We start from the raw sequence: 144,179 nt of genomic DNA on the forward strand, positions 1-144,179 counted from the left end.
AGAGTGGGCCCTCTGAGTCAGCCAGATCCAATATTTAAAAATCTCTTCCTCCCTGTCTGTTTAAATTATTTATTTATTTATTTATTTATTTATTTATTTATTTATTTATTTATTTTTTAATATATATGGGTGTTTTGCCTACATGTATGTCTCGGAGGCACGTTCACGCCTAGCAACTGCAGAGGCCAATAGAGGGCGTCGGATCCCCTGGAATTCAATTTACATATCGTTCCTTGTGAGCCACCATGTGGTCTCCACTAGAGCGCTCAGTTTTCTTAACCTCAGCCATTCCTCCAGCCCCTGAAATTTGATAATCTCTTGTCTCCCATTTTTACATCTTCATTGACACAGGTCATCTACACATTATAGAAAAACACATGCACTCTTAACTAACTACACAGCCATTGCCTCTTGTTATTATTATTATTATTATTTCTTTAAATCAACAAACAACAAGCAATATGGTTAGTCCCTAAAAAAATGCTAGCAGTAGGACCAGCAGCAACATGATTAGTGGGTCAAGGCTCCTGTCGCCAACCCTGAGGAGCTGAACTTGATCCTCAGGGTCTACAAGCTAGAATGAGAGAAAGGAATCAAAGTTGGCTTCTGACCTCCACACACTTCCTGTTATGTGAGCTCGTGAGTACACATGTACACACACGCGCGCGCGCGCACACACACACACACACACACACACACACACACGCGCACACGTGTTAAAAGAAAATGCTAGTAGTTTCTTTTTCAGTCATGTGTTTACTACTATCCTGGACTCGGTCATTTGTTTGCGATCACATTTGACCCCCTTGTCAGGGCTAGAATGCTATAAAAACAGGACGATTAGGCTAGAAAAACAAAGAAAAGAAAATGGACCGATATTATAAAGCAGTCATTGATTTCTTACGTTCTAACTCAAACATTCGTGCACACTAGTTCTCCAAGTAAAATGCCTTGTCAAACCTCCTCTCTGCCAAGAATGCACTGCCATCTGGGTTCTACACGGCAACGTTTTCTTATTTAATACACATGTCCCACTTTGGGGAAAAGCATGGTAAAAAGCTTTAATATGACAAGAAACAGAAATAAAATAGTGAAAACACATTGTGTTTCAAAATGAATGCAAGGTTCAGATTTGTGGCACTATGAGAATTGGAAGTTTCACGTGCTCTCTATTATTTTTATGGCCACACTATGAGTCTTCAATGTCACAAAAATTTTTTTTAAAAATTCTAACCTGCATGCAGTTTGGAGATCAGCATTTGTTTATTTAAAAAAAAATAGTATAAGGGCCTACTATTTAAAAGAGGTTAAATGTCATCAGATGGTCTTAGACCCCCAGGTAATATCACCAGTAGTGGAACAGAAAGCAGAGTGTTCGCCTGGACAAGAGGAAATCTGAATTTCACACCCAGCCCTGCTCACTGCACAGAACTTAGGCAGACCATTTAACTTCTCAGTGTTGCTGTTCCCTGATTTGAAAGGTGAAGGCTCCGTGTTAAACTGAGCATGACATCTTCAGGTGACAGGAGGACTTCCCGGACTGGTAAAGGTTATGTCACCGGCGTTGTGGGATAGCATCTCAAATGTTTTTATTTTATGGCAACGCTAGGGATTAAGGCCAGTGTCTCATACGTGAGTCACTGAATATACATACTACTGAGCTATACTCACAGCCCGGTAACTGTATTTTAGTCACTTCTTATTTCCACTTTTTCTTTTTCTCCTTCCAATACAAGGGATTAAACCTAGGGCCTCAGATGGTGATCTCCACCACTAGGCTGCATCCCCAGCCCCTTGTGATTTTGAGACAGCGTCTTTTGAAGTCTTATTGTAATCAGACTTTAACTTGTTCTGTAGCCCAGGAGACCTCAAACTTGAGAAGAATCTCCTGTTTCAGCTTTATCAATTTCTGGATTTGGGGCCCTTAGCTCCCAGCTAAAACATTGACTTTATTTATTTGTTTGCTAGTTTTTGAGACAAGCCCTCACTGTACAGCCCGAGCTGGCCAGGAATGAATGCACTATGCAGAACAGACTGGCCTAGAACTCTGAGAGATCTGACTGCCTCTGCCTCCCTGAGGGCTGACCTTAAAGGCGTGCGCCACTGTGCCCAGCAAGTTGACATTTTTCACAAAACACCTTTTATTGTAGTATGTAACCTCCCCCCTGCTTTCTTAATCCTCTCTCTCTCTCTGTGGGAGGGGGCATGATCTCATGTAGCCCAGGCTAGCTTGGAACTCACCTCGAACTTCCAACCTTCCTGCTTCCACATCTGAAGTGCTGTGGTTACTGGTGTGTGCTACCTCCTGGAGTTGATGTTGGAACCCAGGGCACCGTGTGTCCTCAGCAGGCACTCCCTGATCTGGCTCTGTCACAAGCCCAGTGTTCTTAATCACTCCTCTTGGTGGAATTCATTTGGCTAAAGTTACGATGATGCCCGGCTGGCAGGAAGAACACACACACAAGCCGCAGTGTTTATGCACAGACTGGCATTACAGGGCCCTGGCGCTTCTTTGCAGGGGCGCTGAGGATATTGATGGGAAAGCCAGAGACTGAAGCCCTCGCCCTGCCCTGGCACTTACTACCTTCTAAGTGTCTTGTCTTATTATTTATTAATTAAAGGAGATCAGAGATAATCTCCAAGCTAACTTTCAAATGTAACGTTCTGTAGGGCTATCAGAACAGGAAGTTTAACTAGAGATACCTTTTATCAAGGAGACCTTGCCTGTTTCTTTCAGGATTCCCAAAGCACACATCTGCTCTTGCAGGGACGCCTATTCTTGCACACTTCACACTTGTGAGGATGTGACATGCCAGTGACACAGGTTTTTCTTTACAGAATAGTTTGTGCCAGGTAAACACAGGAAACAGTGAGATGTTAGCAATGCCCCGTGCTTCAGTAAACGGATGTTTTGATACAACCATAGGATAATCATCTATATCTATATCAACCTTTTAAGACACATTTTTATTTTCTTGACCTTTGTATTAGCGACATTGACAGTCCAGGTTCTCTGACTCTTTTCCTTTTGGGCCTTGGGTATTAAACTCAGGGCTTCACACATCCTAAGCCTGTGCTTTACCACTAGCCCAGACTGTGACATTTAAAGGAACAATTGGGGACAGTGGCCTTAGAGAATTTGAAAATTTGGGGAAAGCTTTAGGAAAACTCCTTTAACCAAATGCTCTTATCCCTGAGAAACAAGTCCCCGAGAAACTGGAATAGAGATAAGGTTAAGGCCAAATGCACAGCTGGATTTCATGGCCAGGCATGATCCACTAGTACTCATTCTATTTGCAGGGTGCGGCTGTCTGAATGTGGGCCCATCTCGGCAGACTGTGATTATAAAGGGAAGGAGTAGCAAAGACTTGTTCTTTGTGGTCCTTTGAAGCTCACTGGTTTACTCAAGTCTCCCAGGGGCTGCCAAAGAAGACCCTACCTGCCAAAATTTATAATCCAGGAGAAGAGGTGACAACCAACCCCCGTCCTGGTTCAGGAATCTCCACCCACATCTCCTTTCGAATCAATAGGAAGCCATTGCGATAAAGGGATTATGAAGAAATATGGGCCTGGACTAGAGAGGTGCTTGAGACAAAGGAAGGAACAAATCTCTACATAGTTCTAGCCTTTGTAAGAACCTGGTTTTCTTTAGATGCTTCCTTTCAAATAGAAAAACTCCATGTAAGAAAGAAGAGTGAAATAGAACAGCAACAGGAAATTAGGAGCTGTCCTTTTGGAAACATTTAAAACTCTAATATTCATCTTCAGTTCTAAGGATTCCCATTCATGAAAAGAAAAGACATCCACATTTCTTTTTAAAAGAGAAAGCAAATCAGAAACCCAAGCGAGGAAACATTTTCTTCCACTCTGTAAGATGAAAAGATCATTATCTTTCTACCTTTGGCCCTGCTGAGCCTGTACTAGATATCCGGATCTGGGAGCTCACATAGGGAAAAGTGAGGTGTAGGTGGGAGCAGGCTGATGGCGCAGAAGCAGGAAGCTTAAAAGACCCTGGGGGGGAGGGGCTGTGCCCCAACACTTGGGTCTGGTCTTTTTCGATTTCACTCAACACCTCATCGCTTCCACTCTAAATAAAAAAGAAATAAGCAGCCAGTTAAACTTAATGAGGGGTAATAAAGTGACAAGGTTGTCTCTAAAACGCTCCCCTGACCCTTTGGCCACCACTCGGGTTCCCGGGGCACAGTGAGATTCCCGTGGCAGGAAAGCGGTTCCCACAGCCGACTTCAGATCCGAGGCGCTACTGGATCTGTGCGCTTGTGCAACAGTCGTGTCTTCTCCCGGAGCCGCACCTCTCTTGGGTTCAGGATGACTGGCGGCTGGGGGCTGGACCGAACCGCAGAGTGTCTCAGCTTGCAGGTGTGCAAGGGTACTGTGGGAAGGGGGACCCGGAGCCGCAGAGCCAGGGCTCTCCACTCTAAGATCTCCGAACCCGCGGCGGCCCGGACAGATGCCAGCTTAGGAAAACATTCCTCCAAAACAAACCCCACCGACTTCCCCAGAGCTCCGCGAAGACGCGTGGGCGGAGCGGGCTTAGTGGAATCCACGAGGCGCCCCGCCGCCCACGTCGCGTCCGGGAGCGCGCAGTGGCCCCGCGCCACCCCTGGAGCCCGGGTTTGGGCTCCGAGGAGGAGTACTCGTTTGCACTCCGCGTAGTAAACAAAAGTATGGTCGCCGCCTCCACGCTGCTTTGCCTCCTGGCAATCCGAACTCTGAGAGGCGAGAGACTCAGAAACACTTGAGAATTACAGAAAATAATAACGGAGATCGAAAAAAGGGAAAAAAAAAAAGTGTGAGAAAGAAAAACACCCCACTACCCCCCACCAACCTCACTGCCGCCTCCCGAGGGAGAGCAGCTCCCGCCCAGGCCCGCGCTCATTGGCTAGCTCGGCGGGGATGCGGCGCGCCCATTGGCCGCGCCGCTTGCCAGTCAGGGGCGGGTCGGGGCGCGCGCGCGCCGCCGCGGGCGGGGAGCCTGTGCGGAGCTCGTAAGTCAGGCGGCTGCGGAGTCGCTGCAGTCCTCGCCGCCGCCACATTCAACAGGCAGCAGCGCTGCTGTCGCGCGGCCGCGGGGAAGAGGAGAGAGGAGGGCGAGAGCGGCCCGCGGCGTCCGCCCGTCTGCTCTGGAGTCCGCGGCCCTGTCAGCGGGAGCCTGGCGCCCGAGCTGCCGGGCCCCGCGGCCTGCTCCGTGCCCCGGTGCGAGCCGCCGAAGTCGGAGGCTCCTGGACGCCTGTGGTGACCCAGCGAAGTGGAAGTTCTGGGCGCGTCCGTCCGTCCTCGCCGCGCCGCGCCTCGCCCCGGCGTGCGTCCGCTGACCGCGGGGGGCTCCCCCAATCTCGGAGCGCCTCTCCCTCCGGTCGCCCGCCCCGCGCCCCCGGGGGGCGGCCGCGTCTCCCGGTACTCTCGGCTGCTGGTGGGGGGAGGGGCGGGGGGTCACCATGGCCGAAGCGCCCCAGGTGGTGGAGACCGACCCGGACTTCGAGCCGCTGCCTCGGCAGCGCTCCTGCACCTGGCCGCTGCCCAGGCCGGAGTTTACCCAGTCCAACTCGACCACCTCCAGCCCGGCGCCGTCGGGCGGCGGCGCGGCCACCAACCCCGACGCCGCGGCCAACCTGGCCTCGGCGGCCGCTGTCAGCGGCGACTTTATGAGCAACCTGAGCCTGCTGGGGGAGAGCGAGGACTTCGCGCGGGCGCCCGGCTGCGTGGCCGCGGCGGCGGCGGCGGCGGCCAGCAGGGGCCTGCGCGGGGACTTCCAGGGCCCCGAGGCGGGCTGCGTGCACCCGGCGCCACCGCAGCAACCCCCGCCCGGCGGGCCGCTGTCGCAACCCCCGCCCGTGCCCCCCGCCGCCGCGGGGCCCCTGGCGGGACAGCCGCGCAAGAGCAGTTCGTCGCGCCGCAACGCGTGGGGCAACCTGTCGTACGCCGACCTCATCACCAAGGCCATCGAGAGCTCGGCCGAGAAGAGGCTCACCCTGTCGCAGATCTACGAGTGGATGGTGAAGAGCGTGCCCTACTTCAAGGATAAGGGCGACAGCAACAGCTCGGCCGGCTGGAAGGTGAACGGCCCCGGGGGTGGCCCTGGGGGACGTGGTGGGGGCGGGCGGAGGGGGTCGGCAGGTGTGCGGTTTGCGGGGACCCCCCCCCCCGGAAATGGCAGGGCGTGCGGGGAGAGCGGGTGAGAAACGGCAGGTGTGGCTGGCCGGGGGCTTCTCGGAGACCTGGAGCGCTGGACCAAGTGCACGCCAGGGAGTTCTCAGTGGGACCCGGAAAGGGCTTGTTTGGGAACTAAAGGGGAACGCCATCCGCATCTGGCAGGCGTGAAAGTTAGCTCGTTGTTGGAGCGGAGGGGGTTCACTTCGCTGCGCTCTCCTCCTTGACACCCCGAACCCGCGAGGCTTCGGGCGGCTGCTCTCCGCCCACACGCGCACCCACTCTCCCAGCCTTTGGCCGCCAAGGTTTCCCCGGAGGAGCCCTGGAGACGTCCCCTTTTCACGCACACGCACCCTTGGGGACTCCGGCTGCCGCTGGGATGGCCAAAGACGCGCAGCTGGCCGAGCTAGGTGCGGGCCGGCAGCTGCCCAAGGTTCCCGAGGCCGGAGCGAATTGGGTTTTAGCCAAAGTGACCTGAGCAGGTGGTCGAGCGTTCCTACTCCCTGGGTAGGGTGTCCGACGCGTGCAAGGGGGCGGCCACGGCTTTTAGGCTCTGGGCAGCCTAAAGTTCAAGTGTGACCCTTGGCCGGGGCGGGAGCGGGCGGGGTGGGAGGGACCGCGTGTACAGGAAGCTAGAGCCTTTAAAGGGCCAGTGCCTCCAGCCTGGGAGGCTACAGTTTAGTAGTCAGGGAAGTGCTGCCACAGTTGGTCTTGCTTGGGGAGGGGTGCTTTTTTAATTGGAAGCCGAGAAGCTGCTACGGGTGACCAGATTATGCATGGGTGTTTGCGAGTACTTTCTCTAACCATAAAGCCTGGAGCTACCCACGAGGGGCAAGGCTGGGAACTTTGAGTATTTGGTGGAAGTCTTAAGTGGGATGCCCGCTTAGGGAATTGCCGAGGACCTTCTGCCTCGGTGGAGGATTGCAGATTTGCAAATTTAGGTGCTTATGGTCCTTGTTTACCTTTCTAGAGGTGGCAGGGAGAGACCGAGGTGACTCAAGAGTTGGACTACCTGCCCCGTGGTGGGAGGTAGTATAGGGGCCGGGGCCTTTTGGAGGCGAGAATTGGAATATTACACAGGGGTCACTCTCGCGGCGGTCACCCTTGGCTGACAGTTTCTCAGCGTCACTGGTGGAACATAATAGATCTTAAGAGTCTCCTCTCCAGTTTAACACAACATTTTTTAGTTTAGTTTTTTTTTTTTCTCCCGGTCTTGACTGCACAGCATAGCAGAGTCTTTGCTTCGTGATTGTTACAGCAAGGTGCTTTTACATACTCTGTCATCCCCGTGGTTAAAGTATCTAAAAGGTCAAGTTACTCACATCATATGAAAGTTCTTGGAGAAAGAGCCAGGGGTGGTTTTAGTTTTGCCACAGTGTGTTTTGAAGATATCTACTGTGCCTGACATGCATATTACCAAGTGTTCCAAAAAGTAAAATACCTATTTCTGATACTCTAATTCACAAACATAGAGGTTGTCTTTAAAATCCAATTTTAATTAACATTTGAATGTAAGTACTTGACTGCTTTACTTACCTATGAAACTTTAGCTGTTACACAAAGCATTTGTCATTAAAAACAAAACAACAAAAATCTAAAACCCTTTGGGCACCTAAAGTACAGTGTGTACTTACACCATTCTTTAATGTTCTTACACCATTCTTTAATGTTCTTGGAAAGGGATACAACCTACTTCAGTTTGAGTGCCTTACTTTAAAGGTACAGGCAGTGTTTGGGGATATTTTTAGTTTTGCCTTTTAGATGGCTTGTGAAGATACTCTTCAACTAGAACGGTAACAATTTTAAAATTAGTTTTTAGAAAAATAGTCGGGTCACATTTTAAGCTATTTTATTTCATTCTTCTGATTTCTTAATAATTCAAGTGTAATTATTTACGTATTTAAAAAAAATTCTCATTGGCGCTAAGAAATGTGTTAAGCATGAATTAAGGGCCCTCCCGAAGTGAAGGTCTAGCCACTGTTACTTGAGTAACTAGCAAGTGTTAGGGTGGGGAGCAAGGCACTGTGTTTTCAAAGGAGTAGATGTTTGACTGTAAGAAGTCTGTCCGGGTAAGCTAAACTGTAGCAAATGCGTTTTCAGTCTGAGTAACGGGGTATTTTAAGAAGAAACCTGAACCTTTGTAACTCATAACTAGTCTTCTGTTTAAGGCTTTCATAAGAATGAGTTACGATACTTGTTAAAACCAAGTTTCACTCTCAGATCTGAAAGATACCCTGAAAACTCATAAACGGAAGAAGTTATATTATGGTTTAAAATCGGATTCTAAAATGCAAATCAACCCAAACTTAACTGGCCTAGTGCTATGGACAAGTAGCTTTGAAACAGAGTATTTCCTCTGATTAGTTTTTGGGAATTAGGCTGAATCATTAATTAAACTGTGCTTTGTGGTGCACTTCCTGGGACTTGACTGAGAATTTGAAAGTCTTTTTACAAAGGACAAAATAACTGGAGAGCTGTTAGTGTCCAAAAACTTTATTTTTAGAAACGGAGATGTAGTTCAGTTGGTAGAATGGTTTCCTACCATGCAGGAGGTTCTGGGTTCACTCCCTAGCGCTGTATAAACAGGGTGTGGTGGTACATGCCATCATTTCTAGTGCTTGTCTGTAGTCCTCAGCTACACAGGGAAATGATGCATATTTGTATACACAATTGGAGAGTAAGTTATACATTTAAAACTTGGCATAGTATTACATGCTTGATGTTACAGCATTCAGCAGTTGGCGGCAAGAGGATCATAAGTTAAAAGTCATGCCTATCTCCATAGTGCAGCCTGGGCCACCTAAGTCAAAAAAAATGAAAGAAAAAACAAAATACTTAATGTTTGGTAAAGCATTGAGCATACACTTTTCCTGTTTGTGGACATGGTGTGTAAGTGACATCTGTCTTGATATTGTGTGTGCGAACACACATTTGTTAGCTGGTATGCATGGTTTGGATGCCTTCCTCAGCCTCTCTCCACCTTATTTTTCAAGATAGGGTCTCAGTAGGGTCTCTTACTGTGGCCTTTAGAGATTTGGCCAGACTGGCCTGAAATGAGCTCCAGGGGGTCTGCCTCCCGCAAGTAAACTGCAAAGACACAGGCTTTTAAAGTTGGTGCCGGTAACCAGGACTCAGGCTCTCAGGCTTTCAAAAGCAAGCACTTACCAACGTCTTCCTGGTCTCTTTATTTTGATATCAGCTAGAACTGTCCTAAGTAACACACGAGTGGAACCTAAAACTTGGAAAACCTGGAATGTTTTAAACAGCACAGTATTTGTAAACAATGAAACTTCATGTCCATGACCTGTTTCCTCATATAGAAGACTTTGTAAGCTTGGGAAGTAGCATTGTGAGTAGTAGTTTTTTTTTTTTTTTTAAGTGGTGGTTTTGAGTTGACTCTTGTTGATTGTTTTGGTGGAACACTTCAAAAAATGCTTTAGGGCTGAGGGTGTAGCTAAGATGGCAGTGTGCTTGCCCTGAGTGCAAGAGAGCCTTGATTTTACTCCTATGTGCAGTGCCTGCTGGTGATCATAGCATGCGGGAAGTGGAGGCAGGAGGATTCTAAGTTCAAGGACATTCCTGGCACATATCTCCCCTGGGGTATTTGAGACACTGCTTCAGCAACAACAAATTTGACTGTAAGATTTAAGATTTATTAAAGAAGGTTTGGGGTTTCTTTTTTTTTTTTTTAATGAAATAGCTCACTTGTTAATTTTGAGTGAAATTTCTTTAATTTTATCAATAAAATAATAGTGCATTTTTAAATGTCTTCAAATGTATGTTTAGTCTGCAAATTAGTGTTTTAGTTTATGGGTGAGTAGCTACAGACAGCTGACTGGGAGGGGAGGATGGCTGCTGTATTGTGCCCACTCAACCTTTGACTTCAGAGAAGCCCTTCTTCTGAGACTGAGGAGAGGACGTGATGGTACTTTTCCTGCTTCTAGTTTTTCCTTTATTTCATTTTGTGTGCGTGTGCACCACCTGTGTGTAGGCATCCATGGAGGTCAGAAGAGGTGTCGGATACCCTTGAACTGGAGTTACAGGTGGTTGTGAGCCATGATCTAGGTACTGGTAACCAAACCCTGGTTCTCTACAAAAGCAGTGATTGCTCTTAAGTAAGAACAGTGATTGCTCGGTGGTCGTGAGCCGTGATCTAGGTACTAGTAACCAAACCCTGGTTCTCTACAAAAGCAATGATTGCTCTTAAGTAAGAACAGTGATTGCTCTTAACCTCTGAGCCACCTCCCCAGCTCCTGTTTCTAGTATCTGTTGCTGCTGCTGCTGCTGCTGCTGCTGCTTTTTGTGGTCACTGAAGTTCCCTTAAAGCCATTTTGATATTCAGACAAATCCCTCAGAGGTGCAGTATGTTGACTACCTGGATAGATGAAGAGAATGAGGGGTGGAGTCAGGAGACCCAAGCTAAGTGTGTGTCTTATCTGTTAAATGCTAAAACAGTTTAGAGATTGGAGTCCTGTACCTATCCCCGCTTGGGACACCATAGCAAGAGGACTGTGAATTTGACACAAGCTTCATAGCAAGGCACCCCACCCCCCAAGTCTCCACAACAGAAAACAGATGTCAGATCTGAAAAACATAAGACTATTATTCTGTTACGCTTCACCTGTGAACTTTTTCTCAGCAGGAAGGACCGTCCATGTTTATTGCTTGAGGATTTTTCATACATGCATATGTTTTGATCAAATCCACCTTCCATCTCCTCTCCTCCAGTTCTTCCTCTATGGCCCCAACACTTTGACCCTCCCAGCTTCATGTGCTGTGGTGTTAGATGCACTGAGTCTACTTAATGCTGTTTGTATGTGCATGAGTGTAGGACTGTCTAGAGCATGGGTAGCTTCTTAGGGCCACATCCCTGAAGAAAACGGACTCTTCTTCCCCTAGTCGGGATCAGCTGTCGATAGCTTCTCAGTGGGTCTTTATGAGCCACTCCCACAGCCATGTTGGGGTTTTGTTGCCTTGACCTTGGGCAAGTCTTGTACATGCAGTCATAGCCACTGTGAGTTCATGGGTGCCCTGCCTCGGTCATGCCCAGCAAATACTCTTTTGCTGTAGATGGCTGCTACCTGTGGTTCTTTAAAGTCCTTCTGCCCTTTCTTCTAAGAGGATTCTTGGAGGTGTTGGTTGTGATTGGATTTAGATGTCCCATTTAGAGCTGAGCACTCCTGAGTCTTAGTTCTCTGTACGCTGACTAGTTGTGGGTCTTTGCAATCTACTACAAAAAGAGGCTACTGTGGTGAGTGTGGAGAGGTGAACTAATCTATGGTTATTAAGATAATTTAGGGGACAGTTTATTAGTATGTTAATTTAGTATAATAATTCTAGATTTCTCTACTAGAGTTAATGACCTAGCCAGCCATGGGATTTGGCCCAGTAAATAGTACTAGGCACCCGTTTGATTTTGAGAAGTGGGCTTTAAGTCCAGTTAGAAAGTGTGTGGTTGGTTACTCTCATACTGTTAGGCCATTACTGCACCAGTGGGCATGATCTTGCTAGGGTAATCATGGTTTTAGCTTTGAGGATTCACAGCTAAGTATGAATATAGATGATTTTTCTCCCCTAAAAGTGTCCATAGACTCTTCCAGCACTATGAAGGCTAACAGTAGGAATGAAGCATCTAACTTGATTTCTCCACATCCTACGACTTAGATATCTAGTATCCTTAGCAATAGGGTCTTACTGTCAAGTTCTTGATGGTAGTTAAGAGCAATGGCAATAGCTATAGTCTCTTGATTTAATTCGAGGAGCATTTATGGTACCCTGCTGACCAACGATTTGAAATGAGGCAATCCATACCTGGTAATGGGTTTCTTACTTGATAGCCTATGGTATCTAGGAAAGGCATTGTGCCACCCTCCCCTGTTACAGGAAGATAATATTTAAACGCCTTTTGTATGTGTATATGTATATATTTTAGGAAACGGCTATAATAGTTTCTGTGTGGCTTTTTCAAATGTCTTTAGTGTTAGCCCTCCCCATGCTCCCTCCTCTACCTTGCCCTACCATCCCACCTCATACAATCCTCCCGTTAATTCCCTTTTTGCCTTCATGCAGCTTACATTCTATTTCCTTCTCTTAAAATCCAGACCTTCATGGCCCCTTGCTGGTTTCCTGATTTCCTTAATTTCCCATTTAAACATATCTAAAGCTTCACAGCCAGCCATCACATATGAAAGAGAACATTCAGTTTTTCTGTATCTGGGTTACTTCACTCAGAATGGTTATTTCCAGGTCCATCCATTTACCTGTGAATTTCCTAATTTAATTTTTCTTTATAGCTGAATGATACTTCATTGTGTATTTGCATCATTTATTATGGATACTATGGCTGTTTTTTGTTTCCTAGGTGTTGTTGAATAGAGTAGCAGTGAACGTGGATGAGCAAATGTCTCTAGTAGGATATAGACGGCTTGAGAATAAGCCCAAAATTGGGATAGCAAGATTAGATATGGTGGATCTATTTCTAGCTTTCTGAGGAAGAACCACACTCATTGCCATAGCTGATGTCCCAGTTTTATATTCTGCCTTTTTGTTGTTGTTGTTGTTAAGACAGTGTCTCATTATATATCCCTGGCTGGCCTGGAACTATGTAGACCAGGCTGGTTTCCAATGCATAGAAATTCACCTGCTTCTGCCTCCCAAGTGCTGGGATTAAAGTTGTGCACCCTAACACCCAGCTGCAGTATACACTGTCAGTCTGCATGCTAATATTTATATTCAATACATATGCATACTGATATTTTTTCCATTTTAGTCGTTCTGATTGGAGTGAGATGAAAATCTCAAAGTAGTTTTATTTTACATTCCTTAATGACTAAGAGTATTGTACATCTGTTTTTTTTCCCCAGAACTCTGTTTAGTTCCATGCCCCAGTTTTTTATGTGTTTTGTTTTGTTTCTGTGTTTAGGATTTTTTTTTGTGTGGGGGTGTTGTTTGGTTGGGTCTTTGTATATTCTAAACACTAACCTTATGTCAGTTTTATAGCTGTTAATTAATTTATTTATTTTTTTTTACCATTTCCTGGGTTGCCTCCTGGAATTATGGTGTCCATTGCTGCGTAGAATCTTTATTTATTAATTGTTGATCTTAATACCTACATTACTGGGGGTCTTGTTCAGAAAGTCTTTTCCTGGGCCTTTAAGATGAAACATAGTCCCTACTTCCCTCTCTAAGAGGTTCAGGTATCCAGTCTTATTTTTGAGATCCTTGATCATTGGGAGTTGAGTTTTGAGTGGGCGGACTCAGAGGAGAGAATCTGGTTTCATTCTTCTACATTTAGTATCCAGTTTTCTGCAGTGTGTACTTTGGACCTTTTTGTCGAAAACTATTTGGCTGTAGGAACATTCTGTTGTACTGATCAATGTCTGTCTGTCTGTCTGCCAGTGCTGTGTTGTTTATTGCTGTAGCACTGTATTGTAACTGGAAATCAGAGCTTCAGTGTTTTTATTACTGAGGAATGTTTTTGCGATCTTGGGTCCTTTGTATTTCTGTATGAGTTTTGAGATTGTTTTTTTGAAGAGTTGCTTTGAAATTTTGAATCAGTAGATTGCTTTGGGCAGAGTAGCTTTCCTCTTAATCCCACTAGTCTGTTTCTGTGTGGGTCTGTTTAAATTATTCATCTTGAATTAACTTTGGTCATATGCATCTAGAAATTCATCCATTTCTTTCAGATTAGTGTAATGTTAAGTTTTAGGTTTGTCCTAAGGGTTCTCTGAACTTCCGCAGTATCTCTTATAATGTGTCCATTTTCACCTCTAATTGTATTAATTTTTGTCTTTTTGAATTTTGACTAGTTGAGCTAAAGATTTCTTAATCTTAATATTTTCAAACATCCAGTTTATTTCATTGATTCTTTGTACTGATTTCTTCCCTGCCCCCTAGATAGGGTTTCTCTTTGTAGCCTTGGCTGTCCTGGAACTCACTTTGTAGACCAGACTGGCCTCAAACTCAGAGAGATTTGCCTGTCTCTGCCTCCTGAGTTCTATGCTTTGTGTTGATTTTTAATTTTTATTTCTTTTATTATTACTATTTTTGAGGCAGGGTTTCTCTGTGTAGCCCTAGCTCTCCTGGAACTCACTATGTAGACCAGGCTAGCCTTGAAGTCACAGAGGTGTCTACCTGCTTCTGCCTCCCAAGTACTGGGATTAAAGATGTGAGCCACTACCACCTTTTCCTGTGTTTTTTAAGAGTTGCTTTGTGTCCTAATCTATGATTGATTTTGGAGGAAGCGCTGCAGAGAGAATGTGTATTCTCAGTGGTTACTTTTCTATTGCTGTGAAAATATGACAAAGGGGAATGAAGGAAGAAAGGGTTTTGTGATGGTTAGTTTTTTGTCACTATGATACAAGCTAGGGGCATCCTCAAAGAAGGAGCCTCAACTGAGAAAATGCCTCCATCAGATTGGCTTATAAGCAACTTGGTGGGGGCATTTTTCTTGTTAATATTTGCTGTGGGAGGCTCCAGCATCTCTTCATTGTCTCTGCTCCAGGTTCTTAGCTTGAGTTCCTTTCTTTGTCTTCTCTTGTGGGCTTCACTTGTTGGTTTATCACAGTGATAGAAACTAGGATAGGTTTGCTTTGGCCTACAGTGGCAGAAGGAAAGGAAGGTCAGCAGTTAGGTAAAGCTAGTGTTTCAGGAGCAAGCAGGAAGCTGACTGATGACTTTTTTTGTCTACAAACAGGAAGAGAGAACAGGAGGTGGGGTAAGGCATAAACCTTCAAAGCACACCCCTGGTAACATCCTTCCTCCAGAAAGGCTTCTACCTCCTAAAGGTTCCATAACCTCCCCAAACCACCAGCTGAGGAACTGTCTTAGTCACCATTCTATTGCTCTGAAGAGACACCATGACAAGGAGAGACAGATAGACAGACACTGGACCTGGCACGGGCCTCTGAAACCTCAGATCCCACCTGCAGTGACAATTTCTCCAACAAGGCCATACTTCCTGATCCTTCTAAACCTTCCAAATGGTTTTACTCCCTTGCGAAATGTATGAGCCTATGGAGGCCATTCTCATTCAAACCACCACAGGGACCAGGTATTTAAACACAGGGACATTTCTTATTCAGAAACCATATTTTTCATTAATTTTTGGGTGGATTGTTCTGTTGTGTGATGTCTTTCTGTACACTGTGAATATGTGTTCCTCTGATTGGTTGATAAATAAAACGCTGATTAGCCAGTAGCCAAGCAGGAAGTATAGTCAGGGCAAACAGACGAGAATTCTGGGAAGAGGAAGGCTGAGTCAGGAGTCACCAGCCAGACACAGAGGAAGCAAGATGTCAAGGCAGAACTGAGAAAAGGTACCAAGCCATGTGGCTAAACATAAATAAGAATTAATGGGTTAATTTAAGTGTAAGAGCTAGTCAGTAAGAAGCCTGAGCTAATGGCCGAGCAGTTATAAATAATATTAAGTCTCTTGAGTAATTTTATGTGTCTATGGGTCCGTGGGGGTCAGGCGGGACCCAAGAAACCTTAATGGCTACAAATGTTCTGTAGATGTCTATTAGATCCATTTATTTGATAGAGTGTTATTTAATGTTTCTCGGTTTAGTTTTTATCTTAGATGACCTTTTTATTGGTGTGAATGAGATTGAAGTCATTCACAGTTACTGTGTTGAAGTTAAGTGGTTTTAGGTAAGTCGTATGTCTTTAATGGAGTATGCAGGTGTTTGGTTTGTACATGTCTAGAATTGTAGTATCTTTTGGTAGATTGTTCCTTCAGTGAATATGAGGTGACCTTCCTTATCCCTTCTGATTAGTTTTCATAAAATAATTATGCTTGCTTTTTTTAGTTCTGTTTGCCTGGAATACCCTTTTTATCCTTTGAGTCTAAGCTGGTATTGAGGTATTTTTCTTGGAGGCAGCAATCTATCTGTCTGTCTCTCTATATATAGATGGCCCATTTTCTAATCTAGTCTGTATCTTTTATTGGGGAATTAGGACAATTAATGTGAAGAGTTATTATTGAGAGATGTGTATTAATTCCTGTCATTTTGATGGTTTGTGGTGTTTGCTCAGACCTCTTGGTAAGTGTCCTGACATTGTCTGGTCCTTGTGAATTCTTGGGTATATTTATTTATCTTCTTCAGACCTAAGTATCCCCTGTAGATCTGGCTTCCTGTTCACAAATCCCTTTAGTCTACTTTATCATGGAAAGTTTGAATTTTTCTTTGAATTTTAACAGATAGTTTTGCTGAGTATAATAATGTGGTTTGACAGTCATAGTCATTGAGAGCTTGGAATCTGTTTTTCCAGGCCATGCTGGCTTTCCAAGTTTCTGTTAGATAACAGGTGTTAGCCTGATGGGCCTGCCATCAGAAGAGGCTTGCCTTTCTCTCCTGCAACGGTCAGGACCTTTCTGAAATATTCTGTGCTTTTCCTGGTTTAATTATGTCTGGGAGTTTCTTCTCTGGTCCTGTCCATTTGGTGTTCTGTATGCCTCTCTGTATGCTCTGAATGAGCATCTTTTCCTCTAGAGTTGGGAAATTTTCTTCTATGACTTATTGGAACTGTTTTCTTGTAATTTGAAGGTTAAGTGTTTTCTTGATAACCTAAAGCTTTCCCATGATCTTTCCATATCTTTTTAAAACTTATTTGAACATTTCTCATTGACTTTTATTGAGTGATCCAATCGCTCTGCTTCGTTTTCTAGCTCCAACTCTGATTCCCACATGGTCCATTTTGTTGGCAAGTCTTTGCAGTGAAATGTTTTATGTAACTGTTTTCCTTTTCAGCATAAATTCAGGGTGGGTTTTCCTCGGCAGTTCTAGCTGTATTTCCATCTTCAGTTGCCTTCCTTATTTCACTCATCTCTCTCTTTTTTTTAATTCTCTTGGAGTATATTTGTGTCTTTGAGTTGTTTGAACATAATTATAATAGTTTTTAAAATTGTTTGGAAGTTCTTCCAGGTGGCTTTTTATTATGAGCCATTACTGTAGGATTCATAGTTTTTGGAGAAGACATGTTAAAGCTTTTTGCCCCCCCCCCCCCTTTGTAGCCCTGGCTGTCCTGGAACCAGGCTAGCCTCGAACTCAGGGATCCATCTGCCTCTGCTGGGGTTAAAGGTGTGTGCCACCACTGCCCCACTGTGCTGAAGCATTTTTATTACCATATGCATTTGTCTGCACAGTATGTATATGAATATGTATGGAAGCGTGGGTTGTGCTCTGGAGTCAGAATGTTCAAGAACCCGCAGTGGTCCTGGTGCTGGGACTGAGTGTCAGACTTTCACCCACTGGGCCATCTTCTTGCCCAGGGGTTTGATTTTGTTGTAGATACTGGGAATGGTGCAACTATTTAGGGGGCTTGAATTTTAGTCTTGTCGAGTAGCAAACATTTGAGTATTGAAAATAAGGCATTTTAATCTGAATATTTTAAATTTTGGAAAGTTGGAGTTGTTTGAGATTCCCAAATTGCTGAGAAGGGAGCAGCAAACAGGAAAACTGCTGGATTTCATGCTTTACACTCCATCTTGTCCAGATTAGATGAGGTGAGGCAAAGAGAACTTGGTGGTAATGTTTTTTCTATCTTTTGCTTCTAAACCCCTTTAATCAAACTCCTAACCCTCATGGTTTGTTTGGTGGTTGTTTTGTTTCTAGATTTATTTAGTTTATGTGTATGAGTATTTTGCCTGCATGTATCTTGTACATTGTGCGTATGCCTAGTACCTGAAGAGGTAGGAAGAAGGCTTCCGATCCCTTGGAACTGGAGTTACAGATGGTGGTGGTGAGTGTTACAGATGTGGTGGAGTTACAGATGTGGGTGCTGGGAACTGAACTGTGCTCCTACAAGAACAAGTGCTCTTAACCACTGAGCCGTCTCTCCAGCCCCTAAAAGTAAATCATAAGGTATTCCATGTAACCCCTTGCTGGTCTGGAATTCACTGTGTAGACCAGGTTGGCCCTGAAGGAAAGCTCCACCTTTCTCTTCCTCCTGATTCCTGAGATTAAAGATGTGATCCAAACGAGCCTGACTGGTGTTTGTTCCCTTAAAAAACGCGACAGTCATTCCTTCTTTTTCCATGTACTCCCCCTTTCTTTCCTCCTCCCATTTCCTCCTTTTTTTACTTTTTTAGATTAGGTCTTACATAGCCCAAGCTGTCCTCAAAGTCAGTATGGAGCTGAATATGGTAGCAAACTCCTGCTCTTCAGATGTCAGCTGCCCAAGGACTGAGATGAACAGGTGTGTGCCACCACACCTGGCTGAAAAATGAGAAATTCTAAGTTGAAGTTAGCAACCTCAAAATATATTTATGGCAATTGTGAAGAATTTATAATCCTAGATGAGTTAATAAAATGTTCAATAGTATAAATGTGAGCTGTAATACTGCATTGGCTCAATGTTGGACATTTTTGATAACTTTTTCATTATAGTATATTATCATCCACTAGCTCAAGTACAGCAATGAGATGTTTCAGTTGATAGATACTAAAGCTGTTAGATGTGTTTAGGCCAAACCTCAGAACAACACCAGTTGACCCAAAGTGATGCCAGTTGACTAGGTTAAGTATGTTCAGAACACCAGAGTAAGCCTGACTAGTGTGTGATGGACCAAATAGTTTGTGCAGTACTATTCTTCCTCAATTATGGATTGAATCTAGGACTTGGCTTATGCTGGGCAAGTGCTCTACCACTGAACTGTAGCCCATCCTCTTTGCATTTACTTTTTTTTTTTCTTTCTTCTCCCCTCTCTGTCTCTCTGTGTCTGTCTGTCTGTCTGTCTGTCTCTCTCTCTTTGAAACAGGGTTTCACTTAGTGGCCCAGGCTGGCATTGAACTTAGGACCCTCTTTTAGCCTCCTCAGTATCTGGTGTTATTTACAGCAGTGTACCCCTCAGGCCTGGTTGCCACAGTACAACCTTTTTTTTTTTTTTTTTTTTTTTTTTTTTTTTTTTTTTCTTTTTGGTTTTTCGAGACAGGGTTTCTCTGTGTAGCTTTGCGCCTTTCCTGGAACTCACTTGGTAGCCCAGGCTGGCCTCGAACTCACAGAGATCCGCCTGGCTCTGCCTCCCGAGTGCTGGGATTAAAGGCGTGCGCCACCACCGCCCGGCTAGTACAACCTTTTTATGGTATAACAAAGGCATGTATACAAATGTACTAAAACTAAGCAGCCGTTCATCGTAGACACAGTGACGCTGTTTCAGTAGTGTAGGAGTGTGTTGTAGCAGTGCTCGGAGATTTTATTTGAAAGGTACCTGCTGGGGGATAGGAAACAGTTAACACAAATAACACGGATAAAATAGCTTTTAGAAGACACTGGCTACCACACTTGTATGATCGTTTATTATAACAGGCTAAGGGGACCACCTGATTTAAAATGTTTGAAATGATAGTTATGTTTTTAAATTCAGTACAGTTCTGAATTTCAACCTATTTCCCCACCCCCTTCATTTTATAAGTAGAGAGATACTGTCAAACATCTTTGACCTTTAATTTCTGTCTCTTCTTGATTGTAACTTGCAATGGGAAAAGTATAGGGTATTACATGCCTTGGGGAGGAGAGGTAGAAATCAGCTTGTAGATCTAGGGGGAAGGGACCTTGTCTACCCAGATCCATGTCACTTCTGTCATTTTTAGGTGAGTTCTTTAATTGTTAGGATGAAAACACATCCCATTTGTAGAGAGTGAAACCTCTGGTGTCTTGTTGGTCTACAACACAACACCCCTGAAAATTGCTGCTGTGTGCAGGAAGTCCAACTTGGCCACCCGTGGAAACCCCGAGGTTGCCCCCTTCCTCACTGTGATTTAGTTTCAAGACTTTCTGTCTCTGGGAATTGAGACTCCACTTTGATGTGTGATATTTGTCTTAATTACAGTGTGCCTTTTGTGGCCTAAGTTAGGAACTGATCCTAATGACATATCTAGGACCTTAACAGCCGTGGAGAAACTGCCCAGCTTCATCTGATTACAGTGAAGCCATGGTTAGAGAGGAGTGAGGAGAGGGGAGTCTGTTCCTCGTGTCTCCTGGTGGAGTAGAGACAGTTCCCGACTGCACAGCTTTTCTCGACTGCTGCTCCTCACAAATCGGGAAACTAGGTCATGGTTTTGTGGATCTTTACTTGGATTAGACCAGAAACTTTATAAGGGTCCAATTTAAGAAAAAAAATATTATTTTTCTGTTTACAGTCATGTTTCTCCCCGTCTTTAAGTTGTTAAAAGTGAAGTACCAGCCGGGCGGTGGTGGCGCACGCCTTTAATCCCAGCACTCGGGAGGCAGAGCCAGACGGATCTCTGTGAGTTCGAGGCCAGCCTGGGCTGCCAAGTGAGTCCCAGGAAAGGCGCAAAGCTACACAGCGAAACCCTGTCTTGAAAAACCAAAAAAAAAAAAAGCGCGAAGTACCTTCATTTTTGAGTTTCCCAGTTAAAACTTTGAGAAGTAATTAAGAGAGCCTGACATCGATCTCTTAGTGGCTACCTGTTGTAACTGCTATAGAAAAGCTCGTGATTACCAGAGAAGTCAAATTCAGATCATAAACAAGGGAGGAGCCTAAGGGAGGGAGAGAGGGCTAGGGAAACTAGTTTGATTGTGTGGGAAGATAAGGGCCCCAAGTTCAGAAGAGTTAGCTGAGGCCTGGAGGCACTGGGTTTTTTCTCTTTCTTAGCCTCCCTTCATTTTCATATCTGCTTCTCTTTGAAAACTTTCAGACCTCCTCCTTTAATTTGATGTGTGTGTGCAGTGCCTACAGAGGCCAGAGGAGGGCATTGGGTCCCCTGGGACTGCAGTTACACATGGTTGTGAGCTGCCATGTGTGTGCTGGGAATTGAACTCAGGTCTTCTGCAAGAGCTCCTGGTGCTGACTCAGCCATCTGTCTTCCCTCTTTTTCCGTTTTGAAATCTGGAATTGTTACTGTTTCCACCGTCAGTGCTTTTCACTAGAAGCCTACCATGCAAGTGGCCAAGGGAAACCCTGTCTGAGAAATCGTCACACACAGAAAGGGTCTTCTGTCTTTGCAGGTGACAAGTAAGAATGAGATGACACCACAGCCATATCTAAGGAGCAGTGCACTGAGATTTCAAGTCTAATCTGGGGAGAGAAATTACAGAAACACTTAATTCCCAAACTTATAAATATTGTGTCCTTCAAAGCTTGAAAACGAAACCCTGCAAACGTTTGTTCAAGTGTCAAATACTGGAGACGGTTTGGTTGCTTGGAGTCAAGATCAAAGGAAATGGTTTGCACATGGTTTAACTAGAGACCTTATTTTGGCAGATTCTTGTGTTAGTAATGGTCAAAATGTGTGTTTTTGTCTTAATTTGAGAAAAGTTTTGGTTACTATCGTATAATCTTAAATGTAAGATTGTATTAAGAATGTCAAGGAGAGCCGGGCGGTGGTAGCATACACCTTTAATCCCAGCACTCAGGAGGCAGAGCCAGGCAGATCTCTGAGTTCAAGGCCAACCTGGCCAACAGAGCGAGATCCAGGACAGGCACCAAAACTACACAGAGAAATCCTGTCTCGAAAAACAAAAAGAAAAAAGAAAAAAAGAATGTCAAGCAGATGTATGTGTTCAGTCATTGTAGTTTGTTTTCTTTTTAATCAGAGGTGATGTGGCATTATGACTCCTGGTCTAAGGGTTAACTTGTAGAATCATGACTGTCAAAGAAGAAAGAGTTCAGTGTCAGGCTTCAGTCCTCCTTACATGTGCATTTAACACAAAGCCAACAACTTTAAGGCGAGAGTTACACTTGCCTCTGTGTACATCTGGGAGCTTTCTCTATGGGGCTAATTCCTGAGAGGGTGGATGGGGGAGGAAGGGGAAGGGATGCCAAGGAGAGGGAAGCTAACTATCTGTTGAGGTTGTTTGTGTACTGGGTTGCTAGCTGGTTGCACCTCTAAATTTAATGGAAAATTTTACTCTAAATAGGTAGATACAGAAGCCATCATGAAGTTGACGTGTAATGAATGTAAAAAAAAAAAAAAAAAAAAAGCCCCCCTCCCCTGTACCATTTTACAGCCCCATCCCATAATCTGTGTGAGATCAGATGGGTCTTTTTAAATTAGCATATTAGAACTTTCTTCTTGGTGGCCCATTATGGGCTTACATATATCAAATGTGAAAGATTCCTCTGTGTGTGTGTGTGTGTGTGTGTGTGTGTGTGTGTGTAGCAGTTTCTTGGGGTGAAATTGGTGAAATAGAATGAATTCTGTAGATCTCAGATTTGTAGTGCTCCAAAGGCTTTCAGCTTACTGTAAACTACTTTGAGTGTTCTGTTTGTTTGTTAAGAGGCAGGGTCTCAGGGCAGTGTCACCCTATTAGCCTTGAGCCTGCAGTGCAGACCAGGCTGGCTTTACTTTGCAGCAGTCCTCTGGTCTCCGCCTCCTAAGTGCTGAAGGCGTATGTTATCACACATGCTTAGAATTATTAATTTAAAAATACTTCATGTTGGTTGCTTTTGGGAGTTCTCTACTGAAATATTTGATCATATTAAATTTCTGTAATTGGGCACATATTGATGGGATGGGTAACTTCTTGCCTTTGGTTTTGTTTTTGACAACATTGCTCATAGTACCCTTTCGATAATGTTCTATTTCAGTAATCCAGTGCTGCTACCTTAAGGTGCTTTTACATTTCCATTTTGAGACAGGGTCTCACTGTGCAGTTTGGGTTGGCCTGGTACTTGTTATGTATAGCCCAGACTAGCTGGGGAACTCACAATTTTCCTGTTTGGGTCTCCCAAGTAGGGAGATTACAGGCTTGTACCAGCACTGCTGGCTGTGACTATTAACTGAGTACACCCCTGATATTTGAAATGAAGTTATTTCCCTTTGTTACCTGTCCTGTTGGGTTGCACTCACTTGTTTGTGGCTTGTTGAGATGATTTCAGGGCTCACTTAGAACGCTGACTTGGGTTGGAATGTAGCTCGTTAAGAGACAGACATGAGGCTCTGGTGGGATCTCCAGGGTTTTATCTCGGAGAAGGCTTGTAGAAAAGCTTACTTTGGTAGGGGACAGATACCTTGCTCCCTTAGATTGCTTTTGCTGTGGCCTCAAGCAAGCCACAGCCATCTTTCTGCAAAAGTGTTTGGAGCATATGGCATCAAAAACCACCAAAGCCAAGCAGTGATTTGTTAACTGGTACTTGAGTGAATGAGCGTGAGTATTCCTGGGACAGCATACTGAAACAGACTTTAAAAACCTAATCACGCTTCCAGTTTTTCATAAGCTTAAAGCTTTCGGATTTACAGTTTCATATTCTGTTCATAATACATTGGTAATGTTTTGGCCAAATATGGGGCATACCTTTTGGTGTCCTGCCTGGGAGTTTGACATCCTTCAGTTTAAGTGGAATTCCCGTGTTTTGTTTCCTGGGCTAGCATGGGGAAATACACTTTGACTTTTCAACCAGAGGTGGAACAGGATGGGGATTGGAATGGGTGGGGAAATAGATCTGGAATGCATGAAGAAGGTATTCATGACTTTGCTGGGTGTGGTGAATTAGCATACATTATCCAAGTTTGAGACAAGGAAAAGACTTGGTTAGGTGTAGAACAAGAAAATTCTGTAGTTATATTTGGCTTTATTTTCTTTGATTTGGAATGAGGATTTGTGATTTTTTTTGTTTTGTTTTTTAACTAGTTAGTTTTTGAAGTCCTTGGACTGTTTTGCATTCATGTATAAGTGTCAGGAAAAACTGAAGTTTGCCTTTTTGCTACGCCATAGACTCTAAGACCTGCTTCCTAAATTAATCAGAAGTACCATAAGTAATGACTTGAAGTTGTTACTTTTTTCAGTAAACAGGTCCCACTGGCTGTCCCGAAAATCAGTATTTACCCCAGACTAGTCTGGACTCCTGAGTGACCCTCCATGTTCAGCCTCCTCAGTGTTTTCTTAAGATGTGAGCTCACCAGACTCAGCTTGAACAGATTTACTTTATCATTTTTAAAAGTTTTAGTTTTGTTTTGTTATGTGCATGCATGCTTTGCCTGTGTGTGTGTGTGTATGTGTATGTATGTATGTATGTGCACCATGTGTCTGGTGCCCATAGGGCCCAGAAGAAGGCATTGGGTCCCCTGGAATTGGCGTTACAGATGATTGTTAGCCCTGGGCGCTAACCTGGGTCCTCTGTGTAAGCAGCAAGTGCTGCTCCACTGGGCCATCTCCCCAGCTCCTTGTTTATTTTTTTTTTTTTTTGTGTGTGTGTGTGTGTATTCATTTTTTAACAGATTTCAAATCATTTAATGCAGTATGTCCTTTGCTTGGTTGAACATTTAGAGGCTTTTGCGAATACCCTGTCTCCACACTATAATAATGAGGGAAATAAAACAAGCGCCGGGAGACATTTTCTTGAGTGGTGTAGTGACTGGTAAGTTGTCTTGTGTTCCAGGAAATGAGCCTGTCTGTGTTCATGAAGGGAAGAGGGGATTAGTTGGGAGGAAGGAGGGTTTTAGTAGGTAATGGGTATGTGTGGGTATGTGTGTGATCAAAATACGTAAATACATAGGAGAAATTGTCCAAAATAAATAACATGAAATAATATGTAAATAAAAGTAAAATAAATAAATACTAAATAGAGAAATATGTATTACTACACTGACTTACTTCTCTGTACATTAACCCTTCTACACATCTTGCTTTGGATTAGGAAGCTACATTGAATTAGCTTGGCGGGTTTCCCATTAGATGCATGAAGCCAGCCCCTGAGTTTTCTTCTCTCGGCTAACCAGGCTGAAGTCATAAATGTTCCTTTGAGAACTTAGTTTTCTGTACTTGAATATCATTACCAAATGTTAGGACCCCAAACAGAATAAAAAAAAAAAATACGAAGTGAATTGCAAAGAATAGAGATGGATAACATTGCCTTCACATTTGGAAATTTGTATTTTTAATATCTGGCCTATAAAATTGCGAGGCTGTGGACTAGGGAAGTTTCTTATGTTAGCAAGAGGAGGCCAAATGTGCAGGGAGTTTGTTTTCTGTGCTTGAGTGACATGGGGGTTAGTACTGCCTTTGTCTGGGGTGAGGAAGTCCGTAGATAGGTATATGTTGAGACGACAGGTTTGGCTGTGTGTAATTGGGCTCTGCAGTGTCTGGAGCTCTCTGCTCCTATGGACCACTCAGGAATCACCTGAGCCAGCCCTGTCTGTGTGACCTGGGAGATCATGCAGCCCTCCCAAGCACTTCCTTATCCTTACCCACCCTCTTTTCCAGTGGGTTAGTGTGCATGTCAGTGTGTGTGTGAGTGTGAGTGTGCGTGCGTGCGTGCATGTACTCGGAATCCTCCTGTCTCTGTCTTTTGAATGCCGGGATCACATGCGTGTGCCACTCTGCCTGACCCATTGGTGTCTTTCTTATGTCTTGAAGTTTCCTCCAGTTTCGTTTGGATTTTGTTCTCACACACTGGCTTCCTTCTGCTCTTCTCTCAACCCCAGCCATTTTCCTCTCCCGGCGACCTTTTATTCTTTCCGTTGGAGGCAGCCAGGGCCCTCCCTCCCTCACTGTCATTCCACCTGGGAGCTTTGATTGTTAGAGGGTGGGTTTCAGACTCCTGCCTTTTCTTACTTATAATTTTAAACAGAGGTAAGTGGTTAGAGCAGTGTCATTGTCTCCAAACCACACTTGGAGATCTTTAGACCAAAGATGCTGGGGTGTTGTTTCAAAACCTGTGTTAGGGTCACTTCAGAACTATTGGAATTCCCTCTAGCATTTGCTTTTTAGAATATCCTCAGGAGCCTACCTCAGGCTGTAGTTTTGTAGTAACTATCAACAGGCTTAGTCTCTGTTTCTGGATTGCTAACCACACAATTCTGATGTTGACAGTCACTTCACAACTGTGCCAGCATGCTCATCTGTAGAGTGGCCTCACTACTACTACTGCTACTACTACTACTACTACTGAGAAACACTGTAGGACAGGCTGAGATACTCCAAGAAAGAGTCTATGTCAATTCATGAAGTGTAGCAGTAGCCAAAATGCTTGGGGTTAGAATTCAAAGGCACTAAGACTCTGCTGGCTTTGTGATTCTGTGGAACACTTTAAAATACAAACAAACCAGAACCAAAAGAATAACCAAGACTACACAGACACATCTTGATAATTCTGTAAGAAATAGGTAAAGGCCGGCTGGTGGTGGCTCACGCCTTTAATCTCAGCACTTGGGAGGCAGAGGCAGGCGGATCTCTGAGTTCAAGGCCAGTCTGGTCTACAGAGAGAGTTCCAGGAAAGGCTCCAAAACCACACAGAAAAACCCTATCTGGGGGGAGAAAAAAAAAGTAGGTTAAAGGTAGGTACTATTGTGCCCTCGAGGGGTTTTCTTATGGGGGGGGGGTTGTTGTTGTTGGTTTGTTTTTTAGACAGGGTCTCACTATATACACCTGGCTGGTTTGGAACTCGGCTGTGTATTCCAGGCTGATGTACCTGTCCCTGCCTCCTGAATGATAAGATTAAATGCTTGTACCGCCACACCCGGCTTCTTGGGTTTTGTTGTAGAGGAACTTCAATTGGACTGGGGAATACCTAGAAGCATGAAGAAGGAAGATTATTTATGTGCTTGTAGTCCTGCCTTCTTGAGGCTGAGGCAGGAGGATCGCTTGAACGTGAGTTTGAGGCCAGCCTGGACAATATATTGAGACCTCTTCGCAACAAGTGGGTAGGGAGGATAGGGATATAGTTCAGTAGTGGAGAACTTGCCTAGCATGTGGAAAGCCTTAGGTTCAATCTCTAAGATAGTGAATAAGCAAAACAAAATGTATAAACTGAAGTCATGTGAAGTACTGTGACCATTTTGTTGCTGTAGCAGAAAAGAAAATTATCTGGAATCTTAGAGAAAAGGCTAGGACTTAATTAAAGAGAGAAATTCCAAGGTAAGATAAAATTAAGGGCTGGGCGGCAGTGGTACATGCCTTTAATCCCAGCACTTGGGAGGCAGAGCCAGGAGGATCTCTGTGAGTTCGAGGCCAGCCTGGTCTACAGAGTGAGATCCAGGACAGGAACCAAAACTACACAGAGAAACCCTGTCCTCGAACAAACAAACAAAGATAAAATTAAGGAATAAATAATCAGTTAACTAGGAGTTCTAACAATACATGTACTAAAAGTCCTGTGTAGCCCAGTATAGTGGTTTGGATCAAAATGACCCCCATAGGTTGATAGAGTGTGGGCCCTGTTGAAGGAAGTGGGTCACTGGGGGTGGGCTTTGAGGTCTCAGAAGCTCAAAGTAGGCCTAGTGGCTCACTGTCTCTTCCTGCTGCCTGTGAATCTAGATGTAAAGCTCTTAGCTCCTTCTCCAGCACCATGTCTGCCTGCACACTGCCATGCTTCCTGTCACAATGATAATGGACTAAACCTCTGAACTGTAAGCCAACCACAATTAAATGTTTTCCTTTATAAGAGTTGCTATGGTCTTGGTGTCTCTTCACAGCAGTAGAACCCTAACTGACTCCCAGGATGGCCTTGGATTTATGATTGTCATATCTTAACCTTCCAAGCACCTGGGATCTCTAACCTGGGCTCTAGGCTTGGACTGACAACCAGTCCTGTAATAGAAGCTTACTGGCTTTTCCAGCTGGTTAACTGGAGTTTGTCTCCCCCCCACCTCCAACCCCCACATCCCTTGTTTTTTTTTTTTTTTTTTTTTTTTTTGCTAAGGATCAAATACAGGGCCTGATGCTGGGTGAGTAGATACTGTGGCCTTGAGCTATACTCTTGAGCCATTAACTAGATGCTAAAAGATGAAAAAGTGCTTTGATACAGCAGGCTTTGAATTACTGAATTTTCTTTTCTTAGATTATTCATGGGCGTTTGTAGAGATGATAAAGTCATGGTTCACAGTGTGGTGAAGAGATCATTCATGGTTTTTATACCAGATGGATAAAGGAGCTCTATGAAGTGCTCAGAGGTAAAGCAGAAGTATTTACGGTCACTGACTGGGGCTTATTCCTCTTGGTGCTGTAGGATAGGCAGACAGAATTCACAGACATTGGCCTATCTGGAGGAAAGGACTTTGTTCCTGGAGTGAACTTGACTTCAGGAAGGCCGCCTCTTCTAAGGAACAAAAGCAGAATACCATGGTCGTCCACATCTTCTAGCATGTTGGTTTTTCTTACCATTTGAGTACTAGCACCTTCTGTATCATTCGGTACTGTCTCTGTTGCATGGGAGGAGACCAGGGTCAACAACTCCAAAATGACATGCTGTAACCACCCTTTTTATTAGAATAAGGTGCGGTCTGTATATTGGATAGGAGGCTCCCTAACTGAGAAAGTTTCTTGGTTTTGCTTTGAAAGATACAGGGGTGGAGGGGATTGTGTGGTTTGGGGACAATGATAGTTTGGATGTCATAGTCTCATCTGGGTTGGTATTGGACCAACCCACTTCCAAGCCCTGCCCAAACATCCTCTCTTTCCCGTATAGACTTTACATAATATTGAAGTGGTGGCATGTTACCTTTTTGTTTTGTTTTGTGATTTTTTTTTTTGAGACAGTCTCATTAAAATCTTGGCTAACCTGGAACTTGCCTTGTAGACCAGGCTGGCCTTGAACTCACAGAGATCCATCTGCTTCTGCTTCCTGAGTACTAGGATTAAAGACATGCATCACTATAGGCCTGTCTACCTTTTCTTGAGCAAGTGATTAATAGAAGCACACATTTTGTACCTTTGAACACATTTTAATTTTAAAATAGTAGAATTTCATTTACTTAAGTACAAGAGCTCTTTTTTACAGAAGTTCTGTGATGTTTAGAACCTTAAGCAGTGTGAAAATCTAGCCAAAGTTGCTGAGCTTAAGGTCGAACTAGTTAACCTTTAACTCTTGGTCTCCTTGTTGAAAGCAAGACCGCTTCTGGGATTGCAGAAGGATGAGACGTGGGGTTTCCATGTGGATCGGAGGTGCTGTTACCGCTTGTTCTTACGTTTTTAATTGTAGAGTTTTCAGAGAGAAGGGGATTCTAAGGATGTCTATATTCTACAAAAGAGTAAGGCGAATAGTTCTCAGTTTGGTTTGGTTTGGTTTTGTCCTCCACCTGGCACACTTCACAATCCAGGAAACTTAATGGTTGTTATAACTTCTTGGGAAGATGCTGTTTGATATTGGCGTCTAGTGATAGGGACCAGGGATGCTGCTGAATACCCCACAGTGCACAGAACCAATCTCCCACAACAAGGAATTATCTAGCCCACAAAGTAAGAAATGTTGAGGTTGAGAAACTGTTCCAGGCCAAATAAGTAATTTTTTCTGAAGTAAAAGTTTGTTCTTTGGGGCAGGGGAGAGGGCAGGTGATGTGGCTTACCAGGTAAAGGTGCTTGCCACCAAGCCTGATGACTGGAGGATTGATTCCAGAAAGGTACATGACAGAAGGAAAGAACCAACTTGTGCAGATTTATTTATCTTTGACCTTCATTACCTAAAATTAGAGGACTAAGTAGGACTTCTAGACAGAGCCACAAGGGTTGGACTTTCACAGAGGGTTGGACAGAGCCGTGATCTTGGCCAGTTGATCGCTGCTAATAGACAGTGAGGGGCCTTCCCTACTTTCTGAACCTTCCATGGTCAAGCTTTTTCTTTTCTTTGTCCAAGCTACTGATTTGAGTTTGTTGTGATAATGAGCTGCCCAGTTCCTTCCCCAGCCCTCAAGCCCCAAATAAGAAGCAGCAGAATGGAAAGGTTTAAACAATTTCTTACTTTTGAACTCTCTCTCTCTCTTTTTTTGAATGTCCTCTTGTTATATTTACCCCTCTCCCACTTTTTTTTTTCTTTTTTTTCAAGACAGGGTTTCTCTGTGGTGTTTTGGTGCCTGTCCTGGAACTCACTCGTAGACCAGGCTGGCCTCGAACTCACAGATCCACCTGGCTCTGCCTCCCGAGTGCTGGGATTAAAGGCGTGCGCCACCACCGCCCGCCCCCCTCTCCCACTTTTTCAAAGGTCTCTCCTTTTGTCTAAAATGTAAAGCAGCAGAGAAAGAGGAGGCCCTGTGTACCTGGGCACGTGGAACTGGGTAGTCAGTGTGTGCTGCAGACAGGTCTTAGCGTCTGCTTCCTTCACTTGCTCTGCCATCACAGACCACAGTGTTGGGTTGCTGTTGATCACATTCTTTTAGATGAGTGTGCACTAGTAAATCTCTTGATGAAAAGATTGTAAATGCACTTAGGAAGCATCCTGATCTTGCCCAAGCCCTCTGCCATATCCTCTTAGGTTTTCTTTTCTTCTGTCACTACCTCAGGTGACTCCCATCTACTCTCTGGGGTGAAGCTGTAGACTTTGAAGCTCCTCAGACCTCCTGCCTCTTGCTTATAGTTATCCACCCCTGCATATGCTTTCCACTCCCTTGGACGTTTCTTGTGCCCTCTGTATCCCCAGTTTATCATGAGATGCTTCACATCTCATCACTGTCTTAAGAGGGGGCACATATGTAAGACTGCTGCCCTTGGGAACTGTAGGTGCGGGGGTGCATATTGGCAGACCAAAAGTCATCCTCACCCTTGCCCTCCTGCCTTTTCTGCCCAGGCAAAAGCCAGCCCACTTCCCTCCCAACTTGTGTTGAGCTCCTCCCCCAGGGGCCTGGACTCTTCCTGAGTCTCTGCAGAAGTTGTGCTCTCAGGGAACTTCTTGTGGGTAAGTCTCGCCTTGTTTGACTCTCTCTGGTGAACCCCATCTTTTTCCTGGTCCTTGGAAGCACCTGAGTGTGTAATAGTTCTCTGCATATAATGGGCAGGAAAGAGACACCCCACCCCCCACCCCCCCCCCGAGACAGGGTTTCTCTGTGTAGCTTTGCGCCTTTTCCTGGAACTCACTTGCTAGCCCAGGCTGGCCTCGAACTCACAGAGATCCACCTGGCTCTGCCTCCCGAGTGCTGGGAAGGAAACAGACATTTACTAAATGGCAAAGCGCAGTTTTAATGGATAAGGGAACATAAAAATAGCTTATTATTTTGTACTATGTTTTTCTTACTTCTCTTTATACTAGTGTTTCACTGCAAGTTATCTCACTATGATGCCAAGGGCCCTTCGCTTGACATATTTTTCTAGTACAACTTTTAAAAATCCCTAGGTCCTTAAAATGTCTGGTTCTTTGCTGTTATCAGACGTAAGTAACCCTAAATCCGTCTTTCTTTTTAAGTTTAGGAAAAGGGCTGAAGAGATTGTCGGTGGTTAAGAGCACTTGTTCCTCTTCCAAAGGACCTGCCTTTGATTCCTGGCACCTACGTGGCAGCTAATAGCTGTCCATAACTCCAGTTCCTGGGGATCTGAACTCCTCAGGCATAAGACAGACACAGTACATATACATACATGTAGACAAAACGCTCATATACATAAAATAAAAATAAATTTAAAAAGACAACGGAAAGAACGTTTTACGATGTCCTAACTTTCTGCTCCTGAACTATGCTGACAGAAAAATACATTTTAAGATCTCCCCACATATTCCTCCCTCTCCTTGGGATATCCCACCCTCCTGCCTCAGTCTTCTTAGTAGTGAGATTACAGCATGGGCAATTGGGCCTGATCTTTTAAGGATTTTCTCAGAACCCAGATTAAAGTGGGCAGACATAATCATGGGTAGGTGACTAGTACACTCTTGGTGGTATGATACGTACTGTCACTTAGAAGTGGTCTTAAGTGTGGGGCTTCTAAAATTTAGTCTCGTTTGTAATGTCCAGTTTACACATAAACAGATGTTTGGGGTTTGATTATTTTAACCCTACATTTCCAAGTTCTCCCCATAGAGCTGAGGAAGTCAGCTTGGGTTTTTGGGTTTTTGCAAGTCAGCTGCATTATATGGGTTGTGTAGCACTTAGCAGTTTTGTTACTCAGGCAGTCGTCGGCTTGACTACATCGCTTTTTCTTGTTTAAAAGTGTAAACAACTGGTAGGTTTGTTAGAATTGAATAAAATATGAATTGTGTTCTGTAGTGTTGGGTGTGTAGGAAGTGTTTTATAACGGGAAGCTATTATTACCACTATTTTAGCATAGAACAGTGTGTGTGTGTGTGTGTGTGTGTGTGTGTGTGTGTGTGTGTGCGCGCGTGCGCGAGCACAGGCTAAATCTTTTGAATTCGTTAATGTTTGATAGGAAGGCTTAGGTTGAAGGTGAAATCCCAGTGAGGGACTGTTGTAGAATTGTACACTGGGACCAATAAGAGCTGTTATCTTTGTGTTTGAGTCTTGAATCCAGATGCACTCCACTTTGATTGAAATTCTCAGTCTTTTACTTGTGTCTGTCTGTCTGGATGTATGCCTGTCCATACTTGTGTGTGTGTGCATTCCACAGTGCTTGTGTTGAGTCAGACGACAGCTTGGAGGAGTTGGTTCTCTCCTTCACCATGTGTGTATGTACTGGAGGTTGGACTTGGGCTGGAGGGTGAAGCCATCCCGCTGGCCCAAGTTCTCTGTTCTTTATGCTTCGGTTTGCTCATAAAGTGGGTTAATGATGGAGACTTGTACGAACTCACACGTGTGAGCTGATGGTACAGCACTTAGGGACAGTGTCGGAAGCATGTTCAGTCCCAGAGGATCCTTGCTGGCTAGCCATTGCTGGGCTCTTTTGTTAGATGTTCTTTCACTCTCACAGCAAACTTTTACCACTCTGATTTGCCGGCTTAGGAAAGGGAGCTCTGAAATAACCAAGGTCTTGCCGGAGATTGGGCAGCTTTGTTTGGCAGAGGTTAGTTGGACCCTACTGCTTCTCCTGTGGGCCTGGGACACACATCCTTTGAAAACCCAGGACAGGGGCAGCAGTGACTGCAGAGCTGATAGGCCTCAGTGAGGGGTTTCCTGAAGCATCCCTCCTGTCCCAGGCTGTGTATATACCTTCCTACAGAGGTGACGAGCTGGCCCAGTTGTAGAAAGCAGTGATTAGAGGTGAGATGTTTAAAGGCTTGCTTAAGGCTAAATTATCCAGATTTTCCTTTGTAAAAATACTGTGTCAGAATTTCTGTGAAGATTTTTCATTATTTTAATAGCAGACAGAGTATTTGTCAAAAAAAAGTTTCAGCAGTGCTTGACAGCCAGATTTTGAGCTGAGTCTGGGAGTGCAAGCTTGAAAGATTGCCTAAACAGTGTATGTATAACACATCTTCTTCGTTTCCTCCCCATGGACTGTAGTATTCAATTACAAATTAAGTTTCTAACACTGCTCTCTGTTAAATGGCTGTTTATTAGAAACATTTCATTGGTTTCCTCCTATTAAAGGAAGCTGTCCTTGCCATGGTTCTGTAAAACTGCTGATCGTTAGTAGCCTACTGAAAACCTTATCTTCAGTTAACCTTGTCAGTTTTCACAGAAGAACTGGAGTCAGAGTGGGAAGTGTGTTTTCCAGATCTTGTTTGGTTAGTGTCATGGCTGCTTTTTGGTTGCTGTAATAAAATAGCAGGATGTTGCCCCTCTGATGCCACCAGATGCCAGGTGTGGTGGTACTTAGCTGTAATCCCAGCACTCAGGAGGCAGAGGCAGGTAGATCTCTGTGAGTTACAGGCCAGCCATGACGACATAGTGAGACCCTGCTTAACAGCAACCAAACCTTGACACAAGCAACTTGAGGGTTTTTTAGCTCACAGTTAGTTTCATGGTGGCAGGGAAATCACAGCAGGAGCCTAAGGGTTCTGGTGACACAGAGGCTAGTTAAGAGGGAGGGAAGGATGCTCTGCTGCTGGTCAGCTCCCTCTCTGCACTTACATCATGCAGGTCTCAGCCAGGGAATGGTACTTCTTGTGGCCAAAGTGGCAGTTAGCACTGATAAGCAGAGTGAATGTGGAATGAAGCCTATGGCATCCTCAGACGCCTGCTGAGGGCATTGGATCCCCCGGATCTGAAGTTAGAGGTTAGCTGCCTAGCATAGGTGCTGGAAACAAAACTGAACTCCAGTCCTCGAAAGAACAGCGAGAGCTCTTCACTGCTGAGCCACCTCCTCAGTCACTTCTGTATGCATTTGTCTGGGTTGGAATAATGCCAGATGCCCAGGAAGATGTTTTATGTGTTTAATTGGTTAAGAATCATAATGGTACAAGTTGGGTATAGAGGCTTAGATTTAGTTGTTGAATTGACATTGAATTTGTAGAGGGTGTGTGTGTGGGGGTAGGGGGGATTAAGACTACATTTCGAATGACATAGTTTTTCTTCTTCAGCTTCTTAGGTTTGTATTTAGTTTATTGAATATAGCACTGTTCATTTGTTAATGTCTGTGTGATATTTGTCATTAGTTAATGTAGCAAGCCATTATTATTTGTCTGTTACGTAATTCTATAGACAGAAACCAGTTAAATTACTGATACCCTGACCAAAATAAGTCTTTGTGGTGTTACAAGAAAAGTTGTGAAGTTAAAGGACTTCATCTTGGGCACCTTGACTAGAAAACAGAGTCTTCCTAAAATTTTGCTGTAAATTCACACGACTGTGGAGCCACAGTTTCCAGTACTGTCCTGTACCTGTAATGTAGACTGACAGCTTAACTACTGTTAGATCTTAGACTCTAACCCTGTAAATTCACACGACTGTGGAGCCACAGTTTCCAGTATTGTCCTGTACCTGTAATGTAGACTGACAGCTTAACTACTGTTAGATCTTAGATTCTAATTAGCTCATAAGAGTAAGGGCAGGCTAGGTGGTGGTAGCGCACACCTTTCATCCCAGCCCTTGGGAGGCAGAGGCAGGCAGATCTCTGACTTTGAGGGCAGCCTGGTCTACAGAGTGAGTTCCAGAACAGCCGGGCCTACACAGAGAGAACCTGTCTAGAAAAAAAGAGGGGAAAAGCAAGAGCAGAACTCCTTAGAACTAAGTCTCTAGCACTTCTCTTGTAAGTACTTGTAATAGTACTTCTTCTGTGTTTTGTTTGGATTATTTGAGACAAAGTCTGGCTCTTTAGCTCAGGCTAGCCTGGAACCTGAGGTGCCCTGCCTCAGCTCCCAAGTGTTGGGATTACAGGCCTGTGCTTTAGTCCCTGGCTCCGTTTGTTTTCTTTAAAAATGCGGTGAAGTACACAAAAATACGCTATCAGCCATTTTGAGTTGTGCTGTTCAATAGCGTTGAGTACTTTGCACATCATTCTGTAGCCTTCATTGCCGTCTGTTTTCAGAACTCTTTTTGTCCCAAGCTTTGAACCCATTAAACACTAACCCTGTTTCTTCTTCCTCCCAGCTGTGGCAGCTACCACTGTGCTTTCTTGTCTATGAACGTGACTGTTCCAGATACTTTGTCTGAGTGGGTATGCTAATGCGTGTTCAGTCCTTCGAGGAGACTACCCGTGCCCTGCCTGCCTAGGCAGGTCTTCAGTGGCAGTAGGAAGATTGCAGTCTACACTGTCAGAAGCCATACTTGGTGGGAATTTTCCCTTAAAAATACTGTAAATTCGTATTGCCTTATGTAAAACTACCACAAAATTATAACACCACTTCTCTTGTGTGGAAATTAGACTTTTTGGCGGTATTTCAACCAATGGAAATTTGAGTATTATAAAAAGCTCTGTTTGATGTCTGAAATTTCTCCTGAGTCACGTGCAGATGTCCCTCCTTTGCTGTCCCCCACTATGAGTGGTGTGAAATTGTGGTCATTCACTGAACAATACTTAGAGTTTGCAGGTAAAGTAATATTAGCACTAGAAATTACAAGCAGTGTGAATTGTTGATACCACTGTAATTTCTTTTGTTTGGATAAAGATACCTTGGATTAACAGTTTTTACATGATCTCCCAACACTAGAAGAATTGTTTTGATTGAGTAGTAATCTTTGGTGAAAGGTATTTCAGCTAATAATTAGGCTGCAATGATGTGATACCGTAGCTAATATAATATGATGATTGGTAGGGGCTTAAGTCTTTGAGGCACACCCTTGATTTGGAGAATCTGCCTGTGGTAGTTGCTTTTTATGAGCAGAGCATCCTTCAGGTAGATCGAGTAGTTAAATCAAAAAGTACAAGTTCAAATCAGTCAAGGTCCGGTCTCTCGAGTATCACAGTCCTGCTGTTGGGTAAAATGACAGTCTTCTCCTTAGGTTCACCATTAGTCAGCGTTGCCTGATTAGCCTCCAAATGAATCTGCTTTGCAGCATGGATCTCAGCTTTTGGAGCTGGGTGAGGGGAGCGTGAACGTAGGAATTTGAGTGGTGTGTGTTGTGTTGGGACTGCTGTGTGTCCTCTTTAACCCGGAACTGCTTTGGGAGGGTAGCCTGCAGCATCACTTGAGGCCATTTTGGCAGGCATGCTTATTGATTTCTGTTTTGTCACTCAAGAAGTGAGGCCTGAAGCTCCTTGTTTTGTTCTTTATAATCTTAGCTGTGTGCTCTAGAACCTTCCCTCCAAAGGATGTTACATGGGTTAAATCTCATTTGCTGTGCCTACAAATTGTATAGAAAATTCAGGCTTGACTTACAGAGGAAATCCTCAAGTTAAAAGAGAAATAACTGGGGGCTGGAGAGGTGGGTGGCTCAGCTGTTAAGAGCACTGGCTGCTCTTCCAGAGGACCTGGGTTCAGTTCCCAGCACCCACAAGGCAGCTCACAACTGCCTGTAACTCCAGTTTCAGGGGTCTGACACCTTCACACAGACACACATGCAGGCAAAACAAAATGCACACGAAGTAAATAAATAATTTTTTAAAAGAGAGAAATAACTGGGTTTCTACTTCATCCTCTCCCCCACCCCCAGATTAAATAATCTTCATTGCTGTTTCTATTACATCTTAATCGAATCCAGATCCTCATATACATACTGCTGGTAAACAAACCATGCCCTGCCCATGGAAGGTTCAAGCTGAGAAGAAACGTAAAACACCAGGAACTTCGCTGCCCACACCTCCTTTCCTCCCCAAAGCTCTCCATATGTTCCATCAGTACAAGGCACCTGTGCCCGCAGCCCTTTCTAGGAGCTTCCTATCGGGGTCTCCTGGGGCCTCAAACTCCGACTCAGATGGCCTCCTGGCTCACACCGAGCTGGCAGGACAGCTCTGCTTGTGCGTCCACACTGCTGCGTCACACGTCTGATGATAGAAAAGAGTGGTTCTAACAGGCACCAGTGGACGCTGCCTTTCTACTTCATTATTGTGTTCAGTGTTAGGGCTTTCAGATCCCGCCCTCCCAACAACTTATTACGCCCTTTCCAAACAAGGCAAGAGAAGAAGGGGTGTCAGCATCTTGGGGCTTGTGTGCCATGGATCTGTGATGTGGTTCTGGATGCATTTTTTAGCTACTACAAACATGTTACCTGTCCTTCATTAAAAAGTTTGAGCTTAATTAACTGTTAACCTTTCCTAGCATTAGGAATGGATTGTTTTCCTAAATGCCGTAAATGAGTATATTTAATTTGAAAAGCATCTAAAAATATCCACTCAGTTACTTGTAAAGCAAGGTGAGTATGGGGATAGACTGTATGTGTTTGCATGTTGAGAGGGATGGAGTGAAGCAGAAGGGAATTTCAGCCAAAATAAAAACACTTAACGGTTCGGTGTATCTGTTGGCTGTGAGAACTCATCACTACCAACTGAACACACTGGCCCAAGGTTACATGTGATATGGCCTGGCTATCTCTGCTCCTGTCTCCATCCATTCCTTCTGGCTCCCAGTGTAGACCACCTTGTAGTGTGTATTCTTTTTATTACTTGGATCTGCCTCCAGGTCTCCATTCTGCCTTCTTCCTGCCCCACCTCCTTTGTGGTAGGCTCAGAGTCACAACTTCATCCACACCTCCCTCTTCCTGGATTTCAGCCTTGTTTATTCCCACCCACCGTGAGTAGATTGTTGATGTGGCCCTTGAATGCCCCCCTTTCTGCCTGCCTTGAGTGCCCTGGCAGGCCCTCTGGTGCACACTGCCCTCTGTACCTCGAGTTTCTTTCCCATCCTTTCATTAGACTTGTGCTGTTTCATCTTCATGATCCATTTCCTCCATAGAACTTCGTGTAGAGATACCGTCTGTGGGTCTTACTTTTTCCTTAACCGCTTGGGGGTTTTTACTTCTTTTGGTGCTGGGAATTAAACCCCAGGTCTTGTATGTGGTTGGCAGCAGTCTGTCACTGAATTATACCTCCAGACCTGCTTTTCAGTACTTGTCTGCTTTTTTTCTTCTTCATAATTCCTGTAAGCAGTAGTGCTTCTATTCACCTGGTCACTTGGTTTTTGTTTCTTTGTTGGTTTTTTTTTTTTTTTTTTTTTGTGAGTGTGCAGTATTGGCTCGACTAAACATACTCATTTTGGGGAGTTATGAACAAATACCCCAAGTAACTAAAAGCTCTACTAATCTTTCCAATGGAAAACTAACCATATGCCACTAGCCAGGAAGTTCTATGACCTTACCTTAAAAATAGAGTTTTAAGTTGCCTAACAGTGGGATAGGTTATGAGAAATGTACGTTGGTGATTTCATCATTGGAGACCAGCTGAGACTTCTGTGCTGTCACAAGGTCACTGCAGCCTTATGGAACCACTTTTACGTGTGTACTCTGTCTTTCACTGAAACAGTGTTCTGCAGCACCTGACTGCATACACATCCCTTGAATTCTCATCTCATCTGTGGCTGCCCTGCTGCATACCACTGTAATTGCCACTAGTGATCCCCGTGCCTCCCAGTTGCCTCCTGCCTCTGCTTTCCTGCAGTCTGTTCTCAGCTGGACCAGAGGGTCCATCTGCTTCATCCCTTCTGCAGGGCCTGACCCCAGTGGTTTTCCTGACTTCCTTTTCTCCCCTGCATATCCTTCGAGTCACATGGCCTCTTTCGGACCATGCCTCAGGGTTTTCACACTGTCTTTGCCTCTTCTGTCTGGAACATGATGTTTGGCTCCCCTTCTGCCTCACTGGCACGTCCCCTTTCCAGTGTGGTCTCCCCACACGTTTACTCTCCATGTTGCTGTCCATTTGGAGGAGATGTTTGTTTTGTTGATTTTTAGTTTTTGCAGGGGTCAGGAGCTTGCCATAGCATAGATTCCACAAGGAAAAGCATTTTGTCTGCTTTGTTCATCCCTTTCTTAGGCCAGACACTGTCCCAGAAACTCCATTTCACACACTGTGCGAGTCTACTTCACGGGGTCATTGGAAATGCTCATGGGAGCATTGGCTGTTTTAGTTGTCCCTTATAGACAGTGCTCTCTGGAGTTGATGACACTCTTCACACTGCCCACACGGGCCTCCCGGCTACTTTACTTACCCGTGCTTCTCAGGCTGAGAGCGGGAAAGGAAGCTCAGCAGCGACGTGTAAGTGACTGGCTCTCATTGTCTCCACAGCTCAACGGCAGCTTTGTGGGAGGGTTGGAGGCCACTGCTGTAGATCACTGGTCTCTGGTTGTGTTTGGTGACAGGCTGAGTGCTTTCTGAGTGGCTCAGATTGTTATGCTGTGCTCTCACGGACTGCAGCACTGAGGGGTTTCTGACCACTGTCAGAACAACATGAAGATGTGATGCTCTGACCATGGGCACTGGTCCTTTTCACAGCTTTGACTACTTCAGTGACCTTGAGTTGTATAGGTTACTTCTCAGGGTAGGAGGGTTTAAAGGACCTGCCATCCTGTTGCAGGATCATGTTTTGAAATGATGGGTGAGGTCCTGTTCTCTGCATGGTTCTTGCCTTTTCAAAGTTGACTGAACTCATGGCCAGCACATACCCTGATGGGGAAATGGGTTTAGCCTTTAAATTCAGTCTACTTGAAGAGATGAGGAAAGTGGGGACCGATCATACAGAAAATAGTTTGGCATCTCAGGTATCTCGGCTGGGTAGGTTTGCATAGAACTGCTGGCCTCAAGTTACTCCCCTGGGACTTCCCCAGAAGTCCTTTTTGTATTGAATTTTATTCTTTCTTCTGAAACAGAAGCCACTGAAATCAGGAACTAAAATTGCTGGAAAATACCTTTGGAAACTTGGGTTGCAAGGTAGGGAAACAGTAACTGCCAATAGTTAAAAGGATGTAACGTGGTAGTTCCCTCCACCCCCCCCCCCCTTTTTTTTTTCTCTTTAGAGGGTTGATTTACTTTCTCTTCTCCCTCTTAAAGCATTTCATGGGCTCTTAAAGTGGTTCCCACCTCCAGGTTCCAGTGTTAAATCTCAGGAAAGCTACCCTGGGTCCTGATGGAAGATCATGCAACTGGAAAGGGCAGCTAGCCCATGAGATGTTCTGTGTGAACTTACCGTGTTCACTCAGTGACCCGGTTGTATTTCCTCCTGGAGTACCTGTCTTAAACGAGATCCTAATGCCCCATAATTGTGCTAATCTCAACAAATGAGAGTCAGGAAATTGAAATTCACGGAGTCTATAACTTGGCTACATACCATGTTCTTAGTCAGTCTGAGAGAATGCCATAGGCAGTAACTCAGAAATTGCGCATGGAAGCTGAGTTGTGGTTGCTGTGGAACTGCAACTCTGATGTTTCAGACGTTGATGTGATTAAAGTCTGTGTGGTAACTCTTTTCTTCTTTCTTTCCTTTTCTTTCAACGTCAAACAAAAATTGATTTAGAGGGAGGAGGCCTCTTGCAAACCATTTTCCTTCTTTAGAGCTCTAACCATTCCTTACAGATTGTGTTCTCAGAGCACATGCTATTCAGAACACAGCTCCCTTTTGCTGTGCTTTATGGGCTTGACGGCAGTACTGTGGAGAAGTTGTGTGTTCACCCACTCTGGATGACTTTTCTACAACTCTGATTCCACATCGATCATTCTTGTTAGCATCTCACGGTCTTTTTAAAATTGTATCTGACATGAAGCTTATTCTTTGTGTCTTGATGAAAGAAAAATGGAGGCAAGAGAGGCAGAGTTTGTGGGTCATTTGCTCTTTAAAAAGTTGCTGTAAAAGAGAAATGTTGGAGCCTGGGTTGCTTAACTTCGTTGGCCACAGAACTTGTATTGCCTCTTTCTTTTTTTCAAGGGAATCTTACATTAACTTGGCATGTGTGTATGTATGCTAATGCATACTAACTCATACCCAGAGTGGAGAGACAGGGAGAAAGGAGGGGGTATCTCTTTGGTTTCTTCATTAAGGTTGAAAACCTGGTGCTTCCTGATGATTTCATGAAGAACTTGGTGCAGTCTTCCCTCAGAGTTTGCACGTTCCGTCCCTTTAATCTTGTCCTGTGTTGAATGCCTGTTGTTGATAGGACCCCAGATTTCTGCCAGGAACCCTAGGTTTTTGTCGGGAAGAATCAAAAGCTAGCAAATGGAAGTGGGGTACTGAAACCATTGTCACTGCCTTTTCTAACAGACCTTTAAGAACCTAGTGCTGCCCTTGGCTAAACCTGTAAAAACTGCAGGGTAAAACCTCCTAGTCCTTAGGTACACCTTTCACCTTGGGTAGCATACACAGGATTCATTGGGAAGTACAGTTTCTGCATCATAGAACTCACTCACCTGCCCCAACACATCTGTCTTTGCCTTGTCAGGCTTCTTTTCTGTGAGCCCCTCATGCTAGAGGTCCAGAAAGAGTGTGGAAGTCTTCTGGCAGGCTTTCCCTTAGTACTGTTTGAAGAAAGGTGAGACAATCCTGGCTCAATTCTTCATTGTAATAATTCAGCAGACACTGCAGATTTGTCTTTATACACATCGTACACTGAGAGCCTTAATCTATAAATGGAAGCTTATTAAAATCCATGCTGTGTACCTAAGGTTGGATGCAGTGATGTCTTAGATTTTAAATTAAATACGCACTAAGCATTGTAGTAGTACGCTACATGATTTGAGTAAGTTGTTTCCATTGTGAAGTAGTGGTCATAAATAGTTTCTAGAACCCTCACTCATTGCCTTGAGATACGTTACCGCTCTGTTACTTTAGTTCTAATCTACATAAGCCTTATACTACATTTGCAGTAAAAATGCCGTTAAAATAAGCATTGGGGGAAATGGGGTTCAGGGTCTCACCAGACTCGAAAACCTACTGCCTCTACTTCCAGGTGCTGACATTGCAGTGTGTACCACCAAGCCTGTAAGCATTTGTGTCTTGTTTTTTAACTTTATTTCATGTGCATTGGTATGAAGGTGTCAGATCTCGTGGAACTGGAGTTATAGTTGGGAGCCGCCATGTGGTTGCTGAGACTTGAACGAGGGTCGTCTGCTCTTAACTGCTGAGCCATTTCTCCAACCCCCACACTTGTTTTTTGCCAAAGAACTTTCTCTAATATTAAGTTGAGGCACAGTAACAAAGACTTTGGTTCCTGTAACTTTATTTATTTATTTATTTATTGGTCATGAACTTAGTTTTTGGTGTTTATGCGTTTTTCCTTCTAGGTGTTAACTGAGCTATTGTCTTAGAGCCCATATTGAAAACATGCCCTTTCTTTTTTAAATGGATTGTAGTTATAGAGTCTTGTTAATAAAATCAAAAACTGTGAGGCTGAATAACAGAGTTATTTTTATATTTTCCTGTGAAAACAGCCTCACTTAAGTGAGCCACAATGAACAATGATGTATTTCCTCCATCATGATGGAAAATAAGCCATTATTATTGCAGGTCTGACTCACAGTGAACTTGCTGACACGGAGATGTTTTAAATAATAATCATAAGGAACAGGTTAGGGCAGAAACTTGGATGCCAAGATTACCTGCTTATTACAGTGTTTTACAACTTGTATGGTTTAGGCTCTCCGGTGTAGTGTCCTTAGCCTCACACACTAAACACCCCTTGCACAATTACTGCTTGCTAGTTTTAGATGATGCCAAATAGGCAGATGCCTCATCGTAATGACCATTTTTTAAATTTCACTGTTATAGATGAGAGAGAGAGAGAGAGAGAGAGAGAGAGAGAGAGAGAGAGAGCGCACCCTCTTTTTCCCCAGTACACTCTTCTTTCCCGTGGAAAAATCTCCTTAGTTAGTAATAAAGGCACCTTAAGAGTGGGATGTAGGAGGTAAATGGGGTGTGTCTTCAGTGTTATAAAATACAGAATGTAAAAGCATGGAGTTGCAAAGAAAAACACAAAGAGCTCAAGTACACTTCATGGCAGATGTGTTTCTTTATTGATATATTATGTGATCAGGTTCGGTGGTGGAGAGGTGATGAGTAAACACTACTTTGAACTGTGTGTTGGAGCCAGGTGCTAGGGATTCAGTTCAGAGCCCGGTGCATGGGAGGTAGATGTTCTGTTAGTAAACTACATTCCTAGTTAATATTTCAAATTTAGAAACTTGGTTACATTTGCGGTTTGTGTGTGTGGATGTGTGTGTACATGAGTGTCACAGTACGTACGGAGGTCAGAAGTCAGCTTGCCAAACTTAATTCTCCTTTTCCAATATGTTGTGTTCTAAAATGAAACTGGAGTTGCTCAGTTCAGCATTAAATACATTTACTTATGAATCATCTTGCCAGCCCAGCTAATGGTTTGTATTGTTGACAGCAACTATCACATGAAAATACCAAGTTGTTTTAAAATTAGATTTATTTGTATTTCATGTGTATGGTTGTTTTGCTTGTGTGTGTGCTGTGCAGCACAGATATGCCTGGTGCCCACAGAAGCTGGTTGAAGTTACAGATGGTTGTGAGCCACCATGGGGATGCTGGGGATTGAACCTGTTTCTCTGCAAGAACAACAGGTGCTCTTAGCTGCTGTGCCGTCTCTCAGAAATAGCAGTTATTTAATTGTATCTGTCATAGGGACCACTAGTATTTGCTACCTTTCGAAATGGTTGGGGAAAAGTCAAAATGTTCTTTTTTTCTTTCTTTTTTTTTTTTTTTTTTAAACTATTATTCTGTGCATCTCCCTTGGGTGATTTTATTGTTGTTGTTCTTGTTATTATTATTAATCACTAATCCCATGTTCTACATATGGACTCTGGGCTAAAAAAAAAAAAAGTAGCATTGTCCCTCTATGGCATTGAGGGACTGCTTTTTCCTAAGAATTTTTTTAGACATTAGATTAAATATATGGAAATTGTGAAGATAGCCATTCAGTTGAATTGGTCTTGTGGTTCAAAACAACAGAGATTCTGTTTTCTTGGCCAAATTCCAGTTATCTGCTCAAGCGGGGTGGGGGGGGGGGGAGGAGGAATGAGACTTAATTTTCTTAAGAAAATCACCAACAAATAGAATGTCAAAGGTAGATCGATGCCAGGGCTAGAGAAATGGCTGGACCTCTTCTCTTTCAGGGCTCCCTGCACCCACACCAGGCAGCACATGGCCGCCTCTAATTGGTTCCATGGGATCCAGCTGATGCTCTCTTCAGGCCTCCCTGGGTGCACACTCAGCCCCACACATAACCCCACCAAACTAAAGTAAAAGATCTTTAAAAGAAACTTTTGAAAATATAGGTCCAAGTCAGGTGTGATACACACCTGAAATCCCAGTACCCGGGAAGAAGGAGGATATTGTGTCTCAAGGCCAGCCTGGCCTCAGATGTCCTCCGCCATAAAGCTCCCACCCCTTCCTGAAAGGGTAGATTGTGTTATTCTGTTTTCCCTGATGCTGTGTGACACTTAATGCTCAATCCCCTTACTCACAACTTTATTGCATAATGTGTTTGTCATCCAAAGGTAATTTTATTTCAAGTCTACCAAGCTTCAAAACTTACAAATGATTTTGATAGATAATTAAATACGAGTGGTTTGAATAGCATTGAGCTATGTACTATAGTAAGAAAATGTCAAAACTGAAAGACTTTAGCATTTGCATTAGCTGTCATTGTCTAATGTTACACCACTGTGGAAGTCCTTTAAAATAGCAAAAGTATGTTTGAACATTTATTCCACTCGAGGGTTTTAAAACGGCCTTTTAAAAATATCATTACTACTTACAGTCAAAGACACACGCACTCCCTTCCCACCGCTCTGCAGGATCCATCACATCAGTTGAATATTATCTTTTAACAACTGGTCGTGACAAATCTTAATGCTTTGCAGGGAGGAGGAGGAATTTGTGAGGTGATTTCTGAAAGGATAATTTTGTCCCACCATCTTATATAATACCTACTTTATGAATCAGGAAATTGCTGGGAGACAATGCTTTAATTTGGAGACCTGTTCTAATAAAATGAAAATAAATGGAATAAGAGATGCTGTATTACCATTGAGCCGACACCCTGAAGGACGAGAGAGAGAAGGGTTTTTGGTTTGAGGATAGAGTATATCAGTCAGCTGTTGCTGCATGACAGCAAGCCACAACTTCTCAGAGACACGCCACTGTTGCTTTTATGTGCGAGTTTGCCTGGGCAGCCCACTTTGTGGGCTGTCTTTGAGGTCAAGGCTGGAAGTAAGTGACTCGGGTACATTTTTATGAAGGTGTCAGACGTACAAGACCGGGAGCTTGGCCTCAGTCTTGTTTATTTATTTATTTTAAGATTAATTTATTGTTATTTTATGTCTGTGAATGTTTTACCTGCATATATGTATATGTACCATGTATGTGCCTATGGAGGTCAGGTGAGATTATCAGATCCTCTGGAACTGGAATTAAAAATGTGAGCTGCCATGTGATTGTTGGGAATTGAACCCAGGTCCTCTACAAGAGCAGCAAATACTCTTAACCTCTGCACCACCTCTTTGGCCTTAGCATCCTTTTTCAAGCCCAGCCTAGGGTCAAGTTCTCAGAAACCCAGAAGGGAAGTATACTCAGAGGCAGTGGGAGTCCACGTGTCAGAGAGGACGTCTTAGGACCAGTAAGTCTGTCCTGCTGCACTTGGTAAGAACACTAGTGACTGAATATTTGGCTGTGAGACTGTGGAGCCATCTTACTGATTCGGTTATGTCGTTTTCTCTGCCCCGATAAACAGTACAGTTTTTTTACATATGGATGTGGACTTAGTTTACAAGACTTAGGTAGATTACAATCAATCAGGTGAGGCGCAAGGGTCAGGGAGCATTGATTTGAAGCTTATAGAGATTGAGGCAGATCACTGTTAACGGTGGGGTGGGGAGGGAGGTGGGAGGTGAGCCAGCAGTTCACGTAGCTTCCCTCTGCTTTTGGGCCACATGTTCTGTAAAGTGAAGGTGTGGCTAGTCTGCCCAGCCCCTTGGTTTCTTCACCAGTAAGACTTGAAATGAACAACGTATCTTTAAAGGCAGGTTTTAAACATTGGTGCTCTCTAGTCTACTTTTTGTTGCCCTGTGGAGAGGTATGCAAAAGCTTCATAAAGGCCCAGAGTCAACAGAAATTACTTTAGTAGTCAAATGTGGTAAGGCAGCTAACCAGAATAAAACTGTTGAATGTATGGACATCTGTTACCTATAATGTAGAGTGTTGATTGTAGGGGATGGGAGATTGAGACAGGATCTCACTATGTTGGGATGGTTAGGCCTCAGACTCACTACGTGGCTCAGGCTCGTCATATAAATTCACAGTCTTCTAGCTTCAATTCCCCGGTGCTAGGATTTAAGACATTTGCCACCATTTGCAACTTGGAATATTACCTGTGGACTGCCATATTGGGGGATAGAAGTGGCAATAGGCGCTAAGCTTTGCAAGCCTTATTCATTCAATTATAGTACCTGCTGGAGTTTCTGACTGATAGTTACAGCACATGTAGAAGAAATGAATGAAAATGAAATAGCCAAGTGGGAACTGAGGGGAGAAGTTTCTAGTATCTCCAAGAATAATACTGGTTTTCTGTTGTCCGTCATTAACAACTAGGATGGACAGCTGTCTGCTTCAGGTAGTTTAAAATGTTCTGGTGGTTCAAAGATTGAACTCCTGATGAAGACCTTTGACTCTGTTGTGCTTTAGCACCAGCAGTGTTTGCTGGCGTCCAAGATACACATTTTTACCTGGGAGGCATACATGAAAATAGAGTTAGGTTGCCTCGTGCCAGAGCCCTGAAGAAGATAGAGCCATGATAGAGATAAGCAGAGCTCAATGGAAGAAACTTGAGTGTGATCTTGTTGCCTTGATTGAAGAGTAGGGAGAAATAGGCCAGCCACGTGGGGTTATGGAGAGCCTCCTGGGAAATGGGAATGTCTCAATACATTTGGGGGAGCCTAAACGTGGTCTGAAGGGAGAGGTGGGATGAGAGGAGGCTTTCTGTATTTCATCTGTGTCTCAGGAATGCCATCAGTTGTGAGGTGCAGGACCATCCTATGGGGAGGGAGTTAGGCTGGGTTTACCTGGCAGATCGCATCTACATGAGCAACACACTACTGCCTTTTGGCCCTGCCCCTTCCCTTCTCCTTTCATAAAGGAGATTATGGTATCTGTCATATAAAACTCCCTTTTCATAAGCTGACAGGCGGTCACACTACTTCTGAAATGTGGGTTCCTGTAATCCTCTGTTTCAGGATCAATAGCCTCAGGCAGCAGAAAACCTCAGGATTGAAGAATCATCCTTGGAATGGATAATGTCCTCTTGGTTACTAAAGTGATGGACGGTTTGGGATCTTAGTTTTTTCCATTTGCTTTGATTTAGGTAATAATATCTGGAAATTTGTTTTTTACTGTAGTTTGACTAAGTGAAACATGCCCTTAGTGAGTATCGCTATATCACTGTGGCACATCTTTTATTTTGTGCCACATTTGCTAATATATTTTTATTCCTTATTCTTAGTGCATTTTCTAGATTATAAGGTTGATACTTAACCACTTTTAAGTAGTTGTCACCTGATACTAAGAATCGTTTAAACTTTTTATATTTTATGTGTGTCTGAATTATGGTGTGTGTGTGCATCTGGTGAATGTGGTGTCTGTGTGTGTATCTGTAATTGTATGTGTGCTTGCATATGGAAGCCAGTGGAGGATACCAGATTTCCTGCTCCATCAGTCTCTTGAGACAGTGTTTTTCACTGACCCTGTAAGCCCTAGATACACTTGTCTCCACTCCCTCCAGGACTTGCTTTTGAATGATCACATCACTGCATTTATATGGGTGCTGGGAATTTGGACTCCTGATTGTGTAGCAAACACTCTTAGCCATTGTGACATTCTCCAGCTGGATAGGCATTTCTTGGTGGTGAGTGGCAGCACACCATGGGAGTACCAGGACAAGAAGCAAGGCCCTGTTACAGATGAGCACTGCAGTCCAGATGCAATTTCCACAGGCTGAGGCTGCACTCACTGGAATGGAGGAGATGCTGCCGCAGAGCAGCATCAGCTTAAGGGCAAGAGTTGAGGAGAGCAGTGGGTGGGGGTTGGGCTATGGAAGATGGGACTGTGTCTCCAGGATTGGCATTTGAGATGGAGAACTACTGAGGAAGGAAGTTTCCTGTGTTTAGCGGTGACAGTGATAACTGTTTAGAACGTTTAAGGTACAGTAGAACATGTGCAAGCAGACTGGGATAAAGAGCCTCAGCACACCACAGGAACACCACTTACTCCTGGGCTGACTGTGGTCCAGAAGTGGGTTGTTAAGGAGTTTAGTGTTTCTGTTTCATTACTTAACTCCTGTCGATATTTACTAATGTCATTTTAAATTTTTTCGATAATGTGGCTTGACTGACTTAAAATGCAGACCGGTGGACACCTGAGGTCTGTATGTGTATGTCCACATATATGCGTAGATTTTGGTTTGGATGTTCTGGGTGTCAGATCCAGGACTTTGTGCATGCCATGTAGGCAAGTGACGTGTAACTTTGTTGTTTGTGTAAGACAGATCACCTATGGCCCAGGCTGACTTTGAACTCTGAGTGCTGGGATCACAGGAGTGAGCCCTCATCTCGGGTCAGCCCTCCCCCCTTTTTTGTTTTGTTTTTAATTTTTTAAAATTACAACCCTAACCCTAAATCGCCAGCATTTTAAAGACTTTAAATTCTAATTTTGTCTTACTAAAAAGGCCTTCTCCTAACTGACCATAATTACTTTCCTGAGAATGTGTGCCCTTTTACTGAAACCGTGTAAATTGTATTTGAAAGGTGTCATTTTCAGCCCAAGCCTCGGTGCTGGCATTACTGTGCAAAGTTAGTATAGACTTGTAAAGTTTTTAAATCCGTTTACTAAAAAGTAAATAAGGAAAACTTCACTTACAACTTTTGAATCAAGAAATAAGTACTCATTTTTAAGTTCTAAAGACAAACACTCCAGGTTTCTTTGGAATTTTACATGTGACTATTCACAGATTATGCAAAAACTGTATTCCAAAGGCAGTTTAGAAGCAGAAGAAAAAGTCAGATGAGAGAAACAGCTGAATTTTAGAAAGAGGAAGTTGATGTATAGCCATTTTGCCCTCTGTCTCGTAAAATAGATACACTTAGTTTCTGTCTGGAAGGAAATGGCGTCTCAGCCTGGTGGCAGGTGGCTTGCTCCTGTACACACAACTATAGGGATAACAATATTTGCACATTAAAGAATGAGTGGCGAACTCTGTATTCCTGCTGCAACATTTCCGAAGAAGGATGCTTCCAGCAGAGGCAGCATCACCTCTCAGTGTCTGTTACAGACATACGTATCTATCTGCCTTTCTGTCCATGCTGGACACCTGCTATCTTACCAGATACCAACATCATTCTTGGCTTGAGGCATCTTAATCAAGTTTGGTGTAAATGGGAAGATAAACATGCCTGTATAACTACTTAGAGTACACACTGTATATTCCAAATATAAATGAATTTTAAGCTTATCTGACATCAAGCTCATTGTGAGATAATTAGGAGTTACATATAGTCATGTATGTATTAGTTAACATACGTACACTGTCATTTTGAATTTGTCAAAGAAAGATTTGTAGGAACAAGTAAAATTGAGCGCTCTTCACTTTTTATTACTTTATTTCGTTGAAACAGAGTCTCACTTTGTAGCTCTGGCTGTCCTGTAACTCACTTAGTAGACGAGGCTGGCCTCCAGCTTACTGAGGTCCATCTGCTAGTTCTGCCTCCAAGTGCTGGGTTAAAGGTGTACACCACTCATGGCATGTTGAAAGAATTAATATTAGTGCTTCTGTTTCAGGGTTTCTATTGCTATGTTGAAAAACCATGATAAAAAACAACTTGGGCGGGTGTGTGTGTATGTGTGTGTGTGTTCATGTTACACTTCCTCACAGTCCAAGTCTGTCATCAAAGGAAGTCGGGGCAGGGCTTCAAACAGGTCAGGAACTTGGACTCAGGAGCTTAGGCAGAGGCTGTGGAGGAGGATTGCTTACTGATTTGCTCCTATAGCTTATTCAGCCTATCTTATAGCACTCAGGACCACCAGCTGATAGTACCAGCTACAGTGAGCTTGGCCCCTTCTACATCAACAAGAAAATGCCCTACAGACTTGCCTATACCAGTCTTATAGAGACATTTTCTTAATTAAGATTCCATCTTCTCAGATGACCCTAGGTTGTATCAAGTTGATATAATTAGCTAGCACAGCTTCTTAGGTAGTGGGTGCTTGGATTTTTGTTTTGCCTTTTTAAAGAGAAATTGCAGCAATTGTGTCTATTATATTCAGTACAAACTGCACTTAAGAAAACATTCTGGCCAGGTGCCAGGTCATTAATACCAGGACTTAAGAAGCAGAGGCTGGCAGATCTCTCAACTTGGTCTACAGAGAGAGTTCCAGGACAGCCAAGACAATTACACAGAGAAACCCTGTCTCGAAAAACCAAAAAGAAAGAGAGAGACAGACAGACACAGAAGGAGAAAGAAACCACTTTGAAGGCAAGAAAGAGGTGGTTCCGCAGTCAGCAACACTGGCTGTTCCTGCAGAGGACCTGGGTTTGGTTCCCAGCACCTACAAGGTACCTGACAGCCCTCTGTAACTCCAGTTCCAGGGCACCTGACGCACTCTTGACCTCTGAGGGCACCAGACACACGTATCATACCATACATACATGTCTTTAAAAAAGACAAGGGAAAGACAAAACATCTGGAAGCAGTCTTTCTCTTTACCTTTTTGTGGCACCTCTGTCTGTCCTGCCCATGTCCATTCCCTAGCACCAGGCGTATTCACCCTCTGATCCCTTGGATCCCCTCTTGGAGAGCAGCCACAGCTGCCTCAGCTCACAGTGTTAACAGCTGCATTCTAGTTGTCCTGGGACCAGTTACGCTCTTGTAGGCACACTTGTTTCCTTAATGGAATTTTTTTATGTGTATTGTTTAGTTTTTGAGACAGGGTCTCACTATGTAGCTCTGGTTGTCCTAGAACTCACTATGTACATCCGGCTGCCCTTGATTGAACTTGCAGACTCTGCCTCCCAAGTGCTGAGATTAAAGGCATGCGCCACCACGCTCGGCTGAAATTAAATATTGAATATGAATGTGAAAGTTGTCTCTGAAAACCAAATCGTTTGAAAATTTACATTTACATTATAGATTAGTTGTGGTCAAATTCCCCAAAAGATGTGTGAAAGTATATGAAGAATTCTGTGACTAGACTGTTGGACAAGGTAGTTTCCTTTCCAAAATTTAAATCTCTGACAGTAGTACATTGTGCGTTTATAAGAAAGACTGGAAGCCTAGCCAGAGGACTTGATAATAGGAAAGGTCTGCTAGATGTCAAGCAGATTTACATGTATATGTACTTTTAAGGGTAATGCTTAAAGTATGAACACTGTTCTTAAAATGATCTGCTTGTAATACTATTGTAGGGTTCGTTACCAGCCAGTGCATCTTGATCTGGTTTTGGCTAGATGTGAATTAAATTAAACATGTTGGAACCTATGATCAATAGTATTGGAAATACTATTACTATATTAGGAATATATATCTATATGTGACTATATAGATATAGATATATGATTATTCAAGACAAGATTTCTCTGTGTAGCCCTCGCTGTCCTGGTTCTTGCTCTATAGATCAGGCTTGCCTCAAACTCAAAAGATCCGCCTGCCTCTGAGTGCTAGGTCTGAAGGTATGTGCTACCATGCCTGACTTAGACTACTAGGACTATTAATTTCTGGGTCTGGAGAGATGACTCAGCAGTTAAGAGTACTGACTGCTCTTCCAGAGGACCCAGGTTTGGTTCTCAGCACACACGTAGTGGCTCACAACCATGTGTTGTAGCTCCAGGTCCAGGAAATCTGACCTGATCTTCTGGTCTCTGTGTGCACTGGCTGTGAAAGTAGTGCACTCAGGCAAAACACACACATACACAACATAATTTTCCTTAGCTCCGAAGTTTCAGACCGTTCCAAATTTAGAAAGAGTATTAACTGCTGAAAGCCTTATCTAATCTACTTTCTTTGATAGTCATTCCATTCCTCCTCATGGCCTAAGCATGTGCTAAGAAGTCTAGAACACACGTAAAGGCAGTAGTCACAGTGAAAAGTGAAAAAGACCTTTAGGCACTGTTGCCAGTACTACCCATTAAAGCTGATGAAATGCTCCTACCAGGTTGAAATCACCTTAAAGTGGCTTAATGGTGTTACTGAGGCGGTGAGTAGGTGAGTTTGGTGTGTGTCTTCATCCCCACCTTAGAGGAAGCCGGACCTGGATTGAGCCTGGTGCTCCATCCTTCTGATAGCATCAGTTGCAGAGCTTCTTTTGTCCTGCATATATACGTTCTAGGTGTCTGGGGCCCTCTGCTGCCTGCCTGCCTGCCTGCCCCCAGGTCTCTGTCACAATCCTGGGAAAGCTTTCAACGGTCTTCAGTGACAAATATGGTGTATCAGGGGCTTTGCTAGACAGAACAGAATGTGCCATAATGGAATGAATCGGAAACACCTTTTTTTTAATGTAAATGAACTTGCATAGAAAAACATGAGCATCATAAAAGCTGTATTTGCTGTTGAAGATGACTTCTCATTCTGGTTAGAAACAGCATTTTTTGTTGCTTCTGAAAGGTCGTTCTCTTCTAACTTGAACAAATCCATTGACTATATGTCTTCCACCCTCCACAGTTAATGTACTTTAAGTTGAACATGTTTCTTATCCTCAGAAGTGAGACGAGAGAGAAACAAAAAAGGTACGCTTTGACAAGTTTCTCTTTAAAGCTTTTATTTACCTTATATATACATTTGTTTTGAAAAATTCTCTTAAGCATAGTAGGCTTGTTGGTTGGAAATGTCCTGTGCTCAGACTTGCGTTAGAATGTAAGGGAAAGGAAGTGTAACTTCCTTAGAATTAAGGTGGAGGTTGGTTATGAATTTGGAGGCTCAGTTTTTAAAAAGGTTGAAATATTAATTAGTTCCTGTCATAATAGAATTTCTGTTGCTGTGAATTTTGTTGTGTATGTTTCACCCAGAGCATCTTGGTGCTGAAAAAACTGTGCATATGTAATTTTGTTACAGTGTGGAATGTGTTCGTATTCATGTCCTCCCTCATCCCATGTCACCCAGGCAAGCCTCCAGCTTGCTTTGTAGCAGCATCACTTAATTCTCCTGCCTCAGCTTCTCAGGTGCTGGGGTTACTAGTTTGTGCCACCGTACTTGGAGTGAAGAGCTTGATAGTTTTTTTTTTTCCCCTTAAACCCCCCATGACCCTGAATATGTTGAATCCTCCACCACTGAACTATTCCTGCATATATGAAAAGTCCTTTGATAACTGTTGCATGTTTTTATGTGATTAATAGTAAATATTATTATAGTAAATGGTAATGGTGAATAGTAAATGGTAAAGTGAGGATATAGCTTGGACATGCATGTTGGGAAAAGTGCCAACCTAATCAAAGCCATTTAACTACAGATAGTGGAATTTTTAAAAATTTGATAACAATATCAATGTTTAATGTAATAAGTTAAAAAGATTGATTTGTTAAGGCTTGCTTAAGGGGTATGGATGTTTTGCCTGTGTGTGTGTGTGTGTGTGTGTGTGTGTGTGTGTGTGTGTGTGTATTTGTGTACATGTTCAGGTGGGCCAGCCATGGGACATGTCTGGAGGTCGAAAAACGACTTTGTTGAGTCCATTCTCTCATGTTTGAAGTGGTTGCCAAGCCTGACCTGAGCAGCAAGTACCTCTACCTGTTGAGCTATCTTGCTAGCCCCTCAGGTAGATGGAGACTTGTTGCAGTGGCCTGGAATTTGGTTCAGTTGGTGTCTATGAAAGCCTGCCTGGTTTCAGTCTCCAGCAGGTATAACTGCCATGGTGATACCTGCCTGGAATCTGGTGCTTTGAAGGTGAGGCTAGAGGATCAGAAGTTCAAGGTCATCCTAGGCTACATAGGAAGGTCAAGGAAGTGTGCTAATTGCAGCTGAAATCCTCTCCCTCCCCACATACAGAGGGAGGGGGCCTTGGAAGCCAGTTGCCTTGGAGCTAAATTCTCCTTTCATTATTATTATTATTATTATTTTTTTTTTTTTTTGGTTTTTCGAGACAGGGTTTCTCTGTGTAGCTTTGCGCCTTTCCTGGAACTCACTCTGTAGCCCAGGCTGGCCTCGAACTCACAGAGATCTGCCTGGCTCTGCCTCCCGAGTGCTGAGATTAAAGGCGTGCGCCACCACCGCCCGGCTCCTTTCATTATTTTTATTTTGCCTATTCAGATAAAAGAAACATATCTCCTTCTGAATCCTCATTCAATGTCTTCCAGACTGTGCCTTAATGAGAAAGTCTGTTTTTATTTCCTCATCCAGGGACGTTAGTACAGTCTGGAGAAGAGGGAGAGAAGTGCAGAAAAAGGAAAAAAAACGGGTATTAGCTATACCCTGAGGCTCTGGATGCTTTCATTTATAGACTGGAGACTCGGTTGCGTATTCAACACTTCAAAAGTAGTGATCTTAGTTCCTCACCTGGCTTCATTTATTTACTTACTGACTGTGGTTTTTTTGAGGCTGAGTTTTTCTGTGTAGCTTTGGAGCCTGTCCTGGAACTCTCTCTGTAGACCAGGCTGGTCTCGAACTCACAGAGATCCTCCTACCTCTGCCTCCAGAGTGCTGGGATTAAAGGCATGCACCACCACCGCCCTGCATTGATTGATTTTTGAGACGGGTCTCACTATGTAGCCCAGGCTGGACTGGAACTTGTGCCCCCTTGTCCCTCAGCTTCCTGCATGCTGGGATCACAAGCATGAGTCACCTCACCAGCTTGGCCCTTTTCATCTTTTTTTTTTTTTTTTTTTTTTTTTTTTTTTTTTTTTCCCCAGAGCTGAGGACCGAACCCAGGGCCTTGCTAGGCAAGCGCTCTACCACTGAGCTAAATCCCCAACCCCCCTTTTCATCTTTTATTTGTAGAAAATTTCTTAGAGCACTGTTCATTGATTAGAAATCAGCTTAAGATGCATGAGGAAGAAATCTAAATGAAAAATTGGTTATATGCAATTGGGCCAGAAATTTGAATGCCCAATTTAGTGGAATGCCTTTAAATCTCACTGGTGATAGGCAAATTAGGTTAGCACTGTCATATCAAAATTACCCTAGGACTAAATTAGAGTTTGGAAGCCCCATTAACTCTTGAGAGTACTGGGGTACTATTTAGTCTTCCCAAACAGTAATTTACTAAGTTTAGCATACTGAGACAGTAATTTGCAAGGACTACCCTGAAGAAGCTGGCAGACTTAACAAGATTCCGAGACCTCGTGCTCTGGGGGAGACTGACTCAGCAGTCACAGAACAGGCCTTGAGAACAGGTGGCTTCAAACTGAGCACCTCTGGGCACAGCTGTTGCCCCAAACTGAAGCTAGTCTTTGATTTTATCCTGTCCTACTGTGTCCCTTTTCCCAGCGCATGCTCTTATTTTTTATGTAAGTATTGGCCAGTGTTCCCTGGTGGTCCTTTGTTTGCACAGCACTCAGCCCATCACCTTGACATTCACCTGTGGTTTCTGGAGGCCCATGCAGGTTTGTCTAAACGGCTGGTGTCAGGATCTCCACATCTTTGCCTGAGCTTTGATCTGATTTCTCAGTTCAGCAGAGACTAAATGGCTAGCTTCTTGTTGCTGAAAGCCTGTCACTTCCCCCTCCCCTACAGATCATTTTCCCTCCATTGGGTTTTGAGTAGTATTCACTGCCTTTTTTTTTTTATTATTTTTTTCCTTAAGAAGAATGATTTTCAGTGTAAGAGCCTAGGAAACATTGCCAATTTATCTCTTCCTTCTCTGCCCTGCATCCTATGGTTTCATTTCACACCTGTGTCACTACTCTGGTCCTTCTGTTCTTTACTGCCTTGAGTGGTCTCTGATATAGGTAGTAGCTACTCCACTCATCTCTTCAAACATCTTTAGGCTGTAGTCCTGCCTGAAGAATAAAATCGAAAGCCCTTGTCTAGAGTTCAAAATCATTTAGCCCCCTGAAAGGTCAGCCTTTCCAAAGCTTCCCTTCCTCCATTCTTCTTCCAACCATTCCCCACTTGCTTACCTTGTGGATTACCCTCCCTACTGGATATTTTGTTTAACCCTGCTCTTTTGCAATCACTCTGATCTTTTAGAACCACTCAGCAAAAGAAGCCAGGCTTCAGAGAGCACATGATGTATAATTCTATTTATGGAAAACTAGAATGTATGCTAGTACTGTGAAGAAGAGGGGTTCCTCACTGAGGAGCAAGGATAAAATGATGGGGTGTTCAGAACGAGCTGGGTTGAAGCTGCAGAAGACAAAGGTTAAGGTTTATCCACCTATGTGCAGCATGCTTGTATTCTTGAGTGGGGTGTAAATTACACCTCAATAAATGGTTTTATGCCCATCCTCTGAAATGCTGTGGCGAGGCGTAAATGTTAGGATGTATGTACAGTGTCGAGCACAGTGACTGGCTTGTGGTGGGGGAGTACCCATCCCTTGTTAGACAAAAATAGTGTTTGTCAGTTGGAAATGCATAGCTGATTTACTGCCTCACCAGACTGACTTTGCATACAGTTAGGCTTTGGAGATTTGCCCTGCTGGGGACAAAATTCAGGGCATGCACTTTATAGCTGAGCCACATCCCCAGCCAGAAAGGTTTTGTTTGTTTTTTCATTGCGTTACTCACTTGAGGTTTATTGCTATAGTTATTACTCAGTTAGTGTGCTTTGTTTCATGGGTTCTTTGCTTTTGTTTTTTATGATGGTGTGTTTTATTTACGGTGATGTCTGATCTTCAGTAGAAACAATGGAAGTATGAGTTACTAGGTTAAGCACTATCTTTCCCCTTTGCCTGTTTGCATACATTCTACAAAGAACTTCGGGTTTGTTTTTAAAGTATTTAAGGGTCAGAGAGATGGTCAAAGGGTAAAAGCTCTTGCTGAGTAAGCCTTGGTGACTTGAGTTAGGTCCCCAGAAACCGTGTAAATGTGGAAGAAGAGAACCAATTCCACAAAGCTCTCCTCTCACCTCCCTAATGTATGATGGCATGCATGCATGCACACACACACACACACACACACACACACACACACACACACACACACACACAGAGTAATAATAATTTTAAAAAGTATTGAAGGCAAGCTTAAGATTTATTTTCCAGAGTGTCTTAGTCAGGCTTTCTATTGCTGTGAAGAGACATCATAACCACGGCAGGCCTTAAAAAGGAAAACGTTTAATTGGGGTGGCTTGGTTACAGTTCAGAGGTTCAGTCCATTATTATCATAGTGGGACATGGAAGTGTGCAGGCAGGCCTGGTGCTAGAGAGGTAGCTGAAAGTCCTACATCTTGTGCAGGCAACAGGAAGGCCATTTTCTTTCAAACCACCACACAGAGTTTTCTAGTTAATAAAGAAGGATTTGGTTTTGTTTTTTGAGGTAGGTGTCACTTTGTACCTTAGGCTGGCAAGATGTTCTCATGGCTCACCTTCCGGGTGCTGGGATTACAGGCACATACCACAGTGCCAGCTGTAGGAAGCATCCTTGAAGTGAGCATGATACAACTTAATGCAGGAACTTTTTTAGGCATGTAGTATGTGTTATAATAATGCATATAGCAACATACTTTTTTATGTGGTTTTTTTTAATAGCATTGGAAAATCATTTTAGCAGAACTCTCTCTTTTTTTTTTTTTTTTTTTTTTTTGGTTTTCGAGACAGGGTTTCTCTGTGTAGCTTTGCGCCTTTCCTGGAACTCACTTGGTAGCCCAAGCTGGCCTCGAACTCACAGAGATCTGCCTGGCTCTGCCTCCCGAGTGCTGAGATTAAAGGCGTGCGCCACCACCGCCCGGCTAGCAGAACTCTTAAAATTAGCTTAACTGTTGTTTAGATAATAAAATACCTTTTGAGATACCTCATAGAAATACCTAGACTAGCTCCAAGGTCCTACCAAAGCTGCTAGTCCTGGTTCCATACTTGAAGCAGCCCAGAGTTAGGAGTGAAAGGTTCAGAGATGTGACATATAACAAACAAAACAAGAACTTGGTTTATAAACACTACCCCACAAGTTTGGGTAGGTAATGTTGACATGAACCATGAATATGTAAATAGTCCATTCAAGAAAGTATTAGCACTTAAGTTTGGGTGTTCTGTGCTGATTTTTTTTTTTCCTCCTGTACCAGCAGATAGGACTAGATGATTTTGTTTGTTTGTTTGTTTGAGGCAGGTTCTCACTATGAAATGCTGGCTGGTTTGGAACTTACTGTGTAGACCAGGCCAGCCTTGACCTCACAGAAATCGAACCACTTCAGCCTCCAGTTGGAGGGCAGAACATTTGGGGAATGTGTCCTTCACACTGCCAGCCAGCCTTAACCAGCTAAGCAGGAAGAGCAGGGCTTTGCCCACTTGCTCCTGGGCATGTAACTCTTTGTTGGGTCCTGAAGTACCAGACTGCTCGTGGGTAACTTACTCATGAAGATTTCCTGGCACACCGCTAATACTTCTGAAAGGGCTCTTTGAGCTGGAGAAGATGATCCGGTCATGGAGAGAGGAGCTTTCACCCTGACCAGAAAAGGGCCCCATAGATGCTACAGGCTGAGAAAGGTCCTAAGAGTTCAGTGACTTCAATAAGGGAAAATGTAGGACTTTGGCTTCCTGTTAGCTCAGCTTTGCCATTCACGTTCAGACAGAGACCTTACAGAGGCCATGATAAGGTCTCCAGATGGTGATGGGCTTTCATTTTTAGATTCTGATCTGTTATATGAGTGTACCCCAAAATGAGAAAAACAAGCCCCAAGGAGTCTAAGCATCAGAAATGTGTGTGTAATGGAATTACATGGAGGGTTCTGCTAACAGACCTCTTCAGATTCATGTCACCTCCCCACTGGGAAGATCTCAGACTTGCCGAATGAGAGGAGTCCCCAAAGCTGCATTATTGAGGTTTGGAGCCATAGCAGACTCTGATGGCTTTATCCATGGTGATAATAGTCCTGACTATACCACAGGGTTAGTGTGGAAGTTGATTTAAGTTGTTCTAAAGGCAAAGGCTGCATATGAAAGCATTAAGAAACTGTGACTATTTGTAAACAATGTTCTTGAACTCATGCCTCTGAGTTCCTCCAGTAATGGACCGTAACCTGTAGATATGTGCTACAATAAACCCTTTCTCCTCCAGGTTGCTTTTGGTCTGGATATTTTATCACAGCACTCAGTAAAGAAACCAAGAAGCCTTATTAACAAGACACCCCTTTTAGTACCTCATTTCCCATGCTTAGGAGGCTGAATTCACTGATGTGTTTCCAATTGAGTGGTGTTAGGAACTCTTGAATCCTCTCTGAACAGTTGTAGGTGGTTGTCCTCAAGTCAACTCTTAGAAGTGGGGAACCTCATTAGGTAATGGCGTGTTAACGGTGACAGGGTGCCTGAAAATGTGTCCCTAAATGTAAGTTATCTCAGAGGAGATAAAGCCTAATTGTTTTGCTATATTTTAGTAGATTTTACTAGAACCCCGAGGATTCTTCAGATAGATAATTAGTGCTTAGGACAAATATCAAAGAGGAAAGATGCCCTTTTTTCCTGTGGAATGTGCAGAACCAGTTTATAGGTTTAGATGAGCTTGAAACACTTTCAAAGCAGAGTAGCAAGAAAATTTGTGGTGTCATAGTTTCATAGTATCTAGGTAGAAAATAGCTGGCAGTATTTTAGAGAAATCGTGAACTGGTACTTAAGATTCTTGGAGCGAGCACACTTTTTCAGTTCTGTAATGTATTGGAAACTCACAGTCAAGTACCCAAACTCTCGAGCCATAGATTTGATTTTTGTTTGTTTGTGGTTTGTGTTTTTGGGACAGGGTCTCACTGTAGCCCTGGCTGTCCTGAAACTTACTACCTAGACCAGGCTGGCCTCAAACTCATAGAGATCCACCTGCCTCTGCCTTTGGGATCTAAGACATGCTTTACCACTCCCAGCTTGCATAATTGGCTTTTAAATTTTTGTGTATTCCGTTTTATGATTTGTATGTTGATGTGTGCGTGCTATAGCACATGGACAGAGGTCAGAGGACAACTTGGAATAGCCAGTTTTCTCTGTTCACTGTATGGGTCCAGGGATCAGGTTCAGGCCATCAGGTTCAGTGGCCAAATGTCCTAACCATCTGATCTATCTGTCAGGCTTACGCTTAAAAAAATTAATGAATTATTATAATTAATTGAGAGGAGGGCATAGGTGGATAGGTGTGCTTGTCAGTGTAGAGGTCAGAGGATTTTACGTGAGTTGATAGGTTATCTTCCTGCCACCTTGTTTTGGAGCAGGGCTTGCTTCTTCCGGTGCTGCCTGCCCTAGTCTACTGACCTGCGAATTTCTGGCCGATTTCTCTTGTTTCTGTCTCCTGTCTGTATGGCCTTATTAGGAATGCTGGCATTACAGATAATCACTACTACCTGGCTCTGGATTTTAGGAGGGTTCCAGAATTCAAAGTTAGAGTCAGTCCTAGGACTGTGCCTGAAGCACTTTTACCCAGACAGCCTTCTTCCTCATCCCCATAATTCATAGCGAAGTAGTGTTTTGTACAAATAATCATTAGCTCACCTGTGAAATAACTGTATATAGAGTTTACTAATACAAGGGTTGGCCTAAGGCCATGTTGATGGCCGTGATCTTTACTGCGGCTGGGGGCCATGTTGGTGTCCACGGTTCATGCTCCCTTCAGAGACCGTGCAGAGCCAGCTACAGGAGACCATGTTGATGTCTGTGGGCCATGCTGCCACTGGAGCCCATGTTGATGTCCGTGATCTGTGCTGCTGCCAGGGACCATGTTGAGGTCCATGTTCTGCACTGCCCCCTAAAGATCCAGTGGAAGGAACTTCATGATCTATGCTGCTTCTGCCGCCGCCGCCGCCACTGCCACTCGTGGCTGTTGTGAGCAAGGAAGCTTATTTTGCAGTGATATCAATGACTAGAGACTCATAATTGAGAATGAGAGACATTGAAGGTTTCTGTGACAGTCCCTTTCCCCAAAAGACACAGTCCAGTCAGGAAGCTATTGAAGAGAGTCCTTAAACATGGTGACAGAAATGCTGAAGTGTAGCTCTGCACAGTTGATGGCTTCTGGGGAGGGGAGGGACACGGCTCAGTTAGTTATCTCTAAGGGGCCGATCGTTAGGGTGACGATGCTCCAGTGACTGTGTGGGCAACACAAAGGGAACTTAGTGCGATTTCTTTTTTCTTCTTTTTTTGGGTGTAGGGTGGGAGGGTGGACCTGAGAGGAATGGGATGTGAGTGTGATCTGGGTGCATTGTATGAAATACCAAATAACCAATAAGGATATTATATTGGGGAAAAAGAAAAAGAAAAAATAATGATAGAAGGCTTGGAAACCACCTTCATATACTCACTTCAAGTTTCATAGCAAAACAGTCAGGGCCTGCCATTACCATAAAGTAGTAATTTAAGGGATTAGAATATGGAAAATTGGTGTTAGTGAAATTGGAGTAAAAAGGCAGCAACTGGGTCTTTTTCAGTTGCTAAGAATCTGGTTGTCTGGCTGTGCTAAGCACAGCAGAAAGGCTAACGACATAGACTAAAAGGTTTCCCTTCAAGAGTCCCTCCAAGAGACAGACTCAAATCCGAGATCCTCAAAGGATGTCCTGAAGGAGTGTAGGGACCAAAGGCCTTTCTAGAGCTCCCACTCTTGAGGAAAAGGAAGGAAGCTCTTTGTATTGGGTCTTTGAATACAGATCAGCCTGTGCTTAATACGATTTTATAATTCTTGTTTATTATCTGGGGGGCGGTCAGTGTACACCATTTGCCCGTTGGTTATATTCCCTTTCACTGGATTCTAGGAATGAACTCAGGCGGTCACACTCATGGCAAGTGTTCTTACTTGTTGTAGAGTAACTCATATAATGACGCCCCAGACAGAGTTCACAAAACATGTTATCTACTGAGAAGAAGAAGAAACTATGTCCTGGGTGTCAGTTTTAATGTAGGGCAGGACGTAGGTTCTACAGTTAGTTTGTCCAGAATTGAGTAATCGAGATTGCTGTTGAAAGGTGAGAGTGTGCGGACTGCCTGTGATGCTCCCCAGTTAGTATAATACTTGGGTAGCCTTGGAGGATGTGCAAGACAGCGTCATGGATCTAGAGATGTCATTAATCTCTTTGCAAAACTAATTTACTGAGCTTGGGAAATGAAAATGTTCTAATGCTGTCATGGTTTTAAGTATTGTACTTGGGAGATCATAAACTACTAGCAGCTTTATAGGAAGATGTGAGAACTGAGAATTGGAAGTTTGAGCACCATTTGGAGTCTAGCCTTTTTCCATGTACTTGAAAGTTTAGTTTCTTGGATAGATTGTTGAATTACAAAATAAGATGGAGATATCACAGAAATATCTATAATGATTTTGACTGAAGGAAAAATACGCATTGGAATCTCTTACCTCAAGGAGAATTTTACATGTCACCAAATAAAAAGACCTTCATTTTCAGATAATTACATCCTGAGGTGTACCCAAGGCAAGATGTTAATTGTTTTTGTAGAAAAGACATGTCTCCTTTGGAGCTCTTTAGTAAATCAAAAGCTGCAATCTAGGATGAGAGATGCCTTACATTGAATATCGTGTGGTTCCCACAAATTAACCATGACAATACGGACCTTTCTCACTGTATCCCTTTGTATTTATCCAGACAATATGTACCAAATGCCCCATACATGCCAGGCTGCAAACTGATACGGGTTCATAGTCTCTGAAGCAATGACACAGAAAATACAATCTTTTGTGTCACATATTTTATTGAACAAGACGAGCTGCTTGCTGACTTCTGGGGGTGGTCTCATTGAGGTGATACTTAAGTAAACACTTGTAAAAGTCAGCTCTTCCTTTGAATGTTGTACCCTGTACATATAGTTCCTCATAAAATATCAAGGGGAGAAAAAACACAGTACAGTACTTTTGATAGGCTCGTAACATTCTCTAGGGCCGTAAGAAAGGCTTTGAGCCTGAAGATGAGAAGGTGGCTAAGTATGGAACTGGTGGGCTTGTCTTGAATGAAACGCTAGGTTCAGTCACAGAAATTGTCGTGTGGAATCTCTTGTGAATGACAAAGCACTTCCCAGTTTAGTGGCTATTGAAGCACAGTTTTTGTGGGTCAGGAGTGCTGCTCCCTGGTTGGCTGTGTATTTGGAGTGGGAGGGGATGACCCCAGCCTGAATATGAAGACAGTGTGTGTTACAGGCTGCCTGCTGGTGAGAGCTGAACAACTGTCTGCAAAAGCAAGAACATTTCTTCCTGCCCCCTTTCAAAACCAACCAAACCAGAACACACACACACCCCCCATTTCATGGTGGTTTTTTTTTTTCCGGCAACTTAGTCAACCATGTATATATAAACATACATATATAAAATATATAATAATATATATATGTTGCCACAGGGAAATGGGCGTCACCTAGAATAACAACAACAAAAGCGACATTACAAATAGACTGGCCTTGGTGACCTTAAGTGTTGTCAGTTTACGAGCCACTGACTATTCAGCTCCTCCGCTGCTCTGCTTCCCGGGTCTGGTTGACCTCAAGTAGGAAGGCTCTAGGGTCCTTTTCTAGGCCTCAGCCTCAGAGTCTCCTCTGCTGCTGGGGTGGGTCTTTCCCCTTCAGTTGAGCAGAGCTCAGCTTCCATCCCTAGCTCCTGGGGGAAGGTCATAGTACCGTGTGTCCGTGGGATCCGTCCAGCTGGGGAACTCGGTTGATGAGCAGAGCCGCACTGTCTGTCAGGCCCTATCTAAAGGTTTTCTAGAGCCTGAGCATTGTGCTTTTCCCATCTGTAGAACTAGAAGGGGAGAGGGGTGGAAAGTGGATAGACACCGAACACAAACAAGAAACTTAAAAGTCAGTGTATAAAGTGGAATTTTGCTTGAAAAATACTGTGATCATAACAGTTTACTACTTTTGACAGTCTGAATGAGAGTATGCCACCAAGACGTTAGATGAAGTATCCTGCTGTTGTTAACTATTTATTGATTTAGAGAAAAGCTACCGAGAAAGCATTGCTTGTGGTTTATTTAAAGTGGAACGGCTCTTCAGTATGAGTCCACGCCTGTGCCTACTGGGCTTCCACGGATAGCAGACCTGGGTGCGCAGGCTGAGTTCGAGCCTTGAGACTGCTTTCATTTGCTGGGCTGCAGAGAGGACACTGCTGGGTCGGCTGTGTCTCTGGCTTTGTGCTGGTGTAGGCTCACGTTTGGAACTTCAGGGTTCTGATTGTGAGCTCCCGTGTCTTCCCCCTGGGATCACCACTTCAGGGGGCTGCTAGATAGAGTCTGTTCTGCAGAGTATACAGCACATTCTTCACCCCTCTTGCCTCACTTTTGGTTGGGTTACTAAGAAAGGGTCTCTTCTAATTTCTTAATTCAGATGGTTGTAGAGTTTAAAGTGCCTTGTGCTCCCAGTTGAATGGGACACTGAGTAGCAAAAAGGCTCTAACAGGTCACTGGCTGAAGAGTGCCACCTGGTTCTTACCTGCTGAATGAGCTTCCTGCCCTGATGCATCTTTCTGGAAGTAAACAGCACAATGAAGTGTGTCTCTGTCTCTCTGTCTCTGTCTTTCTCTCTCTCCCTCTGCCTCTCCCTCTCCCTCCCTCCCTCCCTCTCCTGTGCACCCTTGACAGGTGACAGCCTCTCACACTCTTGATATTAGATCTGGGAGGAGGTGCATTTTGGGGAACAATCGTTTTAGAAAGAACAGTGTTTTGGGGGACAGTGGCCACCTGGAGTCTTCATGTAAGAAGTAGCTGAGAATCTTGGCAGCAGGTGATGTTATTTAGTCAGTGTAGGTTCTTGCCATATTCTGTGTTATTTGGTTTCCATACAAGATGGTACTGGCCTAGTTCATTGTTATGTAAGAGTAGGCTTAATCAGTCACCTGAGAGGGCTTCTCGTCGCTGTTGTCAGTCATTCTGCGTCAGAAATGACGTTTTAGAAATAATATTATCATATGTTAATACTTACAGTATGCACATGTCCATGGCACGGTCGTGGGTATCAGAGGAGTCCGCTGGCCTTCCACCATGTGGGCTCTAGGGGTTGAACTCTGTGGTCTGGCTTGACAGCAGGTCAAGCCTTACCTACTGAGTCATCTTGCTGTCACAGAAGTGATGACATCTCAAGTATATTTAAGACTTATTTCAAGTGTGCTTGGGAGGAGTGGGGTAGAGAGAGGAAAGGCTGTCATTCTGATCAGCAGACTTTGAGGACAGCTTTTGGTTTTTTAATTGCACTCTGACAAAAGAGCGAGGATTCTGTCAATTCTTTCCTGTACCGTTTCCCTCCTCACATCTTGGTCCCTGAGCAGCCCTAACCATTTTGGTGTTGGCCTTGTCCTGTCATGCTCCGGTGACCAGCCCCAGAGACCTGTGAGCCCTTCCTGTGCACCGTGCCCACTCGGAGCAGCGGGGCTCCTGAAAGCTGCTCTGCTGCTGCCATGTCAAAGCCATTTCCTGTTTCTCAGCCTTTAGATGAGTTCTGTCTGCAAGATTTGTTCATCTATTCTGCTTTATTTAGGAGGTAGCCGCATTCATTATTTGACTTATGTTACTGGTTAATTACCCAAACTAGAACATCTTTTCTCTTTACAAATTGAATGTTGAGAGAATAACAAAGACCAAATATTTTACAACACAGATCTTTTGAGTTTAACTCTAAAATAGATCTTTACTTTGCAGTACTTCTGGTTTTAGTGACACTTAGTACTGTGTGCTATCTATTTTTAGCAAGTTTTGAATTTTAAGTAAATCAAAAAATCTAATTGCTTCTAAAAATAATATAGACTGTACATTTTGGTTTTCCATGTCCTAATTGGAAAAGACGGTCTTGCTTGGGATAGAAATGTACATTCGATACCACCAGTCTCTTCTTTCAGATTGGCAAGCATTGCACTGAAGTTGTTGGATTTGTTTATGGGGATAAATAGAGGTGTTTGGGATTTCTTTTAATACACATTCTTGCTGTCATTTAAAAAAAGTTTTTAGTTGGCATAAAAATTGTGTGCATTTAAGGGCTACCAAGTAATGTTTTCATATATTTGTATTGTGTAATGTTCAAATCTAGGTAAACATCTGGCCCCTAAAAATGCTGATTCTTTTTGGTAGAAACATCATTGATCTTTAAGAAGCTTTTATTGAAATACTCGGAATATTATCATCATGTTTTTTCAGGCTGTCATACAGTAGACACAGACTACTACTCACATACAACTCTAATTTAATAACCTTTGATGAAGCCTCCCCCCACCTGATCTCTAGTAACATTACTCTTGCAGCTTCTAACATTACTCTTTCAGCTTCTATTGAGACCAACATTTTTATATTGCATATGTAAGTGAGATTATGTATCTGTCCTGACTTAATATGATGTCCTTCAGTTCTGTCCAGGTTTAAATGGCAGGAATTTGTCCTTCTTTTATACCTGAATAATATTCTCTGATTTCTTTATACATTCATCAGTAACCACCTGTTTTATGGATGGTAGACTCAGTGGGGTAGATGAAACCGTCTTGTTAAATAAGAAACACAGAGCCAAATACAGAGTTAAAAGCCAAGAGGTCAGAGCAATAGCTAAGAGCTGAGATTAAAAACCTTACCCTTCACTGCCGCTGCTATCCTACCTCTCCGCAAGAGCGCTACTTCCTGTGTATCTGTCTTTATATAGACTTTCTGTTCTGCCTTCTCCTTGGTTGTAAACCCAACCACATGACCTCCTCATCACTGCCCATCTATACAGACCTCCAGGTCTTCTATGGTTGGTATTGAGATTAAAGGCATGTGTCTCCATGCTGGTAGTATCCTTGAACACACAGAGATCTGCCTGTCATGTGATCGAGATTAAGGGCGTGTGCTACCACTGCCAGACTTCTGCTATGTCTTGCTATTAGCTCCGACCCCCAGGCAACTTTATTTATTAACATACAAATAAAATCACATTTCAGTACACCATACAGTGTACTGTATGTATCACCATACAGTGGTACTTTCATATTGTTTGTGTTTGCTCTCTGTTACTGACTTGGTGACAAACCTGTCTTGTTTCACCAAGGAAAGCTTCCTATGTGCCCATGTGATTTCCCTGGAGACTTGGTTAGGGCTTATCGGATGAAACCTGGTCTTTGGGGTTTAATGGATGAATAAATAGAGGAGGACTTGTATTGCTTCCTAGTCCCTTTTAAGTGTTTTCATCCTTTTTGTTGTTTTTATTTCATTATTTTCAATTTTGATTATGTTTTTCCCTCCCCCAGTCCTCCCTACCACCACACCCACCCAATTTTATGTTGCTTGCGCGCTCGCGCGCTCTCTCTCTCTCTCTCTCTCTCTCTCTCTCTCTCTCTCTCTCTCTGTCTCTCAAAAACAAACAAAACAAAGACACAAAAAAATGAAAATCTCAACAAACCGACAATTACCAAATTCTAAAACAAAATAAAAAGTCCTCAAATACAAACAAGCAAATGTCTTTTGTTTTGCATTGGCCCACTATTCCTGGACACTTGGCCTTGGATTGTGGTTGATACTCAGTGACACTTCATTGGAGAAAACTGATTTTTCCCTTTGTTAGCAGATGTAAGTTGCAAATTGCTTCTTGGTTAGAGGTGGAATCCTGCATGCTGCCTCAGTCTCTTGAGTTCATTTGTATATCAGTCCTGTTACGCCTGGAAGGAGTCCTCCATCCCCTCTGACTCTTAGTCTTTCCACCTCCTTTCCCTGTAGCTCCTTGTGCCTTGAGGGGAGGAGTTTGATGAAGGCGTATCATTAGTACTGAATGATAGTACAGCTAGGTGTGGTGGGGCACACCTTTGATCCCAGCACAACATTCAGGAGCTGTAGAAGTGAGCAGATCTCAATGAGTTTGAAGCCAGCTTGGTGTACATAGCAAGTTCTGGGACAGCCAGGGCTACATAGGGAGACCCTGTCTCAGAAAAGCAAAACAGAACAAGACGGTGTTCCCAAGTCTCTCAGTCTGTGCACATTGTTTACCTGTGGTCTCTGTGTTCGTTCACTGCCACCTGCTACAAGAAGAACTTCTCAGATGAAAGCTGAGTGAGGGCCCTGATCTGTGTGTATAACAATATGTCCTTAGGAGTCGTTTTATCACTGTGGTCCTTTAGCAGAGTAATGGTAGATTTTTCACCTAAGCCCATTCATTACTCATCCAGTCTTGGGTTCTTGGCCACTTTAGTGGTATGGTTTCATCTTATGGTCACTTGTTACATTAAATTCCCTCAAATACAAGGTTATGAAGATGGATTGCAGAGTTTAAGGATTTTTTTTTTTCGTAGTCTTGATTCTGTTAGATGCTTTGGTTCGGTAATTATGAAGGAGGTTAGCCGGGGAGTTATGAGTTATTTCACTGAGACAGCCAGCCCTTGGCGGTGTTCAGGCTCACACGAAGAAGCGAGGCTGCTGGAGAAGGTAGACAGGCCTGTTTGACAGACACACCTGGCCTTGGTGAGCATACAGTTGAGGGAATTTTGTTTGGCCAGTTTGAGGCATACCCTATCATTTGGACAGGATGGGAAATGAGCTCTTCTATGTTTTTCCACATGTTGCTTTTATAGATTGAATGGGCACATACTTAAGTGGAAGATTTCATTCGGCTGAACCTTTTGTTAATTGTTAAGTGCTTATTATCCCCAGGTCTCCATGATATGTACTCTGCATTCTATACTGTGAAAATAACCTGTATCTAGAAAAGGTTACTTTTTTTGTTTTCATTCAGATGGAAGACCTCTATAGGTTGCCCTGGGTAGTCAACCTGAAGTCTCACAGAGGCAGAAACCCATTTCAGTCACCCAGAGATGAGCAAAGGATAGTGTGACTGTTAGAGACTGCACTTTAGTTGGATAGGTTTTGTAATAAGTGTCCCTGTAAGTGAAGATTTTTGTTCCATTTGCCTTTCCAGAGCATTTGGTAGGAATTGCAAGGGAATGGAGGGAGGGAGAACTTTACCTCTGTTGGCCAGAGTAAGAACCAGTGCAGAAGTGCTACAAGATAAACAGCTGATCCCTTCGTTGAGAGGTGCCTCTCTCTGCAAGCCTTGGAAGGAGGCGACGCTGCCTTGGGCCAGTCTCATGATCCTTATGGCTCTTCTCTCCAGTCTGGCTTTGTCTTGTTTTTTCAAAACAGTACTTTTTAATTGACTGCTCAACCCAGGACAATCCAGCTTCGGAGAAAGACAAAAGAAATTGGAGATTTATCTGTTTGTTCATTTTGTATTTGCGTTTGAAAGTAGCTGGTTTGGCTGATCTGAACTTTTGGTTGTCATGTTTGTGTCTTCCTATGGATAATCAAAGCTCCCATTGTCTCTTAATGCCTTCCTGTAACTGTGGTCTCCTCTGCTGTTTTCTGTGTTCAGAGCTCTTCCCAGGCAGAGGTCGGACAGGTACACATGCTTTCTAAAAAAGAAGTGGGTAGAAGGAAAGTATGGAATAATCAGCCTTCTGACTAGATTCATCCTTTTAACAGTGGTGCAGTGGGTGGAGTTATTCTTAGAGCTCCAGTTTGAAGATGGTTGGGCAGAAACCCATCTGTACTGCCGGTTGCCCACATTTCTGGTACAAATATTGTCATTTGCTCTAGAGGCAATCTGCTATTTCAGTCCTAGATTCAGTTTTATAATATGCTGAGCAAAAGAGCTGAGAAAAAAATCTCTTGAAGTGGTAGTATAATCTTGTTTCAAAACACACAGCAGCGTTTCCAGTAGAGGATTGTTTAGTGTATCTCCTTAACTCAGCTCTAAGGGTAATCAGAAAGTCATTCTTCTCCTGCTTGCCCGAGGCCTGGCTCCCTTGTCCTGACTGCTCATCTTAATTCTGTACCTACTGAGAGCAGTGGGAGTGTTTGTCCAGGTGAAAGGTCTGCATGGTATTTCTTTAAGATGTACTGTGTAAGTGTATCCATGCCGTGCTCATTTTGCTGAAAACATGAATGCACTCAGAAATTATTTGCTATATGAATCAACTTTACATGAAAAATAATCAAATAGACAAAGCAGGCCTCTTTATAAAGAAAAATAGGTTTGCACAGTTCACAGTTTGGGAAGCTGAAAGTCCGAACAGATGAGGGTATTCCTCTTGCCTGCTTCCTTCATGGTGAAACATGAATTGTCTCTGTGTGTTCCTTCTTTAAGCCACTGGGAGTCAATTATGGGTTTTCTGTACCAATGACCTAGTCAGTCTGTTTTCAAATGCCCAACTCTAGGCACCCTAGACCTTGTACTCACCTGCTTGACACCTTCTAAATAAGATATTAGGAGTTAAGCTCCTGCATGAGTTTGAGGTACAAACCATATTTGAACAGTAACCATAGCACCTGGTTACAGAAATTGTCAAATGTGATGTCACACAACTGTTTCTACTAGTCTCCTTCACTGTCCTAGGCCTTGAAATTTACAAATTGAGGGTGCCAAACATCTTGGCGGAGATTTGCATAGAGCCCATATAAAGCAGGTGATTAGTAAATATACTGGCTGGGGTCTCTAGAAACTCTGGGCATGAAGTTTGCTACCATTTTATTGGACCTTTGTCAAGCCTTAGAGAGAGAAAGCATATCCTGTAGGAAGTGGTATGTTTCCTTCTGTTTCTGGCTTTTTCATTTTGTTCCCAGCCTGATGCGTAGTGAGAAATTGTCTTACAGTATGACTCAGTGTACATGTGCACACATGATACCAGTGCCTTACAAAGTAGCAGTATACTTACCCATTAGTATGAAATATATTTGCTCCATTTTAATTCATGTAAAAAATTGCTGGCCCTGACTCTCAAAGTTGATTTTTACTACTTTATGGAATGTGATCTAGAGTTTTAGCCTGGGGCAACCCACATTTTTCCAAGACCTCCAAGTCTTGGCAACATCCCTGAAGTCAGGGGAGAGGTAACTGTATCTCCATATATGGAAGATGTCTGGGATAGAAATGGGAATGGAGCACAGTCTACTCAAAGCCACATTGAAGGACCTAGGATGTTAAATCAGTAGTCCCTCTACATTGGTCTAAACTTGGAACTAGTTAAACAGTGAACCCAACAGCTCCGAAAGACAATTTTTAAGTCCCAAGTGACAGACTGGACATGATAGAGTTTGACACTTAAATATAGTCAGCTGTTCAAGGTGGGCAGCTGCTGTTGGTTAGGCCACTTTGCTGACATTGTTCGTCACAGAATTGGGCTCGTGGGACCTCATAGCCAGCTGTCTGCATAAGTTTCAATCTCATAAAGTTAATTCCACTTTTCATTTCCTCACATATAAATTCCACCCTTAGCCTGAAGTTAGCTGGGATGTAAGAAATGTAAATAATTATTGGTGTTGATGTTAGTATTTGATTTTTAAAAAATCATACTCGTTAACCTTTTTCTGCACTGTGGAAATGTGGATTGATGTGATTGGCTGGGGTAGGACTGACGCGGAACAGCTTTCTCCCACATGGGCGAGGCCCTAACTTTTGCTGGCTGGTGTAAGGAACTGTAATCTTTTCAGACTCTTGTTGTGAAGTTAGCTCGGCGTGTTCAAAGGAAACGCTGAACATTAAAGGGAAAGCGGGAAGGAAATCCCAGGAAACTGGAAGGTGAGGTTGACATTCCACATTCATTAAGGCTGCTTCTAGTTTTCTTTGAAAAACAGTGAGGACTTCAGAGTTGGTCCCAGAATTAACTGGCTTCTGTCCATAGCCTCTTGATTACATTTTGAGAATATCCTTTTTAAAACATCTAGTAAATTGCCTTTTATTGTTTGATACTGACTAATAGTACTGCTAACCTCATGTTTCTCCGAGTTGACAGCCATATGATTACTCCTTAAGAATATTCTGGAATTTCACTCTCTTCCTGTTGAAGCACAGCTCATATGGAATAGCATGGTTGAACTGAAAAGAATCTTGGACATGAAGCTGGTCTCAACATTGACAGACCTGATGGACGTTTTAGAACACTAGTTCTAAATTCTGAATACTAGTATCATGATGTTTCCAAAGCTTTCCAACCATTACCCAGACTGGCAACCACTCATTTTCAAGTTGAGGAATAGGAAATTGGATTTGTTATGTTGGATTATTGGGCTTAAACTCTTCTGCTGTGAAAATGGGTTAAGGGTCAGTCTTAGCAAGCCCTGGCTGAGGCCATTTGAGCATTTATGGTTCAGGTCCTGACCGTGTAGGTGCGTCTGAGCAGTTTGAAGATGATAAGCAGAGCTCTCCCTGGCCTAAAGGTTTGCCATTAATCAGTGAGTTTGTAGTATTCCAATCCTTGGTGAATGTGCGTCAAGCCTGTAGAGTGGTGCCCCGAGGCTTTTGTCTTCATCAGCTTCCCAAAGTGTGGGGGCAACTAGCGCCCTGCCCTGCCTTTCAGCTTATGAAATACTCCAAACACCTAGAAAGGTTCACAGGCTTATATAATTAGTGCCCACAGTTTGCCTCCAAGTTTTGATAAATACCACTGGTCTTCCTATAAATAGCCTTCTTACCTCTCCAGAGGCAGTCACTAAATCCAGAGCTGGTCTTGAGGATGCCTGGGGATGCTTTCTGAAGCTCATGAAATGGCTAAGTTGACGACAGATGTGAGCCCATAAGTCCTATGTAAGACTGCCCACCCCCTTTTAACTCACAAAGATGTCATTTAATACAAATCTCAGTCAATAATTCAATTTTCTTTAAAAAAAAAAAAAGTCAGTATTATGGTTTTGACATTTGTCCATGGACATGACCTGGCCCCATATTCAACACTAAAATCAGGAAATCCAAGCCGTACAGCTTGAAAACCTTTCCGATTGCAGTGTGGGGAAAGGGGCACAGAAGGGGGAAAGATGGAAGAAGTAGGCAGGAGAGTCTTTGTTGCATTTTTAGTATAGAACATTGACATTTATAGGAAAATTATTAGTTGAATAGTCCAGTATTATGAAAGTATAATTCATTAAAAAATAGTTTGTTAGTCCAGTATTATGAAAGTATAATTCATTAAAAAATAGTTTGTTGACGCTGGCTACACTTGAGCCCAAACAGGTGAAAGCTAAGATATGTAGCATCAAACAGGAAGCAGATGGGGGCTAATTAAAGTTCTGTTGATGATAAAAGGGTGACTGATCAAGGAGCAGCTGATTCCCCATTTTGAACACAGATTCATGCTATTGTATAAGGGTAGCCCTGCAAGTTCTGTAGAGGCACGTGTCTCGACAGGAAGTGGGGTGGCTGTGTGGCTGCTGTGCTCACTCTGACTCTGAAGTGTTCTCTTCAGGGCTCCTAGGGGGAAGAGATCGTAGCCCATGATTTCTAGTGATACTTCAGTGTGTTCTGGCACCTTAGACACTACCCAGAAAAGATGGTGGTCTTTCCTGTACCCTCCAAAAAAGGGTCCATGGATTTAGTTTTGTGTTTTTCTTTGTCCCAGTCTTCTCTTTTAGTGGTATTAAAGATGTTGGTAGTGCCCTGGCCTAACCTAAGGCCTGTGTCTACCTAACCAAGCTCCATGTGAAAATGGGTGAGATGTGCGCTGGGGGTGCTCTGGGAACTGTCGTGGAGCTTCTGTGAGAGGTCAGCGGGCGCCTGCTCTTACTCTCTTTAGTCACCCGTTTGTCTCTCCTGCTAATACTGGCTGCATAGGCACAGAGTAAGGGCCCTGTGTGTGTTCTGCCTGGCCTGTGTGCTGGTGCTGGAGACGACAGGCAGTAAGTGGACGTTTGCCTTACTTGGAATTGAGGACTATATACTCTGGCTTGAAATTTTGCACCAGTATTGTCTAATATTTGTAAGTGCTTTGTGGGATAATTTCATTTTGCAAATGGGGAGACTGAAACTTGGAGAGGTTTGGTCACTCAGCTGGGTCTAAATTTTTCTGATACATGTAGAAAAAAAAACCATTTATCTACACAAGCTTTGTGTAAAATTCTTCTCCTCTCCCCACTTAAGCTTTGTTTCTCAGGAAGTACACCTTTGTGCTTGGTGATGCACGCATATATTCACATTTGTTTTTCTGTATGTACAAATCCATAATGGTGTTTCACTGGTTGTTCTATTTGATAGAAACTTTCTGTGAGTGGATGAGTGAGGAAAAGGCATAGGGTTTGTTGTTGTCTCTCTCTACAGTGTAGTTTATTCCGTCTTTCTAAGTTACTCCTGCTTTCACACCCGCAGAACACACACCTCACACAGCGGTAAACTGGCTGGTGAACATCCTCAGTACATTCGCTGTGCAGAGGCACATGTCATTTGTGCTGGGGAAGGCGTGGGCAGTGGGAAGGGTAGACATGATCAAGATACAGTATATAAATCTCTGTAGATGGCAAGTGATAAGTTAAAATATGGTTGGAAATGATTTGGGCCAGGGTGATGGCTCAGTGAGTTAAAGGCACCTTGTCTCACCTGAGTTGGATTGCCAAGATCCACATACTGGTAGGAGAAACCTGACCCCACAAATTCCTCTTCGACCTCCCCGTGCTTGTCATACATGTGCCAGAGACATACCTACACAAATATAATTATTAATTTAAAGGTAATTTTAAGTGATAGTAAATAATTAACCATAAATAATTGACTTAGCAAAACTTGAATAATTTGTAATAAAGAATTTTTTTTACTTACAAATAAATGGTATACAGTAGAGATGTCAAAGATGTCATGGTTGATGGCCACTGTCAAATGTACAGAAACTTTGATGTGCTAGAAGCTGTTTTTACCCAGTTGGGTTCTACTCGCCATTGATCAGGAAAGCCTGTGTGTGGATTCCTTTTCTTCCGGGCTCAACTCCCCCGGCCCTAGAACCCGTCACTTAGCTCCTAACAACATTTCCTTGTCGGGTTACTGTTGCAGCTGTTGCTCTTTTGTTATTTGTGCTAATGTCTTAGGATGCTTTCTGTCTCTCATCCTGTCTTTTCAGCCAATCACCTACTGTCCTCTCCCCCTGCTATTCCTTCCCATATCTGACTTACCTTCCTTTATCTCGCTTAAACACTTAACTTTAGCATTTAAAGAGGTAGGAGAGGTTTGGTCCGTTTTTCTGTTAAACTGATGTTAACTTAGTGTCGGTTGATGGTAGGAGTTGCTTCATACTGAGGAGTCTGACATGGCTTGCATCGACTGGTTCTTTATCTTTCAAGGTCAATAGGCACCACTCTCTCAGGTCTACCATCAGGGCCCACAAGGCAGCTTCTTAGGTACCTGGGTCAGGTTTGTTCTTTGCATTCTGAGACTTTCAGCTTGAGCTCCCTTTGTGCCCTGGGCATACTTGCATCTCACAAATGCATCTGTTACACTAACACCACTGTGGGACAGTTAGCACTGGTATCTCATACACAAGAAAGCAGAAACATGAGATTAAAAAAAATTGTCCAGAGTCATGACTACAAAGAAGATAGATAAAAGAAGATAGTCTTGTCAAACGCTTTTGTTAACATGTATTAGTTATACATACAATGAGTTCTGTTATAATATTTTCAGACTGGGACATAATGTACTTTGATTGTAACTTCTACCCCTCGATCACCATCTTTCTGTTAGATGCGTTTTTCCAAAATGTGTGCTGCTGCTGTGCATTGGTTTGTAATACAGAAGGTCAAGAGGCGCAGAGAAGCATGCCGTACTGTGTTTGTACTTGCACACACATGCAGTTTATTAACCCGCCTGTCCTCTGTGCCTACATAGCAAAACGCCCTAAACTAGTAGTGGGGTTTAATTTTCTTTGCTTTGTATATAAATTAGCACAAAATAGTTTATTAAAAGTTTATTTAGAAAAATAAACCTGTAGTACTGAATCCTTCTTTAAATCTATACTTCAAATAGACTTACTCAAATGAATTCTTTTCACCACAAAAGGAACCATTGTTTCTGAAGTACACGTTGAAGAATACGTTGTTAGACTATAGTGTGCTGTTATGTTGGAAGTAACCTGGAAGTGCTAGAGGAGGAAGAGATCTCTCATGATGGGAAATTGGGGATTGCAGAGGATGCATTTGCATAGTCACTGGTTGGAGATGTTCTGTCAATGAAAACAAACCTGGAGGTAGGGTGGGGCAGCAAGCTGGCCACAGAGAATGTTGTTACGTCAGTTGCATCCTCTGCCTCTGGTGTGCTGTACCAAAGAGGATTTGAAATAGAGTACACAAAAGTTACCAGTCTGTAGAATCAACATTCTAGGGCCATTTATCAGGTGTGTTAGGTAAAGATGCATGAACTATAGTCTGACACTTGGCAGCCTTTGGTACTGTACTTAGTAGGCTCTCTGGACTCAACAAGGTGGATCTTGTGCAACTCAGTGCAGTCTTTAAGTCAAGTTTATTTACACCACACAGAAATGATATGTTACTTGGCATTGAAGTCTCAAACCAAGGTAGCAAATACAGCAAATTCCCAGAACTCCTCTGCTGAGGCCACCCCAGTATAATATTAGCATTGCATGTGCACCAGCACATCCAACTAAAACCTGATTTGACAGGTGAGTTGAGTGCTCCTTCCCTCAGCACATACTCGGCTCTCTCCATGAGTTGACCTACATTTGCAAAGTATTTGAGCTATTTGTTGATGTCTCTTTGTTTGACAGTAGCTGTGACTTTGAGGTGTGGCTGGAAGTTGCATGGTGCTCAGCTGCTTGGTGGAAGAGCGGAAGGAATGAAGTCAGAGGACAGGGCTCCTTGAGGTGGGAGAAGGGGGGCGCGGTCTGCCGAGAGTAAGGTTCATACCATTATCACCTGCTTTTCACTGGAGTTCTGATGGGAGGAACCGGTAACCCTTAAAAAGTCTTTGGGGTTTAGAGCTCGCGTGTCCTTGTGGTTTGGAGGTGGCTGCTGCATTTCATTTTACAAGAGTGCATTAGGGAATCAAGGAGAAGTCAGAGTCCTTCTCAGTTGAGCCGCACACTGGTCCAGGTCAGCCGTGGGTCTGTCTTGGTCTTGGAATCTTGTCATGAACCTACCAGAGCACTGACAAAGATGGGAGTAATTTGTTGTCAGTTTGTCTGTGTTCATGATAAATAAGCCATTGTTGCATTGTAAGGTATTATTTCCCATAATTTCCTTTAAGCTGTTCAAAAACACCTTAAAGAGTTGATCAATCCTAGAAAAGGGTCTCAAGAAACCAAGATGAATTGAGTTTGTGTGCCAGATGTTGAGAATATTGGATAAAATGTTTGAAAGCAGTAGACTTCATGGAGGGAGGCTTTTAAATTTGGTTTCAACAAATAGTCCCCACTCCAGTGTTTTACCCTCTTAGACGTGAGGGGTAGGTAAGGGAGAACAGAGTCAAGTCTCATAAATTACAGGACAAAAGGTGAAGGCTAGTTGAACGTAAAACCACACCATTTTCAGTTCAGAAGTCCTGGGAGTGACGCGTGTGTCTGGAACTTATACTGTCCACACAGGCTGCACCAGCATTCTTTAAACTAAGGATGCCTTTCAGGTTAGGGAAGAGTCATTCAGAGACAGCAGTGTGTGTGTGTGTGTGTGTGTGTGTGTGTGTGTGTGTGTGTGTGTGTGTTTACACATGAAGGATGGAACAATTTTCAGCAGTGTTTCTCTCCTTCTACAATGTGTAGAATCCAGGGATCAGACTGAGGTCATTAGGCTTTTGACAAGCCTTCGCCCGCCGAGCCGTCTCGCCCACCTGGCCGCTCTGTGGCAGAACTCTTCCACTCCTCTGAGATCAGCATGGGTCTCTTTACTGGGGCAGTAAAGAGCCAGCCATCTCCCGCTCCTACCCACTCCTTAAAGGTCCACCGCCTTTCAGTACTCGCCTGTACTCCAGGGACAAGCCGAGCACGTGGACAAACACATCACCTGGAGCAGGGCTTTGGCTTTGCTTATCAAGAGATGTGTATATAAACATAAAAATGCAGACATCTACGCACATTTGAACTTGGACAATGAAAAGCGACAGGGTACTCTCCAGGGAGATCCCTAACTTGTAGGGATGAAGATGATTCCTGGGAAGGAGGCTTGTTTGAATTGTTTTTCAATCATTTACAGTTCTGACCATTTATTATAATCTTGGTTGCAGAATTTAAATAAATTACTTTTTTGGTAATAAAAATGCAGACAGTCGCCGGGCGGTGGTGGCGCACGTCTTTAATCCCAGCACTTGGGAGGCAGAGGCAGGCGGATCTTTGTGAGTTTGAGGCCAGCCTGGTCTACAAAGTGAGATCCAGGAAAGGCGCAAAGCTACACAGAAAATCCCTGTCTCGAAAAATGAAAAAAAAAAAAAAATGCAGACAGTGGAAATGAGCATAGTGGTGAAACTGGTAATTCCAGTACTTAGGAGTTAGAAGCAGGTTCAGGAGTTCAAGGCCAGGCTGGTCTAAGAAAGTTAAAAAAGAGAATTAAAGAGAATGCATAAACTCTAGTAATCATGTTGATTTAGAGCAGTGGTTCTCAACCTTCCCAACACTGCGGCTCTTTAATACCATTCATTTGATGGTGACCCCCAACTATAAAACTGCTCTCATTGCTACTTGGGAGTTGTAATATAAATATTGGGGAGGGGGGATAGAAGTTAGTCAAAGGGGTTGTGACCCACAGGTTGAGAACCAATGATTTAGAGACGTGAGATCTTTGAAAGGAACTGAAATGCTCCAGTAACTGTTAGACTGACCTCCCAGTTGATGACTTAAGTGGCTGTGGTAGTGTAGCCAACAGTTTCTAGAAAACGAAGATGATTTATTCTAGGTGACCATGAGTTTCTTGATGCAGCCTCTTAATGTGTGTAGAATTGTTAACATTTTTACATTTCAGTATGGTTTGTGTTTTCCAAACATACCCCCAGTGGATATTCATGACATGTCTATGGTTTATTTGGCACCAGGACAGTATACAGCTCAGACTCACATAAACAGATAATGAACTAACTGGTATACATGTACAGACTAACAGGCCCTTTCTGAAGCTACCATTTGTATTAAACTCTATGTCGAACAAATACTTTTATGTATGTGCGTGTATATCCGAGAGAGAATGACAGTGAAGTTCATAGATAGTGTTCTTGAGGGTAGCTTGGAAAAGATGTTTAAAACTGTACTGTTTGCTAGATGCTACCCACAGTAGTAATTATTCGATTTCCTCTCAGAGGAAATTCAACTCTTAACACTGATCAGTATGGAGTAAAAGAGCAAAGGAGTTTAAAGTGTACCACCACTCATCATCAGGCCCTGTGGAGCTTCATGATTTGCCCTGGCTGGAGTCATCTTCCTGTGCATGGCACCTGCCATGGAGTATGGTTAATATACCCAGTGACATTCCATAATCTTGTCCTCTTAACTCGTGGTTATAATACTCACTTTTTCAAAGAAGACACTTTTCAGGCTATAATGTTGAAGTCAGAGGTCAAACAGAAGAAAACCCGCCCCAGTAGTGAGGTTTGCAGGGACCCCTGCAGGCCCGCAGATGGATCAGAGGCCCTTTGCATCCTCCTTCACTTTCCCTAAGCAGCCTAAGGAACTTAGAGCCCTGGGTCATCTGGGCCTGGCCTAGGGCATGCTGTAGAAGGTGGCTTCCTGGTCTGTCTCTGATCCTCAGAGCAGTCCTGGGTAAGCACCTTCTTTCCTCCTCTGGGGCTGATAGGCTTGACCTGAGAACAGCTTCAGGCTGCATACCCTAGTTGCTCCTTTTATGTTCTAGTTGGGTTCACACAGGGAGAAATGCTGCCCACAGCATGGCTGTTCAACACTGTGGGGCAGAAGCTAGATTTAAAAAAGAAGAAACAAAACTGTGATTGGGAGGCGTGGCTTTCAGGTGGGCTCTGGAGAATGTGAGGGGTCACGGGACGCGGCAGCCTTCAGGAACCTTCATAGAAACAGCATTGTGGAAACATTTGTTTGCAGGTGGTGGTGCAAACGGAACAGCGGCTCTGGGGGGCTGTCTTTGGAAGGAAGTGTGAAGGATGGGGCTGTTGCACCAAAGGCCTGCTGGCCCTAATGTCAGTGGGAAGTCTGGGAACAGTCTGGCTTGGGCATGTGGCAGTGGTGGTTGTACTCGACTTTGGGACAGTCCTGTAGTTCTGTTAATATTGGGCCAGCCAGTGCATTATTTTAGCATCTAATTAGAGACAAACTATAGGAATTTGAGGTAAAGGAAGTCCCCCAACTTAACAAGCATGAGTCATTGTTGCCAGAATAGACAAGGTTCTCTATCAGCTTGGCCAAACAAACAAACAAACAAACAACAACAACCCATTACATTACAAAGAATGTACAATTCTGCATTCTACTTGTTCTACTTTTCTTGTAGTGACTATTACAGTATCAGGGTTCCAAAGCAGGAAGGAAAAAAATAACAAATAGGTGTTAGCAGTTGAGCAGTTCTTAGGAAGCAAGCTGTGTATCTAAAGCATTAATTCCTCTGCAGACTCTGCCAGAGAGCTCTGGACAGGACATTCTGTGAATGAAGGCTTGTTTCAGTCTGTCAGAGCTTCAGTAGTTCCCCTCTGAATTTATATCCACCGGGTTTTTAATAACTTTGCAAATAATTTGGAGCACACACCTCTGACATACACGCGAGCAGCATAAATGAGCTATCACTATAACGCTCACAGAGTTTACTTTAGTCTTTGAAACTTTTAAAAACCCTTGAAATTGATCTCAACATCCACTCTGCACTTCTATGCCCAATTAAAGTTCTTTATTGGAAGGAAATAAGTCCTAATGTGCTACTTGGTCTAGATTTTTATTTTGTTTTTTTGTTTTTTAATTCTTGTAGCCAAATAGATAAAGGACTTAATTACATTTTAATGCTGTGTGTTTATAGAACCATTTTAGATTAGGAAAAAAATGGTATGGCCTGTAAAATAGACAAAGATTTTCATTAGGAAACAGCAGAATCACTTTAGCGGCAAATGAGATTCCTCTTAATACTCTCCTGTGTTGGGGCCCTGTGTGTTTAAAGCACCTATTTGCCAAGAGCAGCAAAAAGGGTTTGTATTGTGAGCAGTCACTTAAGTGAAGTTTTGGGGGCCTAGAGAGATGGCTCAGCGGTTGGGGGCGCTTGCTGCTCTGACAGATGACCTGGGTTTCATTCCGGCACCCACATGGCATTTCAACACCCATCAGTTCTGGGATCCACCACACTCTTCCAGCCTCTATGGGTACCAGACACAGACATACTACGCAGATATACATGCAGGCAAAACAGCCATGTACATAAAAATGTTAGTAGAAGTTTTGGAAAGGATGACTCCTTAGGTTACCAGCATAGGGGAGTTATGGTTAACTGCTGTGTACTAGCAATATTTGGCCTCTGTGGCTCCCTGACTGATGTTTAAAGGCTCTGGGGGACACCTGCACGATACAAGGAAGTGGAATTAATCCCAGGAAAGCAAGCTTCCTTTGGAAACACTCGTAGATCCCTTGAAAATAATAATGGTAGATTAGGGGAGAGCAGATTTTAGCTATGTCTACCACTAGGACCTTATTAACTAGGGTGACACTTTATACAGTTGGCTTTGTTGGATTTTGTGGCATTTAAGCCAGAGCCTATAGAGTGTCCAGTAGTTTGTGCTCTAGTCTCTGGTTGACAGAGATGGTCAGTGATCAAGATAAATGCTCGTGGTTGCACTGGAGGGAAGATGTGTCTAAAAGAGCTGCTTATTTCAGCCTCACCTGAATTTTGAGACTTGTCTTTTGGGGGCATCTCTTTTCTTTTTTTCTCTTAAATCTCTGAGTGTGGTATCTATCACGGCATGCTTGTGGCTGGCAAGTTTGGATGCTGGCCCTTGCCTTCGCCTTTTTTGAGACAGGATATGTGTGTGTGTGTGTGTGTGTGTGTGTGTGTGTGTGTGTGTGTCTACACATGGCGAGCGTAGCGGACCCACAAGCCTCTGGGAGATTCTCCTGTCTCTGTTCCCAACTTTCCACAGGAGCTCTGGGTTTACAGATGCATGCGCTGCTGTGTCTAGGTATGTGGGGTTCTGGGGACTCAAACTCGGGTCCTCAGGGTGTACATTGAGCTCTTTACCCACTGACTCCTCTCCCCACCTAGTAGTTCAGTGCTGGGGTGTACAGAGCATATCCATGACTTCATTTTCACATTGTGAACATTACAAGTTTGGTTTTTTCACAAAACGAATTTTGTCTAATAAGAGGCTGTCCTGTGGGACACAGTTTTATGGTAAAGGTGGAACACCACTTATTAAAAATTACTACCTTCCAAGAACCAAAAACTTGTCAGAATTAATATTATTTAGCACATTTTTTTAAAATCCCATCCTGGAGCACTTTTTCTTAAATACTAAATGAGATTTTAGTATGACTAGATCTATTGACTAAAGAGCTGGTAAGCCATGGACTTTTTACATTTCCTGTTACAGAGCTTTGTTCTCCCTGCTTTTTAAGGTTGTGGCCCCTCCACTTTCCATCTTTGTTTCTTAAGGGTATAGACTCACTCCTGCTCACCAAATACGTCTGTCTTGCGATTCTTTATATGTTCTTTAACGCTCGTCCCTTCGTGTTCATGGAGTGAAATGGTCAGGGTTTTAGAACAGATGTCATGTCCTTTGCTGTGTCTCGCACAGCTTGGGTCCCAGAACCTTGCCTGGGGCGACAAGGGAATGAAGAAAGGACACACAAGGACACACACACACACACACACACACACACACACACACAGTGAAGCTGGGGTCGGGTGGGGTTCGCTGATTCTGCCACTACCAGGCACCCTGGCGCTTGCGCCTGTTGATAGGTACAGCACAGGGGGAGGGGTTAACTAGTCTGGGTGGGTCTCTGTGGAAGAGCAGTCTCGGCTGTAGCACTTCCCCAACTCCCCAGGAGCAGGACCTCGCAGTTGCTCATCTCTGCTCACACTGATCAGTGTTCGTTCGTTCGTAAACACTCATGTGCAGACTTCCAAGAAAAGCTTTGCTATTTCTCGTCTGCCTAGCCCATATGGGTAATGGCTGTGCCCATGCCGAAATAGACATTTGCTCAGGGTTTCACTAATGCAGGGCTTCCTCTGCTCCCTACAATCCCCCGCCTCCTTTCTTATTTCTTAAGTGTTCAGGATGAATCTTCTTCACACTTAGTCAAGGGTGGGTTCACCTCGATGCTCCACACTAGGCGATAAAGATGGTAAGGAGGAAGGATCGTAACAGCTACTATGTGCCAGCAAAAACAAAAGGAATGGTTTGCAGGTTAAAGGGATTAAAGCCCCAAAGCTCCTCAAGGATTGTTTTCATAATATTAACAAGAGAAATAATCTGATTATAAGCCTTTTATATTTTTTAGGAAGTGTCGATATAATTGGATCATATCTTTATTATCATTATTGAATCTAGTCAACCAGGAGAGGGACCCAAATCAGTTTACAGATATATCTGTTTTTATATGAAGTCACTTTTGTCACATATGTATTGATAATCCATGTGATGTATTAAATGATACCTAAATTGCAGGGCTATAGCCCACCCTGAATAATTGAATGGAGCCCATTGGAACTCCCGGTGATTAGAGCAGTACCCCTCAAAGCAGAGGGAGTCATTAATATAAATATGTGTGGAAGAATGTGACCAAGGTGCTGGGTTAAAAAGCTGTGCTCTGAGGCTGTAAGGCCAATAAGCCTTTTCCATGACTGGACTTATCTCTATGGATATGATTCCAGACATCTCAGAACTGCTAAGTTGTCTCCCAGTCCCAGGTCTCTTCATACTGAAATCAGGCTCTTCACCGCCCCAGTGACAGGTCCACACCTTGGGGAAGACAAAAGCATACCTTTCCCCCCACATTAGCATGGGTTGGCTCAAGCCGTTTTCTGTCACATCTTTCCTTTAAACCTTAGGTTTCACTCCCGTTTCTGGTGAGCAGTGAGACCATCTTCTGTACAATTTAAATTTTGTAGTATAAATGAGGCCTTGTCTAGAGAATTGGTAGGGATAGAGAATTCTTTTAGAGAAAGGCTTTGCCATTCCTCTTGAGCATGGCCCATATGGGCTTGGCCAATTTCCAGTGGGCCAGTTGGTTTTGGCGTCCTCAGCAGACCATCCCCATTTCAGAATACACATTCACCCAGGACTTCACTCCTGCAGGATTTACTCCACTCCACTCTGTACAGACCTTTGCAGTACAGACAGTTTTAAGAAGCCACAAGTTGCCGTCTACAGTTGTGGTACCCCTAGAGTAATCTTAATGATCAGTATTTGAGAAAACGCATAATTTCCATAGTTGCTGTCTCAGATAGGATCTTTCATTTGTCAACTAGCATGTCTTCTTTTCCTGGAACAATCTTGTTGACGACATTCTGATATAGGCTGCCAGAGACACCAAAAACTATGCTAAACACTCCCAGAATTAAATCTACAATCTTTGTAAGGGAGAGAAAAACACAGGATTGCAGTTCAGCTGTGAGGACATGGAAACAAGCCTGAGGAAGCCTGTTAAACAGGAAGTTTGTGATGAATGACTTAATCAAGTTGGAACCATTCATGAGGGCTTCAAAATTCCTGTTTATATATTCCTTTACTTCCTATAACAAAGTAGCCAGCTTATTTCCCTCCCTCTGTGTAAAATGATATTCCGAGCCCTTCTATGCATACTAACCCACTCGGCGATAGGTAGTCCTCTTATAGCCATGGCTATGGACAGATGTTAAGAGCCAATATTCACTAAGACCACTGACTGACTCTGGGTTGCCCAGTCCAGACTAATTCCAGGGCCAGCACCTTTGGTTCTTCCTCATCAAGCATCTCTAAAATGTAGAAGGCTTCTCATGATACCAATGAGTCCCCTCACCTACATGACAGCAGAATCTCCCACATCCTTTGCTCGGTGAAAGACTACTTGAAAGTAGTTTTCCTTACTCTGGAATGGTTTGAGTAAGCTAAAGCAGTGTAGAGTAAAATGTGATTCCACAGCAGTCTGGTAATCTACAGTTATATGTTGGATGGCCTGAAAGAGGGTCATTGTCTGAGGTGTAGACCAAATGACTTGCTTTTAACTTATGGTAGCACTTTTAGAACCATGAGTCTGACAGCTTTGGGATCACCAGAGAAGTGTCAAGACGTCAGACAGATAATTGTGTAAGAGGTGTTCAAGTGGGGAAAATGAAATCATCTTTATGGAAAGTCCATAGCAAATCTTCTGTTACAACATGTTTTTGAGCCAAATTATGTGCACACTGTTGACAATTCATATCTCTAGACATGCACACATATACACAAACTGTTGGGTAAATGTCACACGATTTCTTTCTCATTTACAATCACACTGGACTATTTTAAGTAGTTTCATTAGTAGCTCAAATGGGAGCTCTGTTGAATAGTGATTTTTGCTACTTTAAGTCTTGAGTTTATTTTCACTTGGTAATGTGGAAGAGATAGTGTAAGAGAGGAAGCAGGAGGAGGGGATGGAAACTTGCTGGCTATCTGTAACAGTTGTGAACAATAAGAAAGTTTGGAAATGAAGTACAATGTTTGGAAAAATCGAGGGGATCGAGACTTGCTGGCTATCTGTAACAGTTACGAACAATAAGAAAGTTTGGAAATTAAGTACAATGTTTGGAAAAATCTAGTTTGTCTAGCATTTTTAGAAAGAATTTACAGAATTTCTACAAGTGGGAGCTTTTTGGTTGTATGTCTTCATCGCAGAACATGAGGTCCTTTGTGTTGGTTCCGTGCCCCATGCAGTCAGGTGGCAGTTCTCAGCAGCCGAGGGTCCCCATAGCCTCTTTACATAGGCTTTCCTAGAACAGTGCACACCTAAAACTCACACTATAGCTGCTATAGGTTTCTCACAAAGGAGAGCCCATGGGAAGTAAGTCATGGTGTATACATTTGTCAACCGTTAAGGCAGAATGTGGGTTTCGTAAAGTAGTAAATGGAATTATTTCTCCTCCTTCATGGTGTATTCACATAGCTTCAGTGCCTTGGTTTGACTCTTGATACAAGTGAAGGCAGGTACTTTTCGTCAACCTGCAGCAGTGTCGAAGGTAGTCACCAAGCCTTGCTTTGAGTTCTGTCTAATGGGGAAGGGTGTCTGCCTCAGGTTCCCTGTTTCTAAAGGAGAGCTGGTAAAAATCTGTCCATGTGTAGTCCTCCCTATAGGGTTGTTCCAAGAGTGGATGAGATGAGCCACAGCAGTAAACTATAAAGGAAGAGCTATGCACAAGTACAGAGGCCGGGATTTCATGAGCAAGATGCATTCAGCGTAAATTGCTGCCTGATGGTTACTCCTGGTCGAAAAGAAAGACCAAGGGTGTGCTTATAATAGAAAAGTAGAAATAAGAAATGTAAAAGACCCTGACTAGCAGCTAGTGGCCTTTATACAGGCTGAGAAACAAGTTCAAGTGTGGCTCGGATCAGACCCCAGGGTCCTGGGAGCCAGGGGTCTAGATGAAGAGAAGCAGCACCAGATCCACCAGTAGTGACGGGGGCTGAAACTAGTAAGCAGAGAGAGGGCAGGACAGTTTTTCAACACAGACCTTGGGGCTGAGAGGCACAGAGTCTGTGTTTGACTGACTCATGGCTAGTTCTCACCTCTGATTTTTGTTGGAGATTCAGCATTCCTAGAAATCTACTATAATGGATGAGTAGTTTCAGTGTTTTGTTGTTTTTTTAAATCACACACCCTTTTTGATAGGACATCAGGTTATTTGTGCAGTTCATATATATTGTGTGCATTCTGTAGCACACTGTTAGACATGGATTTTTAAATGAGATTTAAGACTTTAAAATAAATACAACTTTTAAATAACTTACTTCTGCACTTCAATGACTCCCTGATGGTTGCCTTAGACTGGGAGGATAAAAGCATCTTGGTTGGTGAGGACAAGGTACAGAATGACCCTGTCCTGTGTTTCCGGGGTTTTCCCCCTTCCACGAAGTACCTAGCTTTCTCCACTCTAGGACAGTACAGTGGATCTCATTCACAACAGTCTCAGTGGAGATGCCTGACTACGGCCATTGAAGCAGCTCTGCTCTGGCCAGTAAGTACTGTAGAAACTGACTGTAGTATTTGAATTCAGTCCTGAGATGACGCATGTGCTGAAAAGCCATCATAACCTTCCTCAACACCAGTTGCTGTTTCCAGTAAATAATATATAAATGTCTTGTATTAGTGGGAACAGTGGAAGGCCATAGTGTGTGTGTGTGTGTGTGTGTGTGTGTGTGTGTGTGTGTGTGTGTGATATAAACAAGTGCAAAACATAATTATTCTCAAGATGCTGTTATCCTAGTAGTGTCAACCTCATTTGTTTTGGTGGAGGCAAGCATCTTTACATGTACTACCTTGTTTAATATGTTGACACCGAGCTGAGGGGAAGTTGACTGCTCCTAGACGTTCTGTGGAGGCATCTACTGAGTTGTCAAGTGACTATCTACTTGTTCCCTTCCTTTCACAAACCCTGGAGGGAAGGCTGTGTCTTCATTCTTCTCCATCCGTTTGTGCCTCCAGCATCCTGTACCATGAGCTGTCACAATTTAGGACTTGAGTGGACACCTAAGAATATACAGGGAAGATTTGTTTGTGGGGTGTCTATCAACAAAGGTTTATTGAATTCATCTTCTGTGTAGAACATCGATGAGAGACTTTTGAGATTGGAAACTTAGTTTAATCTTCTTGTGGTTAGGGAAGTTGGAATCTGGTCTGTGGAGGGTGTAGAATAGCATTGCGAAGAGCAGGACAGGTTGAACATGAGTCCACCAGGCTTCTGTACCTTCCGTGCAGGGCTTGCTGTGTCAGGTTTCCTTGGCGTGTCCTCTGCTGCTTGCAGTGTTCAGCCACGCAGGTAGCATGAGGAATGTGGCTGAGACTTGCCTGGCAGACTGCAGGCCAGGATGGCTAGTCCAGAGGAGATGGCCGGCCTTCGCCATCCAGTGGTGTCGTAGAGAAACAGGGTTCGGGTAAGTGTGCGGTCCTTCTCCTCACCGTCTCCGCCCTCACATACTGCTGCTTGGGAGAGAACGTTGAGAGCATACTACCTCAGAGCTCTAGGTTGCAGGCAGAATTGGACACAGCATGGATAACAGCACCTCCCAAACCCTGCCCCCTTTTTAATGTCCCATTGGCTGCATGAAAAACAGGAATTTATGTAACAAGCCCTGCATAGCAAACTTTCCTGTTGGGGGCGGGGGGCAGTAATTGTTGGCAAAGTTAGTATACAGCTCTGTTGCTCAGAGTGACCTGAAATGTCCTCAGAAAAATATGTAGTGTGATATTTTGATAAGTAAAGGATTGCTATGGCAAAAACAAAAACAAAATAAGTCCAAGCAGTCAGTAGATACTAACCCTGAAGTTAGTTAACTGTTTTTAAACGTTTTTGAAGATTCCATTACTATTATGTCTTCTTCAGTCCTGTTGAAAGTGCCCCTCCCCTGTGTGTCCTTGCCATGGTCTGGCAGACTCTTCCTGGGCATTATAGAGCTGTACCCCCTCCCCCTGTTAGCTGCAGGCAGTCAGGAAGCTGATCTCTGGGAAGATCTCCTCCCCCAGACTCCCCTTTGTTATTAACTAAATGTGACAGGACAGGAGTCAAGCTTCCTCTCTTCCAGAAGTTTCATCAGAGCTTATCTGTGTGTCTATTGTGTTCAGAGAACGAAATTGTCTTGATGGAATATTGTGCAAATGCCCAGACTTCCAACATGTAGAAGGCATTGCGGAATGCAGGTTTGCAGAGCTGGCTGCTTGCCAGGCCCCCCCCCCCCCCCCACTGCTGCTTTTCAGGAGAATTGGAAATTGTGCTCCCTGGTGTTGGTGGACATGACAGCCAACACTAGAACTCAGGGTGATGGGGTAGGGGAGAGGATGACAGGCAGATCGAGACAGCAAGGTTTGAAAATCAGGGGGTGAGATACACCATTGAAAGATTAACTCTTTTAGAGATATTTGGAGTTCAAGACCTGTCCCTTCATAATAGGCCTTGAGTTGTGATAGATCATAAGTAGGAGTATAGAACAAAGTCTTGGAGAGAGGGGAGGGGGCTGACTAACACTGCCACATACCTGCCTGGCATCCAACCAGAAAGCTCCTGTTGGGCCATGTCTGATCCACCCTTGCCATGCACCCTGGCCAAAGAACTTGACACATAGCTCTTGTGTTGCAATCCTTGGGTGGAATGTAGTGCAGAATGCGTTTTGAAATGTGGGTTTCTGAGCTCTCTTGGCCCTCTCTCTGACTTTTGTCTTTAGAAAGTGAGATTGCCACTACACTCCTTTTGTTTCCCATCTCTTGTTGAGAAAAGACATGAGTGTGTCAGGGTCATGTGGAAGTCTGACCCTGTATTGTTCTGCTCTGTTACAATGGTTGGCACATGAGTGCCTTTATTCCCTGTCAACAGCATGAGGATGTGGGCATTGTGGCTGCCTCCTCGGGTGACCACAAATCTAGCTAGAGTCTTGTTGTGGTCCAAGAGGGGCCACAGAGTATTTGGGCACCTAAGCCTGGCACTCAGTTAGCAGAGAAGGCCAGAAAATTGAGGAGCCATGTGTATAGCTCTGCTCTGAGGATTGTGAGATACCCAGAATACATTCCTGGATTTGGGATTAGGTCTCTCAGGGTCTAATCGGGCTGCCAAATGAATAGGTAGCAACCATGCTGGGGCAGAAAGCTTAAGACAAGGTACTCCTGGGGCTAAGTGTTTTCTCTTCCCCACATAGGCTCTCCCAAACTCCACAGTCACACTGGGCTGTCCTTGTCGTCTTCATCAGAGGACTGACCTGTTCTCCCCTGCATTTGTAGTTTGCACATGCTTGCCACGTGTGTGTTTTACTGTCCTGTGCACACCCCCACTGAATAGGAGGAGCATCACTCAGGTGCCTTCTTACCCTGCTTCCTTTCACATTGTCTCTCTGGACAGAGTGCGCCCTCTTTCATAGGGTTAGAGAAGTTCTTGAATTTAAATGTTTCATTTTATGGCAAGTTAACTTTCTCAAGAGAATAACTGTTTTCATAGTTATGCCTGATGCAATGACTCTCAAGGTATAAAGGTATGAATTTAGGTCTTAATAATTTGGTGTTTTGTTTTAGTTTTTCTTTTTTGGAACGGGTCTTGCTAGGTAGCTCGTACTGGCCTCAGACTCACAATCCTGCCTTTTCCTCTCAAGTGCTGAGATTAGAAGTGGATGCTGAATGTCTGTTTGGGATTTTGGTTCCTGAGTAGGGCAAGATCCTACTTTATCTCCTTATTCTGTGATCCTTTGGGCCCAGTAATACAGAATGTCTCACTTTGTGATGTTTATTTTACCTGAAAAAAAAAAGAAATGGGAAAGGGCATTTATACTGAGTTTATTGCTACTGTCAGAGCCAGTGGTAAAGGCGCCTGTTGCACAAGCCTAGCCTGGTGCCTTGAGTTGGATGCTCAGAACCCATGTAAAGGTGGACAGTGAGAAGAGACTGCAGTGTCATCTTCTGACCTCCACATACGTGCTCTGGCATAAATACCGTGGTTCATTTGCCCTCCTCACAGATCAAGAACTGTTAGGCTGTTCAGATTGAAAACTGTATCTATACGATCCTTGTTGAACAGTAAGTTTTCCAAGTGGCAAGTACTGTATTTCTAACATACTGTTTTGCTTTACAGAATTCAATTCGCCATAACCTGTCCCTTCACAGTAAGTTTATTCGAGTACAGAATGAAGGAACTGGAAAAAGTTCTTGGTGGATGCTCAACCCAGAGGGAGGCAAGAGTGGAAAATCCCCTCGGAGAAGAGCTGCATCCATGGACAACAACAGTAAATTTGCTAAGAGCCGGGGACGAGCTGCCAAGAAGAAAGCATCCCTCCAGTCCGGGCAGGAGGGTCCCGGGGACAGCCCTGGGTCTCAATATTCTAAATGGCCTGCCAGTCCTGGGTCTCACAGCAATGATGACTTTGATAACTGGAGTACATTTCGTCCTCGAACCAGCTCAAATGCTAGTACGATCAGTGGGAGACTTTCTCCCATCATGACAGAACAGGATGACCTGGGAGATGGGGATGTGCATTCTCTGGTATATCCGCCTTCTGCTGCAAAGATGGCTTCCACTCTGCCCAGTTTGTCTGAAATCAGCAATCCTGAAAACATGGAAAACCTTTTGGATAATCTCAATCTTCTCTCATCCCCAACATCTTTAACTGTGTCAACCCAGTCTTCGCCTGGCAGCATGATGCAGCAGACACCTTGCTATTCGTTTGCACCGCCCAACACCAGTCTGAACTCACCCAGCCCAAACTACTCAAAGTACACTTATGGCCAATCCGGCATGAGTCCCTTGCCCCAGATGCCTATGCAGACACTTCAGGACAGCAAATCCAGTTATGGAGGATTGAACCAGTATAACTGTGCCCCAGGACTCTTGAAAGAGTTGCTGACTTCTGACTCTCCTCCCCACAATGACATCATGTCACCAGTTGATCCTGGAGTGGCCCAACCCAACATTCGGGTCCTGGGCCAGAGTGTAATGATGGGCCCTAATTCAGTCATGCCAGCCTATGGAAGCCAGGCGTCTCATAACAAAATGATGAACCCTAGTTCCCACACCCACCCTGGACATTCACAGCAAACGTCTTCAGTCAATGGACGCACCCTGCCCCATGGGGTGAACGCCATGCCTCACACGTCTGCCATGAACCGCATGGCCCCTGTGAAGACGTCTTTACAAGTGCCTCTGCCCCATGCCATGCAGATGAGTGCCCTGGGTGGCTACTCGTCTGTGAGCAGCTGCAATGGCTATGGGAGGGTGGGTGTCCTCCACCAGGAGAAGCTCCCAAGTGACTTGGATGGAGTGCTTATTGAGCACTTGGACTGTGACATGGAATCTATCATTCGGAATGACCTCATGGATGGAGATACCTTGGATTTTAACTTTGATAATGTGTTACCCAACCAAAGCTTTTCACACAGTGTCAAGACTACGACACACAGCTGGGTGTCAGGCTAAGAGTTAGTGTGCAGGTAAGTCCATTCACTCTGGTATCAAAAGGCCTTTGAAAAGGGGACACAGTAGTACCATGTGTCTTCCCTGGTTAGACCTTTTTAAAAAGAATTAAAGACAGAGTCTTACATAACCCGGCATCTCCCTGACACCTGGGTTATGTGGTGCCGGGATCTAACCAGGGCAGCACTCCTGCAGAGCTACACCCCGGGATCACGTTAGTCTTTTTTCTACTATCTCCTAATTGTGCGTTGCAGAACTGTACTATTCACTGCTGCCGTCCCCAGCTTATCAGCTTTCTTTTTGAGGCTAAGCTAGAGTGCAGATTCCTTTAACAGCTTATAAGATTGTCTTTTCACTGTTGGATGGCTACATCCTTTCTACCAGCTCTGGAATAAATGAACACATTTGTTACAAATCAGATGCCAAAGGTCCCCACTTTGAGGAGAATAAGGAATTTTCCGTTTAATGATTGTGGAGCTGTTTGAGAAGGCTGTAGCTGCCCTACCCCCAAGTGTGCCTGTCACTCTGGTTGGTTAAATACAATTGAATTGAATCTGACTGTATTTCATGTGTGTGTTTTCCCCCCAGGCTGCATTTAAAGCACTGCAGAATGTCTGACAGCAGGAGCTGAGAGAAGCAGTCCAAAGATGCCCTTCACCCCTCCTTTCAGTTTTCTTGATTTAAAAAAAAAAAAAAAAAAAAAAATCCTCTTTTCCTCCTTTCATCAGACTTGGCAGCAGAAAGCCTTTCCTGTGCAGGATGTTTGCCCAGCGTTTGCAGGTTATGTGCTCCTGTAGATAAGGACTGTGCCATTGGGAATCATTACAATGAAGTGCCAAACTCACTACACCGTGTAATTGCAGAAAAGACTTTCAGATCCTGGCGTGCTTTCAAGTTTGTATATATGCAGTAGACACAGAATTGTATTTGTGTGTGTGTGTGTGTGTGTTTTTTAATATCTACTTGGTCCAAGGAAAGTTTATACTCTTTTGTAATACTGTGATGGTCTCATGTCTTGATAAACTTTGCTTTGTACTACCTGTGTGTTCTGCTAAAGTGATGAATCACGAACTAAGATCTCCATTCTGCTCCTCTGCTGAATGACGTTGAACGACGTTGAACCTGTTCATCTTGCCACAGGATTCGTATGAGAACCAAGTAGCCTGTGATCAATCTGCTGAATAAATGGACTTGTCAGACTTTGGGGCAGAACAAGATTAAGTGCCAGCTTTGTACAGGTCTTTTTTATTATTTTTGTTGTTGTTTATTTTGTTATTTGCAAATTTGTACAAACACTTTAAAATGGTTCTAATTTCCAGATAAATGACTTTTGATGTTACTGTTAGGACTTGATCATTTTGGAGTAGATATTGAACTGTAATGTTTTCTTAAAACTAGAGTCTACTTTGTTACATTGTCTGCTTGTAAATTTGTGGAATCAGAGGTATTTGGGGGCAGCATTCGTAATTTTCATTTTGTATTTCTAACTGGATTAGTACTAATTTTATACGTGCTTAACTGGTTTGTACACTTTGGGACGCTACCTGATGATGTTTCTGACTAATCTTAAATCATTGTAATTAAATTAGTACTTGCATACGCAACGTTTCTGGCCCCGTTTGGGCAGGAAAGTGATGTATATTTACAGACACTTTGTGTTTTGTATGTAGAAAAATTTAATATGTTTTTATGTGTGTATTTTAAAGAAATTTCACTTGCTTTTATTGCCCTGTGAATTGTGTGCAGCATAGCATCAAGTCTTGAGATGGATGCCCTGTGTCAACGTTCTTACAGCTCCTCTGGGAAGGTCCTTCCAAACATGCCCTGTGTCACGTTGTCACAGTTTCTGAGTGGAGGCCACAGCAGACTGATACCCTGTTCCTGCGGGGAGGCCTCCTGTCTGTAGGTCAGGAAAGGAGAACTTCATGTAGAATGATGTTCTTTTTGTCTAACTGGGGTTTCCTCATACTCTGAGCTCTTCATTTTTGTCCAGGTTGGAGGTGGTTTATGGCTGTGTCCTGAAGAACCATGTGATTTCTCAGGCTCCATCCCTGTTCTCTTTGGCTCTAAACAGTGTACATCTTAAGGAGGAAGTTTGAAAACAGGACTTCAGTGATTCATGGGATGCTTTGCATTCTTAACTATAGATAGTGGCTACCACATGGAATAGAACTAGTTAGCAATTGAGACAGTAAACTTGAAAACCAACCAGCCATAAGTGTACATTTATTTTGAAATATTTAGCTTAAGAATTTGAGAGGTTTTTTTGGCCTTGAGCAGCCTAATTGTATCTCAGACATTCAATTTTAGTACATTCTAGTTACCTGTAACTGACAGACCAGGATAATTGGTTTTGCCTCCATTCTGTCCATCAACATTTCCAAGTCCTGTTGAATGCCCGAAGCTACCACAATTTGAGGAATATGTGTACAGTAGTAGCATCCCTATTTGCCTTCTTGAGAAGGCCTGGTTTTTGTGTACACAGCCCAAATCAGATTTACTGTTTTTAGTATGTTACTTATCTCTCCTTTTGCTTAGTGTTTTCTTTGTGCACATTAACAGGAATTTCACAGATGACCAGCTTTGTCATAAGCTTCTTGCTGTGACTTTTTTTTTTTTTGCTACTCCTCTGAACATCCTCTTTGAGCACTCCAAAACAGGGCTTATTTTAGAAACCTGAGTTCCTCCAAGCAGAACCTTACTGGTGTCAAAGAATTTGGGTCTCACTTTGCTCTTTCATGTACCATTTCTTCACTGTTGAAGAAAGAAAGAGCCTCTGCATTTAATCATTCAACACAGAGGCAACTACAGCCGTAATCAGTGGTAGACTTGCAGGATGGCGCTGAGTGACTTGGAGGTGTTTCTTCCTCCTGAAGCTGTATAAATCTCAAACCCCAGTTTCCTTAGTGTTAAGATCATAACGTGAATCATGGGTAGTTGTCAGGGGTACAGTGAAGTCCAGGAAAGGCTTCTTGTCTCTTTTAAAAATAAATATCATGTGGCCTCTGGGAGTCCTTTTCTGTAAGAATGTTCACTTTCTAGAGTACCTGGTATATTATTGTACATGATTGCTTTGTGAAATGATTTCACCTATGCAGCCTTGGTTGATTTATTTCCTTTGGTTTGTACTGTTATTCAAAGCATATTGTATTATAGAGCTATTTGGATATTTTAAATATAAAGATGTATTGTTTCCATGATGTAGATGTATGGAATATATTTAGGTGATAGATGTATGACATGGAAAGTTCTGTTTCGACAAACTGACTGAGTCTGAGTTAATTAGCAAATATTATCCCGTTGACCAGTAAAACCTGGAATATAAGGGATAAAGACACTTAAAGACGAAATAGTTCCCCAAAAATGTACAATTTGAACTTGTTCAGCTGCTGAATATATAGCTCCTTTCCCCCTAAAACCTTGAAGTTCTTGGTTACAGCTCTTAAAAGTTAACTAATTTTAAGTGAAAATTGTCTCTGTGGTTTCAGCTGGGGAGTGATCATTCAGTGTAGTGTGCATTGTGGTTTATGCAAACAACACAACCTGGCACTGTGGCCAGTGAGTGATAGCCTTGTAAGTCCCATCAGGATAGAGTCACACCCTCCCACACACTTTACCACCTAGTTGAGTAACAGTGCAGATTTCATGTTCCTGTTCCGAACTATCTGAGAAGTGCCTGATGATGATGATGTACTTACAGATACAAGAACAATCTTACTATAACTGTATAAAGCCATAAATGTACATAAATTACCTTTCAGTGGCTTGGTGTGTTTCTTTCCTTAGTGTTTGAAGGAAGCTCTTGATCAAGAAAGTTTTTATATAGCTACCAAAGCACTTGAGTTAGACCTTGTCAACCCCAGTGTTAATGGTTTATTCAAATCTGACATTTCCTTTGGAGGAAAGAGGAAACCATCCCCAAAGGACCAAAACATGGCCCTCGGTGGGAAGAAGTGCAATATAAAATTAACCAACAATCAAGAGCAATGTTTCTCAACCTGTGGGTCATGACCCTTTAGGGATCGAATGACCCTTTCACAGGGGTTGCATATCAGATATTTACATTATGATTCATAACAGCAAAATTAGTTATGAAGTAGCAACGAAAATAATTTATGGTTAGGGTCACTATAATGAACTATATCAAAGAGCTGCAGAAGGTTGGGAACCAGTCACTGCTCTAGAGTCAGGCATGGTGGCATAAGCCTTTAATCCCAGCACTTGGGAGGCAGAGGCATGTGCATCTCTGGGAGTTAGAGACTAGCCTTATCTGCATGGAGTGTTGCAGGACAGCCAGGACTGAAAAAACAATCTAGAAATTTTTTAGTCTTGGAATGCCTAGAACCTCATTTTAGGCCAGTCATTATAAGCATGTGAAACCTTATTTTAAACAGACTGAGGACAAGTTAGGAGGGATGATCCTCTGAGTGTACATCTTCCCCAAAGAGGATCTCAATGGTTGCAGAGCAGAGGGTTCTATGTTTTTGCTCTTTGAAAAAAAAAAAAAAAATGGCCTGAGAAATGAGTTAAGTTCCAGTTAACATAGTTAAGACTAAAGCAAATGGATGAGTTAAAGTAACAAAGAAATTGGGAGTTGTTGAATTTTATGTTTAGACAGCAAAAGGTCAGCCTGGAGTTCCCCCCACCTCTCTCAACAGAACCTTTTCTTTTAAAATGTGGTACCTGAAAGCCCAGTATGTAGAACTGAGAACCAAACAACAAACTATCTAACCTGGGGCTCATGCACAGATGAGTTTTGAAAGCTTTTGATCTGGACCAAATGTAGGCCTCCTTGATTGGTCTCGACAAAGGGAACTCGGAAACTTGCCAGCTCCATGTAACGTTCAAGATCAGTCCCTAAGTAGATATTTTTTGCTAAGTGGCAGGAGACAGCAGGATTTTCAACAGCACTTAGGTCCTGCTGTGGGCTGGAGAGGACTGTGGAGTCTGTCTGTACTTGTGTGCCTGGGGTTGCTTCTTGACCTGGGGACTAGCTACTCTACAGAACTGTCTTGGCTGCAGTTTCTCCATAGCTGAAATGACCTGTCACAGGTAGAACTAGTTAATCTCATAGTAGTTGGTAAGGTTGGGTTCGATAGGAGGGCTGAACCAAGCTCTGTACTGAGTACAAATCTCCGAAGTACACATCATCACATACACACTGACCCTTATGTCCTCTGGCAGTGCTCAGTACAGGCCTTATAGCTACACTCATGTAGGGTTGCATACACTTGTCATAATGCAAGTATAAAGAATACCGCAACCTCTACTCAAATTGTTTCCATCCCGCCTCCCTGCCCCCCAATAATGAAGTAAAGACAACCTAAACAACAGAAAAGGGGCTTTAGCGGTAATGTGTATACATGGGCTTAGGGATGTTTTCAAGTTTAAAAACAAGGAAAGGGCGAGGGGAGTACATAGGAAACCAGACATTAAAGGGAGCCACCAGTGTGAGAACTAGAGCCAAATGATCCTTTAACCCACGGTGTTGGGTGTCTAGAAGTTAGGAATTTGGGGAGGTAGAGTCTTTGTAGAATGTGTAGTGCTTGAGCCAGCCGACTGCTGAGATTACAGGTGTGTGCCCTTACACGCCTCGTGGACTTTGAATAAATCAGCTAAGAGGGTGTGCTGGTGCCTGAGGAACTGAGAAGGCATTCAAACTGCCCTCAAATATTTTTCATGAACTTGTACCAATGACAGTTTGGGGCCCTTAACGTGCTTATAGTGTTTACAAACTCCAGAAATGAAAGTCTTGAGTGTATTGGTAACCACCAACTAAAGGAGATTTACAGCCTCCAGGAAGAAAGAGCAACGTTACAACCGACTAGTTCCCTCTGGTATTTGAGGGGCTTTTTTGTAGCACAGGCTAGCTTAGAAGCCATGATTCTGCTTCAGCCTCCTGGGTGTTCGGGTTGCCCTTGCTCCAGTCTAGAGTAGACTTGGGATCTCTGCCCCTATGTGACCTCTCCCAGTAGTTCTTCCATACAGTAGAGAACCAGGAGACGAGAAAAGGAAGCTGGTGTTAGGGTCACTGTGGGCTATGGGAATTTTGCATGTTGATTTTAAATACATTATCAACAATGCAGTTGTATGTACTTACTATTAAATCACCTGTGATGTCAGCTGAGGAGGACTGAGGTAAGTTTGGGGCCAGCCTAGGCTACAATGTGGCCCTGCCTCTGACCACAACAAAAACCAGTGAAGTCATTTTGCAAAACTCAATTGGCTTGATGGACTTTACACTGAAGAGTATTGGTTATTTATATGTTATTTCATGTCTTTTGTGTTGGCATGATAATAAGCACACAGATGTGGGCATGCCTGCTTCTATGGAGTAGGTCATTAAGCCTTTACCAGCACACCACTGACTGGGGAGTATGAAGATATTGGGAGACCAGTGGTTTGGGTGACACAGATTGGGAGCCTGGAAATGAGTTGCTGAGAACCAGAGGGAGGATGTTGAGCATGGTTGAGGCAGCAGTGAGATGGTTGAGATACAGAGCTCCACTACACATCCACAGGGCAGAGAACGCCAAGGCTTCAAGATTGGATGTCGTTGGCCAGTTAGATATCAAAACCAACCAAAGGGGTGGAGAGTGTCCTTTCTGTGTTAGACAGAGCCTTTGGTTGGAAGAGAAACCTGTGTGAAAGTGCAAGTGAATGACTGACTGGGAAGGGTAACAGTGCTGTAGCATATTACAGCAGCCCAGGTAGACTGGACATTATACCAAAGTGTTTTCCCAACTTTCCTCTGCCTTTGCCTCCACCATATGCATGTATCACAGCTAGTCCCTCTGATGCTTCCATTCTTCCTGGGTGCCAGAAGGTCTCTCTCTCTCTGAAATGCTTTCACCTCCCTCCCCTAGTAATCAAGGTCTTGTCCTTAAAAGGTACCAAAGCCCTCAGAGTAGCTAAATAGGTGAGCTGAATGAGTGTAGGACCCCTTTTTCAAACAAGCCTGTAACTATTTAAGCCCTGGGTATATAGCGACGAGCCTTCAGAGGTGGCCCCGAGGCATCCCACCAAGACCTCGGCCAGGCCTAACGGACTGGGTCACACTGTGGCTCCCAGTGAATCTGTAGCAACTGCCAGTGCACTTGACCCTGGACACAGCCAAAGACATTCCTCTTTGGTGAGCCAGTCTGCGTCTGCCAACATTACAATAAATTAAAGACAGAACAAGAAACCAGAACTATTTTGACGAGTCTGGAGCAGCAATTCCCCTCATTCCACCAAGAAAAGTGCAAAGGGAAAGAAGGGGCCAACCGAAGATGTCATGGCTAGACGGGACCTTCGCCCGTCTTCCAGCTAGCCGCCTCCTTTGCGTTAGCATCAAGGACAACTGACCTTTCGTTTGCTCCCATCTCTAAAGTTGCTATTAGCAATGACCGGGCAGTGAGTGCCAGTTCATGTGCGTCCTCTCGGTTCGTTTCTCCAGAAACAACCAAGTTGTACTGTCCCTGGCCCAGTCACATCCTCCGAGTTAAAAAGAGGCAGGTGGCTACCTTTATTAATTTTGTAATATAATTGTTTTCCACATTCCACCTGAGAAAGACGTAAACACTACTGATTTGTAGCTTTTTTTTTTCTTGTTTTCTGTTTCTTTTGAGTGAGATGTGTGTATGTGTGTGAGTGTGTGCCACAGATGCATCATCTACCCCTGATGCTGAGTCATCTCGCTGGTCCCATTCAGAGTGTTTGCCTGGGGTGGTGGTTTCTGTACCTCTCTCCAACCCATTGAGAGTAGAAAAAGGGGGAGTTTTTATGTTCTGATATTTTTTTAAATATCCTGAGACATGTGGAAGTTCAGATGTTTTAGTGTTTTTGAAATGAAGTATCTGGGGTGAAGTAATTAACTCTCCTTCACAAGGTTTTGCCTTCTTTACAATCTCCCCACACCCACAATGCAGCAATTGTGAAGTTGTGATGAAACATACCCTGGATAGAAAATTGGATGTATTCTTATAAATGTATCTAAGACCTCAGAAGTTCTGAGAGATTTGTGGGTTACACTTTAAATCAATGTTATCTTGAAGTTTCTAGTGCCTTCTGACTCCTTCCTGAAGGGGTGATTCTTCAGTAACATATTCTATTAAAAGCATAGATATGGTTTTCAAAACCCTGGATGGAGCCGGCTAGAAGCACTCCAGCTGTGCAGAATCTCATATGACTGTAAAGTGCTTTGGGGAGGAAAACAAGCACCTAAGCAGTTGTCCTTGGCTTTTATGAGGCAATCCCATGATTAAAAACTAGATGGCTAGCAATAATTCTCCTATCACTCGGCTACTGTAGCTAGAGAATTTCTCTCCAGCTCCCGCCACCAAGTCCCGCCAGTCCCAGAGCCCACTTATAAAATAAACACACAAACTCTTACATTATTTAAAGTGCTTGGCCATTAGCTCAGGCCTGTCACTGTCTAGCTCTTACTCTTATATTTAGCCCATTTCTGTTAATCTTTATTTTGCCACATGGCTTGTGGCTTACCGGTACTTTACATCTTCCTTGTCCTGATGGCGGCTGGCAGTCTCTCTCTCTCAGCCTTCCACTTCCCAGAATTCTTTTCCTTGTCCCGCCTATACTTCCTGCCTAGCCAATGGCCAATCAGTGATTTATTTACTGACCAATCAGCAACACACTTGACATACAGACCATCCCACAGCACTTCCCCTTTTCTTTTCTTAAAAAGGAAGGTTTTAACTTTAACATAGTAAAATTACATATAACAAAACAATTATCAAGCAAGAATTACAGTTACAATATTAAAGAAGAGATCCTATCTATCTTATATTCGTAAGTTTAAGGTTTTATATCTAACTTATCTTTTATTATAACTAAGGAAAATTGTAAGTATCTAGTCTTTAACCACATCAAAGACCTCAGAAGGATATAATACTACCTGAGAAATGGAGAAGGATGTAAGCAACTTTTAGGAGTCTTGTAGGGTAGACAGAGACAGCTGAGCCTGGACAGTCATGCAAAGTTTTCTTGTAAAGTTGGGGCATCTGTCTTCAGCCCACAGGCCTAGAGTCTCTTATTCACTTTTTTTCTGTGTCTTGTAGAATGTCTGGCAGTTTTCTCTGCAAAGCAGGAACCTGAAGGACCGTTTTGTCAAGCAAAGTTCAGTGGTCACCTTTCTATGGGTCCTGCATGTCCAGTTGATCAAGCAGTCCAGGCAAGAACAGTTTCTTGCCCAAATGGCTATTTTTGTCAAGGTGAAGATAAACTCCGTATGGAGTGTCTTCGATGCCCATCCTCCTCTCTGAAGTAAATCGGTGCTGTTAGGAGCAGACATGTCTCATTGTCCAAAAAGTCTAAACTTTTAAAACATTTTAAATGCCATATTCTGTAGGTCTTTGAAGTGTTTGAAGACTACCTATCTATCTGAAATATATCTATGTATACCTAGAAGACTTAACTAACATGGCTACAAATATTATCATAGATGACTAACTATTAATCTATTTTTTAATTATCCATTACAATTTTAAATGAGTTACATAAACATAATACCTCAAACAAGAATAGAAATATATATACAGTATAACAAAATTAAGTTTAAATTTGTATCAATAAACTAAAATCTATAGCAATGTAAAACATTTTAAACAAGTTGTTACTCTTTAAAAGTAGGTTCATTAATCTACCCTTTCATCCTATCATATCTAAACTATCCCCCTTTTTGTTTTAGAAAGAGATTGTATTTATAATCAACCTGATTTAAATAAAAATATTGGTTTTTCTCTGTCCCACATCAGAGGGCTCTTCTGATTTGGGACACAAGAATCTCTTAACCATTTTTTTTTTTTTTTGAGCAGTATGTCTGGGTTTAGAGGGGGAGTGAGCCAATTCCATCTCTAAAGCCAGCTTGGTATATTTGGGAATTTGGGCGTAGCTTCTCTTACTACTTCCTGCTGGAGGGGGGCGCTGTATCTTATGGGGACACAAAGAAAATTTTAGGATCATGGAGTAGTCCATGAGGCTGTATCGTCTGAGCCAGTTGCCTTGAAACCATTCTGGATGTTGAGTCATCTGGGCCATGGTGTCATTGGAGACCTTTCAGGGGGTCTTGGCTGGTCAAACCTGATGTATCTTAATCTGGAACAAATCCATAGTCTCTGGCTTTCTGTGGAAACAAGAGCAGAGACTCTTTTCCAAAGCAACATATCCTTATATCCAAATTTTGAAGTCAAGGTACCTTTAAAATATACATTTTGGCATAACTCAACAGCTTTTACAATCAAATGTTTTTCTGCAGTTACGAATATCAAAGAGAACATAATCCAGATTCTTTGTGTGGTAGCCATCTTTTCGTGGCTTATTTTTTTATATTAGCTTGAGCCTATTTCTTTTAAACTGCAGCCTTCTAAGCCTGAAACGGTGCAGTGGCTGCTGGCTCCGCCCACTTCAGCTTCCCAACATGGCGGTGGTCTGCTTTCCGCCAGCTCTGGGAGTCGTAACTCTCAGAAATAGTGGGTCTACACTTTTACCAAAGTAGCGTGTAGCCCAGAAACCTCTTTTTTTGTTTTGTACTAGCAAAGGCTAAATCCACCACACAGTTTAATGTGCTACTTGCAGAGGCCTCATTCCCGCCATACTGCAGGTCGAGCGCGCACGCTAGGAACCCGCCAGTAGCTCAAACCGGCAGCTGCCGCTTATTTGAGAGAGACAATTAGGAAGCTGTTTTTAGGTCCATTTTAGAATCTTTTTTCTAAGTTTTTAGGTGGAAACTCTTGCCACCACGTTGGACGCCATTTGTAGCTAGAGAATTTCTCTCCAGCTCCCGCCACCAAGTCCCGCCAGTCCCAGAGCCCACTTATAAAATAAACACACAAACTCTTACATTATTTAAACTGCTTGGCCATTAGCTCAGGCCTGTCACTGTCTAGCTCTTACTCTTATATTTAGCCCATTTCTGTTAATCTTTATTTTGCCACATGGCTTGTGGCTTACCGGTACTTTACATCTTCCTTGTCCTGATGGCGGCTGGCAGTCTCTCTCTCCCAGCCTTCCACTTCCCAGAATTCTTTTCCTTGTCCCGCCTATACTTCCTGCCTAGCCAATGGCCAATCAGTGATTTATTTACTGACCAATCAGCAACACACTTGACATACAGACCATCCCACAGCAGGCTACTGGCAGGGATAGAGGGAGAGAAGACAGGAAAACTGCTTTTGTGGAAGCCTCAGCCACACACACCACTCTCAAACCTTCCTGGAGCAGATGACTCCCTTTGTCATTTGTGACTAACTGTAAAAAGACTGGAATGTTTCCAGGCTGTGTAGTCTGTTGTATAATACTTTCCAAGTCTGTTCTTTTATTTGGTTCTACAGTTTCTCCAAATCTGCCCATCTTCCTGCTTTGGGAGCTGAGTATTGGGCAACTAGTAAGAACTTCATGAATAAAACTTCAGTCTGCTAGGGACCATGGTACCTTTGAGGAGGAGAATTTTTAATGCTCTTTGATAGCAAAAAAGTTCCCATCCTCCCAGGGTCCCGAAGGTGCTGTTTTGAATTCCACTAATAAGCACTCGGAGCTAAAGCTCTTGATTCTCCTCGGGTGTTGAGACGGGGAGAGAGCTGCAGCTTGCTCAGGGAGGTCCGCCATCTTTGTAGATATCAGGAAAGGAATTCCACAAAAATGAAGTATGTGTAAGCAAGGCTGGCCATTGGCCAGCAAAACAAACCTAAACATTGGAATGAGATTTTTTTTTTTCTCAGAAAGATACACTGATGTTTTTATTTTTTCCAGTGCAGTTCCAGGACTTGAGGAAAAACTGTAATTGTAAAAAGCAAATGGCAGCCGGGCAGTGGTGGCGCATGCCCTTAATCCCAGCACTCGGGAGGCAAAGGCAGAGGCAGAGGCAGGTGGATCTCTGTGAGTTCGAGGCCAGCCTGGTCTACAGAGTGAGTTCCAGGACAGGCACCAAAACTACACAGAGAAAACCTGTCTCAATAAAATAAAATAAAATAAATAAAATAAAAAAAGAGGGGAGAGAGAGAGAGAGAGAGAGAGAGTGAGAGCAAGCCAACTCCACAGACTTGATCTCCATGTGCACAGGTACCTACACACATACATCATATACACCCACAATACTTATGAATACAAATTTTTAAGTGAATGGATTACTAGGAAAAGCTTTTTCTTCCAAAGACTTTCTGATTTGAGTGGCAATTTCCATTTGTAATACCTCCTGTTAAAGGGAACCCGGTTCTTCTACGTGTCCTCCTCATCTTCCCTCTGAAATGAAAAGGCTAGTTCAGACTCGATCTCCCTGAACCACAGACAGTGAAACCCTGTCCCTGGGGCCCTGAAGGTGACTTACTGGGGACCGTGAGGAACCTGGAAATGACACAAGATGACTCACAAGACATGGGAGGAGTCATAGACCTGCAAACCCCAAGGTACTGTCCCTAGACCGTGGAGTCACGCTAGTGATGGGAGCGTGATGGGACAGATATCTCCATCGTGTACCAGGTGATTTCTGTGAACCCTGAAGCTTCTGATCCAGGCAGAAATTCTGTAACTAATGTGTTCTATCGTCCCAGCCGTTTATCCATCCATCCTTCCATTCCTTCCGAAGTTAAATTGACTTACCAACAGTGCCTGCTGCATACCAGGTCAGCAGCCACAGATCCCCTACTCACTAAGCCAGGTAGGTGCATTCTGTGTATCCTTGGAGAGCTGTGGTCCTCACTTCTCTTTGGATATGTGGTCCAGTTTAGCAGAAAAATGTTATGAAGTAGTTAGTTAAAACAGGCTGCTTGAACCAGGTGTGGTGGGGGCACATACTTGTAATCCCTGCACTCAGGAGGGAGACTTGAGAGGGAAGATGGAGTTTATGGCCAGCCTGGAGTACATCGATCCTTGTCTTTTAAAAAGCGGGGGTGAGGGGTGGGGTGGGGGGGGCATCCAGTGCTTTTAACCTCTGAGTCATCTCTCCAGCACTGAATGCGCTTCTAGAGGTCCTGAGTTCAATTCCCAGCACCCACATGGTGGCTCACAACCATCTGCAATCTGCAATGAGATCTGGCACCCTCTTCTGTATACATAATAAATAAATCTTAAAAAAAAAAAAAAAAGCCGGGGAGGGGGGAGCCAGTTGGATTGAGTAAATACTGGGTTCTTACCTGGGTGGCGGACAGCTTAGCCTCCAGCTTGTTAGGGGCTTCCCTAGCCAGGCAGGCCTGGCAAAGTGCCAGCTCTGGGATGACGTCAACAACACAGATAACACTGGAGCAGCATGAAGGCAGTCTGAGCTGAGAGCGGACCTGGGAAGGGCCCCTCTGAGCCAGGCTGCTCCGTGGCTGAGCTAAACACATCCAAATCTGAGGGCAATAGCAGGCCAGAACAGGAAGGTTTTGTTTCCCATCAGAAATGAAGCCAGCCCCACCCCCTCCTCTCACGAACAAGGCAGCTCACAGAGGCGAGGTCTTTCAGGGAACCTAGCTGGGAGGAGCTTGCACATGTCCAGTTGAGCCAATGATGGAGTCCCCTCCCTATCCCAGCCCGGTAGGAGCTGTCCCAGAAACACCAGACACTCTGAGACAGTAACAGCGGCAGTTCATCTGGGTGTCGTGGCAAGCTGAGCACTATTTACACTAGGGAATATTCTCGGTCGCTGGAAGTTGCCTAGGTTTTTTTTTCTATTTGGTTTGTAAAGTGTGTCCCAAAGTCGGATATAAATCAATCTTCCTTTAAAGTCAAAGTCAGAACCATATCCAGTACAACCTGATCTCTCTCTCTCTCTCTCTCTCTCTCTCTCTCTCTCTCTCTCTCTCTCTCTCTCTCTCTCGATCTCTCTCTCTCTCTTTTCTGGAGCTGAGGAGCGAACCCAGGGCCTTGCACTTGCTAGGCAATCGCTCTACCACTGAGCTAAACCCCCAACCCCCTGATCTTTTCTCATGACTCGGGGTCATCATTAGGAACATATGTGACTGAGCATTTGGTGTGCGCCGTGCCCTGGGAGCTGTTGAAGGGGACATCTTGTTGGACTCCTCTGTCCTTTCTTCCTTCCCTTCTGCTGCCTCCCCCCTTCTCCTTTCCTACCTCTTCTTTTCGCCTCCTCACTCCTTCCTTCCTCTTGCCACTCATTCTTATGGAAAAGTTGCAGAACTGTACATAGTAATTTATTTCACTGTGAGGTTTATTATGGAAAACTTCACACATAAACAAAAATAAAGAGAATAAAAAGTACAATGGGAGGTTGGGGGTATAGCTCAGTGGTAGAGCATTTACTTACATTCTAGAGGCCCTGGGTTCAATCCCCAAGGTGTCTCTGTCTGTCTGTCTGTCTGTCTCTCTTGTCTCTCTCTCTCTGTCTCTCTCTCTTTCTCTTTCCCACACACAAAGTATAATGTAAACTCATCACAAAGGTTGAGTAATGATTAGCTTGTAGCTAAACTTGGTTTCTCTCTATTCACATTTAGCACTAGATTATTTTGAAGAAAATATCATGTAATTTCCCCTCTAAGTACATACTCAAATGTGTGAAGTGTTCTATAATATATAATGATTCAAGTGCTTCCGAGTGCTAGAGTATGTTTACACATAAATTGCATACAATCAAATCTTCAAAACTTAAATATAACATTGAGTCATTTGAACAACTGAAAACTAAGTTACATAATATTTTCCTTGTCCTCACACAGCCTTTGGGACTTGACCTGACTGGGGCGATCAAGGGAATGATGAAACAAAGAAAAAACAGATACATGTGGACATGTAGACAGAAACGCTGGAATCAGGTGACTTGAGATTTCTAATGGACAAGTCTCAGCACCACGGAAGCTCAGCATGTTGCATAGTATAGTATAGTGTAGTGTAGTATAGTATTTTATGTTTATATGTATTGAGCAGGGAGGCAAGGTTATTGCATACAGCTGAACAAGGAGATAGGCTTATTACATATAGATAAACAAAGAGTCAGGTTTAGCTAATCTCAGTAGGAGCAGTCTCTGTAGGGAGTAGACTTCAAGCCATGATATGGGGTGTGGGGCAGAAAGCTATGACGGGCATTTTCTGCGCACACTATCAGTATCTGCACATGGACCAGAGGAAGGCTTTGCAATCTCTCTGAGCCTCTTTCCGTGGGGTGGGGAGCTCTGGCATTCCCATGGTATGAAGCTTTGAAGTCCTTGCTCATGTCGATAATACATGCACTCAGAGCTTCCTCCGATCCCTACTTCCTTATCAGTCAGTTAGTTACATACCGAGAACCAAGCACTGATCTGATTTCAGTTTATTTCCCACTTGTATGTCTTGTTTTACAAAGTAACTTTTAAATATTTTGTCTATTTTAAAGATTGAGTTGTCTTTTATTTTAATTAATTTTTTTGAGACAGGGTTTCTCTGTGTAGCCCTGGCTGGAAGTCTCTCTGTAGACTGGGCTGGCCTCGAACTCAGAGATCTGCCTGCTTTTGCCTCCCGGGTGCTGGGACAAAAGGCGTGTGCCACCAGGCCTGACCAAGGTGGTCTTTATAGAAGAGAAGAGATATTAGCTGTTGAAATGTAGAGATAATAGAAATATATCATTTATATATTATACATATTCAGATATAGGTCGGCACATATTTTCTTTAAATATGCTACATATTTTCTTGACAGTGTCTTTTAGTTTTTTGTTTGTTTGTTTGTTTGTTTTTGTTGAGACAGGCTCTCCATCGGCATCTCAGGTTGGTCTGGAACTGGTGTTTCTCCTGCCCCAACCTTCTGAATACTGGAATTACAGGCTTGGACCACCATGTCTGGCTTAGGCCCAGCTCTTTCAAGAACAGTCCAAAGTAGTTTGTGAATGGAGATGATGGAAGCGTATGGAATCATCCCTTTCATGTATGATCTCTATAGCAATTGATCATGACTCTTCCATGAGGGCTATAAATAGTGGCATTCTAATCCTGTCATTTCTTCCAGATTCATTCATGGAAACTTCCAGAAACAGACTTCCCTGAAACAATTTGGATGCCTATGAACTCACTAGATTTTAGTCGCTTCGGGAATGCGGGTGTTTTTGACGCTCCTACTCTGCTTGGTTGGTTGGAAGGTCTCTCTCAGCCTTCTCTGGGGCTGGGCTGTGGTATACACACTACCGTTTTTGTCAGAGGTTAACCTGGACACTCACTGAATCCACTCCGCAGATCCTCAGAGGTGGCATTTGTATGTATCAGTCCTCATGGCTTTTGCCCCCAGGTAGTTGGTCTATCTTTGATCTTTTCTGTGGGTTCCTTCTAGGCTACCATCTCCAGTGTGGATTGCAGGAAGAGTCTCCTTCTCCTTAAACTTCTGACATATAAAATTAAATTTTTTTCTACCATCAAATGCCTTTCTCTGTGCAAAATAATAGGAAGCCAGGATAAACACTCAAATAATAGGATGTTGATTATTCCCATTAAAGTTGAAAGAGAAGGACCATAGTTGGAGCATGAGTAATGCCACGTCTCTTTGCTTACTGAGTCAAGCCAAAAGCTTAAACGGGCCATTTGCCCCTCACAAAGGCTCCATTTCCTCTGCAGTAGAACAGAGAAATAATACAGGGTCATGACTTTGAGCCAAAAAAAAAAGCATTTTCCTCTATAGGCTAACTGAACAGCTCTGGTGGCTATGGGAATCATAACTGCTTCCAAATGAATATGGGAGATGAGCACCCTAGAGAACACGCCCTGCCTGCTGAGAGTTCCCATCTTACTTCCTTTGTGCCTTCATGGCTTTTAAGAGGAAGTGATCTAAGTGACTAGGTATTTGAAGGAAATTATTAGGCAGAATACTTAAAACTGTCTTTGATTTAGAAGAAAGTGTTGAGGACTTGAAGAACTAGTGGGTACGTGCTACACAACAACCCCTTTGCAGGGCCGTGTGTGCAGTGACATGTCCATCCAGCTGGTTCCAAGACAGAGGTTTCATTCTCTTTTTTCATGGCATGGGTTATGTGTCTGTGTGTTTTTTATATTCTGCCTGTATCTCTTGATTCTCTTCCAGCCGGTATCTCTTAACCATCCAGCCATCTCTAGGTTTTTGCATATTCATTCAGCCATAAGTTTATTTCCCCTTCAGACTTCACTGAGGCTTAGCTGAAGATATTGCTATTTTTAGTAAACATTGCCCACCTCAGTTGTTTCGGCTGAGATTTTGTTGAACCTGGAGTGGTTCTGTATCACACTTTACTAGGAAGGCCTAATTTTTTGCCTTATTGCAATTATGAATAAGCACTTTATTTTAAAAAGTATGTGTTTATGATCAGGGGACACACACACACCATAGCACACTTGTGGGGGTCAGAGGACAACCTGATGGAATTGGTTCTCTCCTACCTTTATGTAGATTCTGGGGATGGAACTCAGGGCTCTGGGGCTTACAGGGCAAACATCTGTCTAGCCCAATTACCATCTTTTTCTTTCATAAATGTCCTGGTTTGCCGGGTAGTGATGGCGCACACCTTTAATCCCAGCACCCGGGAGGCAGAGGCAGGCGGATCTCTGTGAGTTCGAGGCCAGCCTGAGCTACAGAGTGAGTTCCAGGATAGGTGCCAATGCTACACAGAGAAACCCTGTCTCGAAAAACTAAATAAAAATAATAAATAAATAAATAAATAAATTTCCTGGTTTAAACCACAAATCACTGGCACCCTCATTATATACAACAGTTCTCCCAGGCATGCAAATGGTAGCTGTGGGGTCCAGGGAGGAGTGAAGACAGCAGACATCGGGTTGTAGATGGCTTCCTGGCGACACCTAGATAAATAGATGACTTTTATGATGTCTCATGGCTGTCCCTCCCTGATAGGGAGAACAACATTGCGAATGACAGTCTCATCTTAATCCACATTAAGGACTTTGAATAACTGGGAAACACTGTTTTTTAATCTGGAGCCACTCTATGCCACCTACTCCAAATTCTACCAGTCTATCTCTTGTGGATGTGAGTTCCTACCCTTCAGCTGGAGGCTGGACACACATCATCTGATACCATATTCTAGAACCTTTTGGCGTAGCCACAAGAAAAAAAAACATTACGGGTCAATCCAGGCATGGTGGCACACACTAGTAATCCCAGGATTTGGGAAGCTGAGGCAGGAGGACCTCAACAAGTTAGAGGCACTCGGGCTACAAAAAGAGTTCCAGGCCTCAGGAACATAATGAGATCTTGTTTCCAACACCAAGAAGTCTGTGAGGCTGTGGAAGTTGCCCCCTTCTCTCCACTGTATGTAACAGCAAACCGTATAGTCCAGACCAGAGCAGGAAGAGAGAGCCTATTTGATTTGGCAAGTAAATGAAACAACCCATGCTCTTCTAAAAAGAGTTCTATACACATTAGCCTTAGTCAGAGATGTGACTGCACATAGCCAAATTAAAAACTCTTTTTCCTAATAGGAACTCCAAAATCGGATAAGGAAAGACCCATCCATGAAGGGTTTCCAATTTAGGTATCTTTTGGAAACAAAAATAAAAATCATTTATAAATTATTTTAATATTCATGATCAGTATTCATTCAACTATTCTAACAATTTAAGAGCCAGTATAATTGATCTGACAATGTTTCGAAGTTTAAAGTGTATATAAACATTAGTTGTCCCTTAGGAGAATCGGCTGTACTATGACATAGTGTTAAGGGCAGTCCAAGTGAAAGACCAGTAAGACATGATTCCTACCTTCAAAAACTTCAGATCAAGGACTGGGAATATAGCATGGTGGAAGGCCATGGGGTCAACCCTTAACTCTGCAAAAAGAAAAAGAAAAAAGAAATTAAGATTCTAATTAAATTGCAGCTAACAAGGTAAGCCTCTAATGGCCAGTAGTAGAATAATCTGAGCAACTGTTAATTCCACAGATGGAGAAGAAAGACCACTGACCCAAAACATGGCCAAATTAATTAAAGCAAGTTTTATTCATTTATTGGGTCGCCTCCCCCTAAGGTGGGGTTCGAGAGATCAGCACTGGACATGGTGAAGATCAGGGTTTTTATGGCTTAGGAATAGAGTGTTTCCAAATGGGGGATTTGGCTGACAAGTAGGCGAGGTTACAGATTCAGAACATACACATAAACAAGTTAGTCATAACAACCTCCTAAAACAAAGACATGGTTGCAAGGTGGTCATAACAAGGTAGTCATAATGAGGTAGTCATGACAACATGGTTATAACAACAGGTGGTCATAACAAGGTGGTCATAATCTTTGAAATAAGGTATGGTTGCCGTTTCCTGGAACAGGCAGTGTAGAACCATTTGTACTTAAGGTTTCAGGTGGGGCACAGCCCAATCCTCGAGAAACAGATTTAATCATAAACAGGAATGAATCTATATAAGATGGCTTTCAAGCCCAAGATAGAGGCAGGCTGGTTTTTCATCCCCCCCTCCCCCTGTCTTGTGTGTCCCTGTCAAATCCTTAATAGGATCTTAACATTTTTTTAATCTGGGGGAAACAAAATTTGTAATGCATCAAAAGTTCATAGCCTATTCATAAATGATACCTGTTTTTTTTTGTTTTTTTTTGTTTTTTTGTTAGAATGAACAAATCTCTATTTTGTCTTCTTTGTTAGGGAGTTTCCTTTTGATCTAATATTCCAGCCTTCTGTTGAGGATAAGGGGCAATGCATTCTCTTCTGTAACTATTTCTCACGTGAAATTAGGACACCATTGTCAGGGTCCAGGAAGGCTGGGAATATTAATCAAAGGCTGGGAGGACAATGGGGTGCTCATCAGAAGCAATTTGCTTGCTGACCCAGCTGAAGAGATAGGGGCAATCACACCGACTAGACTAGTTTGCATTAATTTTCAGTCCAGGGCTTTCTGGTTTTGTAGGACTATCTGGGGTCAGCATGGTGTAGATCACCTTTGGAGCAGTTTATGGTCTGCAGATGATTTCTGGGTATTGTCTACAAGCTGAGTGGAACTCTGTCAAGACAGAAGTTAAAGAACTGAAGGGAAATATATTTGAAGGTTCCCCTCAAGAATAGGCAATAGTCAGGGAAGCTTAGCTATTGATTGACAGGAGTTACTCACCTGGAGTCTGTTTGACCCGTGAGAAGTGGATCTAAGTCTTAGGACTTTTCAGCTCCCTGAATCTTACATTACCATTGTTTGTAATCTGCACTGAAATTCACATTGTAGAAAAAGCAGCTAATAGGTTTCTGTAAAACAGTTTGGGTAGACTCACACCTTTGAGTCATAGCAAATGCTATATGGCTTTGGTGTTAAAAGCATGAACATTGTTTTCTCTGTCCAGAGGGCTAGAAATATAGATTGGACAGAAATGTTTGGCACTCTCAGAAGCATTTTTAAGTCTATATTTAGAAGACACGCAGAGGGAATTTAAAATCATGAGCTTGTGACTGATAATAGTAGATAGTGTTCTATCAGCTTATCAGAACTCGATTGATCAATGTTAAAAATTTGAACTTTTGGGGGCTGGAGAGATGGCTCAGAGGTTAAGAGCACTGGCTGCTCTTCCAGAGGTCCTGAGTTCAATTCCCAGCAACCACATGGTGGCTCACAATCATCCATAATGAGATCTGGGGCCCTCTTCTGGCCTGTAGGTGTATATGCAGACAGAACACTGTATACACAATAAATAAATCTTTAAAAAAAAAATTGAACTTTTGAAATCTTAATATAATAATAGCATAGCAAGAAGAAGAGAAATTTGAAATAGTTTTGTATCTTTATAACTTGTATATTTAGGTTTTCATATATCATAAGTTATTTTTGGACCTTTATATCTTATTTAAGCTTTAATATCTTTAGATCTTTTTAAAATCCAATCATTAATCATGGGACATAAGTGGTTGGTTACTGAGAGCAGTTATAGTAAAACAACTTTCTTTAAATAAAGGAATAATAAAAATTATTTTGAACCTTGCTTTGGGAGTTTATCCCTCTCATCAGGAGACTTCATAGCTCTAGAAAAAGCAAGGCCTGGTTTTTATATATGAAATTCATTGACCTGGAAGTTACTGCTAAACAGTTTAAGCTACACTTAGCTGTCAACACCATCAGAGATCTGAGAAGGATAAATCATAGCAGGAATTATAATCCAGTGTATTATATGTATCAATTAAGATGATGGAGATTTACCCATTACCATGGGCTCCCATAGTCTCAATGGCTTTGTTGAAAGGCAGAGGTCATAGGTCTTTGGCTGTCACACAGGACAGTATTACATCTTCAGCCATCACACAGAGCAGCATTGGCCTTTGGCTGCCGGACCCAAAAGATCTGAGAGATTTTCCTGTAGAGGAGGAACCTGGGAAAACTGACCTGTTGTGATGAGGCAGAGCAGGGTAGTCAACCCAACAGTGTCCACAGTGTGGGCAGAGCCCTGGCAGCAGGCATAGCATGGGGCAGTTTGCCCAGTGTTTAGCACTACCATAATCCAGGCGGAGCAGTTTGTGCCCCATCGTCTTCTTTGGAGATCTTAGAGTTTCTGATAGGAGCAGGGCATTTCTTTCTATCATGGGCAGCTCTTTTCATTAAACACTTTAAGTACCGTATTTAGCAGATCTCAGAAACATTGTGAGGGCTATCTATTAAGTATACCTGGTTTTCAATAAACTTTACTGGTTTTTAGTTACTTGCTTTAGGCTTAAACTTGAAAACATGTACAGGAGGCTAAATAAAGCTTATTTGTGTAAGTAAATTATATTGGTACTTAGCATAACTACAAGTATAGTTATATAAAGAATTTGATCCTTTATAAGGTGACTATTAACTTGAATGTCTTAAAATCTTTAACAATTTAAACAGGTTAGTAGCTTTTATAAGATTAGGATTTTACAGTTTTATCCCTGTTAAGTTTATTCTTAAAGAATTACAATTCTTGAATTGAAGCTCTGTTAATAAAGCTTTAAATCATGAGTACAGTCCATAGAGAGGCTGGCAACTTTACTTTTTTGGTCCTTTTATAGTGCACCATTGCAGAATATCATAACTTCTTGTATAACTCAGTTTATCAAAATAGCTAATGCTTAACAAAGTCAGCAAAGACAACAAAGCTAGACATGCATTCTTTTTTTTTTTTAAAGATTTATTTATTAGGCATACAGCATGTCTGACTGCAGGCCAGAAGTGGGCACCAGGTCTCGTTACAGATGGTTGTGAGCTACCATGTGGTTGCTGGGAATTGAACTCAGGACCTCTGGAAGAGCAGTCAGTGCTCTTAACCTCTGAGCCATCTCTCCAGCCCCTAGACATACATTCTTAAGTCAGTCTCTGTTAGCCTGAAGAGACTTTAGATAAGGAGAGACATTTTATAGACTCTTTGTCAGACTGCTTAGGTCATTGTCTTACTGAATCATGAGATAGGAATATGCCAGTTTCTGGTATTTAATGTTTGGTGTTTAAATAGTTGTAGCCTTAACTTTTGTCAGCCAGTGATTATACTGGGTGTTTGGGATTTCAGTGTAGCCTTGAGCCTTTCTCAGGGTGAACCTTTAAGTATAAAAAAAATCATCTTTTGGGTTGACATATTTCATTTAACCAGAACAGTTACCCAGATGTGGAACTACAGATTAATACATTTGGAGACTTTCCCAGAATTATGGACTTTGATGGATTAGGTCTTTGTTTTCATTTTGGCTGGTGGTGCTGTCTACGTGCTGGATTTTATAAGCTAAATGGCAGATTACCTATGTGTAAATTTCTAATTACCCTATGCTATAAGTCTTAAGTCAACTTTTGTTACAGCTTCTACTACAGATTTATAACCATACCCAATAAACTTATAAATCTTGAGGTATAGAAAGTTCACATATTAGTCATGTAGATCTTGAGATAATGTTTATATCTTAGCAAAAGTTGTAGGCAGTTAAATGAAACCAGTAATCTAATTTTTTTTTACCTGCTCTGCCCTTTTTTTTTCCTTCTTCCTCTGTCATACTGTCAGGTGGATCTCCTGACATAGGATAGAAACTTGTCAACTCCAGAGCTAGCTTTTCAATACAGCAGAACAGCATAAAACAATATTTTCACATTATCCACACTCAAAACATTTGAATCCCTGCTGGACTGAATCCAGTGGCAAGAAAGCTCAGAGATAAGAAATTCTGAGCCCTGGCTATCAAAATAGCTATGGCAAGGGGCAGCAATGAATTTGGGTCTGGGTGGGGGGAAGTGCACAAGGCCACCAGAGTGGCATGCTGGATGGGGGGTGTCTGCTTGCCCCAGCCCTGCAGCATGAGAGTGGTGACAGCTAGAATGTGGTCCTGCACCCAAGTCCACCTATAACTGGAGAAGATTAATGGGGACACAGAAACACATACAAGGGACATAGACAGCAAAACCCAAACCAATAAACAGAACGCAGGGTAGAGGACTGTGCAGCTTACTAGTCCTATTACCCGCGTTTGTTTTTTTTTTCAGTCCCCTTGAGTCAGACACGAAGACAGACAAGGCACAGAGCAAAAATAACAGGGACAAAGACAACAACAATTGGGGTCATTCAGCGATGCACCAGTTTAACCAAAGAGTTTTTTTTTAACAAGTAGGAGGCCTTGTCTTAGCTGCTTCCCTGTACAACCCAGGCACTGGCAACCCACTATAGGCTTTTTAAGTGTTGGGTCACCCACCACCCCTACCCCTCAGTTCAATTAGGCCAGGTCTTTCCTATGTCTGTCTCAGCTCCCAGTGACACTGGACATCCTGCACTGGACCTGTCCAATCTCTTAGCTCCCAGTATTGAGGAATGCCCTGAGGATTCTGCAGCTTATTTCTAGGCATTGAAACCCTGCCAGTGGGCACCCAGGTGCTAGGTCTCTCTGATTCCTGTCTTGGCTCCCAGTCTCATCAGGGCATCCCTAGGGTCCCAAGGTGGGTCAGAAAAAGAACTGATCACTTTAGCTGAACTCTCAGGGAACCAGATGGACGATGCAACATCTTGCTTCTTGCTATGGATAAGTGACTACATGTCTCATCAGACCCCCCCTATGTCTCCAGATTAGGATCCCACAGAACCAGATGTCACAGAGAGTATCTATGACTTACCAGAAGAGGCAGCTGTAAATGGGTGGTTAATGGTTTCTTTTGATGCAGCCATCACTCAAGCAGTCCACAGAATTAAAGGCATACTTCAAGACCTTGGAATTTCTCCAAGGTGTGCTTCCCCTAGGGAGCAGCTCTTCAATCCCTGAGGGACAGAGGGAAGGGTCTGGCTTCTGAATTTGGGCTGAGGATCTAGATCTTGCTGGGGCCTCCAAATGTTAATCCCAGAGCTGTGAGGAGAAAGACTACTGATACAAATGATGACCAAATTAATTACAGCAAGCTTTATTTGTATATATGGGCTACCTCTCTCTAAGGTGGGGTTCAAGAGATTAGCATTGGTGTAGTGGGTAGCCACTCCAGCTTTGTTCTGGAAGTTCCAACCCCCATTGAGACTTCGGCAACTGTCACGCCTACAAGGCGGGGCCAAGGGAGGCGCCTGGGGACCCGAGATCCGGATCGGGGAACGCTCTCTTGGTTCCAGGACGCTGGATGGTGGAGGTAGACAGAGGAGAGCTCCAGAGAACACCGCTGGACTGTGATACACCTTCCCCAGACCCTGCGACCTACCTATCCCTTAATTTGTAAGTTACGCCATTAAATAAATCTCCTTTTAACTACGTGGAGTGGCCTAAATAATTTCACCAATACATTGGAGATGGGGAAGATAAAGTTTTTTATAGCTGAGGAGGAGGGGGTGGGCAGGCAAATAGGTGGAGTTATAGAAGCAGAACATAAGCATAACAAGTTAGTCATAACAACCCGAAACAAAGACATGGTAGCAAGGTGGTCATAACAGTTTTTTGAAACAAAGACATGGTTGTAATTTCCTGGAACAGACAGTATAGAACCATTTGTAGTTAAGGTTGCAGATAGGGCATATCCCACTCTTTGAGAAACAGATTTAATCAAAATAGAAATGAATCTAGTTTGTTTTTATTATAAGATGACTTTTAAGCCCACGATGGGAGCAGGCTGGTTTGTCCCAACAAATGATGATAGCTGTTATATTTAATGTCATTTGTATGATTTAATATACTTTATATAAATGTATATATATTTGTGTATAATTTATATGTATAATCAATGTAACTTAGTATAACTATTCTATCATGAAGTATATAGATTCATTATGTTTTAAAATTTTTGTTTTATTGTTCTGAGAGAGTGCCTCAAGTAGCCCAGGATAGTCAAGGATAACCTTGAACTCTTGATTTCCTGCCTCTACTTCACAAGTCCTTGGTTAGTCTAGAACTCACTGTATAAGCCAGAATGGCCTCAAACTCATGGCAACTCTCCTGTCTTAGCCTCTGAGTGCTAGGATTACAGATGTGTCCCACCATACCTGGATATTTTTTAAATAATGCCATTGAGTTCACACTGAGAGATATAAATGGCTTAAATAAATAAGTGGGGACAATTATTTGTGGTAGAATTACAGAAAAATTCTACCAAAAAGATGCATAGCTTGGCATGGTAATGTATGCTCCTTAATCCCATCACTCAGAAGTCAGAGGCAGGCAGATCTCTGAGTTCAAGGCTAGCCTAGTCTACAGAGGAAGCTACCAGATAGTCAGGGCTACACAGAGAAAGAAATGTGACCAGCTTTAGAATATCCTAACAATTCTGAACCACTGCTGACCTAGGTAATTCCAAGGTGAAAGTTGAGGGAGAAACAGTGTGTTTGTGTACCTTGAAAGCATCTTCCCTGAAATGTTTTTTATTAGCAAAGGAAAATAATGAAATAACTAAGGAGCATCTTGGCTGGTAACATTTTGGTTCTGTGGTCAATATCACCATCACTGGCAATAAGATGCATGGGCATTGGGTGCCCTTGATGTGATGTGCAGAGAAAAGCAAGCCTCTGTGATGGCCTTGCCTAAACCTGATGGGGACAAAACCTCACACATCCACATTAAGAAACATTCTACAACATACCCAGCTGATATCCTCCCAAAATGTCAGTATACTAAGTGAAGAACAAGGAAGCCTCCCAAGTGGAAGGGACTAAGGAGATGTGGGTGACCAAGGCAAGGAGGGATCCTGGACTGGATCTTTTTATTTTTAAATGTTTTATTACACTTATATATTTACTCTGTCTCTCTCTGTCTCTCTGTCTCTCTCTCTCTCTCTCTGTGTGTGTGTGTGTATGTGTGTGTACGTGCGTGTGTATACCAGAGTCCATGTATAGAGACTAGAGAGCCTTCAGGAGTTGGTTTCCACCTTCCTTCTTGTTGAAACAGGGTCTCCTTGTTATTTCTGCCATATTGTGTACCGCCAGTTAGCTGACCTGTGAGTTTCAAGGCATCTCTGCTTCCCATATTGCCTTAGGAGTGTTGGGATTACTCCTAAGTAATATGTGTGCCACAGCATCCAGCTTTTTCACATGGGTTCTGGGGATTGAACTCAGGTCATCACTTTAATGCAGTGAGTCATCTTGCCAAATGTGAATTGGCTCTTGAAAAAAAGGCAGGGGGAACAGATGGGACAAAAAGGACATCAGGGAAAAATCTCAATAAGACTGTGTTTTTGTAGCAATGATATAAATGTTAATTTCCTGATTTTGATTATTATACTATGATTGTGTAAGCCTTTGTATTACAGGAAACTGAAGGACAGTTAAAATTCTGTTTTTATAATCCTTTTGAATATTACTTAGCTCAAAATAATAGAGGGCAATATGTATGCACACACACACACACACACACACACACACACACATGCAAGCTGATAAAGTGAGAAAGAAATGCTACAACAGGCCTGAAGGTAAAGTGAATTGTACACTCCTAGCTTCTCCTGACTTAGGTGGTAAGTTGGGATAAAGTACCCCCAGAGTGAGGTACGGGCTGAAAGTAAGGCACAGGGGATCAGGTATAAGCCCTTGGTCACTGGCTCATTTGATAGCATCTTGAAAGCTGGGGCATTTTGCTTCCCAGGACAGGAGTAGGGAAGCAGCATTTGAGGTAGATGATATCTGAAAGATATAGACCACACTGAGAGAAAGAAAGACCAAAAGAAGAACCAACAGGCAAGTTTGGCTGGAGGTCCAAGGCCTGAACAGAGCAGAGGAGGCTGGGTCTTAGGTGTAAGAGGAAGTAGAAGACCAGGCACACTTAATGAGGACCACTTGGTTGAGCATTACGGGGTGGGCTCATACACTGAAGTAATGAGAGGTGCTGAGTTTGAACCTGTTCCTACTAGCTCAAAAGCTACCCAAGGTACATCAATCAAATAGGGTATTCAGAGGTCTTTGCAGACCCTGGTGTGGAAACACATAGAGTACCAGCACTTGGAAGAGTGAGGTAGGAGGATTGCTGTAAGTTCCAGGCAAGCCTGTGCTACCTAGTGAGTTTCAGGCCAAGGCTAGAGAGGCTAAGTGAGTAAAAAATTAGAGGATTTTGTAGAAGTTGAGTGGAGGAGACAGAGAGGCAGACAGAAGACTCCCGTTCCACAGGGCTCCTTCCTTCTTGGACATGGGTATCCTGGGGAACTAAACCTGGTCTCAGTTCTCTGCTGGCCTCAGCTTTCTGCCCCACGTCTCTCGTGCTGAAGAATGACTTCTTTTTCAACAAGAAACTGTATCTCTCCAGTGAAAAGTACTCCTGCTCAGACTCTCACTTCCTGCAAAAGGGTTCATTGGCTCCACTGGGTCTCCAGATCTTGGATTGCTTGAACAAGCCAGGTGACCTTGAATGCTGAGAGTGCCCTTGGGAACATGTGATGCTTAGCCAGGTTTCTGTCTCTCCTAATGGAAAAGTTGGCTCGAGAGCTTCCGCAGGTGTTGGAAAGCAAGTCAGATTAGGAGGTGAATACTCCCTAAATCAATGTGCTTGATTCTTATGTCATGGCTAGACAGCCCCCACCAAGTCTGTTTGCTGTCCCTTCCCTTCTGCTTCTGAGTTGTGTCAGGACATTTGGGGAACTTCTGACTCACAGCAAGAGACTGTGACCTTTTCTACGGAAAGTGATGACCCTAGGCATGAGGCAGCTGTGACCTAGGTAAGTGTAGTTACATGGCTTGAAAGGATGACAAGCTCAACTTGGACTTCATGTGTGATGGAAACCATAACACATGGTTCTTGGGAGCAGTTCCATGCTGGAGGAAGGACACTTGGCTCTGCCTGTGTTTAATCAGCCTGAAAACAACTATACAACTTAGCAGCCATGGGACGTATCAGACACCTGAGGATTTTTAGACTTAGGTTAACTCTGGCTATCTTTGAGACTAGAGCTCTGGCTTTATGGAATTTAAGCAATGGGACATGTAGCTTGTAAAAGAGGCTCTTAAGCTTTCTTAATTTGGGGATCTGGTAGCTTGAGTCAGAGCAGACCTCCCGTTCATTAATTTTCCAAAGAAACAGACTTTAGGTGAATGACCATATTGTTCTAGGAAGTGACCACTAGAGACCAAAGAAATCCCCCAGTCGCATTTTGGGAGCCTAAGGTTTCCCAAAGATCCTACTGAGTACTTCAGGGCTTAATCCATGGATTGTGGCAGCTGAAATGGGGAGGAAGGTGAATCCAGGTCTCAGCTATACCTTCTTCTGTGAATGCATGATCAGGATTAATGAAGTCACAAGGACAGGATGAAACCTAAATGGTCCTGTCCTGTCCTGCATATGGTCTCTGGGCCAGTCTGTGCCCCAGGTTGGTGCTGGGTGTTTACAAGAGTTGAATCTGGACCCAGTGTTAAAGCTTGGCTTAGTCACTCAATGGTTATATAACCTTGGGCGACTGCCTTGGCCAGTGGGAACTTTTCTTTCCTTGTTGACAAAGTGGGATAAGAATACCTTGTTTTCCAGATTGCCCTGGGGATGAAGCAGCCCAGTGTCTGGAAACTCTGGCTGTCAGAGTCCAGTGTCGGGGAGTTCCCAACACCGCAGCTGTCGGGTTCCTTTCTCTACAAAGCAGCCCTGCTCACCTTTGTTTCTGGAAGAAGAGATGGAGGAGGTGGATGGTCAATGGTGGCCCGAACAAAGACTTGATTTCTGTCTGACTGCTCCTTCCTTCCATGATGCCGCTTCAGCTCTGAAGGGTGACAGGGCCAGGAGTGTAGACTCTCAGAGGTTGGCCACACTCCTGTGGAGTTCTTTTAAACATCGTTGCCGTTTCAGGATCATCACTGGAAAATTCTGTTTGCTAGACATGTGCCCTGCCAGGCCGTCCACAGCACCTTGTTTTGTTTTGATGTTTTGCTAGTGAAATGGGCCACAAGGCTCGGGTCTAGTTCATTCTCCTGAGAGCCTTGGGTTTAGAAACCATCGTAGCCATGAGTTTTAGTTAACATCCTTCGTGCAGGGCATGGTGTGAGCAGTGTTATCTTGGAGATGGAGAAGTGGCTCAGCAATAAGAAGGTCGGCTGCTCCTACAGACAACTGCCAGTTGCAGGACCCAGAAAGTGATTTATAACCACTGTGACTTCAGTTCTGAGGGATTCAATACCCTCTTCTGACCTCTCTGGGCACCAGGCACCTATGTAGTACACATAAATGCATGCAGGCAAAGCACTCATACATGTTCAATTAAAATGTAGTGGTTTCTTTCTTTTTTTTTATGTTTCTTATGTTATCCATGTATCTACCCTGTAAGGAAGTTTTTTGTTTGTTTGTTTGTTTGTTTTAGATGTATTTATTTCTGCTGGACATGGTAGAGCTTGCCTCTAATCCCAGTAATCTGGAGGCAGAGGTAGATGGATCTCTGTGAGTCTGAGGCCAGTCTGGTCTACATAGCAAGATCTAGGCTAGTCTACATAGCAAGATCTAGGTTGGTCTACATAGCAAGATCTAGGTTAGCCAAAATTACATAATGAGACCTTATCTCAAATTTTTAAATATAAATTGAATGTGTATAATATGTTAGTGCCTGAATGTACGTGTGTACTTGGCCTTAACTCTCAGTCTCTTTGCTTCTGACTCTGTAGTAACTGACTCTGTAGTAACCGGGACAACAGACATGTACAACCATCCCAGTGGGAGTTTTAGTGGACAAAACCTTTTTTAAGTGTTTTTAAATTTTAATTTAAATTCAAATTAGTTATTTTAAATTTTTTAATTATATTTAAATTGTTTAAATTACCTCCATATTTTTATTAAAAATAATTTTAAATGTATAAGTATTTTGCTTTCCTGCATGTATGTGTACCATGTACATGCCCGATGTCTGAAGAGGCATCAGATCCACTAGAACTGGAGTTAGAGATGATTGTGAACTGTACTGTAGGTGCTGGGAATCAAACCTGGATCCTCAGAAAGAACAACCAGTGTTCTTAACCACTGAGCCATCTCCCCAACTCTAAAAAAGTAGTTAATATAAAATACATGATCAGTACATACTCTTACCTCAAATTCAAGACACTTGGATTTGATTTAGTTTAATTGGTTTTACATTTCTATTTCCTTCCTCTACTTTAAATCTTTTGTTCTTTTGTTTAAATAAAATCAATTTCATTTATTTATTTATTGTGTGTGTGGAGATGAGTTGTGCTAGGAGTCAGTTCTCTCCTTCCAGCATGTGGGTCCTGGGGCTTGAACACAGGTTATTATTTATCAAGCTTGGTGACAAGTGCCTTTACTAGCTGAACCATCTTACCAGCCTGAATCTTCTTAGTTCCACTCACACCAACATAACCACTTCTTCACTTTTTCAGTGTACGTGGGAGTCTTAGAGTGGGTGTACCAGTACTACCACAAACAATGTGCTTACCAAAGACAGGGATATTTACTTCAGAACATACAGAATATCACTGGCTTTTAAAGTCACTTGAAAGTATTATTCTGCTGGGCGATGGTGGCGCACGCCTTTAATCCCAGCACTTGGGAGGCAGAGCCAGGCGGATCTCTGTGAGTTCGAGGCCAGCCTGGACTACCAAGTGAGTTCCAGGAAAGGCGCAAAGCTACACAGAGAAACCCTGTCTCGAAAAAAACCAAAAAAAAAAAAAAAAAAAAGAAAAAAAAGAAAAAGAAAAAGAAAGTATTATTCTGTGTTATTCCTCATATAAGAAATAAAATCTCAGTGTTTTAGCCATGTGGTGGTGGCACATGCCTTTGATCCCAGCACTCCAGAGGCAGAGGCAGAGGCAGACAGATCTCTGATCTCTGAGTTCAAGGCCAGCCTGATTTACAAAGCTAGTTCTAGGACAGCCAGGGATACACCAAGAAACCCTGACTTGGAAACCAATAAAAAAACAAAAAAAAAACAACAACAAAGTTAATTGACCAGAGCTCAGTATGCAGCCTGCTGATAGGGTATGAAAATTGCTTAAAGAGAACTTCAGCTCCCAACATGGCAGAGACCTATTGGGCCTTCGTGAAAAACTCTCCCCTTTTGATGCCAATGGGGATTGAGAGCCCAGTATGGCCAGCCTTGGCAAGCACTAATATAAGCCTAGGCACTGTAGCCATGCGGTTGGATTCTCCAGAAGGTAATGTATGGTAACTGCTTTTTCAAGTATGTTTGAGAACATGTCACCCAGACACCTTAGAGATTAAGGATAACTCTGAAGGTGACTGACCTCTATTTGTTAACAGTAGCATGCCAGCTAAGCCTTTTCATTTTCAAAATCCACTTTAAGCTGGTGTAGTACCTACTTTTCAGGAGTGGCTCTGTGCAACATTTATTGGCCTCCTGAAATTCATTTAGCCCCCTTTGAAGATACCTTAAAATTTATGAGCCTAAATGTAGCCATTATAAGACCATTAGTTATGCTCCTTGTGAGCTGCCTGTTTTTTCTTTATGGTTCTTAGTTGTTCTTTTGCAGAGCTGCCAGATTAAGTCGTGCTGGAATCAAGAAAAATGGGCCTTGGCAGTTCGTGTTCCTGGAGTTGTATCCATGCCAGTGGATGCCCACACACTCCAGAAGAGAATTTGACATTGCTGCTGCTGTTGCTGCTGTTATAGCAGAGGCGGCCACCACTGCTACTGTTTCTGGGATTACCATTTCATAATTGCTTACTACAGCTAGCACAGTGGAGACCCTGGCAGCAAAAGTAGCTACCACAGTTAGTTAATCTTTCATTCTATTGGACATGATAAATTTAATTCAATAGTTATATACATTTTGATGGGCTTTGAAAATTATAAATTTATAAACTCAAGTTCCATTTGCTTTTGGGATACCATCTTACAAGGACTCCAATTTGCAGTAAGGCTCGTTAAGGAACGGAATGGCTCAGTTGCCTTTAGCCTACTTGCTGTGGGTGGGTTAAGACTTCTGTTGGTCTTTTTTGTGTCGAACACACAGATTGCAAGCCCAGCGCCACTTTGAGAACTTTGGCAGCAGTTAACGCTACAGCTCACACACGATTGAACCTGTATGATAATGAGTATTCAAAGATGGGTAATGCCTGGGGGGTGCTCACCAACCTAAGACAGAGTGCCTGTGTGGCCTGGGCAGGTGTCTCCATGACGGGTAAGGTGACCTGCTGACGTCCCACACAACCTAAGTCAGAAGCTCATTTATTAGTAAAAGGGGGACCTGTAGGTCCCTGGCCCCCGTTTTGGGTAACTGTTGCTTTGCTTGCTGACCTTGACCTTGATATCCTCCCTATGCCAATTCCCTCCCGGGTTCCACCCTCCTGAATGCTTAAGGGAAGTTCCTTGTCTGTGCATCCTGCATAATGGGCGTTAACAGCTTAGATGCAAGATTATAAAACATCGGTAACGAACTTCTGCCCTCTGGGGTTCTCCTATTGTGCTGTAAGCCTGTATTTAAGACCTCCTCCCTGGGGCTGGAGAGATGGTTAAGAGCACTGGCTGATTTTCCAGAGATCATGAGTTCAATTCCCAGCACCCACATGGTGGCTCACTACCATCTGTGTCTGTAGTCTCAAGGGATCTGATGCCCTCTTCTGATGTACACATGTACATGCAGACAAAATATGCATAAGTAAACAAGTTTAATTCTTCATCTATATGCAAACCCTAGTTATCACACTGTCCTGGTTATTAGAATTTTATGGTAATTTCACATTTGGCAAGGTTGCTATTTTGAAAAGCTGCTTGGGGTTAAAAGCTGTGCAGAGTGCCACAGGAGCAGTGCTGGGCTCTCTCTGAGCAGGACTGCTCTGTACTATAGTGCTGGGCTCTCCCTGGGCAGGACTGCTCTACATTATAATGCTGGGCTCTCCCTGGGCAGGGCTGCTCTACCCTATAGTGCTGGGCTCTCCCTGGGCAGGACTGCTCTATCCTATAGTGCTGGACTCTCCCTGGGCAGGGCTACTCTACACTATAGTGCTGAGCTCTCCCTGGGCAGGACTGCTCTACCCTATAGTGCTGGGTTCTCCCTGGGCAGGACTGTTCTATCCTATAGTGCTGGGCTCTCCCACAGTCAGGACAAATTTCTCTCACCCGCCAGTCCCACAGCCGCTCAGACCCAACCAAGTAAACACAGAGACTTATATTGCTTACAAACTGTATGGCTGTGGCAGGCTTCTTGCTAACTGTTCTTATATCTTAAATTAATCCATTTCTATAAATCTATACCTTGCCACGTGGCTCATGGCTTACCGGCATCTTCACATGCTGCTAGTCATGGCGGCGGCTGGCAGTGTCTCTGACTCAGCCTTCCACTTCCCAGAATTACTCTCCTCCTTGTCCCGCCTATACTTCCTCCTGCCTGACTACTGGCCAATCAGTGTTTTATTTACTAACCAATCAGAGCAACACATTTGCCATACAGAACATCCCACAGCAAGGGCTGCTCTATCCTATAGTGCTGGGCTCTCCCTGGGCAGGACTGCTCTATCCTATAGTGCTGGGCTCTCCCTGGGCAGGACTACTCTACACTATAGTGCTGGGTTCTCCCTGGGCAGGACTGCTCTATCCTATAGTGCTGGGCTCTCCCTGGGCAGGACTACTCTATACTCATAGTTTCCAGGGGATAAATTAAGGCATTAGAAGATTGTTTCCACATACAGAAAGAACAGAATTTTCTGGAAAATGTCATTATATAGAGGGATATTCTTGGCACTTGTGTGAAATTGTCCTTATTATTTACAAGTAAAATTAATGTGAACGTTTTTGTTTTAATAAGGAATAATTTCTACGGTGCATCTCTTAATCAACCAAATGTGTGAAGTGTTTCCACTTAGATTTGTGGTTTAGAATTCTTTGCATACGTTGTCATAATCACTTCACTGATGTTTTGTTGAGAGTTTTGTGTCTGTGTACTTGAGAGGTATTGTATATAGTTTGTATTTCCTGTGTTGTGATAAGGTCATACTATGTAGCCCTGGACTGGAAGTTACTATGTCACAGACACTCTCTCTGCCTCTGCCTCTCTCTCTCCCCTTCTTCATTTTGGTGTTTTGAGACAGTTCCTCTGTGTAGCCTTGGTTGTCTTGTAACTTGCTCTGTAGGCCAGGCTGACCACAAACTCAGAGATCCTCCTGCCTCTGCCTCCCTAGGGCAGGGATTAAAGGCGTGAACCACCACCACAGGACAAGAGAGTGTTTGTTTGTTTGGTTCTGAGATCTGCTTTCCTCTGCCTCTCCAGTGCTGGGATTAAAGGTGTGCACTACCACACCCAGCTTGTTTATCTTCTTTTAAAGAAAACAAAACAAATAATAATGATACTGCAGATAGAGCCTCAGAGATGCCAAACATACGTTCTACCCTGAACTACATTCCCTAGGTCTTCTGTGATTTTTGTTTTGTTTTGTTTTTTGACACAGAGTTTTTCCGTGTAGCCCTGGCTGTCCTAAAACTGACTATGTAGACTAGGCTGGCCTCGAACTCATAGAGATCTGCCTATCTCTGCCTCAAGTGCTGGGATTAAAGGTGTGTGCCACCACTGCCTTGCAGTACTTTTTTTTTTTTTTTTTTTTTAAGCTAGAGTCTTGCTAAATTGCTCAGGCTGGACTTGAACTTGCTTTGCCTCACTACTCTTTCTTCAGCCTCCCAAGCAGCTAGTATTACAGGCTGTAACATGAGGCCAGGATTTGTTAGGTTTCCCAGGCTGGTTGCAAACTCACAATTCTCCTGCCTCAGCCTTCTGAATGCTAGGATTCAAGGCATGTATGTACCACTTTGTCTGGAAATGGCCTTTATCTTCTGGTATTTAAGTCCTGTTGACCTTCTAGAAAGGGCTTGGAGGTGCTCTCTTTCTGGCAATTTCTGGAAGAGATTGTGTATAATTTATATTGTTTCTTTATTAACTGTTTGGAAATTCACCAGGGGAACCATCTAGCCTGACACTTTCTTTTTATGAAAGTATTAATTATATGTTCAGTTTCTTCTTTTCTTTTTTTGTGAGCCAGGGTTTCTCTGTGTAGCCCTAGCTTTACCATGGATGGGCTGGCCTCAGACTTAGAGGTCCACCTGCTTCTGCATCCCGAGTGCTGGGATTGAAGCTGTGCACCACCACCCGGCTGAATTATAGTAGTTTGTGTCTTTAAAACATTGATTATTTTCATCTAAGTTATCATATTTGTAGTCATAGAATTTTTTATAATATACCTTCATAATTCCTTTAATGCCTGTGGGGCTAATAATAACTCTTGACTTTATGTTATTTTTATTTAAAATGGTCACATACTGTAGTCCATACTTGCTTCATTGTGGCCATCCTCTTTCGTCAACCCTCCTGAGTGCTGGCCTGACAGACATGAGCCACCACGGTCACCATTTTAAGTATCCCTCTAAGTATTGCTATAAGTAGTTACGAAGAATAGAATTTCCTGCAAGTTATGTAATCCATTACTTTTGTTGAAAATTAAATGATTATATGTATCTAATGGAATCCAAATACTATATTAATCACTACATAATCATCTATTTAAAATTATGTAAACAAAGTTGTGTGTCTATTATTTATTTATTTTTTTATTTTTTAACTGGCAAAAGCATGTATTTATTTTGTTCAACAAGGTGTTTGGAAGCAGCTGTATCTCGGAATGGTTCGGTTGAGCTAATTAGCGCATGTATACCTCGCGCGCATATGATTTGAAGCGCTGAGAACACTCAACATTCCATTTTCTCCTTGAACTTGTGTTTCTGTCTCCCTCCTCCTCCAGAACTTTATCTTAATAATAAATTACTTCATACTTGAAAACATTAACATTTTCTTACAATACAAAAAGCAAAATTCTTACTGGAAATGCCTCATCTTCTGAAACAGACTCGGTGTCCCTTTTAAGGTCACAGTGAGTTCCAGCATCTAGGGTTGAACATGACTTACTGCTTGAATGTCACTATATTGCTTTTCATAGCTGTGGGTGCTAAGACACCTGTATAACTAAGCAGAGAGGACCAGGATGATTCCATTAGAGCAATGTTAGGCAATTCGGACTCCCTCTAGAATTAAACACCAGAAATCACTTGAATTTTTTTTTCTTTTGCTAAAAATGAGTTTTAGGTATTGATAGTAAATAACTAACTCTATTAAAAACTTTCCATTTTCTTGAAAGCAATGTTATAAACTTCTTAAACTTCAGGAAGATATTTTATTAGTTATTAGAATTATTACACTTGCTCAGAATCAGCATCAAGATTTTGTGTGAACATTTCTTGGCACCCTGGCGATTTCGCACAGATAGCACATTGTTATAAAGGTGAGAATATCATTGTAAAGGGGGGGAAAGGACCTATTCCCATCGGTAATTTGAGACATGGGAACTTGTGACACTCTGCCCTTGTTGTATTCAAAGCTGAAGGTGGATCTTGAGGTTCTGAAAACTATGTTCTGTATAACTGCCCAGGAGCCTCGCTGTGCCTTGGAAAGATTTTGTGACTAGAGCTGACACACTGTTTTGAAGACCTCTCTAAGTAGGTGAGATCGTCAGTTTACAAAGGGAAAAGGGTTATCTGGACTCACAGTTGCAGTCCAAAATCAGGTGGGCTTGTTGCTCTGGGCCTTGGGTGGGCATGCTGGGTATGACCCAAGGACCTCCCACATGGCCTTACCTCCCAACACAGTGCCATTCAGGGTCCCAAGCTTTTTAACACATGGGCCTTTGGGGACACCTATCCAAACCCTAGCAGCACCCTTCACATGATGAAATTCTATTTGAGACTTGGATAAACATTGAAACCATATAGCTAATTGAAGGAAGTGTACACCAAGGAGAAGGAGCTACGAGGCAAAGGTTCTGAAGCACCAGTGGGCATGAATGTCACAGACCAGCAAAGCGGGCTGTGTGGGTGAATAAGGGACATCACGGAAGGAGGTCAGAGAGGCCATTAGTAGTGTGCTAGGAACTGGAGTCCAAGGTAGGAGCTTGGATTGTCTTGCGGCTGAGATGCAAAGAGTGACTTTGGCTTGGAGGGGTTGGCACTGGGCATCACTGCCCAGCTTTAGTTGAAAAGGCTTGCTCAAGGCTTGATTATCATTGCATTGATTATCCCCTGGAAATGGTGTTGTTGTGAGTTATCTTTTCTGGGTAGCTTTGCTAATGCTCTCTCTGGATTCACAGCTGTGGGTGACAGTTTTAACTGAGTATGAGTATGGACAATCATACTCATACTCAGAGACAATTTTGTCTCATACCCTGAGACAATTTTGGCTACAAGTTTGCTTGAGTGCAGTTCTTTCGAGTTTATAGATTTTAGAACTCTTGTCTTTGAAAGGAAGGTGTTTCCTTTCTAGCTGATAGCCCATTGGATTTTAGCCCTCAGTGTTGGGGTTTGAGGATCTGAGAAATACAGTGAGGTCCAAGATGTGACCTGTGGAGGTGAGTCATAGCCTCATGGTAGTTCCCAGGACACAGACTGTGGAATTCCTTTTTCAAACATGGTTTGTAAGGGGGATGAACCGAAGGAGACACCAGACTCCAGTGCAGTGGTAACAGTGACTGTCACAAAGGCCTGACGATGCCTGAGTCTTCCCACCTTCTACACGAACTAGTCAGTTGTGAGAGACCCATGGAAAAGGGATGTGATGGGTCAGTAACTGTTCCCAGGGGATGATGTAGCTCGGCTTCTCAGCTACAAAGAGTCCAGGTGACCTGGGGAAGGAGTGGTTTAGTGTTGAACAGGTATTTGAGTGGCGTGTGTATACCAGTGTGTACCCCAGAGGTAACTGGTGGAAGAGCCGTTACAAGACCGTTACTAGCCCATCAACACTGACACCACCAACTAGATACCACCTAGAGGGCTGACGGATGGCTCAGAGGGTGTTTGCTGCCAAACCTGATGATGTGCAACCCTAGGACTCATGTAGTGGAAAGAGAGGATTGCCCCCAACAAGTTGTCCTCTGATGGACACCTGTGTGCTGTGGCACGTGCGTGTACACACACACACACACACACACACACACACAAAGTGAATAATACATACATAAATACACAGTTGTTTAGCAAAAAGAAAATGAGGCCCACAGAGGGTGAAAATATGGTTTATGTGTTAATAATCCATATTATTATTAATAATAATCCCCAATCCATAAGGGGTTGGGGATTTAGCTCAGTGGTAGAGCGCTTGCCTAGCAAGCACAAGGCCCTGGATTAGGTCTTCAGCTCTGAAAAAAAAATAATAATCTTTTTGCTTATTAAATATGAAACACAAAACGGCTCAAACTCATCCCTCATATTATAAAGGGGGCTATGAAACTTATCCTATATTTTAAACAGTACATTATTGTTAATGCTGTGGATATATTTTTATCTTTCAGGAACAGTTTTCTACTTACGATTAAGGTAATCAACAAGTTTGTTTCTCACCCATTCCATTCATTTAGTTTTCTTCACTGACCCACACATTGTCCATTGCAATGAAAATCCGGTCTTTGACTTTGGCAACAGCAGGAATTAATGCATAACCCTGAAATAATTTCAAGTAACATGAAGAACAAAACTGGGATAATGTAGTTTGCTTTGCTTGAATGGTTATGTCTTTCTGAGTCCATTGTGTAAAAAATATTTTTTACCACCTAGAAATAATATTCCTGCCAAGCAGTGGTGGTGCACGCCTTTAATCCCAGCACTTGGGAGGCAGAGGCAGGCGGATCTTTGTGAGTTCGAGGCCAGCCTGGTCTACAGAGCGAGATCCAGGAAAGGTACAAAGCTACACAGAGAAACCCTGTCTCGAAAAGTCAAAAACAAACAAACAAACAAACAAAAACCATAATAAAAGAAAAAAATTAAAGACAGAAAAAATAATGCACTGCTGTGGGATGGTCTGTATGTCAAATTGCTCTGATTGGTCAATAAATAAAACACTGATTGGCCAGTGGCTAGGCAGGAAGTATAGGCGGGACTAACAGAGAGGAGAAAAGAAAGAACAGGAAGGCGGAAGGAGTCACTGCCGGCCACCGCCAAGACAAGCAGCATGTGAAGATGCTGGTAAGCCACGAGCCATGTGGCAAGGTATAGATTTATGGAAATGGATTAATTTAAGCTATAAGAACAGTTAGCAAGAAGCCTGCCACGACCATACAGTTTGTAAGCAATATAAGTCTCTGTGTTTACTTGGTTGGGTGTGAGCGGCTGTGGGACTGGCAGGTGAGAGAGATTTGTCCTGACTGTGGGCCAGGCAGGAAAACTCTAGCTATAGTGCACTAAGGAATAATAGAGAATTATTTCTTTTCTTGGGAATGATAATTAATTTGTGGGTATGTCATCTTTATATATAAAGACCAATACCAAAATGTCACGGAGTGAGATGAAATCATTGAAAACATTCCAGAAAATAAGGGAAATGATTAAAATAAGAATGTCAAAATGCTGATGGAAGTTGGTGGCTGAGTAGAGCTAAGTTATTCTTTTTTTTTTTTTTTTTTTTTTTTTTGGTTTTTCAAGACTGGGTTTCTCCATGTAGTTTTGGTGCCTGTCCTGGATCTTGCTCTGTAGACCAGGCTGGCCTCAAACTCACAGAGATCTGCCTGGCTCTGCCTCCTGAGTGCTGGGATTAAAGGCGGTGCCACTACCACCCGGCTCTAAGTTATTCTTTTTACCACTTTCTTGACTTGTCTATATTTTAAATTCCACAATAAAAAGTTTTTTTTAAATCATTTTTTGTGTGTCTGGTTTTGAAATCTTTATTCTATAAAGGCTTAAAAAGAGAGAGAAAGAGAGAGAGAGAGAGAAAGAGGGCTACCTAGCTCAGTATTATACTTCTGGCAGAGTAACTGTCCCAGTTAGGACTGAAGCATAGGCCAGCCTGGCTGGTCCCATCTGATGGACCAGCCTCTGGGGTCCACTGTGGATGGCCACAGGCATGGCAGTGGGGGATGCAAGGCCTGGCCCAGCAAGCAGTCTTGACTTCAAATCTAGGTTTTGTGACTCTTCACTGGCTCAAGCTCTCTCTCTGCCTCATTTATAAACAAAGACTTGCTCGAGGATTAGAAATAATGCATAGGATATAGTTAAGGCATCGCTGGGTCTGACAATCGCAGCCATTGTTGATAGAGAACATTTCCTGGGAAATGGTCTTGCTTTTTCTCCTTGTTACGGAAGTTTCTCCTGGAACGTAGTTCTAGACTTCGTTCACAGAATCTTCACCACTCTGCACTTCTCTGGTTTTTAAAACTCTTTTATACAAGCTTGTCAGTCTTTCTTTGGAATCAGGTTAAGAATTTGAAAGGAACGTTTAAACGTAAGAATTTGGGAGGGAGCTTAAATGGCCTCTTGCAAACTTTAGTGATTGGGTTGGGTTCTTACAGTTTTTCTTCCTTTGTAGTTTGTGGCCCTGAGATCACATAGTTGGTCAAATAGAAATCACCCAAGAATGCTGATCCTTTGGTTGAGGTTGTATCTGATAAGATGGGATATTTCTGCCTCTTTTCAAACTTGAGCTGAATAGCAATAATATCACCCCACATTAGTGTTTTCCAATGGTATTTTTATTAACCCAATTCTTTTAGATGTTTCAGTTTCATTTCTGCTGCTGTGCTGTGGATATCACTCTGTATAAATAAAAAGCTGATTGTCCAGTAGCCAGACAGGAAGTATAGGTGGGACAAGCAGAGAAGAGAATTCTGGGAACAGGAAGGCTGAGTCAGAGAGACGCTGCCATCCGTAGCCATGACAAGCGAGATGTAAGGTACTGATAAGCCAGGAGCCACCGTGGCAACTTATAGATGAATAGAAATGGGTTGATTTAAGATATAAGAACAGTTAGCAAGAAGCCTGCCACGGCCATTCAGTTTGTAAGCAACTTGTCTCTGTGTGTTTACTTGGTTGGGTCTGAGCGGCTGAGGGACTGGCGGGCAAGAGAGATTTGTCCTGACCTTGGGCCGGGCAGGACCAGGAAAACTCCAGCTACATTGCTGTGAAAACATACCTTGACAAAAAGCAACTTGAAGGAGAAAGGGTTTATTTTACCTCACAATTCCAGATTACAGTCCATCATATAAGGAAAATCAGAACAGCTAGTCACATCCCATGCATAGTTGAGAGCAGAGAAAAATGAATGTATACATGCATGATTGCATGCTCTCAGTTCTCCACTCTTACACAGTTCAGGGCTGATATTCCAGCCTAGCGAGTGGTGCTGCCCATGGTGGGCCATGCCTTCCCACATCAATTAACTGAATTAAGACACCCTCCCACACACATGCCCACAGGTCAACCCAATGTAGACTGTCTCTCCTTGAGACTTCCCAGGTGACTTTCGGTTGTATCAAGTTGACAATTAAAGCTAACCATCAAAGACAATATTTCATTATCTAGGATACCCCCTAAGTACTTTTTCAGTTAATATTGTAGATTCCACTTCGTTTCATTGATTCTAGCCATATCTTCATGAACTAGAAAGGTGAAAAAGAATGTCACTAGGAGACAGAAAGGCCAAGGCAAACACAAGACTCTACTTCTGAACACAAGATCTTACTTCCACCCAGTATGCTATCCGTTAATTAAATCCAGGTTTTTCTGTGGGTTGATAACAATCTACCCACTGGTTTTGAAGTTTGTTTCCCAGATGACAATTGCTTGCCTGCACCTCTCCCCATGAGAGCTTCCCAGGGGGCCCTGGGCGATACTGACTAAGCCAGTTTAGACCTCACCCAGCTTTCCAGCTGCTTTTGCCTCACCTACCTTCATAACACTTGGAGGAAATCAAAAGTAACAACTTCTTGGGCGAAGGATAGGGTCTCTCACCATAGATTCCCTCCCCCCCCCCCCCCAACACACACACACAGTTCTTTTCCACTCAGGCTCACAGATTCTGTGAGGATCATATGTGAGGGAGGAGTGGGGTGAAGGAACTCATGTCCTGGCACTCTGTGGTGTGATAAACTTCAAGTCTCTGAACACCTTACCTCTTCACAACAGCAACACTTGTTTCTCACTGTGGAGGCTACGTATCTTCTCAACTGGTTTCTGAGGTCAGCAGTCTCTTCAGGAAACCCTTTGGCTGGCTCTTACTGGTCTTTATTGGTTTGGACGTTAAGAAGACCTACCCTTTATTGAATAACCAGCCTGTCAGCAATTATATGGTCCCTGGGATTGTGCAGACAGCTTCCTGAGATTTGTATGGACAGGAGTGACAGTCACTACATTTAACTGACTGAATCATGGCAAGGAGCAGAGTGCTGTGGGAAGGAAGTCAGGTTGCTTTTGGCATCACTGCATGTAATGTCCACAATACCTCTGGAAGACAGGTAGGTGGTTTATGCCCGTAATTTCAGCACTTGGGAAGCTGCAGAAAGAGGATTTCCATGAATTCAAGGCCAGGCTGGACTAAGTGAGTTCCAGGGCACCTTGGGTTACAGAGTAAGACCTTATTTCTAAGAGCCTATAAGAGAAACCAAGAGTTGGTAACTGGGTGTTTCTGGCCCTCTATTTTCAGACAGCACAACTTGAGGCTGTGGGAACTGAAGTAAGGAAATACTGAGATTTTACCCCAGAGCCACCTGAAGCCAAGAACGTGCTCTGCCCCTACTCTATTCTTTATGCTCAGACAAAAAACAAGGGCGCTCACCGTTGGTGGAATGGAAACATGGTTTTTGGCATTTTTTTTTTTTTTTTTTGGTTTTTCGAGACAGGGTTTCTCTGTGTAGCTTTGCACCTTTCCTGGAACTCACTTGGTAGCCCAGGCTGGCCTCAAACTCACAGAGATCCTCCTGGCTCTGCCTCCCGAGTGCTGGGATTAAAGGCGTGCGCCACCACCGCCCGGCTGGTTTTTGGCATTCTTAAATTCAGGCGCATCATTGGTATTGTAGAGGAGCAAAAGCCCATACATCTACAGAGGCTTCAGGAGACTAAGACACTTCCGAAACCACATGCAAATATTAGTTTTTATTATTTAGCTTTTTCTGAAGAGAAAGTCTCTAGTCCACCGAGCTCACTTGAAGGGACCAGTGATATCTATTCAGAGCCCGCCCTTGACTTGTTCTCAGCCTGTAGAGTTACACTGAACAAGCCAGTGTGTGTTTGGGGGAGGGGAGTGGGCGTGGTGAGTGTTCATTGCTTTTCTCGTCTCTGTCAGAAGTGTGTGGTGATGGTGGAGGGTTCCCTGTGGGTTCTTGCAGGTAAACAGAAGTCACGTGATTGGGCCTGAAGAAGAAAAGCAATTCCTTGCAGTGTGCAGGGAGAAGACAAAAGGCTCTTTTATCGCCACAGAACCTTTCAGTGGTGAACCTGAGAAGAAGATGAAGAAACTATTGTGCATCCAGCAGTTGATCTAGAATCTTCCAGGCTCTCTTTATCTTCGGAACCAACCATTGCTTAGTATTGAAAGATGAGTGTGTGGCCTGTCTAAAGGTCTGTAAAGAGGTTTTCCAAACTGTAGCTATTAGCAGTCCCTCAAGACCCTTGTACTCTACAAATAGGAAATTCCTGAAATCCAGTCTAACCCTAATAGATTTTTCTATCTTGCTCTTTTTTTTTTCCAGAGCTGAGGACCAAACCCAGGGTCTTACACTTACTAGGCAAGCACTCTATCACTGAGCTAAATCCCCAACCTGCTTTTTTTTTTATCCTGTTCTTTATAATATGGAATCATACAAGCTTTGGCCTTTTGTAACTAGTGTCTTTAAAGGTTTTTAAATTGTATTCTTGCCATGGCATGTATAAATTCCTTCTCATTGTTGAATATAATTTCATTTTATGAACATAACACCTTTATCTGTTTAGCAGTTGACCAACATTTAGCTTTTATTATTTGTTTACTATTAATAATGCTGCTATGAAGTATGAACAAGTTTTTATGTATTCATGTTTTACTTCTCTTGGATTGTCAGATCATATGTAGCTGAAAGTTTTCCCGTGTCTCGCCTGGCCCATGGTCAGGACAAATCTGTCACCCGCTGGTTCCACAGCCACTCGACCCAAATAAATATCTACAGGCTTATATTATTTATGAACTGAATGGCCATTAGCTCAAGTTTATTACTGACTAGCTCTTACACTTAAATTAACCCATAATTCTTATCTATGTTTAGCCACATGGCTTGGTACCTTTTCTCAGTTCTGCCTTCACATCTTATTTCCTCTGTGTCTGGCTGGTGACTCCTGACCCAGCCTTCCTCTTCCCAGAATTCTCCTTGTCTGCTTATCCCACCTATACTTCCTGCCTGGCTACTGGCCAATAAGCATTTTATTTATCATCCAATCAGAGCAACACATATTCACAGCATACAGAACGAATCACCCATCAATCATATAATATGTTTGCTTAACCTTTGGAAGAATGATCAGATTTTTTTCTAAACAAATATGTGCTCTGGTTTACAGTCCCACTATTAACGTGAATGAAAATTCCAGCCCTCTCATTCTGACCAACACTGAAGTGACAGCATGTCTTCTCATTTTCACGGTCCTATGGCTAATGCTACTGAGAATCACATGCTTTTGACCATTTATGTACAGTCTTAGGAGAAATGTGTGTCCACATCTTTCCCCTACTTAGAAAGTAAGCTACTTGTCTTATGTTATCAAACTATAAATTTTTTTTGTATTGCAGTTTCAAGTTCTTTTTTCAGAAATATGGCTTGACAATATTTTTCCATCATTTAAAAAAACATATTTATCTATTTAGTGTGTGCATATGTGTCCTGTGCTTGTGTGGCATGACATGTCTAGGAAATCAGAGGACAAATGGTGGGTCTGTGACTTCAGGTCACCAGGCTTAACAGCAGGTAGCTTTACCCACAGGCCAGCCCATACTACATACGCAGTGAGACCCTGTCTCCAGGAGGACAAGAGAAAAGAGTGGAAGAGCACAACAACAAAGAAGCTATCGTCGACTCCCATGGAAATCACAGTAGCCGCTGACTCTGTGTCTATGACTACTGCAAGCACACTGCTCACTGCTACAGCACCTGTTAAGGTGTGTGTACTGATCACAGGTGCGTAAACCCAGACACAGCTGGAACTAGCCCAGTTAGTAAAGCAGAGCCAGGATTTGAACTCGGCATCTTTTAAAAAGATATTGTTCAGTTTTGAAATTGTTCATATATGTAGAAATATATGTATAATGAAGTATGACCGTATCTGGCCCCCCATTTCTCCCATCCTATTCCTATCTACCCTCAGCATGTCCCCCTTCCAACTTATTAATTTATTGGTAACCCATTAAGTCCAGTTAGAGCCATCCATAAGTGTATGGGGTAGAGCATGGGAAACCTACTGGTGGCCACATCCTCAAGGAGAGTGATTCTTTCCCAAGCAAGTACCCACTGCCAACAGCTCCTCAGTAAGGGATGGGGTCAGGAGGTCATCTACTCTATCTGTGCAGATATTTTTACTGGCTTGATCTTGTATACATCTTGTGCAGGTAACCACAGCTGCTGTGAGACTTTGAGATAATCGTGTTGTGTCTACAAGAATGCATTTCACTGCATTCCTCCCTCTCCTACAGATCTTAGATCCTTCCTTTCTTTTTTTTTTTTTTTGGTTTTTTGAGACAGGGTTTCTCTGTATAGCTTTGCGCCTTTCCTGGAACTCACTTGGTAGTCCAGGCTGGCCTCGAACTCACAGAGATCCGCCTGGCTCTGCCTCCCGAGTGCTGGGATTAAAGGCGTGCGCCACCACCGCCCGGCTAGATCCTTCCTTTCTAAAGAGATTTATTTATTTTCATTTTGTTAATATGAAAATTTTGCCCATATGTGTCTGTGCACCACCTGTGTGCAGGGCCTGTGGAGGCCAGAATATGTTGTCAGATCACCTGGAACTGTGAGGTTCCGTGTAAGTGCTGGGGACAGAACCTGGGTCCTCTGGGAGAGCAGTCAGTGCTCACAACCGCCGAGCCATCTCTCCAGCCCTCATTTCTTACATTCTTCCTGCTTCCTTTTCCATGGTGTCTCCAGAGCCCTGATTATGGTGGTTAATAAAGCTGTGTAGTTAGAACTGAGCAGTTTCTCCTTCTAAACTTTTAATCGCCACCATTTGGTCTCCAAAGTTTGTGGCAGTTTTCAGTTTCAATGACAGTTTCCTTTTTGGCAGTTAGTAGCATTGTTTGTAATTTCTATAAGGAGTTTAGTTTTTCCAGAACTCCTTGACTCTGGAGTTGCTCATTATAGTGGTGTTGAAGAAGTTTCTAGGAGAGACTCTTTAACTTAACAGGGTGATGCTGAGCTTTTCTGAAGGGGGTGGGGGTGAGCTGTGAAAGCATTAGCATGGGAGGCCTCTTTCTAGGAGAATGGATGGCTTACCCTGCTAGGCCTGTGACACCGTAGTCCAAATGGACAACTGATCCCATCTTCCTAGTTTTTACTACTTCTTTTGAATCATGAAATGTCAGAGCTCATTAATTCCACTTGATCTTTTTGCTGATGAAAAACACTAAGGGCCTCAAAGAGTCCAAGATTTGCCCAGGACTTCTGATCCCAGTCCAGGCATTTCCTGGCCTCCCTGCTCTTGGCCATGGTGTATGTATGTTTTTGTTTTCTGGCCCAAAGTGTCTACTTTTCATATCTTAATAGTGAAATGTAGGATGATATAATGCTTTTTAGCTGTTTCATTGTGAATTTACTCCAGATAATTTTTGTTTAATCACAGCAATATTTCCTCAGTTGCCAAGCAACGTGGTGATGGACTTTCAGATGTTATTGTAGCCCAAAGAATAGAAGGGATTCCCTCCCTTTCTCCTAGCATGAGCTTCCCTAAGCCTTGATTTGTGTTTGGGTCAAAGAATCCAATAGGTATAGAGAAAAGAACTATAAGCAAAGGTAAATTAAAAAAAAAAAAAAAACAGAACCAGAAATATGTGTGTGACCCTGCACTTGGTGAGGAAATTGGACACTTAAAGAGCTGTATTAAAAGTCAATATAGAGCTGGGTAACTGGAAAAGGAAACACGTTCAATTAGGACAAAAGACAGAAGTAAAAGGTTGCAAACACAGAGTTAGTCCCTTCATTAAAACACCACACTTCCAAGAGAGGGCCACTGGGCACTTGGGTGAGAAGGAAAAGTCACATACACTACAGGGCTGGTATAGAAGGGTACACCCCACTGTCTTCAGCATACCTTTTCTGATTTGAGGAATCCTCAGTGGAAACAGAAAAGGATGACTTTGCTGAAGGAAATCAATGAATGAGTTGGGATGGGAGATGGTGCCAGTGTGATCCAGTTTGACTGGGCCAGCATGTGTCTTGCTTTTCAATACAATTGTTGCCATTTCTGAGTGCCAAGTGTTGCTTTCTTACACCACCTGTGCCCCTGCCCCTCCCCCCATGGCCTCCCTTACCATGTCTCTCGTTTTCATTGACTATGAGAATGCATTTCCCTAAAAGGGAGCCGAAACCAGGACCCCCATAACAGAGAGCCAACTTGAAGTCACTGCTTTTGGGAAGGTCTTTTACCACCTTCCCTGAGACTCTTCTCTGCCCTGCCTCTGGTTCTCTAGCTCCTTTCCCTCATCCTACACCTTAGCTCCTCTTTTTTTTTTTTTTTTTTTTCCTGGAGCTGAGGACCAAACCCAGGGCAGCTCCTCTTTTTGAATAGACAATTTCACAGAACAGAACCCAGATGCTCAGATGTTTGGCTGTGACAGCTGAACACCCTTTCCCCCTTACTGCCTGGCTCCTGTGTCAGTATCCACAATGAGTTTCCTTAGTCAAGAACTCTTTTCTAGCTGGGTGGTGGTGGCACATGCCTTTAGTCCCAGCCTCCGGAGGCAGAAGCAGGCGGATCTCTGTGAGTTCAAGGCCAGCCTGGTCTACAGAGTGAGTTCCAGACAGTCAAGACTACACAGAGAAACCCTGGCTCCAAAAAAGAAAAGAAAAAAAGGAACTCTTTTCTGGTCTGAATCCTGCAACCTCACCGTTACTGGTCATACCTGCAAAGGTTTCCAGCGACTCCTAGTCACCAGGGAAGGAATCATGACAGGTCATCATTCATCCATCCATTCATGTATTCATCAAGGTTGGTTGTGCATGTGTCATAGTGCCCAGATTTCATACACTTAACATCTTAGTGGAGGAGAGATGAATAGATCTTGATATTTGACACAGTCAAAGGCGGGAGTCCCACAACTTGGCTGGTTGGGTGCCCAATTCATTGTTCAATATTTGCTTTTGTCTGATGATTTGTTTTTTTTAATTCAAATAATGATTATCTCCATTTTTTGGAATATGTTCTGAAGTCCTATCTTATCAATCTCTTTTATACAGAACATATTAAGTTTTGTTTTTTTTTTTGAGGTAGAATCTCACCCTGTAAAACACTGCAGAGACTCTCCTCATGGCCTCTTAAATGCTGGGATTACAGATGTGAAGGACCACACCAGGCAAAATGTGCATGTGTGTGTGTGTGTGCGTGTGCATGTGCGTGTGCGTGTGCGTGTGCGTGTGTGTGTGTGTGTGTGTGTGTGTGTGTGTGTATACACGCACACATGGGTGTACATGGAGAGACCAGAGACTGATATCGGATATCTTTCTTTCTTTTTCTTTCTTTCTTCTTTTCTTTCTTTCTTTCTTTCTTTCTTTCTTTCTTTCTTTCTTTCTTTCTTTCATCATTTGATTGATACTTGGTCTCTCACTGAACCTAGAGCTCACTGTTTGGGCAGACTGCCTAGCTGGCAAGCTCACTTCTGTCTGTCTCTGTAGGGCAATGCTGGGATTATGCGCACACACTGCCATGCCTGGGTGTTGGAGATCTGAACTCAAGTCCTCGTGTTTACCTGAGTTTAAATCTTAAACACTCTACCTACTCAGCCATCTCCCTAGTCCCAGGATACACATTTTTAAATGTTTCCTGTATACCAAGGCTGCAGAAACATTTAAAAAAATGAAAAAAATAGAGTAAGCAAGGAAGGCAAGAATGAACTATTTAAGAAAAGACGGCAAAACATAAATCATAACAAGTTGTGAAAGTCTGTTGTTCTTTGTGGGCATGTATTTTCCCATAGGTATTGCTCACCTGATCATGAGATACTTGTACTCACATTTATGAAATGCAGTGTTTTTTTTACTAAACATACAGTTTCCTGTTTGTATAGAAACACGATAGTTTATGTGTCAGGGTCCTGTGCTGTTATTACCTTTGGAGGAGGGGGCCAAGTAGGTGCAGAGTCAACGACACAGACTTTGGAAGAATGTTGAAACAACAAGCTCAGTTTATTCAGGAAGAGGCAAGCCTTATATACCCTCCACCCCACCCTGGGGGAAGGTCTGATGAATATATATCTGTTGGTGTGACATGGCTGCCTCTCATTGGTCCAGGTCATCTCCAGATCATGTCTCAGCTGCTGTTGCTAAGGCCTTTAGGCAGACCCAGGTTGGCTCTCAGAAAGTATCTTTTTTACTGATTTGGGCCTGCTGGCCCTCAAGCCTGTTAGGAATGAGTTATCCCACAAGTTTAGTTACAAAAAACTAAGACTTTTTATGTTTTCTTACCGTCTCTCCTCCAAATTTATGTGTCTTTGGGTTGCATTGTGTTAAACAAGCTTAGTCACCTCATTGGTATGCAAATTTCCTTTTGTCTTTAATAAATGGTAGATTATATGAGCCAAAGACTTGTTTCCTCCCCTTCCTCCCCCTCTTTTCTCCTCCTCTCTGTTTGAGCAGGGTCTTATGTAGCCCAGGCTGACCTGAACCTTGCTGTAAGATGACCTTTAGCCTGCACTTCTCAAATGCTGGAATTACAAGTGTGCACTAACTTGCTTGATCTTAAATAAATTTCTTTATGATTTCTTGTCAGTAAAGGTTTGATTAATGTATCTACTTTATATATCTATACACTGAGAATCACATAAAATTATTTCAGAGGAAAGGGGGTCAAAAGTGAAAGAAATTTAAGGCCCCCTTTTAGTGGACTCAATGACAGTTCCCCTCTGCTCCACTCCAAGTTAAAGAATCCAAGAGATGGGGCTGGAGAGTTGGCTCAGTGGGTAAGAGTGCTGACTTCTCTTCCAGAGGACCCAGGTTCAATTCCCAGTACCTATGTGGCAGCTAACAACTGTCTGTAACTCCAAGATCTGACACCCTTACACAGACACACATGCAGGCAAAATACCAATGCAAATAAAAAAATAAATAAATTTAAGAATCCAAGAGACAGTTGCCTCTCAGTAGTGTAAGCTGCTGAAATTTTTTTCTTTTTTCTTTTTTTCTTTTTTTATTCGGAGCTAAGGACCAAACCCAGGGCCTTGTGCTTGCTAGGCAAGCATTCTATCATTGAGCTAAATCCCCAACCCCTGAAATATTTTTTTGACAGCAATCTATCTGCTGTCCCATGTCAGAGACAAGTATCTGGAAAGAACATTTAGGAAAAATATTCCTATTCTGGAAAGGAGTGGCAAACCAGATCCCCTAGGCCAGTGCTTCTCAATCTTCCTAATGCTGAGAACCTTTAATACAGTCCCTCATGTTGTTGTGACCCCCCATCATAAAATCATTTTTGTTGCTACTTCATAACTGTAGTTTTGCTACTGCTGTGAATTGTAATGTAAATATTTTTGGAGCTAGAAGTTTGCCAAAGGGTTCATGACCCACAGGTTGAGAACCACTGCTCTAGGCAGTAAAATGCAATTTGGGGACATGGAGGAGGAAACTGATCTTCAAAAGTTGTCCTCTAATAGCTGTGGCACATATGTGTCCACACACATTCCCAAACACAAATAAATAAACAATAATAAATGTAATTTAAAAAACAAAAAACAAAAAAACAAAACAAAACAAAAAAAACCCAGCCACCTATGTTGGCGACTTTACAGGAAAAAAGGAAAGCCAAGTGCCTCAGAATAATAAGTTAGAAGAGTCTGGGTGTTGAGCAAGGCTTTTAGATAGCATCTTGGTAGGTGGATGTTGGCTGGTAAGGCCCAGAGGACAAAGGCCTGGGCTCTTCCTCTCAGTGGGAGTGTGTGCTGACCCCGTGTCCTGCCTGGTTGGCTGACGCTGCAGGGAGACTGTGAGTAAAAATGAAAATATCCTTCTAAGGGTATTTCAGGTTCAAATTCCAGTTGGCTTGTGGGAGGAAAGGGATATTATCTGATGACAGATAGTGGAAGCCAGCATCTGATGGTTACTCACAGAATCAACATGTGCTGGGAATTCCAGGGAGGCGCGTTTCAGAAAACTTGCATCCAAGTCCTTGACGTCCACTGTAGGGAAACAATAGGATGCTAAGAGCAGAGGGCGTGTGCGTTTGCGGAGCCAAATATTCATCTGTAGTCATAGTGTGACTGGAGTTAGAAAACCGCACCAGCGTTCCTGAAAAGCTTGGGAATTCCTTGGAAAACAGAGACAATGGTGTTTGTGTTTACTTGTCCTGCTTCACAAGTATCTACAGTGAGTTTCTCTGTACCAAATGGCTGTTCTACTAGGAAGTGGAACCCAAAATCACAATATACAGAGTTTCTCCATTTAGGGTCCTACAAATTTAATGAGGGTGCTTACAGAGTTATGTTTGGAAAAAGAATGACCTGGTCAGAACTGAAAGCGTCCCAATGATTCTCTCGAAGTGGGCAGTAGCTGAGTTTTGGTGAATGAATTTTCAACTGGAAACAAAAATGAATGTGTAGAGTAAGTTGATTTCAGGTTCCTAACAAATCTGCTTCCATCTTCCTCCACTTTTCAGCACCAACCTTGGTACTCCCAGCTCTCCCGAGGGGTGGGAGCACCCAGAGCATTCAGCAAAGGTCGTGACTCCCTGTTACTAATCTTGTAAACTATCTACTGAGGACAAAGCCCTCCAGTGGCTCCTTCCAAATTGGTCCGTGGCTGCGCCGCCGCCGGTAGTGAGGAGGCCTACACAGCAGTGACCCTTAATCTGGGGGCCAAAGCACCAGCTGTTGGGAACGATGCCAAAGCCATCATGTTTCGGTTAACCCAAGAATTAACAGAGCGTTTCTGCTGTTAGAGCGAGCATATGTTCCCCTCTCAAGGAAGCCAGTTGATCCCAAACAGTGAAAGGTCTTTCAGAGATGTCGTGTGTGTAAATTCTGAAACAAATAGCCATGAACTAAGTGCTTTATATGCCTCCAAAGCTGGAAATGTAAGGGCTGTTCTGTGCT

The 144,179-nt window shown here is 43.2% G+C and overlaps 1 protein-coding gene across 1 annotated transcript; it reads left to right on the forward strand.

Annotated features, from left to right (window-relative positions):
* Positions 1 to 5,352: 5,352 nt before the first annotated feature.
* Positions 5,353 to 95,638, forward strand: Foxo1 (forkhead box O1). Its single transcript, XM_059252622.1, has 3 exons — positions 5,353 to 6,074; positions 90,551 to 91,902; positions 92,474 to 95,638. The coding sequence occupies exons 1-2, from the start codon at positions 5,457 to 5,459 to the stop codon at positions 91,886 to 91,888; spliced, it is 1,956 nt and encodes a 651-aa protein (XP_059108605.1). The 5' UTR covers positions 5,353 to 5,456; the 3' UTR covers positions 91,889 to 91,902; positions 92,474 to 95,638.
* The last annotated feature ends 48,541 nt before the right edge of the window (positions 95,639 to 144,179 follow it).

The sequence above is a fragment of the Peromyscus eremicus genome, unplaced genomic scaffold (genome assembly GCF_949786415.1).
Source record: "Peromyscus eremicus unplaced genomic scaffold, PerEre_H2_v1 PerEre#2#unplaced_95, whole genome shotgun sequence".
NCBI classification, from domain to species: Eukaryota; Metazoa; Chordata; class Mammalia; order Rodentia; family Cricetidae; genus Peromyscus; species Peromyscus eremicus.

What these genes read in the sequence shown, in the direction of transcription:
- Foxo1 (XM_059252622.1), top strand. Translation starts at nt 5,457, where the DNA reads ATGGCCGAAGCGCCCCAGGTGGTGGAGACCGACCCGGACTTCGAGCCG. An exon ending in ACAGCTCGGCCGGCTGGAAG is followed by an intron (nt 6,075 to 90,550) that starts GTGAACGGCCCC and finishes TTTGCTTTACAG; the next exon opens with AATTCAATTCGCCATAACCT.